At 41.0% G+C, this 102743-nt stretch overlaps 1 protein-coding gene across 3 annotated transcripts; it reads left to right on the top strand.

The window, feature by feature from the left end:
• The first annotated feature begins 2115 nt into the window (after positions 1-2115).
• On the top strand, positions 2116-75208 carry LOC147428174 (patatin-like protein 2). 3 transcript variants are annotated; one of them, XM_086497271.1, is made up of 9 exons: positions 2116-2245; positions 2706-2836; positions 55435-55616; positions 56545-56734; positions 66420-66584; positions 66673-66750; positions 73016-73237; positions 73961-74012; positions 74915-75208. In XM_086497271.1, the coding sequence occupies exons 1-9, from the start codon at positions 2212-2214 to the stop codon at positions 74932-74934; spliced, it is 1074 nt and encodes a 357-aa protein (XP_086353397.1). In that variant the 5' UTR covers positions 2116-2211; the 3' UTR covers positions 74935-75208. The 3 variants fall into 3 exon arrangements, with proteins under 3 accessions (XP_086353397.1, XP_086353395.1, XP_086353396.1); XM_086497269.1 differs by having other exon boundaries at positions 73837-74012; positions 74915-75207; XM_086497270.1 differs by lacking the exons at positions 2116-2245; positions 2706-2836 and adding an exon at positions 52886-53298 and having other exon boundaries at positions 73837-74012; positions 74915-75196.
• Positions 75209-102743: the final 27535 nt, after the last annotated feature.

Here is a 102743-nt window from a genome sequence, read left to right as displayed (position 1 = left end):
TAGTCAGATTCCATTGAGGTTATGAGGTGGATAGAGTCGTAGAATGCAGGGTCGAGATGCAACAAAACCCTTCACATTGACTTCCAAGAATTGCATGGGAAGCAAGTTTATGCACAAAAGCAAAATATCAATCTCATGACGAATGCAAACCATCAAGACGTAGTGCAACGGAAGATTGGGTCCATTGCAGTTACTTCATGATGCTCCATATACTCTAATGTAAATGATTTATAGCACCAATCTATCATAGCTTGGGAGAAATCTAAGATCTCATGCTTCATACAATATATCATTTAGATGGACCCAACTATAAACCCAGCTTCTTCTTTGAGTGAGGAAACCACACCCACCTTTACATGCTTGAGCCTATCCCCTTGAGCGTGATCCACCTTATCACCTCCATTTTTCTCAGCTCTCATTCTATACGCTATGAGATAGGGCATTGGGGCACATGCAATCTCATCGACTTTGCAATTTATACCCTCATGAACAAGTTTGTGAGTTTGAGTATCACACCCTACTTGAGTTCTCGCCATTTTATCACATTAGAGCTTATTTTTCCCACATTTTGAGCCATGGGCTATGAGGTCTCCTAGGAATGTTTCTATGACGTACCTTAAAATATCTCTTCTCATGGGTCATGTGTGCGAGAGAGAGAGAGAGAGAGAGAGAGAGAGAAGATAACATTTCCATGACCCAAGTACGGTAGATTGGTTATATTCCTATTCCCTCTTGAGTAACAGGTCTTGAGTTCATGACTCGTCATATATATCTAAGAGCTCTCTCTTTGGAAATGCTCCTATGATATTAAAGTTTCTCTTCTCATGAGTATGTGGGTGTGGGTGTGGTGGTCTTTAAGTCTACTCATAAACACTTTGAAAATGTCCATAAGTATTTACTTATAAAATTTCTCCAAGTCAAGACATGAACACCATACATGTTCTCGCTTCTTGATTCCATATCACTTCCCATTGAGTTTATAGCTGGCGTAGAGAGAGTTGTGGAGTATACGGTCTCAAGATGCTGCAAAACCCTTCACATTAGCTTATGAGAATTGCATGGAAAGGCAAAACCCTACACGCTGACATCCGAGAATTGCATGGGAAGCAAGTAAAAGGGTCCAAAAGATGCACAAAATTGAAATATTGAGTTCGAGACTGATATAAGGAATCAAGAAGTGATTTGAAAGATGGGATGCATTGCACTTTCTTCATGATGCCCAGGTACCCCAAAGAGAATGAGGTTTTTTTAACAACACATGGCTTGGAAAAAATTTGAGAACTCACGCTATATACATATATATGATATATATATGTCACCCCCAACTACAAAACTATTTTCTTCTTTGAACGAGGAAACTACACCCATCCATACATGCCCAAAAGTGTGTGTGTGTGTGTGTGTGTGTGAGAGAGAGAGAGAGAGAGAGGGGAGGGGGGGGGGGGGGGGGGGGGGAAATGGGGTAATCTCACATTTCCCTCTAGAGTAGTAGGCCTTGAGTTCAAGACTGGTTGGATAGATCTATGAGGTCTCTTGGGGGTTTTGCTATGGTGTTAAAATCTCGCTTCTCAAGTGTGTGTGTGTGTGTGTGTGTGTGTGTGTGTGTGTGTGAGTGAGAGAGAGAGAGAGAGAGAGAGAGAGAGGGGGCGGGGGGGGATGAGAAGTGGAAAATGGGATAACCTTTCTATCACCCAAGAGTACGTGGCATATTAGCTATCTCGTTTCCCGTCGAAGTAATAGGCCTTGAGTACCAAACTTGTCAGATAGATTAGGACTTCGTCAAAACTTTTGTTCTCTTCTCTCTCCCCAACAAGTCAGCCACTTCTGCAAGAGGCTAGTCTCCTCCGAGTATCGTAGGAGTGTAGTTCCAAGCTTTTAGAGAATGGCATAGCTTGTTAATATCTTCTAGGGGGACTAATCACAAGGCAATAATATGTTCTTGCGAGGGTTGCATGTATTATGCAATACGCAAAATTATGTATATGACATACGTTAGCAAGTCTCTTCGATGACCATATGATCAGTGCATAACGTTACGAAAGGGTGGCAGAAGCGTTCTTAAAACCTAAACTTGGTGGGTGAGGATTTCTTAAAAAGGGAGGAAGCGTCTATCTTCGGGGCGGAGGGCGTGGCACGAGCGTATGCGAGAGAGCCAGAGAGAGAGAGAGAGAGAGCAGACTTGCCAATGTTGCTGTGCACGCTGCTTAGGAGATGCTGCAAGCGCAGGTGTCAAGCACGGTTGCAGGTGCGCAGACCGCCGCCCCCCTCTCTCTCTCTCTCTCTGGGCTTTGCAATTGCACACACACTACATAGTGTTACGTACACACACTCTCTCTAGGAGTGCACTCGCGCGCATGCGCGCATTCATACAGAGACCTCTACGTGCACACAAACATACAGACCATCTCTCTCTCTCTCTCTCTCCCTCCAACCAATCATTACCCTAATCATGGAACATCCTTTTATCCTTATAAACAGCCATAGCAACTGCGCCATGCACCCTAAATTATTATCCGTTAATTATTCACGTGCATAATCAACCCTAATCACATTTGAACCAGCTCACACTCACTTGTTACATTTCTCTTTTTTTTTTTTTTTCAGAGGCAGTGCATATTTATAATTAGATACTTGTGTACGTGGTGCTGATTCTCTGATCCTTTTGAGAACCTCCGCTTATCCAATTTTAACATCTTTTAAATTAGGCCTAACCATGCATCCACTCAATTTTCACGGGGAAAAGGGTGGCAGAATCACCATTCTCAGCATCGACGGCGGTGGCGTGCGTGGCATCATCCCTGCTACCCAGCTTCAATGCCTGGAAAAGCAATTGCAGGTGTGGTTATTATTCGACTTCCTCTCTTTGTTTTAAGAGTAATATTGTAAATTCAATGCAAAAAATCGTTAACATCTACTTCTACTAACATAATATGGTGGAATGGGGAGCCCTTTACACGTGTCACAATCTGCGACCTTAAGGTTAAAGTCAAAACTAAAAAAATCCCTTTGCATGCAATAAAGAGGGAGAGAGGGGGAGAGAGGGAGGCCGCCAAAGGCAGCCAGCCATACTAGTAAGTACTATATTTCAAAGTATTTTTCAAAGGATTGGCTTTGCCAACTCACAAGTTTTGTGTTTAACTAGAAGTCAACCGATATTATGTGACTTGCTCCAATCCCATGGTGACAAGTGTACTGTAGCAAAGTTAAAACATTTTGTTGCAAATATATTTGATTTTGAAGAAATGAATACCTTGTAAACGCTGACTAGAACTCATATTGAACGTTCTTATTGGAGATTCCATAATATTTGAGCCTACAATAGCAAAGAGTGATGGTGTAGGGAATGGTCCATGACCATTCCCTGAAAGCCTAGGGCGACCACATGGCGACTTGCGAATGCCGGGAGCCATAGTGGGAGCACTCTTTGAAGGGAATGGTATGTGGATGAACATTCCCGGTCGTCAAATGTCTAGGGGAGAGGGGCCGCGACACAACTATGCAGACAGGCAGATCACACACGCCAAGACATTCCGTCTGTTGAACACCAATGATTGGTTGTTGAAGAATTGCATGCAAAACATATTCCAACTGCTGCTGGTGTGGCAAGCAATCAAGCAGTGGCTCGTTGCTTTCAGCATTCTATGTGTTGATGTGTTAGCACGACAGAGGATTCTCTGAGCTGATGTGTCAGCACGACAAGGCTTGCATAATGTACTAGTCTATGAACCTTCCGGGTGCTGAGTTGGCAAGCATTGGTAGGATGCAGTCCAGATTACGGCTTTTAATGTTCAGCAGATGGACGACAGTAGTTCTCCGTTCCCTAACCTTGGATCACTTTAACGAGAGGGAGGAAAGACTTGTAAGAAATCATCTATATCAAGTGTATTCAAATGATAACTAAAAAACCCGATACTTACATATTGTGAGGCAATAAAATGATTTCTTTTTCCTATTGAAGTTACTAGTACGACCGACGGTCTTCAACTGCCTCTCTTCTTCTTCTTCTTCTCTCTCTCCCTCTCTGTCTGCGTCATTGTGTGGCCGAGGGTTGCAGAGAACACTTGTCGTTTCAAGGAGTTCTTGCAATGTGTCAAGAGAGGGGGGGAGAGGGGGGATCCCTCCCCCTTTTATAATAGTATAGATAGATGATGAGTTTTTTATTTTTAAGTAAAAATCCTTTTTGTAAGAAAAACATTAACATAAACTATATTTTATGAGTTAACGTATCCCTCCTATTAAACGCACATTATACACTAATTTCTCTCAGGCGCAGTGTGATGAACATTGGAAGACCTTATTCGGAATCGAAATAAAAAAGTCTTAAGCACTATAAAGCCCATAGTATTGGCCGTCATGGTAGGGGGTCGGGAGGCAGTGCACTACAGCCGTCCATCTCCTGGGCTTTCCTCTACGGAATCCACTCTTCACGACGTCAATTGTTGGTATGATTGCACATGCCGACACATCAGCGCACAGAATCCGAGTTTCTGCCATGTATCCGATGCTTGACACGTAAGCACTGAGAATTTGCAACATGTGAGCATCGATCATAAAAGCCACCGCAGTTGTGACTGTAGTCATGCAGTGCGCTATTCATACGTCAACGTAGCTGCCATCTGCCAGTTTCGCTTAAAAGTTGTATAAGCTAATTGCCATCTGTCTCACCTCCCCCCGACACATGACCGACTACATTGTGTGCTCCCGCATGGCTCTCGGCCTCCGCTGATCGCCATGCAGCTGCCCACATTACATGTAGCAAAAGATCACTTGGGGACCTTTCCCTACCCCATAATGTGGATCTTTCTTGTTTAATAATTTTATAGTATTTCTCCTTCCAATTGACGATTTACCCCGACTGTGTATTTGGTTCTAGACTCTAGTGCTACTTTTGTCATTGGGTATTTTTTCTTATCTATTTTCTGTGAAAATATGAGCTTTTTTGCTTGAACACATTTTGTTGAAGCAGTTGTTGTTCGTAGTTTTTCTTTTTTTTTTGCACATAATAATGCTCTTGTTGTACCATAAAATTTGTGGTTTCTCATCATTCTTTTCATTCTAGTCTATCATAACATGCTACTTCAAAGGCTTTTTTAATTTGCAATACTTGAGGGTGAGATGCAAGATGGCCGGTACCTTTTTTTTTTCCATACTCACAATTGTGAGTGGAGAGAATCTATATTAACATCGCCCTCACGCACAACATGTGTCTTGAGGTGGCCACGATTCCATAAGGGGCTTGGGCACAACCACAACCAACGCCAAAACATGAGTACTGCTACGAAGAACCTCTCGAGTGATCTAAGCAGTTTAGAGCATGGTGCCACTTTTATCGTTAACTATATTAGCTCCTCTTTTATCTCCTACAACATGAATGAGCTCAGTGCTCAGACGCAAAATATCCTCAAAGTGAGCCACAACCAATTTAGCCTCAAGGACCTGAAGATTCTTAGACTTCCAGACTTGATTTAGGAACCAAACTCTGGTGATTTGGGTGCACACCAGAACGGTCTGGCTTATGTACGGATCCAAGCCACCTTAATTTTTCTGGAACTTTAAAAAAAAAAAGGTTACAAGGAAAACTTGCTACGCAAGGTTTGTACATTCAAACCAACCATCTCTTATAGAACCAACCATCTCTTCTATAAGCGCATGACTCTACAGCTGCATTGGCTCAAAATGGAGTACCTAGTTGTTGATTATCTCCATACCAATTTTCCACAAACTCTTGATGTTTTCTTCTAATCAGTCCCCAATGCTCCCTACATAATTGAAGAAAAGGGGTGATTAAAGTTGATAAGCACTTTATTGTTGGGCCTTTTTACTTAGCATGTGGTGACGTGAGCCGTGCTATGGTTATTGATGGCACATGATAATGAACCTAGTTCCAAGTGCATTTATCTCATATAATATAGCAATGCATGCATGGTGCACTGCTTAAAAAGAACCATTTTCTTTGCCATGATTTCTGAGGGAAAACTAGTCAAACAACCAAGATTTATGCCAAAATTTAGGGTATTTTCCAAGATTTACAATAAAATCCCGAATCTTTTACAGTGAAAATCAAGGTTTCATTGAATACAAGTGGGATTTCTCATTTTCAATCGGGAAATTCAAACTAGAAACTAAGATATGCGAGCACTGGTCACATGGCTTAGTTGAGATTCAATATGAAAAACTAATCCCATAATAGAGGCCATAGCAATAGTTTGCCACGAAAAAAACTTTGAATGACATAGATGCACAAACATGATAAACATGCTTGTATATTTGCATTGTCGATTATGGTTGCTATAATCATCCTATGGGCACAGACCAAGGCCACGAATGAGTCCCAATTCCTCTTGATTTATATTATCATCAAGTGGCTACAAGGGAGTTCACACCAAGGCTTGTTCGGCCTATACTCCAGACTTCCCCCCTTAGGGAAGAAAAGAAGAACATCTTTTTTAGGACTCTTTTGACTCAACTTTAACTCCAATGCCTCATGTGAGGAGAGTGAGCATACAATGGCTTAGCGGCTAAGATGACTTGAGTAGACAAAGAAAACATCCCAACATGGGCAATGCACTAGATGCTCACCTTGTATAGACATGAGCATGCATGCAATGCAATGGTAGAGACGTATCCTCCCAAAGCCATGGCGCAAGGTACGATGTTGCATCGGCTATGCATTGACCTACATTTTAGTCACCCGGTCGTGGCTCACTAAGGGTTATTGGAAATTGGATGGGGACTACTTACCATGATGGCAAGCCCCCTAATATCTAACAAACGCCCTTATGGAGTGACAGATTGGTAAAACAAATAGTGATAGTACAAAGAGTAAATTTGGAAAGAAATGCACATGATAATGTGCTAAAAGAGAGGCAAGACAAGGACAAAAAGGCACAAACCTAGGTCTCTTGTTATTAAGCGTGATGGGTTAAGGAGGCCACCTCCAACTTGGATCAATAGGAAAACCCATAGTTGCATAATTTGGGTTTATACAAAAGGCTCATGATCAGTAGACTTTTGAAAGTGTTGTCATCCTCTCCTCCAACTGTCTTCACATCAGAAATAGATTGGAGAGCCTAACATTGGCCAAAAGACAGAGTACCTATAATGTGTTGGTATACAAAAACGGATTGGTTTGCCCCACTCACCAGAATTTGGAAGAAAAATTGGTCGGAAGAGTGCTAGCAAAAGAGTGTTAGTGCCATTTGGGAAGTTAAATGGCCTAAACACATGAAAGTATTCATCTGGAAGGAGCTTTGAGGAGCCTTTCCTACTAGCATTAAAGTGTGTGCCAGAAGAATCGGCACTGACAATTGCTATGGTTACAGATCACCCTCTAAAGACCCGCTTCATCTACTCAACAAGTGTCCTACTTCACGGGGGCTGGCCGTTAAGATCTACAAATGGGTCTGGAAGACTTGGAAGATCATTTTCTTTATTGATGACCTGATCTTGGGAGGGTGTCGAATCCAAATCCACATAGTTTTGGTGTGCACCCAAAATCACTAGATTCGCTATCTAAACCAAGTCTAGAAATCTAGGAACCTTCGGGTATTTGAAGCCAAATTGGTGGTAGCTCATTTTGATGATATTGTGTATTTGAGCACTGAGCTCATCCAGGGTGTAGGAGCAAGAAGAGGGTCAAGTGACAAGAATGAAGATTGGATTCATGCATTGAGTTGTCTAGAATACTGAGGGTTGGTTTAACACCCTTGGTTTGGTAGTCTATTTGTCAGTATACAACCCTCTATTGACAACCAAACTGTATAATTAAATTGCACTACATATCATATAAGAGACATCAGAAAATACTTAAATTTGTTATTCATAGAAAATTGGATATAAATGAGAAAATAGATTGCATGGCGATGGATCTGACTACAAGAGGTTGTGTGCTCTTGTGACGCTGTTAGCGACGGAAATACACTGGGTTTTTATAACCCCCGACGTCGCTAATAGCGTCGCTACGAGAGTGTCGCTATATGCGTCGCTATATAGAGACGCTCATAGCGACGGTTATAGCGACGTTAATTACACAGAAGTCTATAGAGACGCTACAGAGCCATAAATAGCGACGGTTATAGCGACGCCCGAGAGAAATTTTTTTTGGTGACAGGGCATTGAATGCCCTGCCACCCATCAACCATATTGTACTTGATTCACTTTTTAAAAAAAGTGCAAGGGTAGATAATAGACTCAAAATAGTCACCCACAAGACGCATTGTTTGCAAAATTGACAAGCGTAAAATTGACAATTGTACACATCATAGGCAAAATGAATTGATTGGCAAATGTAATAATGACAATTGTACAACATCATAGGCATAAAGAATTGATTGGCAAAATGAACTGCGGTGACAAATGTAATAATATACATGGTTCAAAAAGACGTATAAAATCCGTCTCATGATACATAAGCTATGAGAAACCCTAAACTAATGCTATCTAGCTACGGCTAAACTGACGTCGTCTAGTCAGACGTCTCATCGCGTCCAAGCGGCGTATCTGTCGGATTCTGCAAAAAAAGACAATAAGACAGCTTTCAGTAAGTATAAACATATAACGACATTTATAAAACAATACAAAAAAAAGAAAAGAGTAAACCCTAATACTAACCATGCCGCCGCGAGAACTGAGAATGTCCATCAGGGCGTTTAAGCCCTTCCTACCTGCATACTCGTGCTCGTACGGTGTGGGATCACGTCCTGTCATCAACCACTGTCAAAATATACAAAGATTTCATTATGTTAGAATTAAAAAACTCATAAACCCGAAACTATCGAACATAAAGAGCAATGCGAAAACACTTACAAAATCGGCCTCAAATGATGCCCATCCACCGCTCCCCAAGTGGTGCGAGCTCCCTGCCTCTACTCGCGCTCTGGCTGCATCCTTTTGTTGCTTCCACTTGTCGGGATTCTCGCGCGCTGCTTTCTTCGCATTCTTCCAATCTTCTTTGGCCAGCCAATCTAGCCTGTTCCACCCATGCTTGATTGCTTTTTGCACTTCGGAACGCTTGTGTTTGCAGTATTCGCGCATTCGAATCTTCATCAGGTCTTCATTGAAGTGCTGATCCCGTGTTGGAACGGGAAACTCATCATGAAGTATGCTGATGACTCTGTCTTTTAAATCACTTGGTACTTCACTCCATTTGTTTAGTATGTAGTGTCTAAACAGTTGAGAGCAAAGACCACGCATGCGCGATATCACCTTCTTGCCGTCATCATCCATGATGATGCCGCCGCTGAAGTCGACGGAGTAAGGCAAGCCCTCTGGCCGATGATGCATGAACCGGGGTGTCCCAGCAGGGGTCTCTAGCGGCGTGTCGATGGGGGTACGGACATCAGGTGTCTCCACCGGCGTGTGGGTCCCGAAGCGAGGAGTGTCGAGTGGGGTGGCTCCTGGCGGAGTAGGTAGAGGTGTGTAGCTGCTAGGAACAGTCAGCCGTGCAAAACCTGGCGTAGATGGCGATGTTTTGGCTTGTGTGGGGGCGGGCAAAGAAGGGAAGGGTAAAGAGCCTCGTCAAACACGAGGCGGGGTGGAGGCATCGGCGGCGGAATCCCCACAACAACCGCCACCGCCACCACTAGAGCGCCGAAGTCTAGACGAGTGTGAAGATCATCTCGTCGACACCAAAGCTTCGGAGCGCGCCGAATGCTCCGAAAGAGAGGGAGATGCGGATGGAGTAGGAACGCGCGATGATGCGCCAGAGCGATGACGCTCCACGTACCACTGTCTCTGCTGCGGTGACAAAGAAGAAAGAAACTCCTCATCATCCATACCTGCATTAAACACACGAATATTTAAACTTAATACTGAATGAATAGAGTAGACAATGACGCAAAGACCATTAAATACAATGACATAATGACGCATATAAATACAATGACGCAATGAATTGAGTGATAGAAGAGGCAAGTCGAAAACTCAGACTTTTCAATCAAAAGATGTGAGCGCGAGTAGAAAATAGCGTTATACACCATGGAAGGTACTTAGAGAGCCAGAGCTTTTACAACACGGAGCAAAATTGTTCAAATACAATATTTGCGGCTTTAAGAGATCTCTCTCTCATCCTCGCATAACTCAGCATAACTTCCTATATCTATATAGAGCTCTCCGTTTAAACACATATCCTCTGTTTCATTTTGTAGATCCTCTGCATGCACCCCATATAGAGTAGTAGCATCTTGATGCTCGTCTGGCACCACCGCAGCGGCTTCTGATTGAGCATCTTCTCTGATCTCCTCCATTGATGCCGTTGTGATTGGCACATGGTAGCCTTCATACGTCCTTGCACTACGAGGGGCTACCTCTATGACGTACCACCAGTTTGATGTAGACTTTGTAAGATGAAATATTATCTGCCAGAGCCACATAACTTACATGAGAGCTTTCAAGCACATAACTTGTAAAAGGGGGATGTTAACTATTTACATACTTACTTGTTCACAATGCTCGGGTAGTACGAAAGTGTCTCTTAGGTCAGTCCATTTCTTAGTAGAATCCACCTCAAGAAAACCAGACTCTCCTCTACGCACAATAGCGTTGCGACCCTCCATGATTATCTTGAACCATTGCACGTCGAACAAGTCGACAAAAAATCCTTTGTAATCGATCCTCAAAATCTCTTGTAGCGTGCCGAAGTAAGTGAGTTCCGCCACCACAGGATCTGCATCAGAGGAACGTCATCGACTAGACTGTTCAAATTTTGCCATGATTCCACAATCTTGAGTAAAATTCTTTTTGTCGATCCGTTCCACCCTAAAATGTCGACCTTTACACCATGCTGCTGTGTATGACTTATACTACAACGAACAAAGATTATGAGTGGCCGTTCAAACGTTTAGAAATAAAGTCACTAGCTAGTCGTACATTGCAAACTTACCTTGGTCGCGCAACCCCGAGAGTACTCCCACTCTTCCTCAGTCACTTCGTCACCGCATTGTTGTGCGCTTTTCAATTGGTTGTGCAACCATCTTAAGCTCATGAATGTTGGTAGGCTCTCCAAACCCATCGGATAGTGCATCGGTGGTCGTCTTCCCCGTCTCCACTCGATTCGTGCCCTTTGTCGCTCTTGCTTTGCATCCTCATATTGTGAAATCCACTTTTGCATCACTGGATTGTGAAGCATGCAAAATCGGTTGATTTTAGCCTCTAGATCTTCCGTCATCTTCTTCTCAACACCGAGATTGCACATGACAATCCCAGATATGCGCTCATCATCTATGGTTCGTCATAGCGTGTCCCGGGCTTTATCAAATCCATCTAGCCACTCTCCAATGTACACTAGGTACTCTGATACCAACCAACCTTCTGCCATGCTACCCTCCGGACGTGCCTTTTGACGCACATATCCCTTAAGCGTTTTCATGAAACGTTCTAAGAAGAACATCCATCTGGAATGAACTGTGCCAGCTATTTCCACCTCATCAACTATGTGAACAAGAAGATGCACCTGAATGGTTAGCATGGTAGTAGGAAAATGTTTCTCAAACATGCACACAAGCTCCGCAGCATTTAGTTTGGCGAATGGTATGGAGTCTACGTTGATCTCCTTTTGTGAGATCCATTGCACCAGCTTTGCAAGTTTGTAGATTGTGTTACGGATGTCGAGAGACAAACATCCCTCAATGGCAACCAGTAAAATAAACTGTAAAGTATGTGCAGCAATGATATTAAAGTCCACATTTTATGCAATGATATAAAAGTCCACTATGAACGTACCTGACACATTTTATGCCAATCGTGTGACTTCAAACCGGTAAGCTTTCCTTCTTTAGTAAAACACGTTCGGAGGGAGTGCATTACGCCAGTGGGGGTCCGCAAAGATTGAATGGTCTCTTTTACTTTGCGTTCTTGGGCTCCTGTGAAAATCCATGGTGCTTTAGGGAGTTTTATCGATCCATCAGACGCTGTTTGCGGCCAATATTGCTCCATACGATCCACATTTCTAAGGTCAACTCTGGCTCCCAAAGTATCTTTCTTGCCGGTCAGATGGTCCCATAGTAGATTACCCACATTCTTGAATATGTGCATTGGATCGAGCAAGTGATTGATCATGAGTCGGGGCCAGTATGGTAACTCGTACCATAGAGATAGTCTCTTCATCCCTGGAGGCAATCCGTCATCGCACATCTCCTTCTGCTCTAACCATGCTTGTGCAGACATCCTTGGTGGCTCTCTTCCCAAAAAGCCGTCGCGTAACACACGATTCTCTGGAAGATACGCTTGGTGACCTTCGTAGATTTGCTTCTTCAGTGAGGGCGCCCTACGTGCATTCAGTCTAGGTCCACATGTGACACATGCTCTGTATCCGCTTGTTTGAAGCCCTGCATGTATACACATGATAATAGATCAACTATGGGAAAAAACAAGATTTACAGTGTCTGAGTGAGGAGTGTCAATAGATCACCTGAGCATTCTGTTAGCCCGGGATAGTCATGCATGGTCCACATTAGAATGCCTCTGATCAAAGCATTCCGTCGTCTTGTGTGTCGGCTCATATCCACCACCTCTATGCCAATCCACAATTGTTGTAGCTCTTCCAATAGTGGACGAAGATACACATCCATATTCTCCACTTTATATCGCCCTGGCACAATCAAGCTTAGGCATAGGTGCCCCTTCTTCATAGTCAACCATGGGGGAATGTTGTAGTTGACGATGACAACAGGCCATACACTGTAAGATGTTGATCTTTGACCAAATGGATTTACGCCATCCATAGCCAGGCCTAAGCGCAAATTTCGAGCTTCCCTGGCAAAATCCGACCATGTTTCATCTATATGTTTCCAGGATGCGCAATCTGCAGGAATTCGTAGCACACCATCCGAAGATTTATTCTCCTCATGCCATGATGCTAGGGCGGCCATGGACTTACATTCGAAGAAATGCTTGATGCGAGGAAGCAGAGGAAAATGTCGCAAAACCTTTTGTGGAATTTTTGTCCCGTGGAGATCTACTCGATATCTTTCGGAATCACATTTCGGACACTTCTCCATGTCTGTATTCCCCTCTGAAAAGAATGCAGTCATTAGGACAAGCGTGGATAGAATTGTAATCCATCCCCATGTTTCGCAAAATCTTTCTTGCTTCATCTCGGGAATCTGGCATCACATTGTCAGCTGGTAGTATGTGCTCTTTAAGCAATCTACACAACATAAAAATACGATACAGTCGTGTAAAAATCTATCAGATCATTATACATTTAGAGTTTTATTAAAGTAAACTAATTGTAATAGATCACCTGAAAAGCGCTGTGACGTTAGTGTCACTCCATCCAAACTTTGCCTGCATGTTGAGAAGAACCAGGAGTGCTTTCAATCTAGACATACGTGCTCCATTATACAATGGCGTATCGGCTTCACTTTTCATATCATCATAGATAAGCCTTTCTGAATCCATGATCGTCTCGATCATTTCATCAATCTCGGGCTCAAACATTGCCTCGTTGGGAATGTGCTCTGCATGATCATCCCCCCAGTTGTCAGAGGCTACATCTTGTGGCCTCACATATGCTGCTTGACCAAAGCGCCTGCAAACACGTCTATTGGGTTGCAAGATTGCTGCTTGTTGGCCAGCGTCAGAGTCCGACGAGTTATAATTGGCAACAACTCGATCTATAATTATAGATGGATGGAACTCGCCAAATTCGCGAACGTGCTGCAAAGAAACACGTCTTGTCCGTCGCACATCATGTTGCATTGATTACAAGGACATAAGACCCTCGTTGAGAGATAGGTGTTTCGGTTGGACGGTCCCACATCCTCGTCACGACTCATAATGAGGATAAAAATTTTATAACCTGGACAACAAATTTAATATTCTATTGGCATTCTTCGTCTTATCTCTCTCTCTCTCTCTCTCTCTCTCTCTCTCTCTCTCTCTCTCATTCCCTAGTCATGTCCAATCCTCGCACACCTCGGTCTAGAGGTGCATGGAGATCAGAACCACCGGGTTATAATCTCGTCTTTATTGGTCAATTCCTATATTTGTGGGTACAAGAAATCTACACACCCACGTCTACATGATACTGCATGTAGTGGACAAAACCCCTTTGCCTCTTCTCTAGCTGTAGCACTTCACAGCATCTTAACATCTTTTCACAGTAGATCTTTTCACTGTTCGTCTAACTCTAAACCCTAAACCGTAAGTAATTCTTGCGTGGACTCGATCTAACGTAAATAAGCGTAAATCTAAATAAACGTAAATCTAACTAAAAATAAACCTAAATCTAATTTAACGTAAGTCTACATCTAACCTAATCTTTAACGTCTTTTGGGATAGTTTCCTACGACGTTAAAACTCTCTTCTTCTTGTGTATGTGTGTGTGTGTGTGTGTGGGTAAACCTAAATAAACCTAAGTCTAATCTAATATAACATAAATATAAATCTAACGTAAATTATGTTATATTAAAAACAAAGAACTAAACTAACAGGGATTATAAGAACCTTAAAACTGATTTAACACATAATTTTTCACATAACTCGGCAAGAGTTGGCATTCTCATCACTAAAGATGTGAGAGTTAACTTCCGGCGGTGACGCTGCCTCATCTCCATCCACATCTGACGACAGCAATTGGCCCTTTGGACCGTTCTTGCTCTTGTTACTAACTTTGAAGTTGCTGTTGAATGACTAGAGGTTGTCTAGATGGTCATTGTCGGGGATGTAGTGACTCTTGCCGCCCAGAAGATCCACCTTGTTCCCTATCTTCTGAAGACATTTCACCAGTACTTTTGGATCGACGAAGCCCACCATGAGTGAAAGCAGCAATACCCTATATTCCATTGAGGGATTTCTTCACCCGCTTCATGCAGGCATCGCAGTCTATGGAGGCCTAAATCTAATCTAATATAACGTAAATCTAAATCTAGCGTAAATAAACGTAAATCTAACTAAAAATAAACCTAAATCTAATCTAATTTAACTTAAATAAACCTAAATCTAATTTAACGTAAGTCTACATCTAACCTAATCTTTAACGTCTTTTAGGATAGTTTCCTACGACGTTATAACTCTCTTCTTCTTGTGTGTGTGCGCGTGTGTGGATGTGTGTGCCAATAAAAAGAGATAAATGGTATAACCTTTCTATCACCCATGCCAAGTATGATAGATTGGTTATGTCATTTCCCTCTTGAATAATAGGTCTTGAGTTCAACTCCTCGTCGGCTAGATCTTTAGGTCTTTTAATTTTAATTAGTTTCCTACGATGTTAAATTAGTTTCTCTCTCTTTCTCTCTCAATGTGTGTGCGTTTTTTTGTTTATGCATGTTTTCTCTCTCTTTTCCTCTCTCAATGTGTGCGTTTTTTGTTTATGCATGTTCTCTCTCTCTTTTCCTCTCTCAATGTGTGCGTTTTTTGTTTATGCATGCTCTCTCTCTCTTTTCCTCTCTCAATGTGTGTGTGCATTCTTTGTTTATGTATGTGTGTGTACGTTTTTGTTTATGTTTGTACTCTCTCTCTCTCTCTCTCTCAAAAACACTATGTGTGTGTGTGTGTGTGTGTGTGTGTGTGTGTGAGAGAGAGAGAGAGAGAGAGAGAGAGAGGGAGAGAGAAAGAGGGGAAGGGAACATGAGAGTGAGGAGAGGGAAGGAGCATACCTGGCTCTCCTTCCTCTCCTCGTGTGTGTGTGTGTGTGTGTGTGTGTGTGTGTGTGGAGAAGAAAGAGAGAGAGAGAGAGAGAGAGAGAGAGAGGGAGAGCGTTACCTGCTCCTTGCTTGAGGACGCCGAAAAACTCAGATCTGAGATCTGAGTTTTTGGGCGCTCTCTGTTATTTTTTTTAGCCCAGCCGGCGTCGCTATGAGCGTCGCAAATTTACTTGTAAATTTGCGACGCTCATAGCGACGCCGGGAAAAAAAAAATTGAGCGTCGCTGTGTGAGCGTCACTAATATGAATAGCCTCTTGTAGTGTCTTCAATGGAACAAGGCTGAAGTTTGTACCTACCACCATCCAACACATGTATTAGAACACACTCTGAAATTGTAAGTGGACAGGTATAGAGCTGCCTGAGTCACTTGTGACTGCTATCAATCCCATAAAAAACCCCCTCGCACACTAAAGTGTCAGTACATTGATATTTATTCAGGATATTGTACATCTTTCTTGGCACTTTGGACCAAATATGCCTAGTCCTATACAAGGATATTTTGTATGTATTGTGACTAGTTATAAAATATGTTTGCTCTGTCTTGGTATGTTCACTACAAGAGGTTGTGTGCTCTTGTGACGCTTTAAGTGACGAAAATACACTAGGTTTTTATAACCCCCGGCGTCGGTAAGAGTGTCAATACGGGAACGTCGCTATAAGCGTCGCTAAAACAGTCTTTATAAGCGTCGCTATATAGAGATGTCTATAGCGACGCTGTAGAGCCTTATTTAGCGACATTCATAGCGACGCCCGATAGCAAAAAAATTTGGTGGCAGGGCATCACCCATCAACCATATTGAATATTTTATTAATTGATTCACCTTTGAAAAAAAGTGTAAAGGTAGATATAGACCCAAAATAGTCACCCACAAGACAATATAACGATTAACTCCATCATCCATAGTACATATTGTTTGCAAAATAAAGATACAAAACTGACAAGCATGAATTGATGAAAGTAAATCAATGATAATTGTACACATAGGCAAAATCACTTGATTGTTAAACTTTGCAATTGTAATAGTTACAAACCATTGTCATTATTTAAAAAATATACATGGTTTTCAAAAAGCCGTATAAAAGTCGTCTCATGATACATAAGCTATGACAAAAAGAAACTAATGCTATCTAGCTATGTCTAAACTGACGTCGTCTAATCAGACGTCTCATCGCGTCCAAGTGGCGTATCTGTCAGATTCTGCAAAAAAAACAATAAGACAGCTTTTTGTAAGTATAAACATATAGCGACGTTTATAAAACAATACAACAAATAGAAAAGAATAAACCCTAATACTAACCATGCCGCCGCGAGAACTCAGAATGTCCATAAGGGCGTTTAAGCCCTTCCTGCCTTCGTACTCACACTCGTACGATGTGGGATCATGTCCTGTCATCGACCACTGTCAAAACATACAAAGAATCCATTATGTTAGAGTTTAAAAACCCATAAACCCTAAACTATCAAACATGGAGAGCAATGCGAAAACACTTACAAAATCGACCTCAAATGATGCCCACCTGCCGCTCCCCAAGTGGTGCGAGCTCCTTGCCTCTACACGTGCTCTGGCTCCCCCCTCCTTTTGTTGCTTCCACTTGTCGAGATTCTCGCGCGCTCCTTTCTTCGCATTCTTCCAATCTTCTTTGGCCAGCCAATCTAGTCTGTTCCACCCATGCTTGATTGCTTTTTGCACTTCGGAACGCTTGTGCTTGCAGTATTCGCGCATTCAAACCTTCATCATGTCTTCATTGAAGCGGTAATCCCGTGTTGGAACGGAAAACTCCTCATGAAGCATGCTGATGACTCTGTCTTTTAAATCATTCGATACTTCACTTCAGGTGTTTAGTATCTAGTGTCTAAACACTTGAGATCAAAGACCGCACATGCGCGAAATCAGATTCTTGCCTTCATCATCCAAGATGATGCCGCCGCTGAAGTCGATGGAGTAAGGCAAGCCCTCTTGCCGCTGACGCGTGAACCTGGGTGTCTTGGCAGGGGTCTCTAGCGGCGTGTCGACGGGGGTACGAATGTCAGGTGTCTCCACTAGAGTCTGAGCCCTGAAGTGAGGAGTGTCCACTGGAGTAACTCCTGGAGGAGTAGCTAGTGGTGTGTAGCCGGTAGGAACGACAATCATACGTGCAAAACCTGGTGTCGATGGCGATGCCGTGGCTAGTGTCGGGACGGGCAACGAAGGGGAGGGTAAAGAGACTCGTCGAAACGAGGCAGTGTCGAAGCATCGGCGGCAGCATCCCCACAACAACCGAGACCGCCACCACTAGAGCGCCGGCTCCTAGACGAGTGTGAATATCGTCTCGTCGACACTGAAGCTTCGGAGCGCGTTGAGGACTCCGAAATAGAGGGAGATGCGGGTGGAGTAGGAACGCGCAATGGTGCGCCAGAGCAATGGCGCTCTACGTAACACTGTCTCTGCTGGAGTGACAAAGAAGAAAGAAACTCCTCATCATCCATACCTGCATTAAACACACGAACATTTAAACTTAATATTTAATGAATGGAGTAGAAACATGGACAAGTAGATAGATAGATAGAGAGAGAGAGAGAGAGAGAGAGAGAGGAGGAGGTGCTCGTCATCCCTGCTTGTGAGAACATACCTAGAGCATACGTACCTGGAGTGGACGCAAAGACCATTAAATTCAATGATGCAATGACGCATATAAATACAATGATACGTTCTTCTTCTATTCAACTTGAGTGATGGAAGAGACAAGTCGATAATTAACGCGGAATTTTCAATCGAAAGAGAGAGAGAGAGAGAGAGAGAGAGAGAGAGAGAGAGAGAGAGAGAGAGAGAGAGCACACAATCAAATCTTGCATTCAAAAAACCAGGTGGTGGAGCTGCATGTGGCCATGGATTGCCCAGGATGTGGGCGCAAAATCAAAAGAGCGTTATACAACATGGAATTTTCAATCAAAAGAGCCATAGTTTTTACAAAACGTAGCAAAATTGTTCAAATACAATATTTATGGCTTTAAGAGATCTCTCTCTCATCCTCGCATAGCTCAGCCTAACTTCCTATATCTATATAGAGCTCTTCGTTTAAACAGATATCCTTCGTTTCATTTTGTAGATCCTTTGCATGCACCCCATAGAGAGTAGCAGCTTGATGTTCATCTGGCACCACCTCAACGGCTTCTCACTGAGCATCTTCTCCGATCTCCTCCATTGATGCCGCTGTGATTGGCACATGGTAGCCTTCATACGTCCGTGCTCTACGAGGGGCTACCTCTATGGCGTACCACCAGTTTGATGTAGACTTTGTAGGATGAAATATCACCTGCCAGAGCCACATAACTTACATGAGAGCTTCCAAGCACATAAATTCTAAAATGGGATGTTAACTATTTACATACTTACTTGTTCATAATTCTCGGGTAGTACGAAAGTGTCTTTTAGGTTAGTCCATTTCTTAGTTGAATCCACCTCAAGAAAACCAGACTCTCCTCTACGCACAGTAGCGTTGCGACCCTCCATGATTATCTTGAACCATTGCAGGTCGAACAAGTCGACAAAAACTCCTCTATAATCCATCCTCTCTTGTAGCATGCCGAAGTAAGTGAGTTCCGCCACCACAAGATCTGCATAGAGGACCGTCGTCGACTAGACTATTCAAATTCTCCATCATTCCACAATCTTGAGTATAACGCTTTTTGTCGATCCGTTCCATCCTAAAATGTCGACCTTTACACCATGCTACTGTGTATGACTTATACTACAACCAACAAAGATTATAAGTGGTCGTTCAAACAATATCTAGAAAGTCACTAATCCTACATTGCAAAGTTACCTTGGTCGTGCAACCCCGAGAGTACTCCCACTCTTCCTCACTCACTTCTTCACCGCACTGTTGTGCGCTTTTCATTTGGTTGTGCAACCATCTTAAGCTCATGAATGTTGGTAGGCTCTCCAGACCCGTCGGATAGTGCATCGGTGGTCGTCTTCCCCGTCCCCACTCGATTCGTGTCCTTTGTCGCTCTTGCTTTGCATCCTCATATTGTGAAATCCACTTTTGCATCACTGGATTGTGAAGCATGCAAAATCGATTGATTTTAGCCTTTAGATCTTCCATTATCTTCTTCTCAACACCGAGATTGCACATGACAATCCCAGATATGCGCTCATCATCTATTGTTCTCCATAGCGTGTCCCGAGCTCTATCAAATCCGTCTAGCCACTCTCCAATGTACACTAGGGACTCTGATACCAACCAACCTTCTACCATGCTACCCTCCGGACATGCCTTCTGACGCACATATCCCTTGAGCGTTTTCATGAAACGTTCTAAAAAGAACATCCATCTGGAATGTACTCTGCCAGCTATTTCCACCTCATCAACTATGTGAACAAGAAGATGCACCTGAATGGTTAGCATGGTAGTAGGAAAATGTTTCTCAAACATGCACACAAGCTCCGCGGCGTTTAGTTTGGCGAATGGTATGGAGTCTACGTTGATCTCCTTTTGTGAGATCCATTGCACCAACTTCGCAAGTTTGTAGATTGTGTTACGAACGTCAAGAGACAAACATTCCTCAATGGCAACTGGTAAAATAAATTGTAAAACACGTGCAGCAATGATATTAAAGTCCACACACGAATTTGTTACACAATTCACACTATGATATATTCCACTATGAACATACCTAACACATTTTATGCCAGTCATGTGACTTCAAACCGGTAAGCTGTCCTTCTTTAGTAAAACACGTTCAGAGCGAGTGCATTACGCTAGTGGGGGTCTGCAAAGATCGAATGGTCTCTTTTACTTTGCGTTCTTGGGCTCCTGTGAAAATCCATGGTGCTTTAGGGAGTTTTATCGATCCATCGAACGCTGTTTGCGGCCAATATTGCTCCATACGATCCACATTTCTAAGGTCAACTCTGGCTCCCAAAGTATCTTTCTTGCCGGTCAGATGGTCTCATAGTAGATTACCGACATTCTTGAATATGTGCATTGGATCGATCAAGTGATTGATCATGAGTCGGGGCCAGTATGGTAACTCGTACCATAGAGATAGTCTCTTCATCCCTGGGGCAATCCGTCATCACACATCTCCTTCTGCTCGAACCATGCTTGTGCAGACATCCTCGGTGGCTCTCTTCCCAAAAATTCATCGCGTAACACATGATTCTCTGGAAGATACGCTTGATGACCTTCGTAGATTTGCTTCTTCAATGAAGACGCCCTACATGCATTCAGTTTAGGTCCACATGTGACACATGCTCGCTATCCGCCTATTTGAAGCCCTACATGTATACACATGATAATAGATCAGCTTGAGAAAAACCAAGATTTACAGTGTCTGAGTGAGGAGTGTAAATAGATCACCTGAGCATTCTGTTAGTCCAAGATAGTCATGCATGGTCCACATTAGAATGCCTCTGATCAAAGCATTCCGTCGACCTGTGTGTCAGCTCATATCCACCACTTCTATGCCAATCCACAATTGTTGTAGCTCTTCCAATAGTGGATGAATATACACATCCATATTCTTCACTTTATATCGCCCCGGCACAATCAAGCTTAGCCATATGTTTCCAGGCTGCGCAATCTGCAGGAATCCGTAGCACACCATCTGAAGATTTATTCTCCTCATGCCATGATGCTAGGGCAGCCATGGACTTACATTCGAAGAAATTCTTGATGGGAGGAAGCAGAGAAAAATGTCGCACAACCTTTTGTGGAATCTTTGTTCCGTGGAGATCTACTCGATATCTCTCGGAATCACATTTCGGACACTTCTCCATGTATGTATTCCCCTCTGAAAAGAATGCAGTCATTAGGACAAGCATGGATCAAATTGTAATCCATCCCCAAGTTTCGCAAAATCTTTTTTGCTTCCTCTCGGGAGTCTGGCATCACATTATCAGCTGGTAGTATATGCTCTTTGAGCAATCTACACAACATAAAAATACGGTACAATTGTGTAAAAATCTATCAGATCATTATACATTTAGAGTTTTATTAAAGTAAACTAATTGTAATAGATCACCTGAAAAGCGTTGTGACGCTAGTGTCACTCCATCCAAACTTTGCCTGCATGTTGAGAAGAACCAGGAGCGCTTTCAATCTAAACACATGTGCTCCATTATACAATGGCGTATCGGCTTCACTTTTCATATCATCATAGATAAGCCTTTCTGAATCCACGATCGTCTCGATCATTTCATCAATCTTGGGCTCAAACATTGCCTCGTTGGGAATGTGGTCTGCATGATCATCCCTCGAGCTGTCAGAGGCTACATCTTGTGGCCTCACATATGATGCTTGATCAAAGTGCCTAGGAACTCGTCTTTTGGGTTGCAAGATTGCTGTCTGTTGGCCACCGTCAGAGTCCGACGAGTTATAATTGGCAACAACTCGATCTATAATAGATGGATCGAACTCGCCAAATTTGCGAACGTGCTGCAAAGAAACGCGTCTTGTCCGGCCCGTCGCACAACATGCTTGCTTGATTACAAGGACATAAGATCCTCGTTGGGAGATAGGTGTTTCAGTTGGACGGCCCCACATCCTCGGCACTACTCATAATGAGGGTAAAAATCTTATAACCTGGACAACAAATTTAATCTTCTATTAGCATTCTTCGTCTTTTATCTCTCTCTCTCTCTCTCTCTCTCTCTCTCTCTCTCTCTCTCTCTCTCTCTCTCTCTCTCTCTCTCTCTCTCTCTCTCTCTCTTTGTTCACAATGTAAACTACCTCACATTCTCTAGTCATGTCCAATCCCCGCACACCTCGGTCTAGAGGTGCACGGAGATCAGAACCACCGGGTTATAATCTCGTCTTTATTGGTCAATGCCTATATTTGTGGGTACAAGAAATCTACACACCCACGTCTACATGATAGTGCATGTAGTGGACAAAACCCCTTTGCCTCTTCTCTAGTTGTAGCATTTCACAGCATCTTAACATCTTTTCACATTAGATCTTTTCACCGTCCGTCTAACTCTAATTTTTTTACTGTAATCTAGAAGTTAAACTCTAATATAAAATCTCAATCCAAAATCTTATCTTAAATCTAACCTAATTGAACATGTGGTGATTCGCTCCATTGAAGGGTAAAAGACATACCAATGGGGCTACTAGCTGTGTAGATGTGAATGGGCCTCACATATACAAATACTTCAATGCAAGAGTTTAATACTAGCTTTGATGGGACAAAATCCTCCTCGAAGCTGGTCCAGCCGCCACTCCTTGTCTTGATGCAAACTCTTACTGCGTCACTTTGCTGCCACCGCCTGTCTGGATTGGTTGTCCTCTCCTCCCTGGGGAGTGGCGGTTGGGCCAGCTTCAAGGAGGATTTTGTACCATCACCTCCGTCATGGATCGACGGGGTGGAGAGGTGAGAGTATTAAACTCTTGCATTGAAGTATTTTTATATGTGAGGCCCATTCACATCTACACAATTGTTGTATGCGGCCCATCACTTACTTCCCCTCAGGTGTCATAATGGTCTCATCGTACATATTATTGATGAGGTAGGCGTATCACTTTGGCATGTCCCTCCCGTGAACTATAGCAACCCTGTCCGATGAATGCTCACCATCTAGGCCTCTAGGTCACCCCGACGCAGTGTTCGAGTCACTCCTAAGCATCTCCAACGCAGTGAGCGAGACACCGGCCACTCTCAAACGCGTAGGTAGTATAATCCTTCGGTGTACTCAAAATGAACCTAAATCTAATCTAATCTAACTTAAATAAACCTAAATCTAATCTAACATAAATCTAAATCTAATCTTATCTTAAACGATAAAAAGAGGAAAATGGTATAACCTTTCTATCACCCAAGTGTGGTAGACTGGTTATGCCATTTCCCTCTTCAATAACAAGTAAATAACATAAATAAACCTAAATCTAATCTAATATAACGTAAATCTAAATCTAACTTAAATAAACCTAAATAAACCTAAATCTAATCAAACGTAAATCTAACCAAAAATAAACATAAATCTAATCTAATTTAACTTAAATAAACCTAAATCTAATTTAACGTAAGTCTACATCTAACCTAATCTTTAACGTCTTTTGGGATAGTTTCCTACGACGTTAAAACTCTTCTTCTTTTTTTTTTTGTCTGTGTGTGTGGGTGGGTGTGCCAATAAAAAGAGAAAAATGGTATAACCTTTCTATCACCCAAGTGTGGTAGATTGGTTATGCCATTTCCCTCTTGAATAACAGGTTTTGAGTTCAACTCCTCATCGGCTAGATCTTTAGGTCTCTTTAATTAGTTTCCTACAATGTTAAATTAAACTCTCTTCTTCTCGGGTGTGTGTGTGTGCACGCGAATAAAAAAAGGAGAAAATTGGTATAACTTTTCTATCACCAAAGTGTGATAGATTGGTTATGCCATTAATTCCCTCATGAATAACAGGTCTTGAGTTCAACTCCTATCGACTAGATCTTTAAGGTCTCTTGGGATAGTTTCCTACGATGTTAAGACTCTCTTCTTCTTCTTCTTCTTCTTCTTCTTCTTCTCTCTCTCTCTCTCTCTCTCTCTCTCTCTCTTCCTCTCTCAATGTGTGTGTGCATTCTTTGTTTATGCATCTGTGTGTGCGTTTTTGGTTTATGCATGCTCTCTCTCTCTTTTACTCTCTCAATGTGTGCGCATTCTTTGCGTATGCATGTGTGTGTGCGTTTTTTGTTTATGCTTGTGATCTCTCTCTCTCTCTCTCTCTCTCTCTCTCTCTCTCTCTCTCTCTCTCTCACTCAAAAACACAATGTGTGTGTGTGTGTGTGTGTGTGTGTGTGTGTGAGGAGAGGGAAGGAGCATATCTGGCTCTCCTTCCTCTCCTCGTGTGTGTGTGTGTGTGTGTGAGAGAGAGAGAGAGGGAGAGAGAGAAAGAAGGGAAGGGAACATGAGAGTGAGGAGAGGGAAGGAGCATATCTAGCTCTCCTTCCTCTCCTCGCGTGCGCACGTGTGTGTGTGTGTGTGTGTGTGTGTGTGTGTGTGTGTGTGTGTGTGTGTGTGTGTGTGTGTGTTTCATTTATTATAGGGCTACAATAACCACAACTGAATACTTACATATTCAATAGACTCCAGACTCCTGATTCTCACAAAAGATAATACAAACCATCCCTTGTTATTACAGACATTTTGCATTATTATAGTATACAAAATCCATCAAGCTTGGAACATCGTAAATGGGGGGATGATACAATCACCCATCTGAGCCGGATAGCAATAAACAAAGCAACAGCAAACAAGATAGACCCTTACCTGCATCCATACAAACAGAGCAACATTTCGTTAGATCTGGCTGTGTATAGACAGGTATCATCGGGTCTAGTCAGTTGTTATCCATGTCAATCTACTGAAAACTTAAATTACTGCTATACCTAATAGTGCAGACCATAAGGGTCTAAGTATATAGGCCATAGTTTTCCCCATAGGTCATGACATCCTAGGGGAGGCCAGTGAAGTGCCTAATCCAAATATTTATGAAATCTCCCCACGTCAAAGTATCATTACCAAGTCAGGTTACCTATAAACAATGCAAGCTTTCCAAACATGCATAGAGTGCAGGTGGCCAAGTGGTGGTGTTTTACAATCACCCAATTCGTGCATAACACCCAATGTTTTTACTGAGCAGTGTCTAACGAAAAGTCGAGTGTAATTTAGTGTATACGATATAGTATATAGCTTATCCTCATATTTCCCAACCATAACGACGAGTATGTAAAAAATTTGCCAGAGTTTTGTTTGAAAAACGGATTATTTTTCAAAAAAAACCAGCATCTCTCAAGGAGACCCTCAACATGAGGATTTGTAGCATAACCTTGTCTTTGAAATTAAATCAAATTCTTTTCCAAAACCTCCTCCTGAATCCCATAAATCTATTTCCAAGAAGAAGCTATCAGTGATACAGGATCTTTAGCACGAGTTGACATAGCCATAGTATGAGGGACTACACCTCTTACTACACAAAATGTTAGACCTACCTCTACAGATGCATAAGTTTTTAGTCATAGGCCAAAACTTAGTGTATACAAACAGGGGGTATACAAACCAGTGGTTCATTTACTGTGAGCTCAAAGTAGATCAATCATTGATCAGCCGAGTGGTACCTGCTGATAGTGATAAAATTAAACAACTAAATCCAGCAACAATGTTTGTGAATATTATGCAGAACGGAGAGGCCCATCCTAGGGCCATACTTTGCTGTAAATACCCGATTATGATCTTTTTTTTAAAAACCTTTATTTAGTCTAGTCTGTACACAAGTTACATATTGCAAGCCATAGATTTTTTTACAAAAAGTAGAATTCAGGCCGGATTTCCCAGCAGCAGCAGCCTTCTCAGCCAGAGTTATTCAAGACATACCATACCTTCCATCTCTCAATCCATGTTCATATGCCAGACCCCTCTTAAAACACCCATAGGGTAGGTATATTTAAACACCATTATAGTAAGCTCAGACAATGACCAGTTTATGAAACCTTAGTGTTAATTACTGATGAAGAATCACCGCCATATACAGTATCCATAATCAGCCAAACGAATTTGTGACTCATATGCAGTTAGGATGCACCTTACCAGTACCATATACGTTCCGATGATCCATGTTAAACCAACTAGTTAGTCATAATTCCCTTAGTTTGGCAATGTAACAAAACGCCCTGAAGAAGTACCGATGTCAGTATAGTCAAGCACACTCAGCCAGCAATTAATTTATTCTATGTTAACAACCTGATGTATTTCCACAGTTTAATGTAATGCTATTTTACGGATGGACATCCATCTAGATCACTCTATCTTAGTCCCAATGCTACTCTAGATTAGTCATGCCATGCAAAAGCCAGTAGTATGTACATCAGCCTGGAGTCAATAGAAAGCCCATCTTACAGGACTAAATTAAAAATTGTGTCTTTACTATATAGTCAGCGGAAGGAGCAACAATACAGCAACCCATAAGTGCCTTATATTCACAGCCATCTAACAGCTCAACTACTGGCCCGCATATACTGAGCCCTATACAAAGCTTAGCAGGGTCAACTACTAGGTGATCTTTCCTTATGACATTTTTCAAAATATTCCCAGTATTATCAGGGCTTTAAAGATGCAATAGACCAATCCCCACCTCAATCCAACCAACAGTAGACCAAGTACGGTGAACCAGAGCTGAGTAAGGTGAACCAAACACATAATCACTGTTTATACGGGCTATCAACCAATAACAGATGTAGTTCCATAATGAACTAGTTAGCAAGCCTGAGTCATAAGGGCCAGGATGTATAGTAAGTAGCCCAATGGTTATGGCTAAAAAGGAAACATGTAACTAGAGTCCCGCAGCTATTGCCGAGCCATAATCAAGAGGAGTTAAATGTACGACAACAATCATTATATTATGTTGCTTCAGAGAACAGACAAGTAATCCAAGTTTTCAAGCCACAGCCTTCAAGAAGCATGCTAGCCTGCGTAGCCTCGAGTTCATTCCCAGCAGTCGGTGTTGTCTTCTTAGGCATGATTACTAATGAAAGAATCTCTCCCTTCACCTCACTTAATCCCTCAATGCCGAAAAACAGACAGTAGCGCAAACGATCTAAGTGAGAAGCACAAAGGGGCTCTCACCTTTATACATAGCAGGACTTGTAGGAGTACTGAGAGGCATTCAAGGCGTTATTTCCCCGAGGCCTAGGCACTTCTAGCCATGTTGAGCTCCGAAACCAGCTGTACGACACAGTAAAGCCTCCTGTAGAATCCGCAGGCTCAATTAGATGGTGTGGCATAGGCAGGCACAAGTCCCCATCAAATATCTGTGGAGGCATCGCCTTGTATGGCGCAATTTCCACATGCGCAGAAATGTAGGGCTCGGTGAAGAGCAAGCCACGCTACCACTGGGTAGTCTCACAGTAAATTACCCAACAGTGAGAGCCAAGTCTTTAAAGGACTCGTCCCCCTTTTTTTTAAAACCCCTATTGGTCCATGTGCTAGGGTAGTATCATGTGTTGAAAGGTTTGACTAGGGACACTATCGGTTAAGCCCTCAGCCGCCCCGTATTTTAATCCAATACGGTCCAGCCTGCAATCAGTTGGATGTAGCTTGCAGACATTAGGTATAGTTTTTTTACGCGGTGTAGCGGGGCAAACCACATGTGTGTATGTGTATGTGTGTGTACTGTTTATGCGGTCCCATCGGGCTTAGTATAGAATTATGTAGAGCAACAAGCCACTACCTGGGTGTTTATGTGTAAGTGTGTGTGTGTGTGTATACGTGTGTGTGTGTGACTTCTGGAAATCAGACCGATTGTGAGCATGCCCAGCCATTCAAGCTAACGAGACCCATATGTGTGTGTATGGTTGATGCAGTTTCTTCTAGCATAGTATTTATGTAGTGTAAAGAGTCACCACTTGTGTGTGTGTGTGTGTGTGTGTGTGTGTGTGTGTGTGTGTGTGTGTGGTGTGTGTGTGTGCCCTCCCAATCCCAGGCACCATACTCTAAGAGGTAGCAGGCCCATAGAGTATGGGCCTACTACCTCATCATAGAGGTGAGAAAAGTTTTATTTACTTTACATCCAGGCCAATCTTTTTCTTCAATCATCCTAGACAATAAGCTCAGCAGCTCAGTTTTCTGAAAACCATTTCCTTGAAATTTTCTAAGCAATTTTGTGATTTCTTCGAAAGCTACATATGTATTAGTTGAAGAGTACATGATTAAATGCAGCATGCCAAGGGAAGACTTAATCGCAGTTTTATGTGGTCGGTTACTTTTCCTTTTCACAAACTCAGAGGGTAGGATCTCCAGCTTATCGCGCTTCCAACTGAATCTTGTTACAAAATCCCCAGAGAATGGTGAGACAAGAGTTATCCCAATATTGAGATAATTTGTACTTATTGCAAATGATTTTGAATTGATATCAATGTTATGAGCAGCAGTGGGAACCACTGAGAGTACTGAGGGATAAATGTTTTGGAAGGAGTCAATGTTGGCATGGTTATTAATACTGAAGATATCATCCATAAACCGAAAAGTATACATAAAGCTAGGTAGCATCATAGCCGTATGATGACACGCCAGTTGTTTTAATATCCAAGAGTATTCAAAGTAGCCTAAGTACAAATTACACATAACCGGTGAGCAGGAGAAACCCATAGGGATGCCAAGTACCTGTCTAAAACATGAGTTTCCAATACGTACGAAACAATTATTGAGAACCCAGATAATATGTTGAAATAGCTTATATCGATCAAAATGAAGTGGCGTTTTAAGCACAGAAGTCTTTACCCATTTCGGTTTCTTTACAAGGGAAATCATATGGTATCCTTGCTTATTTTTGGAGTTGAAGGTCAGCTCAATTATCTTTTCAAGAGTGTTAATTAGGCCAAAGTCTCCTGATAAAGGTATATTCTCATAACATTGAGAAATGTCAGCTGTAAAGATGCTATATATCTTATCTGGTATATTTAATAATACATCTGCAACATTTTTTATAATCCAGAACGGGCAGATGTCAAGGCCAAAGAAGTTCTTGCATAGTGTCTTCTTTCTTTCACAAACTGCTTCAAATTCGAGTAAAGTAAGATTAAGGCATACTGTAATTTTCTGTGTGATATCGATATATATACATTTGGATGCATCTGAGATCCATCGAAACTTATGCTTCTGGCTCTTATATGTAGGAAATAAAATAGGTAGTTTCCTGCAAGTGTTACCATATCCTAATGCTTGTAGTTCAATTAGGATATTATTTGTAAGCACAAAAGGAGTATGGTTAGATGAGTAAAATTCATTTCCACTAAGTCGTTCTTTGGCTGCATCCCAAGCAAGTTTTTTGCACATGATACTAGCATTGTTTGCAGCTTTGTCTAAGCCGACAATAAACCACTTGCTGGCCACTTCTTGACAATTGATCGCAAGAGCAGGTGTTAACCAACTAGTGTCATTGCTAAGCCATTTTATGGGAAGAGAACTAATTTTCTTTAGAAAATTGAGTTTGACATATTGAGCTAAGTCATGTAGGACGTCTGACTCCAGTTGGAGTGTTGTAGTAAGATCTGCCAGGCAGTTTAATAATGCGGTCATAGCCAAGTGTGGGTTAAGAGGTTCACAAGGTATATGATTAAGACCTTTAGCCAACAGGCTTCTGATACTTGGATTGCTAATAAAGTTAAGGTCCATAGTACAAACATGGGCCCCAAACTTTTCAAATTCTTTTACGTAATCAGGGAAGTTAGAGCAATGACATACAAGAACTTATTCCTCAGCTAGAAAATCAGTTTTATAAAACAGTTTTTGTATTGGTTCACAATATTTCCATCCAATCAGAACATTATCAAGCTTGCTGTTATCACCAAAATAGTCAAAAAATGCATCTAAGAAGATACTTCTAAGTGTGAAAAAGTCAAAAAGTTTGTTAATATAAAGGCAGTGCACAAAACTGAGATTCACATTCTCCGTAGCCTTCGCAAGACATCTTCTTCCAGAGATAGTCCAGCCAACCTGCACAACCATATTACATATCAAGGAGATGTCACACCGGTAAGCTTCTGCCTCTTCCTCTAGTAAAGCTTCTAGCTCTTCCCCTATTAACAGAGTTAGAGGAAGAACTAGGGGTTAGAAAAGACGAAAAGGCATTGTTAGGGGAGGTTAAGGCAATAGGTCGTTTTAATGAGGGGGTGGAATCCTCTTCAATACAAGGTGTAAGTATTCCAATAATGTTCTTAACTCCTTTGAAGTTACCGTAAGTAGTTAAGAATGTTCCCGGGACATCCTCCTTGAGCTCCTTCAAGATATCCAACATCATATCTCTAAAATGTAAAAAAGCTATATGCGCTAATACCAGGGCCTTAGCTTGACCTCCCAGCCAAGAACAGAATAGGGTGAGGAGAAACTCTGTAGGTTTGTCTGGAAATAAGAGTTCCAAATGGTTCAAGGTGTACCAAACAGCATGGTCGAATCAGATGATGCTTGATTCACAAGCGGCTTTGTTGTCAAGAAATTTACAAGCACATTTGAGGTACGGCCTGTAAATATTCCAAATGGACTCTGTGTAGTAGTCTGGGTTACTTTTGGAGAAGATCATCATTCCTTTAGTTCTAGCGTAAATCCCAACATTGGACCCACATTTGGCCGAATCAAGGAAGTTCATGTTGAATGGTGCCTTGATAAGATCTCCCTTATCCAAAAACTGAACACCCTTAAGAACTTGCAGTCTGCATTCTTCCATGGTTGCTGCAGGGAGGTTAGCTAAAAAGACCCAAGTTTCTAATTTAATAGGGGCAATGAAAGATTTATTAGACAGAGCCCATAGTTGATGATCGATGCTTAGAGATTCAACTTCAATCTGTTTATAAGGCAGAAAGGGGAAGACCTTTGATACTTTAGGCACCATTTCCAGGAGGGTGGCCTCTCTAAGTGTACACAAATTATTTTGGAACTCCTTTACTGCTTCGAGAGCTGCTTGGTCCCGACAGAAAAGCCCACCATTTTGCACCATTGGTGTGGCAGGAGTAGAGACAAACACCGGGTTAAGACCACATAGTTTTTTCAGAAAATTAGACATTTCAGCACCGCTGGAGGCTAAATCCAAATTCTGACCTTTAATTAGAACTGGAGATTGCAAGGCCAAATCAGCCAGCATCTTCCGTCCTTCAGTGACATTCTTATCCAATGTAGTGAGGATTTTGACCGAGTCATTAAAAGATAAGAGGTGAAGCAAAGAAGACTCCTCCTCTGCGGAGGATTCCAAAATAAGGCCAGAAGCTTCGGGATCATTTATACATCTCAACACTAGGTTGGTAACCTAACAGGACATAAAAGTGTCCTTTCAGGGTTTTGAAAAAAACCTCCAAAACCATAGTAGATCCACTCATTTTGTAAAATCCTTTCATGAGGTTATAGTTCAAGGCCTACTACACATGGAAAAAATAAGAAACTTGTAAAATTTCTCATCTTTTGGTCACACCAAGCCTCCAAAGTTGATGGACTAGTACATTTTCATCAAAACAGTTATTTCTTACGTTTTCTTGCATAAAAATAAGATTAGGGATTTTTGTAGGACTTGAGATAAATTCCCTAGTTAACTCCAAGGGGTTGGTGATTAGAACATATGATTGCTTCTCACTCACTATTTTTTTTTTTTCCAAAATAAATAGGTACAAAAAAGTTGAATTTTTACCATTCTGCAGTCCTATCATCAAAGTTTCTATAGCCACTCTCAATACAAATAATATATGCATGTTTTCTTAGTTCCCTATTGTCCTTTAGGTTCATAATGAACCATGGAGCATGTCAAAAGAATAATACATCTCTTACCAAGGGGAATCTTGGGGACAAAGATGAAGTACTAAATACAACAAACATGAAAAAACTGGGTTCAACATTATGAGTTGTAGAATCCCATAGAAACTATTCAATATCTAGCCAAATTTGATCCTTATGACTAGATATGGTTACTACGTACAAAATGCATGTAGTTGTCACAAGAAACTAACAATATTGAAAAAGCTATACTTGATATACTAGAATGTTTCGTTTTCTTCTATAATTGAAAAAATCAACCATCATTGTCTACTATGCAAAATAGGGTATTAGGTGCCCCAAAACTCAAGGAATATTAGCTTTATGTTACAATATGTGGCATACAAAATCAAAACTGCATTTGGATATCATGAAAGCCACCAAAAAAATCATAGAAGAGCCAAAAATGGCTAAAAAACAGGATTTGAGAATTTTTGTAATTTGGTCATAACTTACAACTTTAACATTTATTTCTCCCTAGAAGCATCAGGACATGTCGAGGACTACTAAAGATAGTTCTCTAGCATTATAGACCTCACAAACATGAATTCTAGAGTGGTAAAGTTGCAAAAAGTTGAAAAAAGCCAAAAACAGGACCCGTTTTTTCACACAGTTTAGGTTGTGAAATGTTGTGCAAGGACAAGGTTAAAGATGGAATTGATATTCCAAAAAAATGTCGAGTTTTTTTCAGCTCATGAGACAACTTTCTAGACAGATAGCACCTCAAAATCCATTTTGAAACTCTTGACATAATTCAAGGAAAATGGTCACTTAATAGGACATAAAAGTGTCCCAGGACGTAAAAGTGTCCCATTACCAACCTAGTGTTAAGACCAGACAGCTGGCCATAGAGATATGTTCCATAGGTATATCCATCCCTTGCGCCAGAGTCAAAGTCTGTTCAAGTACAACCAAACATTAGTTCTTATTTGTGGGGAGCTTGTTTTTAGCAAACCATGGTAAATACAGTCTAGTTCTAAAAATATGGTAGGGATATGTGTGGTCAAGTCATTGGGCAACATATATCTTTACAAATATGATGGCCGTCACAGACCGGTCAGCAATTGCCCACATACGAGAGGTTAGTCTGTATTGCTTTTCATGAGAAAAGTAAGTGAATTGAAGCATGACAAGATGGGTGTGGATAAAAAAGTCATTGGTAGTTCCTCCTTCTTAACTACCGGTCATCCCGTAGAGGATATCACGACCAGGAGGAGGAACCCCACCCTAGGCTAGTACAACACCACCTAACACCTACCAACCTTTTCAGGGTTTACAGTAGTGGGTGTTAACTAGTTTTTTGGCTTAGTGTTCCCAGGAGTCAGAGCCCTGACTATCGCAAAACTTGCAATAATCGTGTGCATAAAAGTGTGTGTGTTTCATTTATTCTAGGGCTACAATAACCACAACTGAATACTTACATATTCAATAGACTCCAGACTCCTGATTCTCACAAAAGATAATACAAAACATCCCTTGTTATTATAGACATTTTGCATTATTACAGTATACAAAATCCATCAAGCTTGGAACATCGTAAATGGGGGGATGATACAATCACCCATCTGAGCTGGATAGCAATAAACAAAGCAACAGCAAACAAGATAGACCGTTACCTGCATCCATACAAACAGAGCAACATTTCGTTAGATCTGGCTGCGTATAGACAGGTATCATCCGGTCTAGTCAATTGTTATCCATGTCAATCTACTGAAAACTTAAATTACTTCTACACCTAATAGTGCAGACCATAAGGGTCTAAGTATATAGGCCATAGTTTTCCCCATAGGTCATGACATCCTAGGGGAGGCCAGTGAAGTGCCTAATCCAAATATTTATGAAATCTCCCCACGTCAAAGTATCATTACCAAGTTAGGTTACCTAAAAACAATGCAATCTTTCCAAACATGCATAGAGTGCAGGTGGCCAAGTGGTGGTGTTTTACAATCACCCAATTCGTGCATAACACCCAATGTTTTTCCTGAGCTGTGTCTAAGGAAAAGTCGAGTGTAATTTAGTGTATACAATATAGTATATAGCTTATCCTCATATTTCCCAACCATAACGACGAGTATGTAAAAAATTTGCCAGAGTTTTGTTTGAAAAACGGATTATTTTTCAAAAAAAACCAGCATCTCTCAAGGAGACCCTCAACATGAGGATTTGTAGCATAACCTTGTCTTTGAAATTAAATCAAATTCTTTTCCAAATCATCCTCCTGAATCCCATAAATCTATTTCCAAGAAGAAGCTATCAGTGATACAGGATCTTTAGCACGAGTTGACATAGCCATAATATGAGGGACTACACCTCTTACTACACAAAATAGTAGACCTACCTCTACAGATGCATAAGTTTTTAGTCATAGGCCAAAACTTAGTGTATACAAACAGGGGGTATACAAACCAGTGGTTCATTTACTGTGAGCTCAAAGTAGATCAATCATTGATCAGCCAAGTGGTACCTGCTGATAGTGATAAAATTAAACAACTAAATCCAGCAACAATGTTTGTGAATATTATGCAGAACGGAGAGGCCCATCCTAGGGCCATACTTTGCTGTAAATACCCGATTATGATCTTTTTTTTAAAAACCTTTATTTAGTCTAGTCTGTACACAAGTTACATATTGCAAGCCATAGATTTTTTTACAAAAAGTAGAATTCAGGTCGGATTTCCCAGCAGCAGCAGCCTTCTCAGCCAGAGTTATTCAAGACATACCATACCTTCCATCTCTCAATCCATGTTCATATGCCAGACCCCTCTTAAAACACCCATAGGGTAGGTATATTTAAACACCATTATAGTAAGCTCAGACAATGACCAGTTTATGAAACCTTATTGTTAATTACTGATGAAGAATCACCGCCATATACAGTATCCATAATCAGCCAAACGAATTTGTGTCTCATATGCAGTTAGGATGCACCTTACCAGTACCATATACGTTCCGATGATCCATGTTAAACCAACTAGTTAGTCATAATTCCCTTAGTTTGGCAATGTAACAAAACGCCCTGAAGAAGTACCAATGTCAGTATAGTCAAGCACACTCAGCCAGCAATTAATTTATTCTATGTTAACAACCTGATGTATTTCCACAGTTTAATGTAATGCTATTTTACGGATGGACATCCATCTAGATCACTCTATCTTAGTCCCAATGCTACTCTAGATTAGTCATGCCATGCAAAAGCCAGTAGTATGTACATCAGCCTGGACTCAATAGAAAGCCCATCTTACAGGACTAAATTAAAAATTGTGTCTTTACTATATAGTCAGCGGAAGGAGCAACAATACAGCAACCCATAAGTGCCTTATATTCACAGCCATCTAACAGCTCAACTACTGGCCCGCATATACTGAGCCCTATACAAAGCTTAGCAGGGTCAACTACTAGGTGATCTTTCCTTATGACATTTTTCAAAATATTCCCAGTATTATCAGGGCTTTAAAGATGCAATAGACCAATCCCCACCTCAATCCAACCAACGGTAGACCAAGTACGGTGAACCAGAGCTGAGTAAGGTGAACCAAACACATAATCACTGTTTATACGGGCTATCAACCAATAACAGATGTAGTTCCATAATGAACTAGTTAGCAAGCCTGAGTCATAAGGGCCAGGATGTATAGTAAGTAGCCCAATGGTTATGGCTAAAAAGGAAACATGTAACTAGAGTCCCGCAGCTATTGCCGAGCCATAATCAAGAGGAGTTAAATGTACGACAACAATCATTATATTATGTTGCTTCAGAGAACAGACAAGTAATCCAAGTTTTCAAGCCACAGCCTTCAAGAAGCATGCTAGCCTGCGTAGCCTCGAGTTCATTCCCAGCAGTCGGTGTTGTCTTCTTAGGCATGATTACTAATGAAAGAATCTCTCCCTTCACCTCACTTAATCCCTCAATGCCGAAAAACAGACAGTAGCGCAAACGATCTAAGTGAGAAGCACAAAGGGGCTCTCACCTTTATACATAGCAGGACTTGTAGGAGTACTGAGAGGCATTCAAGGCGTTATTTCCCCGAGGCCTGGGCACGTCTAGCCATGTTGAGCACCAAAACCAACTGTACGACACAGTAAAGCCTCTTGTAGAATCCGCAGGCTCAATTAGATGGTGTGGCATAGGCAGGCACAAGTCCCCATCAAATATCCGTGGAGGCATCGCCTTGTATGGCGCAATTTCCACATGCGCAGAAATGTAGGGCTCGGTGAAGAGCAAGCCACGCTACCACTGGGTAGTCTCACAGTAAATTACCCAACAGTGAGAGCCAAGTCTTTAAAGGACTCGTCCCCCTTTTTTTTAAAACCCCTATTGGTCCATGTGCCTCATGTGTTGAAAGGTTCGACTAGGGACACTATCGGTTAAGCCCTCAGCCGCTCCATATTTTAATCCAATAAGGTCCAGCCTACAATCAGTTGGATGTAGCTTGCAGACATTAGGTATAGTTTTTTTACGCGGTGTAGCGAGCAAACCACATGTGTGTATGTGTATGTGTGTGTACTGTTTATGCGGTCCCATCGGGCTTAGTATAGAATTATGTAGAGCAACAAGCCACTACCTGTGTGTGTATGTGTGAGTGTGTGTGTGTATACGTGTGTGTGTGTGTGTGTGTGTGTGACTTCTGGAAATCAGACCGATTGTGAGCATGCCCAGCCATTCAGGCTAACGAGACCCATATGTGTGTGTATGGTTGATGCAGTTTCTTCTAGCATAGTATTTATGTAGTGTAAAGAGTCACCACTTGTGTGTGTGTGTGTGTGTGTGTGTGTGTGTGTGTGTGGAGAAGAAAGAGAGAGAGAGGGAGAGTGTGTGTTACCTTGCTTGCTTGAGCGCGCACTAAAAACTCAGATCTCAGACCGAGATCTGAGATATGAGTTTTCGGACGCTCTCAGTTATTTTTTTTAGCCCTAACGGCGTCGCTACAGGCGTCGCTAAGTTACTTGTAATTTAGCGGCGACGCCGTGGTATTTCACATTTGAGCATCGCACTACGAGCGTCGCTACTATTAAGTACCTCTTGTAGTGGTTCTAATGCCATTTTCTTATTGATAGCTGCTATCTTGGTTAGGTATATGCAGGCATGCATTATACTTGCGCATTTGTAAGTGATATCCCTGGTTCTAGCTTTATCTTGAAACACACAGCTATTCATGAGATATTGGCGACAATTGGAAGGTGTTAATTTAAGGTAGTATTTAGACAGACAGTTTAAGAAATAAGCAGATGGTTTATGCATGCTCTCTCTCTCTCTTTTCCTCTCTCAATGTGTGTGTGTATTCTTTGTGTATACATGTGTGTGTGCGTTTTTTGTTTATGCTTGTGATCTCTCTCTCTCTCTCTCTCTCTCTCTCTCTCTCTCTCTCTCTCTCTCTCTCTCTCTCTCTCTCTCTCTCTCAAAAACACAATGTGTGTGTGTGTGTATGTGTGTGTGTGTGTGTGAGAGAGAGAGAGAGAGAGGGAGAGAGAAAGAGGGGAAGGGAACATGAGAGTGAGGAGAGGGAAGGAGCATATCTGGCTCTCCTTCCTCTCCTCGTGTGTGTGTGTGTGTGTGTGTGTGTGTGTGTGTGTGTGTAGAAGAAAGAGAGAGAGAGGGAGAGTGCGTGTCACCTTGCTTGCTTGAGCGCGCACCGAAAACTCAGATCTCAAACTCTCCTTGAGAGAGAGGGAAGGGAACATGAGAGTGAGGGAGGGAAGGAGCATATCTGGCTCTCCTTCCTCTCTCGTGTGTGTGTGTGTGTGTGTGTGTGTGTGTGTGTGTGTGTGTGTGTGGTGAGAAGAGTGAGGAGTGAGTGTGTGTGAGGCGCATAATCAGCTCTCCTTCTCTCTCCGTGTGTGTGTGTGTGTGTGTGTGTGTGTGTGTGTGTGTGTGTGTGTGTGTGTGTGTGTGTGTGTGTGTGTGCTGAGAGAAGAAAGAGAGAGAGAGAGTGCGTGTCACCTTGCTGTGCTTAAAAAACTCATCTCAATGTCCTTCTCCTTGTGTGTGTGTGTGTGTGTGTTGTGTGTGTGTGTGTGTGTGTGTGTGTGTGTGTGTGTGTGTGTGTTGTGTGTGTGTGTGTGTGTGTGTGTGTGTGGAGAAGAAAGAGAAGAGAGTTTTTGCGTTGTTCCCTTGGTTGCTTGACTCATGCCACCTGTAGAACTCATCTCAGACGATCCTAAATATCGATCTTAGACGCTCTCGTGTTTATTTTTTTTAGCCTTAACGGCGTCGCTACAGGCGTCGTTATACACGTCGCTATGAACGTCGCTAAGTTACTTGTAATTTAGCGACGCCCATAGCGGCGACGCCGTGGTTTTTCTCATTTGAGCGTCGCATTGCGAGCGTCGCTACTATTAAGTACCTCTTGTAGTGGTTCTAATGCCATTTTCTTATTGATAGCTGTTATCTTGGTTAGGTATATGCAGACATGCATTCTACTTGCGCATTTGTAAGTGATATCCCTGGTTCTAGCTTTATCTTGAAACACACAGCTATTCATGAGATATTGGCGACAATTGAAAGGTGTTAATTTAAGGTAGTATTTAGACAAACAATTCAAGAAATAAGCAAATCCAAAGTTCTTGCTAGCAGCCAGGGTCTTGACATATTCTGTGATCTTTCTATTCTCATGTAGACATCCCGTAGTTTATGTGTAACTTCTTTTCTACAAAGAAGGTAAAATCAGCCATCTAAGTGTATATGAAGCTAATGTCCTCCGAGTAAGGAGGTTCCTTATCTACAATTAATGAAGCTAGCTTACAAATTACTAAAGCATTTTGTTTTGACAAAAAGCTAGAAACTTCAATCTTAGAAGCGAGCAACCATTATTATCCATTACCAAAAAAATATGTTTACAAACAACACCAACTATTGATCTAGATTTTTTTAAAAAAAGTTTCCACCATCTTATTGGTTTTGTATTAAAAAAAGTCACAAAAGGTTCAGTAGGTTTATTTTTACGAGGTTGGCATCAAGCCGATTCTATATCCATGTATTTGAACTAGCTGAAAGACAAGAAACTAGAAGAACCATTTTTCATGTTTCCTAAATAATCAAACATAAACCAAAACCCAACTATTGAATGAGGTTCTAAAGAGAATTCTTTTTAAAATTATAGCTCATTTGTTTCATTGACACAATAACAAAAAAAATACCAGTAACAATATATTTATGAGGTCGACATCATGTAGTCATGCTACACCGTATCGAAGTCAGAATCTAGCTAGTAGTTCATACAACCAACATAATGTTCATGCATACGCATACACATACTGTTGCCCAAAAGAGAGCCCCAAAAAAAAAACTAGCCGCTAATTGTGACACTACAAGAGGTTGTGTGCTCTTATGACGCTTGTAACGACGGAAATACATTGGGTTTTTATAACCCCCGGTGTTGCTAAGAGCGTCGCTAACAACGTCGATACAGGAACGTCGCTATGAGCGTCGCTATAACAATCGCTATATGCGTCGCTATATAGCGACGTTTATAGCAACGCTACAGAGCCTTATATAGCGACGCCCGAGAGGAAAAAAATTTGGTGACAGGGCATTCAACCATATTGAATGTTTCATTAATTGATTCACCTTTGAAAAAAAGTGCAAAGGTAGATATAGACCCAAAATAGTCACCCACAAGACAATACAACCATTAACTCCATCATCCATAGTACGTATTGTTTGCAAAATAAAGATACAAAATTGACAAGCGTGAATTGATGAAAGTAAATCAATGACAATTGTACACATCATAGGCAAAATCACTTGATTGTTAAACTTTGCAAATGTAATAGTTACAACACCATTGTTATTATTGACAAAATATACATGGTTCTCAAAAAGACGTATAAAAGTCATCTCATGATACATAAGCTATGACAAAAAGAAACTAACACTATGTAGCTACGGTTAGATTGGCGTCGTCTAATCAAACGTCTCATCGTGTCTAAGCAGCGTATCTGTCGGATTCTGCAAAAAAAAACAATAAGATAGTCTTTTGTAAGTATAAACATATAGCGACGTTTATAAAACAATACAACAAATAGAAAAGAGTAAACCCTAATACTAACCATGCCGTCGCGAGAACTCAGAATGTCCATCAGGGCGTTTAAGCCCTTCCTACCTATGTACTCCCGCTCGTACAGTGTGGGATCACGTCCTGTCATCATCGACCACCGTCAAAACATACAAAGAATCCATTATGTTAGAATTTAAAAACCCATAAACCCTAAACTATCAAACATAAAGAGCAATGGGAAAACACTTACAAAATCGGCGCCAAATGATGCCCACCCGCCGCTCCCCAAGTGGTGCGAGCTCCCTGTCTCTACTCGTGCTCTGGCTGCCTCCTTTTGTTGCTTCCACTTGTCGGGATTCTCGCGCGCCCCTTTCTTCCATTCTTCTAATCTTCTTTGGCCAGCCAATCTAGTCTGTTCCACCCATGCTTGATTGCTTTTTGCACTTCGGAACGCTTGTGCTTGCAGTATTCGCGCATTCGAACCTTCATCGCGTCTTCATTGAAGCGTTGATCCCGTGCTGGAACGGAAAACTCGTCATGAAGCATGCTGATGACTCTGTCTTTTAAACCATTCGGTACTTTACTCCAGGTGTTTAGTATGTAGTGTCTAAACACCTGAGAGCAAAGATCGCGCATGCGCGAAATCACCTTCTTGCCTTCATCATCCAAGATGATGCCGCCGCTGAAGTCGATGGAGTAAGACAAGCCCTCTCGCCGCTGACGTGTAAACCTGGGTGTCCTGGTAGGGGCCAATAGCGACGTGTCGACGGGGGTACAGACGTCAGGTGTCTCCACTGGAGTCTGAGCCCTGAAGCAAGGAGTGTCCATTGGAGTGACTCGTGGAGGAGTAGCTAGTGGTGTGTAGCCGCTAGGAACGGTAGTCATCGACGCAAAACCTGGTGTCGATGGCGATGCCATGGCTGGTGTCGGGGCGGACAAAGAAGGGGAGGGTAAAGAGCCTCTTCGAACACGAGGCGGTGTCGAAGCATCGGCGGCGGCATCCCCACAACAACCGCCACCGCCACCACTAGAGCGCCGGTGCCTACACAAGTGTGAAGATCGTCTCGTCGACACCGAAGCTTCGGAGCGCGCTGAATGCTCCGAAACAGAGGGAGATGCGGATGGAGTAGGAACGCGTGATGGTGCGCCAGAGCGATCACGCTCCACGTACCACTGTCTCTGCTGGGGTGACAAAGAAGAAAGAAACTTCTCATCATCCATACCTGCATTAAACACACGAACATTTAAACTTAATATTGAATGAATGGAGTAGAAAACATGGACAAGTAGATAGATAGATAGATAGAGAGAGAGAGAGAGAGAGAGAGAGGAGGAGGAGGAGGGATTCATGTGTAGAGAATAAGGGTGAATTTGTGAAAGCATTGCGCTCCGGGTGCGATGGAGACTGAAGCTGCAATCGCGAAGGAAGTCCGTATCTGCTCATAGATGTTGCTTGCCCCACCACTAAATCTAGTTGATCGGGTGAAGGAGACGCTAAGAAGCAGTAGCAGTGCTTCTTAGCGTCTCTTTCACCACTAAATCTAGTTGATTGGGTGAAAGAGACGCTAAGTAAGCAGTAGTAGTACTTCTTAGCGTCTCTTTCACCCGATCAATTAGATCTAGCGGTGAGACGAGCTGCATCTATGAGCAGAGACAGATCACTCCCTTCGCGATTGCATCTTCAATCTCCATCGCACCCAGAGCGCCGTGCTCGTCGTCCCTACTTGTGAGAACATACCTAGAGCATACGTACCTGGAGTGGACGCAAAGACCATTAAATACAATGACGCAATGACGCATATAAATAGAAATGGACAAAAAGCCACATGAATACAATATATATTATAAAACGGAGCAAAATTGTTCAAAACGGAGAATCGTACAAGAATCCCAACTATCTTTTTCTTTTTTGACGTAGAACTTGAAGTTGCTTGTAGCTTTGGAATGTTCAAAGGCTACCAGCAAAAACAAAACACGTTCTTCCTCTATTCAACTTGAGTGATGGAAGAAGCAAGTCGATAACTCAAAATTTTCAATCAAAAGAGAGAGAGAGAGAGAGAGAGAGAGAGAGAGAGAGAGCACACACAATCAAATCTTGCAGTCGAAAAACCAGGTGGTGGAGCTGCATGTGGCCATGGATTGCCCAAGATGTGAGCGCAAAATCAAAAGAGCGTTATACAACATGGAAGGTACTTAGAGAGCCAGAGTTTTTACAAAACAGAGCAAAATTGTTCAAATACAATATTTATGGCTTTAACAGATCTCTCTCTCATCCTAACATAGCTCAACAAAACTTCCTATATTTATATAGAGCTCTCCGTTTAAACAAATGTCCTCCGTTTCATTTTGTAGATACTCTGCATGCACCCCATAGAGAGTAGCAGCTTGACGTTCGTCTGGCACCACCTCAACGGCTTCTAACTGAGCGTCTTCTCCAGTCTCCTCCATTGATGCCACTATGATTGGCACATGGTAGCCTTCTTACGTCTGTGCACTACGAGGGGCTACCTCTATGACGTACCACCAGTTTGATGTAGACTTTGTAGGATGAAATTTCACCTACCAGAGCCACATAACTTACCTGAGAGCTTCCAAGCACAAAAATTTTAAAATAGAATGTTAACTATTTACATACTTACTTGTTCACAATGCTCGGGTAGTACGAAAGTGTCTCTTAGGTCAGTCCATTTCTTAGTTGAATCCACCTCAAGAAAACCAGACTCTCCTCTACACACAGTAGCGTTGCGACCCTCCATGATTATCTTGAACCATTGCACGTCGAACAAGTCGATAAAAAATCCTCTATAATCAATCTCAAAATCTCTTGTAGCGTGCCGAAGTAAGTGAGTTCCGCCACCACAGGATCTGCATCAGAGGACCGTCGTCGACTAGACTGTTCAAATTTTGCCATGATTCCATAATCTTGAGTAAAACGCTTTTTGTCGATCCGTTCCACCCTAAAATGTCGACCTTTACACCATGCTGCCGTTTATGACTTATACTACAACGAACAAAGATTATGAGTGGTCGTTCAAACATCTAGAAAGTCACTAATCCTACATTGCAAAGTTACCTTGGTCGTGCAACCCCGAGAGTACTCCCACTCTTCCTCACTCACTTCTTCACCGCACTGTTGTGCGCTTTTCATTTGGTTGTGCAACCATCTTAAGCTCATGAATGTTGGTAGGCTCTCCAGACCCGTCGGATAGTGCATCGGTGGTCGTCTTCCCCGTCCCCACTCGATTCGTGTCCTTTGTCGCTCGTGCTTTGCATCCTCATATTGTGAAATCCACTTTTGCATCACTGGATTGTGAAGCATGCAAAATCGATTGATTTTAGCCTCTAGATCTTTCGTCATCTTCTTCTCAATATCGAGATTGCACATGACAATCCCAGATATGCGCTCATCATCTATGGTTCGCCATAGCGTGTCCCGGGCTTTATCAAATCCGTCTAGCCACTCTCTAATGTACACTAGGGACTCTGATACCAGCCAACCTTCTGCCATGCTACCCTCCGGACATGCCTTCTGACGCACATATCCCTTGAGCGTTTTCATGAAACGTTCTAAAAAGAACATCCATCTGGAATGTACTGTGCCAGCTATTTCCACCTCATCAACTATGTGAACAAGAAGATGCACCTGAGTGGTTAGCATGGTAGTAGGAAAATGTTTCCCCAACATGCACACAACCTCCGCAGCGTTTAGTTTGGCGAATGGTATGGAGTCTATGTTGATCTCCTTTTGTGAGATCCAGTGCACCAACTTCGCAAGTTTGTAGATTGTGGTACGAACGTCAAGAGACAAACATCCCTCAATGGTAACCGGTAAAATAAACTACAAAACACGTGAAGCAATGATATTAAAGTCCACACACGAATTTGTCACACAATTTCAATATGATATATTCCACTATGAACATACCTGATACATTTTATGCCAATCCTGTGACTTCAAACCGGTAAGCTTTCCTTCTTTAGTAAAACACGTTCAGAGCGAGTGCATTACGCTAGTGGGGGTCCACAAAGATCGAATGGTCTCTTTTACTTTGCGTTCTTGGGCTCCTGTGAAAATCCATGGTGCTTTAGGGAGTTTTATCGATCCATCGGACGCTGTTTGCGGCCAATATTGCTCCGTACGATCCACATTTATAAGGTCAACCCTGGCTCCCAAAGTATCTTTCTTGCCGGTCAGATCATGGTCCCATAGTAGATTACCCACATTCTTGAATATGTGCATTGGATCGAGAAAGTGATTGATCATGAGTCGGGGCCAGTATGGTAACTCGTACCATAGAGATAGTTTCTTCATCCCTGGGGGCAATCCGTCATCACACATCTCCTTCTGCTCTAACCATGCTTGTGCAGACATCCTCAGTGTCTCTCTTTCCAACAAGCCGTCGCGTAACACATGATTCTCTGGAAGATACGCTTGATGACCTTCGTAGATTTGATTCTTCAATGAGGACGCCCTACGTGCATTTAGTCTAGGTCCACATGTGGCACATGCTCTGTATCCGCTTGTTTGAAGCCCTGCATGTATACACATGATACTAGATCAGCTTGAGAAAAACCAAGATTTACAGTGTCTAAGTGAGGAGTGTAAATCACCTAAGCATTCTGTAAGTCCGGGATAGTCATGCACGGTCCACATTAGAATGCCTCTAATCAAAGCATTTCGTCGACCTATGTGTCGGCTCATATCCACCACTTCTATGCCAATCCGCAATTTTTGTAGCTCTTCCAATAGTGAACGAAGATACAAATCCATATTCTTCACTTTATATCGCCCCGGCACAATCAAGCTTAGCCATAGGTGCCCCTTCTTCGTAGTCAACCACGGGGGAATGTTGTAGTTGGCGATGACAACGGGTCATACACTGTAAGATGTTGATCTTTGACCAAATGGATTTACGCCATCCATAGCCAGGCCTAAGCGCAAATTTCGAGCTTCCTTGGCAAAATCCGACCATGTTCCATCTATATGTTTCCAGGCTACGCAATCTGCAGAAATTCTCCTCATGCCATGATGCTAGGGCGGCCATGGACTTACATTTGAAGAAATGCTTGATGCGAGGAAGCAGAGGAAAATGTCGCAAAACCTATTGTGTAATTTTTGTTCCGTGAAGATCTACTCGATAAAGTTGGAATCACATTTCGGACACTTCTCCATGTCTATGTATTCCCCTCTGAAAAGAATGCAGTCATTAGGACAACCGTGGATCGAATTGTAATCCATCCCTAAGTTTCGCAAAATCTTTCTTGCTTCCTCTCGGGAATCTGGCATCACATTATCAGCTGGTAGTATGTGCTCTTTGAAACAATCTACACAACATAAAAATACGGTACAATTGTGTAAAAATCTATCAGATCATTATACATTTAGAGTATTATTAAAGTAAACTAATTGTAATAGATCACCTGAAGCGCGCTGTGACGCTAGTGTCACTCCATCCAAACTTTGCCTGCATGTTGAGAAGAACTAGGAGCACTTTCAATCTAGACACACGTGCTCCATTATACAATGGCGTATCGGCTTCACTTTTCATATCATCATAGATAAGCCTTTCTGAATCCATGATCATCTCGATCATTTCATCAATCTCTGGCTCAAACATTGCCTCGTTGGGAATGTGGTCTGCATGATCATCCCCCGAGCTGTCAGAGGCTACATCTTGTGGCCTCACATATGCTGCTTGACCAAAGCGCCTGCGAATACGTCTATTGGGTTGCAAGATTGCTGTCTGTTGGCCAGCGTCAGAGTCCGATGAGTTATAATTGGCAACAACTCGATCTATAATAGATGGATCGAACTCGCCAAATTCGCGAACGTGCTGCAAAGAAATGCATCTTGTCCGTCGCACAACATGCTTGCGTTGATTACAAGGACATAAGATCCTCGTTGAGAGATAGGTGTTTCGGTTGGACGGCCCCACATCCTCGGCACTACTCATAATGAGGGTAAAAATCTTATAACAGACAACAAATTTAATCTTCTATTGTCATTCTTTGTCTTTTATCTCTCTCTCTCTCTCTCTCTCTCTCTCTCTCTCTCTCTCTCTCTCTGTTCACACTGTAAACTACCTCACATTCTCTAGTCATGTCCAATCCCCGCACACCTCGGTCTAGAGGTGCACGGAGATCAGAACCACCGGGTTATAATCTCGTCTTTATTGGTCAATGCCTATATTTGTGGGTACAAGAAATCTACACACCCACGTCTACATGATAGTGCATGTAGTGGACAAAACCCCTTTGCCTCTTCTCTAGCTGTAGCATTTCACAGCATCTTGACATCTTTTCACAGTAAATCTTTTCACCGTTCGTCTAACTCTAATTTTTTTACCGTTATCTCGAAGGTAGACTCTTTTATAAAAACTCAATCCAAAATCTAATCTTAAATCTAACCTAATTGAACATTGAAGGGTAAAAGACATACCGATGGGGCTACTAGCTGTGTAGATGTGAATGGGCCTCACATATACAAATACTTCAATGCAAGAGTTTAATACTCTCACCTCTCCACCCCGTCGATCCATGACCCAGGTGATGGGACAAAATCCTCCTCGAAGCTGGCCCAGCCGCCACTCCCCAGGTGATGGGATAATCCTGTCTTGATGCAAACTCTTACTGTGTCACTTTGATGCCACCACCTGTCTGGATTGGTCGTCTCATCCGACATACAATTGATGAGGTAGGCGTATCACTTTGACATGTCCCTCTCGTGAACTATATCAACCCTGTCTGATGAATACTCGTCATTCAGGCCTCTAGATGATCCCAACGCAGTGTTCGGGTCACTCCTCAGCATCTCCAACGCAGTGACTGGGACACCACTCTCAAACGTGTAGGCAGTATAATCCTTCGGTGTACTCAAAATAACCCTAAATCTAATCTAATATAGCCTAAATAAACCTAAATCTAATCTAACGTAAATCTAAATCTAACCTTATCTTAAACGATAAAAAGAGAAAAATGGTATGACGTTTCTATCACCCAAGTGTGGTAGATTGATTATGCTATTTCCCTCTTCAATAACATGTAAATAACGTAAATAAACTTAAAGCTAATCTAATATAACGTAAATCTAAATCTAAATCTAACGTAAATAAACCTAAATCTAATCTAATATAATGTAAATCTAAATCTAAAGTAAATAAACCTAAATCTAATCAAACGTAAATCTAACTAAAAATAAACCTAAATCTAATTTAATTTAACTTAAATAAACCTAAATCTAATCTAACGTAAGTTTACATCTAACTTAATCTTTAACGTCTTTTGGGATAGTTTCCTACGACGTTAAAACTCTCTTCTTCTCGTGTGTGTGTGTGGGTGTGTGGGTGTGCCAATAAAAAGAGAAAAATGGTATAACCTTTCTATCACCCAAGTGTGGTAGATTGGTTATGCCATTTCCCTCTTGAATAACAGGTCTTAAGTTTAACTCCTCGTCGGCTAGATCTTTAAGGTCTCTTGAATTAGTTTCCTACGACGTTAAATTAAACTCTCTTCTTTTCGGGTGTGTGTGTGTGGGTGTGTGTGCACGCCAATAAAAGGAAAAAAATGGTATAACTTTTCTATCACCCAAGTGTGATAGATTGGTTATGCCATTTCCCTCATGAATAACAGGTCTTGAGTTCAACTCCTCGTCGACTAGATCTTTAAGGTCTCTTGGGATAGTTTCCTATGACGTTAAGACTCTCTTCTTCTTCTTGGGATAGTTTCCTATGACGTTAAGACTCTCTTCTTCTTCTTCTTCTTCTTCTTCTTCTTCTCTCTCTCTCTCTCTCTCTCTCTCTCTCTCTCTCTCTCTCTCTAAGGTCAATATCAACCATATTGTATAATGACGTATTCAAGCTAAGGATCACTAAGCATATCTTAACAAGGTCAATATCAACCATATTGTATAACGACGTATTCAAGCTAGCTTAAAGGTTAGAAACTCCAATATAAAAAACCATTTTCTATGTTCCTAAACATAAACGAGAACCAGGTTGTTGAATTAGATGCAAGAGTTATACTATCCATTTAAATGGGATACTATTGCTAACACAAGTGTGATGCTCGGCCAACATAGGGATATTGCAAGCAACCTACTCATGAAATGTTTTATTATTTACTACCAAGTAACCAGTACGTACTTCTAGAATACCTCATGGTAAAATCTGTAGAAACTTTAACATCATTTTGTTTGTTTAAGCCCAAAAACAACATAACCAAATCCACCAGATGTGCACCCAATGCTTTCCAAGCATTTTATTGATAAGTTTTTAAAGAAAACAATACTCAAAACCAATTCTCGTACTCTGTAGCAAAGTATGCCTTCAGAGGGTGAATACACATATCAATTACTCACCTGATTCAGTTGCAATCATGGCTAACCATTCCAAAAACAATAATATCTGTATGTATTAATGAAAACATTCCAAATATCTCAATCGACATTGCTGCCTATTTGATTGGCCGAAGCACTAGCCATTGAGTTCGAAGTGTATTGAAAAGGGTCCGAATCACAGGTGTACAAGAATTCCAACCATCGTTTCGAGAATAGCTAAAGCATGTGGATAGTGTCGTTGTTGATCCTCAAGCTAGGTGTCGGTTCAGACTTTGTGTGTGGGAGACAATGTGTGTGTGTGTGTGTGTGTGATATATATATATATATATATATATATATATATATATATATATATATATATATATATATATATATATATATATATATATATTACAGGTTAAGAGTAGCAACCAATACTTGATGTGTGAGTAATAGTGGATGTTGTGTGTGCGCTATCAATAGAATAGATAGGAAGTGTGTTGCGGTGAAACAACCAAATCTTGCCACAGGAGGTGCACCATAGTTGTAGAGGCAAGTATGGGTGTGCACGCTTGTTCTGGAGTATGTTAATAACAAGCATATCAACATTGTATATATAGTTGATTCCAGCATGAGCCTTATACAGTGCATTAAGTGGGGAGCATATGGTTCATAGTCACTATTTTTTACAGCAATGAACGAGTGATTTCCTTTTTTAGATAAAGAGGCCCAGGGTTTCATGAAGCTTGTCTGTGTGAACCTCCATAGTCTAAAAGCTACGTCCAAATGGTATGGTTTACCAACACCATTAACAATGGTAAACTGAAATGCATTAAAATTCATTACTCTTATTGGAGTGAGGGGCTCCTTCCCTTGACACTCTAAAGAGAAATATATAGGTTCGATTCCTAAATAGGGTAAAGAAAATTAGATAGGTTTGAAGGTGACATAAAAAGGCAATGAATGAGTCTGTAGTATTAAAAGCTTCCATAAAGCCATTATTGCCCTGAGTATCCTGCCCAAGGACCTAAGGCAGTTGTTCCATCATACATTGCCTAGAGAATTGATATTGTTGGTGGACAAGGTGCTCCCAGAAGAAATCTTTTTTTGCATCACAAAACATGTTAGTTAATCTTGGAAGAACCATAAGACTCTATGTGTTAGAGTGTGGGTCATTGGTACGTCTATCTGCTGGCAAGAAACATGTGATGATGATGCAATTCCTCATGTAACAATTCAGGATTGACTAATGTCAAATGTGTGTGTGTGTGGGTGTGTATGTGTGTGCACATACACATACATACACACATGCAATATGCATCTGCAAACATTTACATATATGTATTCAATATGCATGTGTGTATAGGTGTATCTATACATATGTATATATCTATATGTACACAATTTTTCCATTTTAAGAGACGCATATCTCTGCTAGATAGAGGGATCAACAAATTTATCTACAATAGTTGAAGAATTTTGGCAACGACCTCATAACACATTGGCTTAATTTTTAGGACCATTTATAATGTGTTATGTGGTTATATGGAAAAAAGCTAGATGATTCCAATGTACACCCCTAGGACTAGCCACTATCTTATTGGCTATACAACTATCAGAGTTTTGGTCCCTTAACCAGAGTCTTGCTTGATTTGACCACCTAGGATAATGCCACTTTACTGGGAGGCACACCTTATAGATTATATTACTTGATTGAATTGGATTAAGTTCAAACCTGGGTGTCTAGCCAACGTCCATTTCTTGGTTATTTGTTATCTTTTCCATAACGCTCTTTTAAGGCCAAAGGTCTCTCATAAGAAGTCACTAAATTGCATAATGGGTACATATTGGGTCTAATTGAGCTTCTATTAATTAATTAGCGTGCAAGATTTCGGACGAATCTTCAAAATCTAAAAGCAAAAGGACTTGCGCCTGCATTCACACACCGCACGAAGCCTTCTGCAGCTCCGTGAGATGAGGTCTCCATTTTCCTGCACCAGTTCTATCCTTAGTTTCCTGCTCGCTTCGCCACCAACGCAGGGTGCCTTTCCCTGGACCCATGCACCATTGCAGGTCTGTGTCGTTGCAACCTCAGCTCGCCACCCTCCTTAGGCCAGACGTACGCCCGCTGAGGTCGCCACCCTGCTCAAACCCGGAGGACTCTGATCATCGTCCATCGCATCACGCAGTAGAGCACACAGTAAAGCATTGGGTCAAAAGACTGCATGCTCTTACATCATGCGCTCTGCATACCTCCGTGGCCAACGTTTCAAACTAGCAAAGTGAAAATGCGAAAGAGGCCATAGACACACACTCCTGCCATGCCCTACATCTCTGCACGTGCTCCAACTCAACTTTGTCTTCTGTCCGCTCTACCACCTGTAGTCGTGAGCGAAGCCAACTCCTCCAGTCCTCGTCAACCACAAAAAATCGCCTCTCTCCACACGTCATCTCTCTCTCTCTCTCTCTCTCTCTCTCTCTCTCTCTCTCTCTCTCTCTCTCTCTCTCTCTCTCTCTCTCTCTCTCTCGTGCCCTCCTCACTGTCTTTTTCCTCTAAGCCATGCCAGTATCTCCAGAGATTCCTATCAAAACAAATGGAAAAAAGATTAGGGCCAGTATCGGATACTACAGTATCTTGGGTCTATTTTGAGTTTATTAATTAATTCATCCCCAAGATTCCATCTTATTAACTTTAGGAAAGCTAAACTCTGTCGCTTTGTGTCTGTTTCTGCGCTCACACTTGCGCGTTGCTTCTGATCTCCAATTGCCTCGACTTTGTGCCTCCTAGCAGACCCCTCCAAGCTCTTTGCATTGAAGAGAGAAGCACCCCTTCTGATCTCTGCATGCCCCCCCCTCCCCTCCCCCTCCCCCTCCCCGCCCCCGAGCACGCCCCAAGGCGATGCCTCCCTCATCGCATGCACACACGAAGCAGCAAGACATACAGAGAACTGCCCCATTACGTGTATGCAAAATCCCTGGATGGGTTTGCAGCATGAAGCTTGTAGCTCTGAGCTGCCGCTTTGCGCACGTGCAACACATTCGGCAAGGTCTCCATGCACCATCTCTTCCCCGCCTCGCCTCCCCAATCTTGTATGTGTTCAACTCACAGAGGGACAAAGAGAAAAAGAATGTGCAAGCAGTTCGCAAGTCAACACCCAATACAAAAAAATACGTCCTCCATGCGTCCAGGCTACCCGCATATGCTTAGTTGAGACACACACACACACCCATTGCCACCTCTTTCTTAGTGTTCATCACTGGCTTCCCCTTCGCTCCCCCGTCACTGAGAGCTTCTCTGTCTGTGCTTTGCGACACCCACGTTCCCTCTAGAGACCAAAAATAAATAAATCTTCTGCTCATGTTGGCCCGCCACGTGCCCCCGTCTTTCCTTTTCCCCGTCATTCAAGGAAGGATCTTTCTTGATTCCTTTTTAAAAAAATGGAAAAAACGTTTGAGCGACCCCAAACACAAAATTGGCTGGACCTACCTGAAGTCACTGAATTGAATGGCTGCTTAACACAAGGTAATTTGTAGTGAATGGCGTTTCTTGTCAATCAACTCTTAACCTTACTCCTTGGAGCCTATTAATCCTCCTTGCTATGTTAGCCTTTGGTTGTACTATTTTCTTCACCTTGGATAAAGTGCCCTTGGCACCTAGAAAAAAATGATTCTCCATATCGTTCATGAGGGCGAGCCTCAGCACCAAGTAACACCTATGCGAAGTAATGAGATCGACGATCGGGATTGAGGGCGCGATCTCGAGGCACACTAAACTTGACCAGTGCGAAAAACAAAGCATGCCGTTGAAAAAACGGGGGGCGTTAAATTTGGTCAGCGCGAAAAATGAGGCAATGGTCAGCGCGAAAAATGAGGCACATCGGTGCGATTTGAACCCGTGACCTCGGGGGTCCGCATTTAGGGTCAAACAGGCTAACCACCTCACCTACGCGTTCATTGTGTATCTCAAACCGTTTTGACGTCGTAATATTGTGAGTTCGAGGTGCATTGGCCACGTTGTCCAAGTTTAGCGCCTGTCCACGTTTAATTTTTGAGCTGTTCAGGTTTAGTGCGTGTCTAGGTTTAGTTTTTGAGCAGACGCTAGGTTACGATCTTTTCAATCTTCGTGCGTGAACTTTCGCGTCGTCGATCCCATTACTTGGCCCCGCATTAAATATAGGTGTTACTTAGTCCTGAGGCGCTCGGGGTGGGCCTGCGGCAAGGCGTTTGACAGGAGTCAATCATTGGTTGGGCGCGCCTCCACACTATCTCGCACGGGCGGCTTCAAATGGGATCGACGGTTGAGGTGATTCGGACCGCTAGATGCACATTTGTAAATTCGAGACATTTGGTAAATTCGAGGAGAAAAGTAAATTCGGGTAGGCTTGTAAATTCGGGACGGTCCGCACCCATATTTTGAACCCGTGACCTTTCCACTACGAGCCATGAGCACTAACCACTACGCCCGCATGCGTTCGTTGAAATATAAGTGATTTGAGTATGTCATATTGTAAATGTGGGCCGAGTAGTAAATTCGGGGCAAATTTGTATATTCGAGCAGACTAGTAAATTCAAAAAAAGTGTCGAATCTGACGATCCACAATTGGCGTGCCTCGCGTTTTCCTCCTTCACCATTGATCCCATTTGACCATGCCCGTGTGATATAGTGATGAGGTTGAGCGCGGATGCGGTGTTCTCCGGGGATGAGGGACTGGGCTCCTCGTTCTTTGCGTCCCTCCCTTTGCCCGGCCCTTATTTTTGATGATTGGTAGAGGCAGCGCTTCCCACCTCCTCCATGGAGGACAAAGGGTTGCCAGCTTGAGATGCTCCTTCCCTTGTGGACGTCCGGTTGGGTGGCAGTTAGCAGTTCGTCCTGTGTGGCAGCGAGGGTGGATTCGCAAGGTGTTTGGCTGGTGGTGACTAGTCTTCCGGTGCTGTCGACTTTGATGTGGAGCACCATCGAGCTCACGTCTGGCTGCCACGATGTGATGCAGGTTCATTTCTTCTGGTTTGATGTATAGATTGTTGTGGGCAGGTAGGCCTTGGGCACCGTGGATGGCAGTGGTGGCAGGGCCGGCTATGGCGGTGGCAACCAAGGTCAGCTCTGGTTATTTATGTTCGGCATTATGATTTTTACTTGTGAATGTTATGCTATGTATTCCAGGTTTGAGGGCTCCCTGTAAAAGCCCTCAGGATGGTGGTCTATGTCTTCTTGTGAGTGGCTCCCTTCGCCTAAGTATGTTATATGCCAAAGTGGGTGTCTTACATATCTGGTGGTTGTCCTCCATGGCTCGATTTGAGCATGGAGTTGGTAGTAGTTTTTTGGGCTGAATTTATATAGTCACACACCCGTTTGGGTGTGTTTTGAAAAAAAAAAATCCCTTGGCACCTAGGGGCCACTTGCTCTCGGGTGAGGAACAACTATGCTTTGTTGTTGGTAGTGAGGCAGCTTCAGGGCTTTGAATGAAGCTCTTCTCAAGGGCGGCTACCATGGCATGGGGAGTAGGCAATGCATTCACATTTCGAGGCTACAGTGGCCATGGTTAGGCCCTCCTTGCCATTGCATCTAAGGTAGGGCATGCTAAACAAGGAAGAAGGGCTTCAAGGGTGTCGGCTCTCATAGTGGTGGATGGGGTGCTGCATTTGTTGGTGGTTGGTCAACCTTGCAAGTGGGGAACAGTATGTTGTTTGGCTGGCGGATGTGTTCCTCTGTGGATTATCTTTTGGAAGATCACGGCCTTGTTTATGCTTCATGGCTTCGATGGGATGTGAAGGCTTTCCTATGTTGTATTATGTTTGCAAGATTCATTTGCATTATTCCTCCTGGGATACTTCTTTGACTTGGGTAGGTTCATTGGTTGTTTTTTGAGCATTTTCTTTGGTGTTCCATAGTCCTATTGTTTGCCAGTTTGGTGGTTAGCTCGTGTGGTGTGGTAGCCCATCCAACCTGGTGGCAACCCTGATCAGTCTCTTTGTCTTTTCCTCAAATGGGTAGCTCCCAGCTCAGCCTCTACACGTGTGTCCGTGTGGCTCCCTTGTCAGCTAGTTGAGACCTTGCGATTGGGTGGCTCCTAGATCAGCCAGTGTTTATGGTCGTGATTCTATTGTTGGGTGCCTCCAGTCTCAGCTAGCTTCTTATGTACTAAGGGTGCCTTGGCTCGATCTGAGTAGGGTCTGATGTGATTCTTTTTGTTATTATTCTGATATATAACTCACTATAGTAAGTATTGCAAAAAAAAAAAAGCCCTTGCATGAAGGGCATCACTATGAATCACATATAAAATGGAAATAAAAATAACTCCTATAGCTATACCTTATAGCCTCTTGTACCAAGTGATTTATAAATGTTCATAAGGTGTTGCCCTACACTATAAACCATGGAAGGTCTTGTCTCTATTCTATCTAATGCACCTTGGAGGTCCTTGCCATGTGGCATAAGGAGAGGGATGGAAGGGGGGAGTGGAGACCAAGGCAAAGAAAGAAAGAGAGGGAAGCTAGTGTATGGAGTTTGGAGTAAGAAAATGGGCCCTCTCTCTCTCTCTCTCTCTCTCTCTCTCTCTCTCTCTCTCTCATAACAAGTCTTGAGTTCAACTCTCCTCGCCGGATAGATCTTTAAGGTCTCTTGGGATAGTTTCCTACGACGTTAAAATACTCTTCTTCTTCTTCTTCTTCTTCTCTCCCCCCCCCCCCCCCCCCCCCAACAACAAGGGGAGCTCCTTCCCTCCCCCATCCATAGGATGGGCCACACACTTGTAAAGCTAAAAGAGTGTGTGTGTGTGTGTGTGTGTGTGTGTGAGAGAGAGAGAGAGAGAGAGAGAGAGAGAGAGAGAGAGAGAGAGATAGTTCTCTATCCTTACAAATGCAATATGTTTACAGTGTTTGTGAAGTGTATAATGATTTGCACAGTTTTATTTCCTAGTTCAAGGTCACTGATAAACCTTGAATTCATGTTCTAGAGGACCCTATATTTGCATTGTGTCATAAGCCCTTACCTTGGTTACCTATATAAGACGCACGCATAACCTCATGTTTACAATTTTTGCCTTCAATAAAAGCTCATTATTTTCTTTTCTTTGCAAAACTTGTTTTTACATTGGGAAATGGGTAAATTGTCCATGTTTATGAATAATATTATAATTATGTAATTTAGTACATGTCTACACAATATATACACACACACACACACACAAAAAGCGTTTCTACTAAACTTTTTTGCGGGTGTCCTCCTCATAGGAATTGGATGGTATGGATGCAAGGATTGCTGATTATTTTGATGTCATTGCTGGAACAAGCACGGGGGGTTTGATAGCCACTTTGCTTACAACACCCAATGGAGAAGGTCGACCTCGTTTTGATACTGAAGAGATCATCAGTTTATATATGAGCCTTTCAAAGGAAGTGTTTCCTCCAAAGAAGTAAGACATGGTGTCTAGTCTCTTTATACTTTACTTCCCACTTGACATCTTTGTCTCTATATGTGTGTTTCCTATGGCTCATTATCCATTGTATATGATTGATTGCATGCTTTTAGACATGCTTTACAATGCATGAGATGTTAGATGTAAGTGCTTTGTTACTAAAAAAAAAGGTGCTACTTAGTTCTAATTAGCTAAAAATTGGCTCAATTATCGGACAGAAACATAGGTTGTAGCATGTGTTAAAGCAAAAACAAACTAGATTATGGCATGTTATATTGAGATGGATAAGGAAAAAACTAGGGTCTCTTCCTTATGAGTTGTACATCCCCTTTTTGGGAATGTTGTTGCCTCAAGGCACATGTAGTGCTTGAGGTTCATTGTACATGCTTTACTTTACATGTAGTGCTTGAGGTTCATTGTACATGCTTTACTTTACTGAGTCAATATAACATTTCCACTCACAATTGTGGGTATGGCAAAACAAAAAGATGTAGTCTTTCACTTTAGAATATATTGTGTTTAAGATTAGTCACATCACATTTAAGTATAATATTAAATTAGGTGTGTACGTTGGGTTTTTTTCCAAACTCACAATAGTGACTGCATGTAAATATTACAAAACCAAAAAAAAAGACATTGAAAGCCACGCTCCTACCGAGCCAAGGCATCATCCAGCAGCCAAGCATACATAAATTGATATATCGGTTGATTAAGGTGTACATTTTTGTTAAGAATATCCATAGACATGGCAAAAATATCCATAGTCTTGTAATTTTTTGATATAACATCACCCACTTTTGAGAGTTCTGCAAAAATAAAAAATAAAAAAGAATATCCATAGACATGATAAACTTTAGAGCAAAATATTGTATGTTCAAGCCCTAGATAACTATTATATATTGATTCTCTTTCCCAACGCATGCAGGGCTGGTTTTTTTAGTTCAGCTAAGCAACTAATGACTATGCTCCATGGTCCAAAATACTCTGCAAAAGGTCTTGAATCTCTACTTTTAGAGACTCTTAAAGACGTGAAGCTCTCTAACACAACCACAGAACTACTAATTCCAACTTTTGATATCAACCTAATGCAACCAATCTTCTTCTCAACATCTGAGGTATGAATGCACCTTTCCAAAGCCTTTTTGCTATCTATGGACATATCATACTACTAGCATACTACACGATACATTTGTACGTGTGTGTGCATGTGCACGCACACACCCACACACAAGCAAGAGCATGCTTTTTTTTTTTTTAAGTGCTCAGTTGAGCTTGAATTGCATAAAAACCAGAAAGTTACAAAGAGCCCTGGCATATCCTTTGCACACTGGTAAGCAAGAGCATGCGTTTGTGATGGCCCAGTATTAGACGTAGTATAATTGTTCTCCTCAAGAAAATACAAATAAGATAAAGCTATTGATTACCCAATAGGTCTTGTTTCTCTCCTCGGTGGGTGGCTCCCTAAGCCGGGTTAGGGTGGCTCCCTTGTCAGCCATTCGGGTCTTTAGGTTGGGTGGCTCGGTGTGTGACCAGGGTCAGACTTGGATTTTTCTAATACATTATCACTCACTATTATGAGTTTCTTTTTCTTTTTTAAAGGATAAGGCTATTAATTACAACTAAAATCACGAGGCATGCCTTTTTATTTCCAAATTGTTGTGATATAGGGAAACTGAAAGTAGAGGCTTGAAAAGATCTTCCTTCAAAAGGATTCGGAACTATTTCCTTGTCTGAAGAAGATAATTTTGATCCCTCAGGATGGACTCCTGGTGAGGGTGTTAACACTACGTTGGTAATGGGACACTTTTATGTCCTGTTAAGTGACCATTTTCCTTGAATTATGTCAAGAGTTTCAAAATGGATTTTGAGGTGCTATCTGTCTAGAAAGTTGTCTCATGAGCTGAAAAAAACTCAACATTTTTTTGGAATATCAATTCCATTTTTAACCTTGTCCTTGCACAACATTTCACAACCTAAACTGTGTGAAAAAACGGGTCTTGTTTTTGGCTTTTTTCAACTTTTTGCAGCTATACCACTCTAGAATTCATGTTTGTGAGGTCTATAATGCTAGAGAACTATCTTTAGTAGTCCTCAACATGGCCTGATGCTTCTAGGGAGAAATAAATGTTAAAGTTGTAAGTTATGACCAAATTACAAAAATTGTCAAATCTTGTTTTTTAGCCAATTTTAGCTCTTCTATGATTTTTTTGGTGGCTTTCATGATATCCAAATGCAGTTTTGATTTTCTATGTCGCATATTGTAACATAAAGCTAATATTCATTGAGTTTTGGGGCACCTAATACCCTATTTTGCATAGTAGACAACGATGGTTGATTTTTTCAATTATAGAAGAAAACAAAACATTCTAGTATATCAAGTATAGCTTTTTCAATATTGTTAGTTTCTTGTGACAACTACATGCATTTTGTAGGTAGTAACCACATCTAGTCATAAGGATCAAATTTGGCTAGATATTGAATAGTTTCTATGGGATTTTACAACTCATAATGTTGAACCCAGTTTTTTTATGTTTGCTGTATTTAGTACTTCATCTTTGTCCCCAAGATTCCCCTGGGTAAGAGATGTATTATTCTTTTGACATGCTCCATGGCTCCTTATGAACCTAAAGGACAATATGGAACTAAGAAAACATGCATATATTATTTGTATTGAGCGTGGCTATAGACACTTTGATGATAGGTTTGCAGAATGGTAAAAATTCAACTTTTTTGTACCTATTCTTTTGGCAAAACAAGAAATAGTGAGTGAGAAGCAATCATATGTTCTGATCACCAACCCATTGAAGTTAACTAGGGAATTTATCTCAAGTCCTACAAAAATCCCTAATCTTATTTTTATGCAACAAAATGTAAGAAATGACTGTTTTGATGAAAATGTACTGGTCCATCAACTTTGGAGGCTTGGTGTGACCAAAAGATGAGAAATTTTACAAGTTTCTTATTTTTTCCATGTGTGGTAGGCCTTGAACTATAACCTCATGAAAGGATTTTACAAAATGAGTGGATCTACTATGGTTTTGGAGGTTTTTTTCAAAACCCTGAAATGACACTTTTATGTCCTGTTAGGTTACCAACCTAGTGTTAAGAGAGGTAACATCTTTCGACGCTCAGAGGTTCTCCTTGGGGAAGGTATTACACACAACACATTATATGATTGAGTTCAAGATAAAATTAAGAAGAAAATGAAGCGTTGGGAGTTCATCATGACTCCTTTCCACTACAGAGCATCGATAATTAATACCTTCTTCATTCCGTATAGAACCTTTACGCCACCATTCTTGCAATTATCCCAAAAAAAAATGAAACTTATTTTTGAAGCCAATAACGGAATTTTTGTGGAGAAATAAACTGATTGTAGGCAGACTGTGGCAGTGGGAAAAATGGGAGGCTATTGCTAAACCAAAAGCTCTAGGTGGACTGAGTATCCTTGACCCTATCACCCATGATATGGCTTTATGTGCATTTTTCTGCACCCTTGTCAATTCTGAAGAGAGTTGAGTATGTATGGCAAGGGAAATGGTAATGGAAGCCCGCATGAGTTCTAAAGGTGCATCATGGTCCAATCTCCTTGCAGTGTAACGTCTCAATTAGGGGGTTTTACTGGGAAATTTATTGAAAAGTATTGTAAAGCCTCTAATGTGCTCATGTGGAAGGAAGAGACCAGGTACTAGAAGGATCCAGCTAGACACTCGTCTCCTTGGAGCCCTTTTGTGAAAGACTTGTGCCTTAATAACCATTGGATTGAAATAGCTGGAGCAATCTTAAATAATAAGGGATATGTCACCTTAGATTATTTTTGGGACTATCAAAAATGGAATTGGCATTCCTTGGAGCATGTTGAGCTATGCAATAATCTCTCATTCCAAGGAGATCCTCATCTGATAACTACTTGCAAAAATCTCACACCTAACCCTTCCTCCCTGCTCCACACCACTAGGTTGGAACGCTTGGAAGTGGCCTGGAGAAAGACTATTTTGCTCGCCCAGAACTAAATTGATCTATGGAAAGCTTTTCTCTTTAGAGGCTTGGATCAAACACCTCAATAAGATCTGGTCTAAAAAGTGGGATGCAAACAAATGGTCTCAAGTAGTTGGAAACATATGGAAAGCCAAATGCGAAGAAAGAGACAAAGTCTTCCTTTGGAAGGTTCTTTTTTTATTCGTGCCAACCGGAGATAAGGCAAAAGCAAGAGGGCTAGCCAAAGGTGCTTGTGTTAGATGCAAGCACCAGTATGAAATTTTCACGCACCTGCTCTGGGGATGTCCCGAAATTAAAAACTTCACAGGCACTGTCTGCAATGGGTGTACACACATCTGGAAACTACCTTCTTGAGATGCGACCTTGTTATGGGTTCTAGACACATTAACAATGGGGATCTATTGATTGACATATGCATAATAATAAGAGCTACAACATTGAGGGCAATATGGAAATCCAAAAATGCGTTACTTTTTCAAAACAAGTGTGAGCCTCTTAACACAAAATTATGTTTTAGAGTCATGCTAGTGGAATCTCCTCTATAGAAGGAATACAAATTGCAAGCTTAACAAGTAAGAGAAGTTGTGGAGGTGCATCCCTTGCGATGTATTTTTTATGGAGTTCCCTGTGCAAAGGATATGTCGGGGTTGTTTGTAACTTTTTGTGATTAATGCAATTCAAGCTCGACTGAGCACTTTAAAACCAAAAAAAAAAAAGAATTTGAAACTACAAATCTAAAGGTAAACTTATAGACCCAAACTAAAGAGCTTAGGTATATAGATTAGGATCTTCAAGGAGCAAGTCTTATCACAAAACGCTTGTTATCTTAAAAAAAGATCCCAAAAAATCCTTTTTTTTTTAGTAGAACGCACTTTTCTATGTGTGGTGATACAGTGGGCACCCGTGAATGCTACCAAGGTCGCTTGGCCGCACTCGAACCCATGATCTAAGTCAAAAAGGACAAGTACTCAACCAATGAAGCTAGGAAAAAAAGTTCCTTTTAATCCTCTGTCACTTCAAGTGCCGTGAGAGACCGTATACACGGTTCAACGCTACACAGTCCCAAAAGTACGAGAACTACTTAGGTAGTTACATTTTGATAACTGGAGGATTCCATACCCAAGAGGGCTTTGATTGCTTCACTCCAATCTTCATAGTTCTTATGTTATTTTGATAGAGATTATTGCTTCCTTGCTTTTCTGAATAATCTCTCCGAAGTTGGTCGTCAAATTGTCTTTTTTAAACATACACTTTCTCCTAGCCTTCCAAGCTTGTCTAAAGTAGCAGAAGCTCATTCGGAGGAAATTGATAAATTCGAGGCTAATGATGTGAAAATTGAAAATTCCAAGGCTAATGATGTAAATAAAGCAATCCGTTGGAAAAAGGAAAAACTCAAACTACTGGAATCAAGCAATCCTTGTTTTCATGACCTCAACTAGGTAAAAGTGAGTAAGGAATCTTGTGAAGTGGTTCACCTCTATTGTGCGGTCCTTTATGGCTAGGCCCGAGCTTGAGGATATTTTGTACATTTCTTTATGGAGAATTCTATTCACATTGTGGTAGGGCAAAAAAAAAAAAAACAATTCGTTAGTTAGTTGTGAATATTAGCTCTCCCCCCTCCTCCAGGATCGACACTAAAGGGCACGGGGTATTAAATGTGGGAGCAGTGGGATCAACAATGAGCAATTGCATAGACAAATCTCGAGGACATTGGAGGGCTCAAAAAATTTGGCGATCGAGGCCGCTTGCGATTTTTAAACACGGGTTGGCACCGTGCAAGGCTTGTGGCCTATCCAACCCTCCCGTGCACATATAGTGTCCAGGTGGGAAACAAATGCATGATAAGTAAACTTGGACAGGGGCAAAAGTAAACTAGGACAAAAAAAGATAAACTCGGATATGCCGGGTAAAATCGGACAGCCGAGCCAACCTCGCATCCCACGCACCTTGTTCCCCATCGTAGACGCCATCATGGGGCCTTCATTAAAGACCTTGTTCCCTTTAGTCCTGAGGCCCTCCTCCTACTAGTTAAATAAAAAAGGCCTTCCACCCCCTCATCCTTGGCCCGTTCTGTTTGACAATGCAGCCTACATCGAGAGGTTAAGATAAAGAAGAAAAGGGTTCTGCCCTACCCTACTTTGAAGTTTGCATGCGCAAAAGAGAAGGCTGCTCTTTATGCAGATTTCCTGGAAATTGGAACGCGAGATCATCGCAGTAAAGCTACCCTTGATTGAGAGAGAGAGAGAGAGAGAGAGAGAGAGAGAGAGAGAGAGAGAGAGAGAGAGAGAGAGGACGCACGTGGGCCGACAGAAATCCACACACACACGATACTCCCTATCGCGTTGAAGGGGGAGTGGCAGGGACGAAAGAGAGAGAAAGTCTCTCCTGGTCTTTTTCGAATTTAAAAATTAACAAGAAACGTGATTGAAGAGGAAGCAAAAAGAAGGAGAGGCATGTGTAAACACGGTACACTCACTACCTCCTCGCTCTACTCTCCTTATCCTTCATTAACTAAGGTTGGGTTCATACGAGCCTGGAGGAAGAAAAGTTTGATTTGAGCCTACCTTCATCTCATCTGAACAGCATTGCAGGTGGAAGAGCAATAAAGGAGAGCATTTTAGAGAGGCAGCAGCTCTTCCGAGGGGAGTCAAAACAAATTTGGTGCGCTTGGAGGAAGAGCTCCTCACTTTGCAGCCAACCAACTCCTCTCACGCAGAACTAATTCCAGTGTGGGAGAGTTTTCCACTGAACCCAGCCTAAGAAAATACCCTTATAACCTTAGTTTTTGCATCCATCATTTCTCCTTCCATGCCTACATTATCTCTATAGAACTATTTTCGTCCACTGTAGATTTTGATTATGCAAAATCTTTAGAAGATTCCACCTGCCTTTTACCTTGTTTGTAAGACTTTTTAAAAGTCATCAGATCAATCCAAGATTCGAACTCACAACACCAAGAAAAATCAAGGGAAAATTACCAAGATACCCCTCCAATTTGTGGAAATTCCCAAAATACCCCTCAAATTTCAAAATTCTCAAAATACCCTTCTATCTATTTTAGTTGGATTGTTCACGATTTCCTAATCTTTATTCTTTTTTGACAATGGAGATCTGTTTTTTAGTGCTTAGCATGTAATTTGTCACAAATTACCTCCAAAAAAGGACAATTATGTCTAAAAATAATGAAGCAATTCATCTTCAAAGCCTACATAACTAGCTCAAATTAGACAATCGGTCTTCTTATGAAAAGCTACAATTTTTTTTATCTTTGAATAAATTTACTCTGACAACCAGGGGTATTTTGAGAATTTTGGAAAATTTGAAGGGCATTTTGGGAATTTATGACAAAATATGAGGAGTATATTGGGAATTTTTAAAATTTGAACGGTATTTTGAGAATTTCCACAAATTAGGGAGATATTTTGGTAATTTTCCCAAAAATCAATCAACTCTCCATTTATGGCATATGTGCCTCCCATGCAACACTCCCAACTTAACACAGTTTGGTAACCTAATAGGACACAAAAATGTCCTTTCAAGGTTTTGAGAAAAAATCAATTACTCCTATTTTATCTATCTGGTTATAGAAGTCTTTACTTCACCTCAAAGCTAGCACCACACTTTATGTGGAAAAAAAAACTCTTTTTTTCCTTTTTAGAGTAGATGTATTGTATTCTCCATAAAGGAATGTACAAAGTAACCTCAAGCTTGTGTGGAGCCTTGAGGGGTCGTTCGATACATCCAAAAGCTATAAAGTGCCAAATAGGGGCGAGCCATTACCCATGATCTTTGCTCAATGTTAGCGGCCATGATGGTGAGAATTGCCGTTAGCGTCCATGACGATGAGAATTGCATGATTCCACTCATCCGAGTTCTTCTTCTTACCAATGGCAATAATAACTTCCCTACTTTTGTGGTAGAACTCCGTGAAGCTACTAGCTATTGAGAGGTCATTCTTGAATACTCTATGGTTCTCTCGTCTTTCAAATGTGATGAAGATAGCATAATCTAACAATTTGAAATCTAATTAAGAGCGCTTGGCTTTTCATGACCTTCCTTTCTAAGAACATATAGTTCTTGAAAACCCCTATCTTCCAAGTCCTTTGAACCCATTTGCATATCTTGTCTAGTAGGTCTTTAATCATCAAGCACCCCTTGAATAAGTGAGAGAGGTCCTCACTTGACATTTTGAACCCGAGCACTTACATGAGCCAATACCTCTGACAAGGACCTTGACGCCTATCATCGAAGCCCCCAAAGCACCAACGTTTATGACAATAAAAACCTATCTTTTAGCATCTTAGACAAAATTATTTACCATTGAGCTCATTAGGTCTCCTCAATCTCAAAAGAATAAAAATTCTTTCAAAACATATTAAGTGCATTAGTGAAGAGTGAGTTTAGGAAATGAAAAGACAGATGAAGATGAAGATGAAGATGAAGGTGAAGGTGAAAAGTCAATAGACAAATGAAGAAGGAAAGTCAAAAGACCCTTTGTGTCTTTATAAATAGGTGTTCTTTGCTCTTTCATTTTTCCTTTAGCATTTTCTTCTAAATTCTCTTTAACGTTTTCCTCTCTCTCTCTCTCTATGTTGTATATGTCCTTCCCAGTTGGTACTCTTGCAAATATGTGTGCATGCCTTATCATTGCCCGTTGCTATGTACTATAGACTAGCACATCCTTTTTAATGTTGTTGAGGAAAATGGTGAACGATTTCATCTTAAGAGGCCTCAATATCATTTAAAGTCTTTGTTCTATCATCTTCTATCGAGAAGAACTAATCTTCCTATGAAGAGTTGCGAAAAAAAAATTGTTTTTAGAGATGTTTGCAAAGTTAATAAGGGCAAAATTGAACGGCGTTTTGGGGATTTTTGGCCAAATTTGAGGGGTACAATGGGAATATTTCAAATTTGAGGGGTAATTTGGAAATTTCCACAAATTACAAGAATATATGGTAATTTTTTTAAATATAAAATATAATAAATTAAAGCCCTATATAAATAGGATCATTTCACTTTCAAAATGTGAAACTTTTCTCCTATTGAACACACATATTCTCTTGGTGAGAATTCTCCCTTGGAGCTTTTAGCCAAATAGGAGAGTTCATTTATTCGTGTATAACTCGATGCTTTGATGCCATTTTTATTGAGAGATAAAGATGCAAACTCTAAATTTGCTATGAAATTCAAATTTTTGAAGGTATTTTTCACATCATGATTTGTAGAATCATAGGTTTCCTTATGCACATATTCTTTCTTTATTATATATGCATGTTTTGAAGGGGGGAGAGAGAGAGAGAGAGAGAGAATTAGAATTTTAACGTCATAGGAAACTATCCCAAGAGATCTTAAAGCTCTATCCGACGAGGAGGGTTGAACTCAAGACCTGTTATATGAGATAGATAGATAGTTCTATTATCGTCTTCGGAGGTCAAATATGACCTATGGGACCAGATGAACATGTCACGTGGTGTGAGTGGAGGTCATAAGTGACTCTCGATGCTCAAAAATGGCTTAAATGAGCGTTGCATTAGAGAGTCCACATCGTGGTTGGGAGAGGAAGGTATGTAGGGAGAGCTCATGGCTGAATATATGGGGAAAACAGGACCTAATATGGTCAAAAGCTGAGCACTCAAGTAGTGTGTGGTACTCACTCTCTCGCACTTGACGAGGGCATAAGGTGCAAAGTCAATGAGACTCCTTGCCAGTGCCCCAACGTCCTGTCTCGCAGCGTAGAGAATGGGAGCTAAGACAAATGGAGGCAATGGTGCGGATCGCACTCAATGGGATGGGCTCAAGGATGTAGGGATGGGTTCGGTTACCTCGTTCGAAAAAGAAGAAAGATTTGTAGTTTGGGGCAACATGTGTGGTGTAATGGCTGAAGTGAGAACCTCCGGATTTCTCCCAAGCCGTGATACATTCGCGTTGTAAGAAGGCCTCATTAACTTGGGAGTCGATCGACGTATCCTTGACCAAGTGACATGCATCCCATCTTCCAAACCATTTCTTGATGTCATGTATCCACCCCGAACTTAGTATTTTGCTCTTGCATGTCTTTTGGACCTTTTGACTTGCTTCATATCCGATTCTAGGAAGTCGATGCAAAGGGCTACGTTGTGACTTAAGCATGTACTCCACAACCCTTTGCATGCCCAAGACCTCAATGGGAAGCGATCCGGACTCAAGAAGTAATAGCATGTAGGGTGTTTGTGTCTTGACTTGGAGAAAGTTGGTGAGAAAACGCTTTTGAACATTCTCAAACTGTTTCCAAGTAGACTTCTCGATGCTTCCACCCCACACCTCCACTCCATAAAGAAGCATCGGTGTCACCAATGTGTCAAAGAGGTACTTTTTGAGAGCCCAACACTTGATCTCTCCAGCATTGCATATGTTGTCAAATGCATAATAAGCCCTCTTTCCGGCTTCCAAGCGACGCATTGCACAATCCTTCCATTTATGATTGGATGGAACCTCAAAGCCAAGGTACTTGAAGTGATCTACCACTTCAAGTTGCTCATTGTTGTATACAATGCATGGATTTTCGTCATTGAGGGTATTTACAAGCATAACCTTGGTTTTGGATCCATTCACGATGTGTGTGTGTGTGTGTGTGAGAGAGAGAGAGAGAGAGAGAGAGAGAGAGAGAATTAGAATTTTAATGTCATAGGAAACTATCCCAAGAGATCTTAAAGATCTATCCCGACGAGGAGGCTGAACTCAAGACTTGTTATGAGAGAGAGAGAGAGAGAGAGAGAGAGAGAGAATTTTTCCAACATAGACTAAATTACATTTGCACTGCAGGCTAAGCAAGACAAATTGAAAAATCCCTTCCTTAGAGATGTATGCAGGGGAACTTCTGCTGCTCCCACATTTCTTCCGCCTTACTTTTTCCAAACACATGATCAAGAATGTCAAAACTTTAGAGACTACAATCTTGTGGATGGAGCACTTGCTGAAAATAATCCTGTAAGATGGAGGACTATCTAATAATAATTTGTTTCTCTAAAGCATAGAAAATAATGGTGTCTTATTGCAATTCTTTGTTTTGGTGTAGGCATTTCTATCCATCATTCACATTTTGAAGGAGAACTTTAAAGGGAATCAGAAATTTTGTAAACGAATAAAAGATAAGGTAACTCCCCAAACACACATTTTTCTTGATTTTCAATATTATCTCTTCCGTACTTTTAGTTGTGTCAAAAAAAAACAAGATGAGTAATTTACTTTAATTAGAATTGGTGAAGCTATAGATTTTATAATCCTTTTCAAGTCATTTTGCTTGTTGTTGAAAATATTTTTTCTTACAGTTGTTACCCATCATAAGATATCACTCCAGAACTGCACTTTGCCATTTTACTGTTGTTGGCAAAGATTTTGATGTGGCAGAGTGTTTATCCAAACATACAGTATAGGATTTGGTAATCAGAGGCAAGATCTAGGGACGCTTCTTTTTTTGCTTACGTTATGCCATGGATGCCAAAGTTCTGTCCTAATGAAGAGTTTATGAACTTCTACCCATTGTGGGTCACTCTCAAAAGCCTTCCTCTTTGGCTCCGGGGACATCTAGATGCTATTGCTAACTTGATGGGCCATGTACTTTTTATCCCGAAGATGCAGCGTGTTAGCTCGGGCTTGGATGTAAAGATGTGCAGTCCGTGGGATATGAGCAAGCGTTGATCGACATATTGGAGATTTAGGTGCTTTTCAACAAGAGTTGGCATTTGCTTCCTTTCCCAACGCCTGTTATAAATGTCGAAGAATTGGGTATTACGCTAGGAACTACTCAAAGGCAGGATCTGTCTGCGGCCCGCTGGTTCGGACTACCTAGAGGTGGGTTTATAGGGATACCGAGCCAAATACAATTTTCGACAAGCCAACAGAAGCTATTGGGGACAAAGAGATGTATCAAGGTGACAAGAAATTAGAGACACTAGAGTCTAGGTGTACATTTGATGAGATGCAAGAGAAACCAGAGTCTCCATGTCCAACGAATGAGATACAAGAGAAACCAGAACAGTCTGCCAGTCCCGATGAGGGGGCTCAAATGACAAATGAATCCATCGAAGCCAACTACAGTACAAGTGGAATTTAGAACCAGAAGTTAGACCTTGTTAGCCATTTAGTAAGAATCTTGGTGCTCAAACCCAAACAATCATTCTGTTTTATAGAAAGATGAAAAACAAGTGATTCTCGTTGCTTCTGTCTTCAGCGTTATGTTCCATTGGGCAAGCTTGGCAATCAAGGGGTGTATTGTGGTAGAGCTATCTCCTTGGTGGCAACCCCAAGCTCCCTTAAGTTTCCTATTGGTTGTGGACGTTCAATGGTAGGCACCCTTTATCAATCGACGTATCTGATTTGGTGTTACATAAGTATAGATGATGCCATGGCTCGAGGGAGGAATCCCAAAATCCAAGCAAACCTAACCAAGCGAACCATAAACCGAGCAAAACCCATGAGATTTTGACACACTTTGCAACATAGTCATAATACGTTCATAGGATTTTTTTTAAAAAATGGCAACACATCCACTAAGCTTGAATGTTTTCTCACATGACAACATGGAAGAGTAGAGCTTCTTTGCATAAATAGTTTACCTATGCTAATAGCACAAGATACTCCACCCACCTTGGATCCTACAACAAAACACTTCTATCTTTTGTTCCCACGTGTGCTTGCAGTCTTGGTCCTCGCGCGTAGCTGTTCCTTGCCATCCATGCCTTCTAGCTGCTCATATTGCCCCGGTTGTCTTGCTTTGCATTCACAGCCCACCCCGTCTCAACCCCTTCTCGTGTCTAGCCTCAACCTCAAGAGAACTGTCTCACTACGTTCACCAAGCTCGGGCGTAGACGGAGTGCCTACATCCAGCTACAAGACAAGGGTTGCAACCCTCTGCAATGGGCTGCAACCGCCCCTCCCGCTTCTCTCTCACCAACTGAGTTGCCTCGTATCGCTCCCCCAAAATCCCCCTCTCACTAGCGACTCAACATCGGCTCTTCGCCATCTGCGATGTAGTTAGACAAAGCAAAATAAATTTCTCCTCCCTTTACGCCCACCTGTACATACCCTTCCCCCCCCCCCAACCCAAACCTTCTTCTTTTTCTTACTAATTTGCAACAAAGTATCTTCTTTGATTCGCGTTAATTTAAACGTTGGCACCACCTATTTAGTAACAATGGAGAAACACCAAATAATGAGCAATTTCTTCTAGTGAAAAGCAACAAACAAACTTATTTTTGGGGATGCCAACCACAAAATATTCTCCGCCCAATTACATGGAGCAAGACCTACCGGTCACCCAACCATGCCATGACCCTTCTAACACAAGACGTTTTGGAAAAATTCTCACAATAATTCCCACATTGTGACTTACCTCAACATCATGAGCTTCTATGAGGGAGACACCACATACCTAGCTAGGTATGCAGTGCCTCTGGAGCATATGCTCATGATGTTATGCATTGTATGGAAAACACTGAAAAAGACTTTGTTTTCCTACATGAGAAATTTTCTAAATCTTCTTGGGTATAAGCAGGCATGTTATTTGAGTTGCACATTCATATGAACCCTTCCACAAAGCTTTGATACTATCTTCATGGTAGCTTTTCAAAGTCTTGGCGTGCATGCATTTATGCTCTACAAAAGAGACTCATCAATGATCTCTAACACTTGCCTCTAGTCATACAAGATCTCTTACGGGGTTGCCTGCCTCTAGAACCTCTAGACTCATTCTTGCCATTGCTTTTTGTCGTTCCCTTATACCAACGCTTTTGCCTGGCCTTCAATTGTTGCACAATTGCCACTGGGTCCAAACCCTCGCCGTGAGTGTCCAACCCCCACTACTAATGCACATTTGCCAAGTCTTCCATTGGTTGATCTCTACCGATGGATCTAGTCGCAAGTGCGTTTCATTCTCGGGCCGTTATTAAAAAAAACAAACTTATAAATTCTTTTAGCAAACAAAATCTTTGATTCAAATAATGATTTTATTTTCAGAAGATGTAGGTATTTTATTTCAAGTACTTAAACCATTAAATCATCAGTCAAAGACTTGCTTTGGTCATCAACGCCGGCGCAAATGTCTAGAGAAGGTGCTTTCAAATACTTGCCTCGAGCCACCTGTGCCAACATGGATAGCTAGCCGTAAATTTTTTTCAGTTGTTTGAGGTTTGCCTACTCCCATCATCAAGCATTGAGAGAGGCTGCAATTAGCTGCATATATAGCTGTCGTTCAGAGACGTTGCATCAGCTTCAAGTCAGTGTGCACCTAGAGCCTATCCGAGCTAGAACACAATGGGGAGATTTTGGCTCGTCCTAGATATTGAACTCTCTGTCCACGTGGCAGGGAGTCCCATCCACCAACAATCAAGTACTTTTAAAAAGCCTTAAACAGCCCCCCCATTTTAAACATGATAGCCGTTTGAACACGGGTTGGGGAATGAACAACCCTCTTATGCTAGTGGTTGAGCATTGGTCTTCCCTCGCGGCAGCATGTGTTCAACGTGTGAATGAACTAAAGTGTTTAATTAGCTTTTTTGATTGAGCATTTCGCCCTTTATGAAAACTAAGGGGCTTGCAAAAAAACCAAGGACCAAAACGTGACCTGCTGCACCGGTCCAACGGGTCAACAAGATCGCCACTTGGACAACTCTCAAGGGTGACACATCCTTGAGAGTCCAATATTTAGAGAGAGCCAAAAATGGGCTACTGCAAATACTTGAGATGCATAGAACATTGTGAACATTGAGGGTCAGCAGTTGGATGTTAAGGGTGAGAAGCTAGGTAAGGCGTCAAAGGTGATTCAACATAGGGAATCTATCCATTGATATGGGGGTGCCAAGGCATGGATTGAGAAGCTATGGGAGCATTGAGCAATAGCAAGCAAAGTGTCACAGTCATCCAAGTTTATGGTTTATGGGTTAGGGTTTAAGGTTTATGGTTGAGGGTTTAGGGTATAGGATAGCCATACAACCCATTTAGCGCATAGTATGGATGGGGACCGCCCAAACCATATTAGATGGTTTTGAAGCACCATTCCCCCATCCGTCCAAAGTTTCACAACCATCCAAGTTTGGGATTTATGGGTTAGGGTTTAGGATTAGGATTTTGGGTATAGGGTACAGGGTTTAGGATTTAGGATTTATGGTTCAAGGTTGAAGGTTTCAGGTTTAAGATTTAAGGTTTAAGGTTTAGGGATTTCGATTTATGGGTTCGTGTTTAGGATTTGTGGTTCAAGGTCTATGGTTTATGGTTTCGGCTTTAGTGTTTAGGGTATATAGTTAGAGTTTAGGGATAAGGATTTAGGTTCAGAGTTCAAGGTTTAAGGTATTCGGTTTATGGTTTAAGGATTACAATTCCCGGTTCAGGTTTTAGGGTTTACAACGCATACTATGTATTCAGACCGCTCAAACCATATTGGATGGCGACGAGACTTTTCACCGGTGGGGGTGAGCACCATTTTCCCACTCGTACATGCATAGTCATTTAATATGGTTTGGGTGATCAAGGTCCATACTATGCGCTAACATGGACCATATGGCTCATACAGCCTATTTTAGCATATAGTATGGATCTTGATCACCAAACTATATTGGATGGTCACCAGAGTTTGCATGGGTGGGGGTAAGCACCATTATATACCACCCCTGCAAATTTTCATAACCATCCAAATTGGTAGGAGCACTCAAGGCCCATACTATGTGCTAAAACGGATCGAATATAGTATGGATCTTGATCACCAAACTATATTGGATGGTCACCAGAGTTTGCATGGGTGGGGGTAAGCACCATTATATACCACCCCTGCAAATTTTCACAACCATCCAAATTGGTAGGAGCACTCAAGGCCCATACTATGTGCTAAAATGGGTCGTATAAGCTATACGATCCGTTTTAGCGCATAGTATGGTTCGAGACCACCCAAACCATATTGGATGTCCACAAGAATTTTCACGTGTGGAGGTGAGCACCATTCTCCAACCCCTACAAGGTTTCACAGCCATTCAATATGGTATGAGTGGTCAAGGATCATATTATGTGCTAAAATGGACTGTATGAGCCATATGGCCCATTTTAGCATATAGTATGGTTCGGGACCGCACAAACTATATCAAATAAATAGAAGACTTTGTACGGGTGGAAATGAGCGCCATTACTCTACCCATGCATTTTCACAACCATTTGATATGGTATAGGCGGTTAAGGCCCTTACTATGCGCTAAAATGGGTCATATGAGACATAGAGCCCATTTTAGTGCATAGTATGTCCAAACCATATTGGATAGCTCTCAAATTTTTCATGGGTGGGATTGAGCCCAAATTACCCACGTGTGAAAATTTGCACATCCATCTAGTATGGTATGGGCAATTGAGACCCAAATATTTGTTGAAATGGGTTGTATGGCTCGTACGACTTATTTTAGGACATAGTATGAGTCAAGCCCATTCAAACCATATAGAATGGCCGTGAGACTTTGCACGTGTGGGGGTGACAACCATTTTCCCATCCTTGCAAAGTTTCACAAGGATCAAATATGGTTTGAGCGATCAAAACCCATACTATGTGCTAAAATGGTTTGGATGGCTCATATAGCCAATTTTAACGTATATTATGTATCAAGACCTTCCAAACGATATCGGATAGCCACAAAAATTTTCCCGGATAGAGGTGAGCGCTATTTCCCAATCCGTGCAAAGTTGCATAGCCATCCAAACTACTATGGATGGTGAAGGCCCATACTATGCGGTAAAATAGATCGTATGACTTATACGATCCATTTTAACGTATAGTATGGTTTGGAACCACCCAAACCATATCAGATTATATCAAAAAACAACTTTAATAACCTCCCATACTCATGTTTTGATTAGAAAATTATCACTTAATCACGAGATTGAGTAGTATTGCTCCATGTCATACATAGTTAAGTTATGATTGTAACACAATGTAAATTGCATGTTAAGAGGGAAATTTTAACAAAGCTAAACACATATTTATAGAAAAATTATAATGGATTCATTTAAATAATGAATATGAAGAATGAATTCTCAAAGAAAGAAACTTTTTTTCCTTTCTCTTCTCCACTCACCATTGTGAGTTAAAAAAGGGGGGAGGGGGGTTCATTTCACAAGGCCACATACATTTAGTAAAGATTATTTTTTGCATGCTTTTGAGAATGTAATTGATAAAAAGCTAAACATGGGTTGGAATCTTTTGACTAAAAACTACCAATCATACATGCTTCTGCTTGGTTTAAACTTTGGTCCATTTTGTTGAAATTTTAGGTTTTATATTTTTCATGTATATGTTTCCATGCTTTCTAAACCTCATCTTTACAAATATTAGTGTGCTCCCTATAGCATGGCTTGATGTTCATGGTTCCCTTGGTTTCCCTATGAAGGATTACAAAAGCTTGCTTGTGCTCTCATTGGGGACGGGGAGTGTCAGTAAATCCTATTCGGCAACTGATGCATCTCATTGGGGAGTTTTGAAATGGGTTTACAAGGAAGGACAAGTACCAATTGTGGATATGTGTTTTGATGGTAGTGCCGATATGGTTGACTTCAATCTTCATGTTTTATTCCAAACACTCGAATGTGGAGACAATTACCTTCGTATTCAGGTATCAAAAAATCTTGTGTTTTTCTTGTTAGGTAGACATTTAAGTTTGCAATAAAATTTAGGAGTAGGATCACTACCCAATTTTATTCACTCCATCGAGTTGGAAACCCTTTGGTTATTATCTTTTGGATTTGTTTTATGTTATCGTAATAGAGATGGTTAACACATGGAATTTTTCTCATGGTGGATGTTTTTCCTGATAATGGGTACTGTGTTTGATGCATATAATTAATGGAATTCATATACCAGAATAGAAAAGTGCTTTCTTTAGTTTTCTAGGCAAAGGCTTGAAAACATGCTTAGTTGTTTCTATTTTATTTCATTTATTTTCCATTCTCACATTATGTGAAAGGTTATATTATATTATAGAAAAATTACTACAACAGTGCCCTCCTCAACTGCTAAATTTATTTTCTTTATATGCCCTCTATTTTAGTATTGTAGCTTGTATAGGAAAGGTAGAAAAGTAAGAATAAAATTCTATGGTAAGAATTCATCGTGGTGTGTTCATGTGTTAATTTTTGTCCTAGAATTGTCTATTTTTTGGTTCCAAAAGGAATCGGGAGGTCATAAGTCGTTTGTTGCTCTTTGTTTTCATAGGCTCCAAACCTTTCATCGAAGAACTCAGCTGTTGATGATGCTAGAGATGAGAATCTTGAGAATTTACTTCAAATAGGCAATACTTTATTGGATGAACAAGTCACAACTGTTGATGTTGCTACAGGAAAATACATTCCTCAACTTAACAAAGGATCAAACCGAGATGCACTTGCTAGGTGAGGATGCTCATTGCTACTCATTTGTATATTACAAGGAAATGGTTGAAAATCCTGAGCATTGGCCCTTTTATACTTGAACATAACATCTAATGTCCCTACAGTACCAATAATTATGTTGGCCACTACATTGAAATTATTTTCTATTCTTAATTTATCTCCAATACATTATTAAAGTGATTTTACACAATTTACAAGATTACTATTCAAACCTAGATCATTAGATCCAAACAAATTGGATTAAACAAGGTCTGCTCAATTTTTTAGACTAGCTTAATTGATGGGAATCTGAGGAGATGCTCGTGGGAACTTTGGGTTTTGCACTTTAGGGTCTGAGAATTAGCTTGTGCTTCTTTGGTTGTAGCTCACACCATATTTTAGACTAGGTTGTGTGTCTTGCAGCACCTCTAATTATGCCAAAGGGGTAAGCCAAAAAAATCATATCACATTATATTTCTAAACACACACACTAAATCATCACCAGAGTTCTTATAAAGGAAGGGATTTATGAATTAGGACAAAAACTTAGCCTCATTCTTAATTGACGCTATTGACTCACATGATCCTTCTCCTCAGTGACCAACCTTAAAAAGACAAAGGTTGCTTGTAGTTCAGGATAAACATTCCTAGGAGTAGCTTAAAGGTGATATATATATATTTTTTAAAGATATTCGCGCTTAAAGTTGAATTCAGAAATTAAAACACAAAATTTGTTAGACTCAAGAACACTCATTATATGTATCATACCCTACATAATGGTTTTCTTGAGTTTTATGTTTTTTTCATCTTCATAGTTTTTGCTTTTTCATCTCCACAAAATATGATATGACTTGAAACTTTATACATTTTTTTAATGCATAAACCTTATCTGTGCTTTATTGACCTGAACCTTCGGTTTGTAGATTTGCTAGGGAGTTGGTGATGGAGAGTCGTGCAAGGAAAGAAATAAGAGAGAATGAAGGTGAGATGCACAACTAGTCTACATTGAGCATTGTCTTCAAAGCTCTCAGGAAACCTTAGTGATTTTGAGGTGATTCTATTTATACAGAACAACTTCCCCAATTGTAAGTATACAATTGAAACCTTAGTGATTTTGAGGTGATAATGTTTATACAGAACAACTTCCCCAATTGTAAGTATACAATTGAACTACAAGCTCAGTTTCAATGTTACCTCCCATATTAGTTTTCTATAGTATTGTTTCATTATTATGGCTTCAAAAAAATTAAAAGGTATTCCTAATTCAAAGATTCCCTCAATAAAAACAAAAATGATGCGATAGTCAATAGCACATAGCAACGGACAATGACGAAGCACGTAGATTCACAAGAGTATTATTTGGGAAGGACGGATACAACATTGATTGACAGAGAGAGAGAGAGAGAGAGAGCAAGGAAGGACACTTTAAAGAAATAAAAAACGTTTTTAAAAAAAAAGAGAAACACATATTTATAAAAACACAAAAGGTCTTTTGACTTTCCACCTTCATGTGTCTTTTCCTAAACTCACTCTTCACTTGTGCACTTAATATGTTTCAAAAGAATTTTTATTTTTTTGAGATGGGGAGACCTAATGGAAAACCTTGGTTTTTTTTTTAAGAAGCTTTTATGCTTTACCTTATCTATCCTTATTGCTAGCTAGCTTTCAGCAACAACTGAAGGTTTCTCAAAGTAATACATAGTTGGGACTTCAGGAAACAAGATCTTAATTCTTTTAGGAAGTTTTTATGTTGTTGTTCTTGTTGGAAATTTGGAAGAAAGTCGACTCTAGTTATTTATCTCTAAATGTCTCTTCAAAGGATGAAATAACAAGGTGAGGAGTTACGATGGTTGTTGAAGGTAAGAGGGGACAGGGAAGATTTATCAAAAGTAGGTCTTAATTAGTTGTATTGTTTAAATATAAGATTGTATTGTCCATATACATACATAATTACAAATTAGCGGTTCCAAACCGATGAAATGTCATTTTAAGAGCTCTTTGATAAAAAGATTCTTTTATAAATCAAAATACTACAATTTATCACATCATGAGATCAAAATTCTATGAATGTACTTCTAATGCTTTGTTCTAAGCTTTCTTACATTTGTACACCTTATCCTCTTGTCCTTTCTTAACAAAACCGTGAGGCTACGTTACATAAACTTCCTCAAATATGTCACCATTCAAGAAAGCAGTAATAATGTATGATTGATGTACATCCCAACCAAAATGAGTTGCCAATGCACATAGAAAACGCACAGTAGTCATACGACAAGTGGGAGCAAAAGTATCTTTATAATCTATGCCTTTTTGCTGTGCATAACCCTTTGCAAAAAGTCGAGCCTTATAGCGACCAATCTCACCATCCGGCTTGCATTTCAACTTGTAAACCCACTTCATACCAATGGCCTTTTTGCCATGAGGAAAATCACATAAAGTCCATGTGTCATTTTTATAAGTGCATCATATTTTGATTGCATGACAACCATCCAATTTTTTAAATTATGTGCTTCATCAAAAGACAGAGGTTCCTCAACATCATGTAAGCTAGACACAGCCAAAGCATAACAATAAGATGCATGGCAAGAGCCTAAAGGAGCGCAACTAGACAAAGGTGCACAATTTACTATCACACAATGTATGTACCATCCATTTTGGCATGCCTCTATCCTGCTCATTTTCAACCATTTCCTCATCAAGTACATCATGTACATCTGCATCAGTAATAGGCTGATCTGTAACATTTTCAAAAACCCCCATAGGCTATACATTTGCCTCATTGGAACTTACATTTGAACTTCCACCATTGAAAAGAGGCAACAAAGTGTCATAACTGTCCTGTGATCTTACATTACTATCTCTAGTACAATTTAGCAAGGGCTGAACAGAATCTTCCACAACCACAACATCCTGTGAAACCAGAATATGTTTTGTTTGTGGATGATACAACCTAAAGACTTTGCTTTCAGCACTATAACCAACAAAAATACATTTGATAGCCTTATCATCCAATTTTCTACTCTATGTTTGTGGCACCAAAGCATATGCCAAACAAGCAAAAACACACATGTGCTCAATAGAAGGCTTTCTATCATGCCATGCTTCATATGGAGTAGTAGACTGCAAAGCTTTCGTAGGACACTTGTTTAGTACATAAGTGGCACACATGATGGCCTCAAGCCAAAACGAATACGGCAAAGCTTGACTTTTGACCATACATCGTGCCATTTACCTGTTTTTCCTCTCAACAACACCATTTTGTTGAGGTGTATAAGGCACTATACATTGGTGTTTTATCCCATGACTAGCCAGATATGCATTAAATTCATGAGACATATACTCCCCCCCGATCAGAACGGAGGGTGCCCATAGTACATTTCGAGACATTTTCAGTCATAGCCAGAAATTTTTTGAAGCACAGAAAAACTTCGGACTTCGCTTTAAGCGGATATACCCATGCATGCCTGGAGGAATCATCTACGAAAGTTACAAAGTAAAGATAAGTGCCCAAGGACGGAGTTCGCATGCGCCCACAAACATCACAATGCACAAGCTGCAACCTGCATGTGGCCCTAACTAAACCATCCTTTGGAAACTTTGAACACTACATCTTACCCAAAATACAGCCTTCACAAACATATTTGACAGGTGCTTTAAGAGGCGGCAAAGAAGCAACCATATCATATTTCTGCAAACGCACAAACTAGCAAAATTCAGATGACCAAAACGTGCATGCCAAAGTTTTGGATCTGAAATGGCCTTTGAATCCACAAGTGCATTTGCAAAATTTTTCCACACTTGTCATACAAAGTGAGCTTATACAGCCCACGGCATAAAATGCCAGATGCAACAATTTCACATCGAAACTGAGATAATGTATAGTACACTTGTCATCCACAAATTTGACTACAAGACCAAGTCTAGCAAGTGCAGATACAGAAAAAAGATTCTTCTTGATCCCAGGTACATAAAGTGTATCAACAAGTGTGAAAAAACTGCCATTTGTAGCAGTAAGCACAATCTTTCCAACTCCCTAAACCGGATAATAGGCATTGGTGACACAAGTAACTAAATTCCCATGAGGGAAAGACTCAAGAGAGGTAAACAAATCACAATGTGAGGTAATGTGCTTTGTAGCACCACTGTCAAAACACCACAATCTACAGCAATTGACATGCATGCATCATGGACAGCAGGATCATAGGTACACTCTGCACTAAAGGCTTATTCTGCATCAACATCAAGATCACAGTCTCCTTTCACAAAAGACTCAACAATAGGTGCATTTGTAGTGGAACCAGCATTTGCAATGGAACCACCCTCTTTCTTCTTAGCCTCTTTGGCCTTCAACTTAGGACACTGCTTGATCAAGTGGTCATTAGATTTACAATAATGGCAACGCATCTTCTTTTTGCCCTTATCACCAAAATTTCCAGACAAATTGTTGCCAACAGATGTATTAGGAACAGGTGATTTACCACTCATAGAAGAACCATGAGAAGTGGTTGCATTATTGTTACCACCTTTTCTTTGAGCAGCAATAAAAGCGTGTTCAACTGCATGATGTCTTGTCCTTTTTTTTTTTTGGAAAGTGACTCTTGCAACAACAGTAATATGCATAATGCATCAAATTTGACAACTTCAGGATTTCCTTGGATCATAAGTCTCCAAGTACTAGCAAAAGCCTGGTAAGATCTGGCAAGGCATTAAGAACATTCTGCACAAGGGAAATGTCTGAAATAACTACACCTGTGGAAATAAGTTGCTCATTGATATCCTTGACACCAGCAAGGAAAGTGTCCATGTCATCTTCCTCATGCATAATCTTTGATTTCAGCTCTTTACGCAGCAATGCAATTTTAGCCTCATTGCCACTTTCATAAAGACCAACCAGAATATCCCAAGCCTGTTTTGCTGAACGAATGTGAGGAGTAATAGCGTGGTTCACAGAAAACGCAATCAATGCATGAGCCTGCACATCGTTTACATCCCAACAAGCTTGTTCTACTGTAGGCAAAATAACTCTAACAGCAACAAGACCTGCAACATCCTCAACATCGCCTACATCCTCAGAACCAGGACATACATCAATGCCTTGCACAATATTCCATACACCCTTTGACACAAGAACATGTTGCATCATGTAAGCCCATATAGGGTAATTGTCACCATCCAATCTTTCCTCAATAGCAAAACATATGTGTTGTTGTCGGCCATGACGAATGCATGCACCTGATGTGAAAGCTGCTCGAAAAGAGGAGAAACAAAGCGGGAACAACATGTGCTATATAGCACAAACCCTAGAAGACTATAAGAGACCTATTTTGTAGAAAATGGCACTGACAAAAATTCTGCAAAAATTCTGCACAAAATGACGAAATAGCTTGTGCAGTACTGCTTGCAGTGGAAACGGAGGCCAAAGTGAGCCCGAATCAAAAATCTGAGTAGACTAAGCTCTTCGAGGCCTCCCAAAAGTTTATCGACCTACGAACGCTCACCAAAGCTCATAGAAGTCGGAGAAAGTGAGCAGGCATGTGCTGGAGCTGCTGGCAACTAAGCCCGAGAGGATGCAACCTGCTCTGATACCAATTGTTGAATTTAGGGTTGTAGGAAAACACACACATACAGTGGGGGTGCAATTATGAGACTGGAGCGGAAAGCGTGTTTTGGCCAGGTTTTGACCGAAATGCCAAATTTCTGGTAAACAAAGCAAATAGAGTCCAAATCAAGAAATTCTTGAGCCTAAACTGCATCTCGCAAGAGGATAGGAGCACATGTCAAATTATATGAAAAGTGGTTTGGGGACCTCCATTATAAGAAATTTTCACCTCATTTTTAGCTCATTCTCACTATTGACTTTGTGGAGAGAGCTTCTGCCACCTAGAGCGGACCGACCTTCCAGCAGCTTCTACGATGCGCACCACTACCCGACGAGCTCCATACATGAGAGGTAGGCTCACCACCGTGAGCTTTTCGCGCATGTTTGTCATTATGTCGCGAAAACTAGCGTAGGGGTCACACACAAAGCGGGTGGTAGAGACCTACAAGTAGAGACGGCGGCCTAACGGCTAACCCAAAAGCAACAAAGATGGGGGAATCTATAATACAAATGTCTATTGGAGGGAGGGACCGGATCCACATAAATCCGATCCTCAATTATTATCAGGTTCTCTAACCTCTCTCTCTTGCAAAAGTATTGTTCATGCTAAGTTAATTAAGTACTATGATTATGTTGCTACCGTCAATTAAGTTCACCCTCTATAGTGGTGTTCTCAAAGATGCGGCAATTCCTTGCCTTCCAAACATGTTTGAAATAGAAAAATCTCACTACTTGTATTAGCTACAAGAGATGCTAAAATCTATGGTCAAATTATGTTTTGATTGACACCTATAAAACACATGTACAACACACTATCCTACCGGGTGTAAATGCATATGATTCATTTTGCACCCATAGGAGAAATTATAAAGAAGAACTTTATGAAACTCACTTAAGTGCACTCCAATCTCCACTTGAGCCTAAATTTGTAGGGTGAGTGCACCTTTCAGAGGGTTACTGCACCGTTTAGGGGGGTGAGACAAAAATATAGGCTGTGTGAGGTGCATTTGAATCATGTAATAATGTTATCAAAGAGAAATTTAGTTGTTGTCCTTGCATCAGCCTTGCATGTAGCACTAGCTTCATTCCACTTTGTCACATAATAAATGGCAATGATGATATACTGGGATTGAGTGTTACGGGCTATAGGACTAATGGGACATATTACAAAGTCAAAGCCCCACTTTTTAAACGGTTGGGTGACCTTAATACGATATAAGGGAATTTTATCTTTTTGTTGTGTTGTTTTTAATGTTGGCATTCACCACATCGTTTTGAAAAAAGTGATACATCCTTAAACAAGGTGGGCTACCAATAGCCTGATTGTAATACCTTCCTAGCAGTCAAATCTCCTGAAATGTGACCTCCATCTATTTCCATATGTGCTTCTTGCAAAATGTACAAATAATCATCCTCATCAATGCCTAAGAATGTCATCTTTTCCTTCTTTGATGGAGAGATCGAACAATCCAGCAATAAGGTTCACATTTCTTGATTAACTTTCGAGCTAAATCCTTTTTAAGCTCTTTGGGTGGAAAACCGTTAACTAAAAGTTAACAATCTTCTCTATCCATTCATGCATGGTCTCAACCATACAGAGGGAAGTATCATGCAAATCATCATCGACTCCTATGGGGGCTTCTCCATTGCGTATGCGAGACAAATGATCAACCATGCCAAGTTTTTTTATGGGCTTCACAACCATCATAAAATGAAATTCAAGGAGAATGTGTAACCATCTTGTAATTCTTCCTATGTAGCATGGTTTATTTACTAGATATAGTAATGCTTGATGATCAACATAAAACACAAACTTGGTGGCAAGAAGATAATATCAAAATTTCTTTACTACATAAATCATAGCTAAACCTTTTTGATATGTAGAGGTGTAGTTCAACATGGCCCATGAATCTCTAAACCCCCTTATAGTTTGTAGGTGGTGGAAATTCTAAAATGGTTGTAATTTTTCCCTCATCTGTATAAATCCCATTCTAGGATACTATATGCTTAAAATGACTCCATGTTTAATCCAAAATTGACATTTGAAACAATGCAATGAGATGTGATATAATATGTACCTCTCAAACACCTTTTGTAAACATGACAAATGCTCTTTCCATGAGGAATAAACACAAAGGTCATCTAAGAAAGCTTCACAAAAATTGCCTTAAATACTCTTGAAAGTAGTGTTTATTAATCTCTAGAATGTAGCAGGGGAATTCGTTAAGCCAAAGACCATAACACAAAATGTGAACACTCCAAATTCTATTATAAAAGCAGTTTTAGCTTGGTCCTCTAATGCAATTGTGATTTGATTGTAATCAGAGTACCCATCTAAAAATCTTAAGGTCTCCTTGCCTGCAACTCTCTCAAACACATGTTCAGAATATGGCAAGGGATAATGATCTCTCCTAATGGCTGCATTAACCTTGTTGAGATCCATGCACACTTTGAGTTTCTCATTCTTCTTTGGCATAATTATTATCGCAGAAACTGATTCTGTGTCCTTAATAGAGTATACGAATCCACATTTGATAAGCTTTTCAAGTTCTTCTTGAACAATCTTTGCATACTTAGGATTCATTGGGAATCAATGAAAGTGTATGCTGCACTACAAAAGGTGGAACGCCCTTCATATCATGATATGTCCAAGCAAATATGTGTGAATTCTTTAAGGAGCTTCTTAAGTACAAGCCAGGTTTATACCTCAATATACATGCTATATTTACACTATGGACATATTTTAAATACCACACCCCCCTCTAATGTATACATAAAAGTATACATTTTGAATAATGAATAATCCTCTCCGGTTAACTCACATGATATGATATGCATTTGAAAAGTGACCACCCCAAGAAGTACAACCTCTTTATCTCAATAAGGTATTGGGCGATAAAAATTGGGTCTACAATTCTGTCTCCTTAACTACTACTCTCCTACTACTAAACCGTCGTAGACTCCACTAGTTCCATCGGTAGGCATTCATTGGGCCTTGGTGTACACAACTTTTTGCTCTCCTATGGTATAAGCTTTGAAATGTTTAGGTGCATGATGTAAGTCCACGGGCTCTTGTTGTGCAAGGTCTTTGCTTTGATTTCCACTTCCTATTGTTGTTGATCTACACTTGGTTTTGACGTCTCCTAGTAGTACGACTCAGTTTTGGCTTCTCTATAATCTCTAGTTGTGCAATGTCAAGGGGTCGCAGACTGCACCACATGACACTTTGAAGGTATCCACCCCAATTTTCTACCAACTTTTGATGAGCATAACACACCTCCACATACTTGAGCCATTCTACGGTGCATCTCTTTTCTTTCATCCTAGCACGTTCATTTGCTCGATATTGTTGCCTTTTTTATCTCTTACTTCTCTTGTTCAGTTTTTGGTTTTGGGTTGACTTTGATGCATACTCACTAGATTCTTCCTCATCCCTATCCTCTTCACTCCAGATTATCATAAGATGTTTTACCAAGCCCCAAAAATTTTGTTTCCAACCTTGAGCTATTATGTATCTGATTCCCTATCAAGCTGATAGTAGTCAATTTTTGTTGGTGATTCAATCTATGAGTCACATTGGTCACAATTTTTTGAGGCACTACCAGCTTGGATGTCATTCAGGTCTTCATATTTTATGTCATCGAAGAGTATATGCATTGCACTTAGCATGCTTACTAGTGAAAATTTTGGCACTTCGTCCCCTCATGTGTTACCCAAGTTGTTCCTCTATTTCCCCAAGTGTCTAAGGTTGTCACTAGCTGTACCCAGTCAAGGTTGTCCGACTTGGCCATTCCACGCAAGACATCCATATAAGGTGAGTACTTCCCAATGTTTATCTCCTTCTTACAATTATAATTGTATTGTGGTGGGGCTGAGTAAATAGTGGTGTCAGATTGATTGTCAATTATAAATGTGTTTCCTAAAGGATATGCTCGATTGTTCAAGATCAACTTGAATGACAATGTCTTAGAGCTATAAGTAGACATTGTTTTTAGACATGTCATGCACCATTCTTGATTCCCTCATGATAAGACATCCTAAGATCATCTCATATGACATAGGATGCTTGAAGAAATCCATAGCGATAAAGGTATGCCTTACCTTGTGTCCAAGGACTTGATCTTGAGATCTTTCATCATTCCAATACGTTTCACAATAGTTCCATTTGACCATTTTTACCACTATGTTTGTGACTTCAAGGTGAGGTCTTTCCATAGATTCTCAACAGTTTTTAGTTACAATGCTAACCCCAACACCACCATGAACAATTCCTTTCAAAGTTAATTTTTTAGTAGTGATTGATAGGGTTGCATTAGATTCACCACCTTCCTTCAAAGTATTGCCCCAACTTGTTAACATGTATTTCAACAACAGAGCTTTCATCTAGTTTGGTTGTGGATCCAAGTGTTCCTCCTCAGGTGGAATTTCATTAGACCTATCCATTTGTGTAAATTGTGGTAGCCTGGCTTTTAGTTCTCCATTGAGAAATTCTTGAAGAGTGAGAAATAGCTCAAGATCTTTGTACAATTTAGACATGATAGTGGTACTTAACTTCAAAATCCATGAAATCCATTAATTTGGCAATATTCAGTGGCACTTTTTGAGGTTCTATTTTTTGACCTAGTTTGGTGAAGATGGGATCTCCACTTCTTCAATGGGGTTAGGTATTCCCTCACTAAATCTTCTCAAATAGATAATGTGTATGCGTAGCTTGCGATGTCTTACACCCCCACTTTCTTCTTAGATGATATTAGGTATGGCTAATAATTCATGGTCTTTGTGAGGTTGAGATTGTGTGGAAAACATTGCGTCCGTAATCTTGATCTGCCTAGGTTTTGACTCCAATTCGCTTTGGATCTCCTCTACTAGGTTTCTTAAGTGCTTGACTCACTCAATCTCATATATAGGGTTTGGGTAGGTCCCAATCTTCTTCGTGGTGTCCTTTGGATTGGTCCTTGCGGCTCCTCTTTGAGGTTCTCGTCCCTTTTTATTATCCTTGAAGACACACATTGAATCATTGGTGGTATGGGAGCAAAGCAATCTCCTTATGTCCTCCCCTATTGGTGTCGTTGCTTGAATTCCTCCAGGGTGATCCCCATTGGATTTTCCTTATCTACAGGGTTTGGGTAGGTCCCAATCTTCTTTGTGGTGTCCTTGGGTATTGGACCTTGCGGCTCCTCTTTGAGGTTCTCATCCCTTTTTATTATCCTTGAAGACACACATTGAATCACTGGTGGTATGGGAGTGGATTCCTTATGTCCTCCCCTATTTGTGTCCTTGCTACTTGACTTCCTCTCAACGTGATCCCCATTGGATTTTCCCCTCATGATGGTCGTCTTAGTTTCCATGTTCTTGATTGAATCTGAATTGTCTTTAGGATCATTCATATACACATGGTCATCAGTTCCTATCTTAATCTTTGAACTAGGGTTTGAATTGGTAGCCTCTAGTGATTGCTTCCTTCACGTTTTCTTCTTACTTACTTGGGCGATTGATGTAGCATCTCTCCTTGATATTAAAATTTTGATTTTGGAGCATCAATCATGTGGGTACATTTACGGGTACCACAGGTTTGGTTGGGTGACTCATTGGTAGCCTCAATTAAGTTCAAGGGTGTAATCTTTGGTGTGTTTGGATTATTGGGACATTGGGCAATCAAATGATCTAAGACACAACGATTACACACATAAGTATTGGCATTGTATATGTGCTCCCTTGGCTTGCTTGCACTGGTGTGGCATTCCTTTGTATTCTAATAGGACATTTAGCTATACAATGTGGTCCACTACATCTGTAGCATTGAAGAGGCAGTCTCCTTGTAGTGAAGCTGATGTTTTAGCCTCTTGTTGCAAAGGCAGTTGCTTGATACATAGGCTTGACTTGTCCACAAGGGTTCTCCAAGTAGCAATGGGGACATTCCTCAAGCGTATCAACTCCATAGGTAACACGAGAGTCTATGTCATCCTCACAGTCCAAATAAGCACTAGATGGCTCACAACCTACTTGGTTCATAGGAGTAACTCTCAGATGTGGAGGTTGCCGTCCTAGCACTAGAGGTGGTAATGGTGTGTTATGGACAACATTTTGGATTCTAGGGACTATATGTTGCGATGGTTGCTCTACAAGTGGGGAGGCATTAACACATGAACTTGAAGTAAGTCTATCCAGGTCAAAGGTGGTGTTTTTTCCATTATGTTTTTAAGCAATAATTAATCCTTATCTTGATGGACATACCTACCACATGCATTGCAATTCCCATTAAACTTTGCTTTGAAGGTAGGGCATTCAGTGGTGTTATGTGGACCCAAATAAAATGAGCACCATTGTTGCTCCCTCCTCAGATACATATGATTTTTTTGTGGGGTACAATTATCTTTGAGGATTTCTTGAATAGACTTGGTGAGATCTACCAAAGTCATTGTCGCAGATATCTTTTTCTCTTTAACAATAGGCTTTATTGTCATCGACTCATGCTCAAATGCTCTTGAGCTAGCACACTTTGGTTTTGAAGGCACCCTTTCTTCTGCAATTATTAAAGTGTCTTCTAATTGGATTGCATTGGTAGTGACTGCTTCCCAAGTATTGATACCTTTAATGACTAGGCCATTGTAGATATCCTCATGTTGCAATCTTGTAATCAGTCTATCGAGTAGTTGGTTATTGTTGAAATGCTCATTTGGCATACAACGGGAATTCATATGCTTCAAAGAACTAATAAAATCTTTCATTGACTCCCCTTCCTTCCGTTTGGCTTTTTGGAGTTGAGAAGCTACTCCCCGAAGCACACCCTCTTGTATGTACTCTTATAAGAACAATCTATTAAGAGTAGGGTAATGCGTACGCTCTCCAACACTTATGGTCCTATACCAATCTCTAGCCTTTCCACTTAGGGTCAATCTGAAGGACTTACAATTATGTAGCTCATAGTGCTCTTTCATGAAGTCACATACATGTTTGAATACCTGAATATGCTTTCTAACGTCTCCGGCACCATTGAATTTCTAGGTGAGCTTGGCCACTTGTACCACCTTACTTTTAAGCTCTCTCCCAAGTATGCCATCCAAATTCTCTGCAATAGATCGATCGATAGTTTGAGCAAATGCAAGCAAAACACTTAAATGAGCAGTCGGTGCTCTTAGAGCCACATGTGGAATGGGGGTTGGCATTGGAATTGGCATACACGTGGTCCTTGGGTCCCATGTTTGGTATGGTGTCATGCCAAGCAGTGGCCCAAAGTTCACAGGTGTGGCCCTAGACATAGCAGATGCAGGATATGGCATGTTACTCTTAACTGGCATGATTCCACTTGAATACGATCTTGGATAATGTTGTCATGGAGCATACTCCATTGGAATAATTGGGGGTGTAGAATCCACATGAGTATGAGTGGCAATGGGTACATATGATTGATGCACACTTATAAGTCTTGTTATAGGCCCTACACTACTAGGTAGCGATGCAATACTAATGATCGACGTCAAGGGTGTACCTTCCATCATGCTCATCACTAGAGTAGGCTGATCTCTAAGAGAATGTTGAGCTAGGTCTAGGAAACTAAGGGTACTACTTGTGGGCTCAAATTGCATTGAGATTCTAGGGGAAACAACATATGATGGATCCATGGGACTCACCGAAGGAGTCTCCATTTGTGATAGGGTCGGTTGTTTGGCCTTAGTCATATCCAAGAATCTCATAAGGCCTATCAAAGGTCAATTAATTCCATTGTTCTGCCAACTCTCCCACTAAAAAATACTATGGATGATGTCACAAACCATCCGTTGTTGCTCCTCTAAAATGGTGGCACTAGACGTGGATTGTACAACATCTAACCAATCCACATGGTATGTATAGCTTGTGAATAGGTCGCTCAGAGTTTCAGTTCATCCTAGAGGTTTCCCTTGAGGTGGATGCATTGTGGCTCCCTAAGGTTTGACTCTTACATGCACGCCATAGTTTTGCATTTGAAATAGCTTTGTAAACTACAAGTGAATTTGCATTTTTTTTCACACACTTGTCATAAGAATTGAACTTGTACAACCCACAAGACAAGGTAGGATATGCCACAATAATATCACATTGATGCAAGGTCATGAACAATGCATCCATCATCCACAAAATTTACAACAAGACCAAGTCTTGCTAATGCAAAACATTCTTCTTGATTCTAGAGAAAAAAAAAGTACATCAAAAAGCATGAAGGAGCAGCCGTTAAGTGTAGTGAGTACAATCTTGTTGACACTTTGAACATGCCTTGTTGGCACAAGTGAAAGTATTACCATTGGGTACATTATCAACAGAAGTGAACACGTCACGATGAGATGTAATGTACTTTGTAGCACCGCTATCAAAATACCATATGTGTGAATCTGTAGTCTCAATCATGCATACATCATGGAAATAAGTTTCATATTGGCACTACATACTAAAAGTCCGTTCTACATCAACAACAAAATTTGCAGATTCTGCAATGGCTACATTTGAAGAAGACTCACTTTATTTCTTACGTGCATTATGAGCCTTTCAGCTTAGGAGGTTTCTTTATCAGATGTCAACAACTCTGCAATAGATACAATGTAACTTTTTCTTTCCTTTCTTAATAGATTTACCACATGCATTGCTATTATGGGAGGCATTTGTCATGGATGGTTTGCTACCTAAACAGTAACATTGGAAGTAGTAGCGTTGTTATCGCTACCTCTTGTCTGTGCAATAGTAAAAGGATGATCAATTACAACACATTGCTTAGCCTTGTTTTTCCTTGAAATAGCCTCTTGTAACATCCAATTGACCAACCCATCAAACTTCACAACATTATCATTTCCCTATGCAACAAGCCTCAAAGTTGAAGCAAAAGTCTTTAGTAATGTACAAGTGAATAGGCGAGAATGACTTCACCTGCAACAATAACATGGGGGAAATTTTTAGACGAGCAATTTCTAGCAAGTGCTTTTTGGAATCGAAAAAATATTCCTCCCTCTGTCTCTCTCAATGCTCACTCACCCTTATGGAGACTTCTTCTAATGATCTCTTATGGAGCCTACTATCTTTCCCATATGGAAGCTCTCTCTCTCTCTCTCTCTCTCTCTCTCTCTCTCTCTCTCTCTCTCTCTCTCTCTCTCTCTCTCTCTCTCTCTCTCGTTCAATGCTAAGTCTCTTCTTTTCGTATACCAACGCATATAGATCACGAGAATGCACATAGAGAGTTCGTTCAATGCTAAGTCTCTTCTTTTTGTATACCAATGCACATAGACCGCAAGAATGCACACACACACACACACACACACAGAGTCATGGACAATGATATGCCAACTTTCAAAATGTTTCAAAGACAATGAAAATTAGGCTATTAAAAGATGAACATTCATTAATAATAGAAAAAATTACATTCCATATTTCTTGCAGTACATTTTACCCGCACTTTATATGGTGCACCACTACATTTCATTCCATATTACTTGCAGTATATAAGACAACACTTTATATGGTGCAACCGCAACATTACATAGGCTACTACTTGCAGTACATAAGGCAACAGTTTATATGATGCAACCGCATTCACCTTCTAGAAGGTCCAGTAGTTGTAGTAGTGTTGCCCTCTATTGGCAAGAGAGAGTTCACCACGCACCCTAGCTGCTCCTTGAGTCTCCCCTCATCTTCTTCTGTGATAATTCCAACTTTCTTCCAACAGCTAATAGCAAACTGCCCCCTCTCGTTCAAGTTTAGCAACGAGCGCATGTTGATTTTGTTGTGGCATCGATAAAGGCGATATTATAGATCTGTTGTTGCCTGAAGAGCCTTTGAAAATAATTATTTTCCATGTGTGGCCCCTCCATTGGAAATAGCCTCCATTGTATCCCAAGCTGTCTTGATGTTGTTCTCAAGATCGTCAAGACATTGTGCGAGTAGTAGACATAAAATTTCCTTGATAGCTCTCAGGAGATTGCACAAAAAAATTGAATCGAATACCAAATTTATATCATTTGGCAGACCATTAATCTAATATTCAATATTAAATATTATTGATGTGACACCTCAACATCAAGTTACTCTTTGACACAATCAACAGAACGATTGCAAAATTGTACAACATAATGTGTTAATTGAATGGGCATACCCAAAAATGGTAGCAGGGTCGTCTTTCTAACATTGCTTGCCAGAAATTAGAAGTGGAAAATGCTATGAATCAATGGCTCGATAGATCCTGTCTTGGCTTAGGGTGTTGAATATATCAACATCAAATAGAATAGGTTGATGAATAAACATGTTCTCATTTTGGCTAAGCCCTAGTACCAAAAAAAAATAAAATGTGTTTGCATGCAAGATATGGTTTGTGCTTTGTCACTCGATCCATGAAGTCTGGGCATGTGCATGATGGCTCCTTGCAAATACCAACATTGTACAAACCAACATGACCATCTTCACCATGGAACTCTACTTTGAAGACCTCATGAAAACCATCTACCCCACATATCTCCTCTACCACCTTTGCCTTCATCGCTAGCGCACGGTTGATCTTGCAAGCAGCATCTCCAGAAATGGCTGACCGATATCGTACGTGCACACCATCCTACATTGTGGCATGTGAACTACCTTGAGGAGTGGCTGTATCATCTGACTTGATAGGCGTGTTCCTCTGGTTTTGAGCAGCAATAATTGTTGTATGAGGATGGTCTCCTTCATTACTAAACTCCACTTGATACCCCCTTCAAACAATAGTTGCACCTCATCACTGGTTAGATTGGTGCCAACATGCACGAGCCAAATGTGTGGTTGCCGTTGAGGCTGTGGCTCTATGTTTTGATCCACTATGTATCAATGTAACACATGATTTGGACGAAACCAAAACCACTAGCGCAACACATCTTGGGATGCTTTCGGCATCCCTCAAAGGATGGGGCCTGTACACCAAGGATTAAACTTGCAATATTCTACCCACACCTCCGTCCTCCTATTGGTGTGCCATTGTACGTGACTGCTACATTGCAGCATTCGGTGTATAGTTCATATTGCCTCATTTACCTTGCATTTCATTACAGACTTTCGTCCATAATCTATCCTTCGTTCCAGGGTTTTTGATGTGCTTTCCTGTGCAAAGCCAATCTTGTGGGGCCTTCCACACTTCTTACAATCTTTGTTGATGGAGTTGTACTCTGACCTGTGTGATGCATCATCCTCCACATTAATAACTTCACTAGGTCTTCACTTCTGCCGTGGCGTCTCCTTATCCCCTGTCAGTGAAGTGCTTGTTTTGTACATTGGAGTACCCAAAGTAGCTTCATTCACCATCCTTATTACTTGACTAGGACGACTTCCATGGCATTTGACAAGCTTTTGTATTGATGGACCCTTCCCAATGTGTTTTCCACGGCTACACAAAATGGCCTTGGTGCTCTGTAAAATATAATTTGCTAGGTCGGTTGTACATGCCGATTCGTACAAGGAGATGCGTCTACAAAAACCCTCCCCTGCCAGCCAGCTACCATGCTTGTTCTCTTGAGGTTTGTGCGTGGAGTGTTTGGTCCATCGGAGCTTCTCTCTACAGTTTTCATGATGCCACCCAAATGCACAATATGAATTTTCGACCAGCTAAGCCATGAATCCATGTATGGAATGTTGCAATCTATGCAGTGATCACTGATCCACCATTGGCGTATGAGGCGAGCCTCTGCTGAAGCAACCTCCTTTGTTGGTGCATGTCTCCACTTTTCACACGTTTTGTTGTGTATGTGTTGAGAGGCTTGCACCACATACTTTGTTGTATGTTGATTCAAGCTTTGCTTCTAATGGAAAAGGCAAGAACGCTCTCTTCCGGTCATCACATTATTCTTGTCACCATCATTGAAGAAAATTTGGATTGCATTTCAATTTGCTTGAGCTTTGTCTGCCATGAATCCAAAGAAGTTAGCTCTTTCACACCTATGTGATACCATTACCTCATTGAGGCAAACAAACATTGAGACTCCATATCTTCCTCCTTCATTTCACAAGTTGCAATAGTGAGAAGGTCCTGCACGTTGTAAACAAAATGTTATAGGATGTGTCATGTGTGACCTACATTGCTACCAAGGCTGCCCACATACCTTGGATCATATACATGACAAGCCATGGTGACCCAATTGTTGACGCGTCTAGTGTGATCAAATTGAATCCACGCACATCAAAGATCGTCGTCCATATCTTGTCTCATTCAATTAACAAGGTCCACACCGGCGGATGTTGGACCTACTGTGGAAATTTTGAAGACAAAACATTTCTCTCCTTCCTTTCCCTGACCAAGAAACCTACTGTCGTGCAAAATCATACGTGCAGTCTCGCTTTAGTTTGAGGAGTGCACCATTACCAAAAGAACCTTTGCCAATGCCCCCCCCCCCCCTAGGCAGCAAACTCTGACGATCGAAACCTGCCAAAGTGTTGGGACTAAATATACACAATACTTTAATTTTGCATTGAAACAAGATATTGACAAATACACATACAATTATCTTGCACCAAGGGTCCCAACTTTTTTGTGATTGCAAATAGTTGCAGCTCACCTAAACTTTCATCCTTACTATTGCTACAAAGAAGTGTGTGCTAATAATTTCCTTTGATAAGCACATTTGAACCTTCTTGGCTCCTGCATGTGGTTCAATGGTCAAAATCCTTTGTACCATCATTTTGGTGCTATCCATCAGTGTCTTGGATGCATCGCTGCGCACATCACATCATGTATATGATTTCCACGATGAATCATGAGTCGCGTTTTTGTCTTGTCCGATGGCATGACATAGTACACTACACATAGAAATGATACAATACAAAAAGCAATTGCCTTACAAAAATGGCATGTAAGGCTCTTATCTGCTATCTCACAATATTGCCCAGATGTAGGAGCCTTTTGTACGTGTCCATTGAAATGGCTCGTATTGGCAATATGATAAACCAAGCAGGTGCATTGTTCTTTCATGCACTTCAAAGAGCCTAGACAATGACTGAGACGGACCACTCCAGGCAAAACTATGTTGGATGTTTAAGGCTTTGATCACAAATGAGGATCATACTTGTGCTCCATTGCATCCATATGGTGCACCTTCCCCATCCTAGGAGGGAATTCTAAAACAAGGTCTCCATTGTATTCTCTTGGAATCTTTGAGACCTGCTCCACTGCTTGTATTTGCATTAGAAGCTTTGTTAATGTTCTAGTCTTTTCGGCTTGGATAAGTTTTTTCCAAGTACTCCTTTTGAAGATATTAGAAAGAAAAACTTGGGCAGGAGTCAAGACTGATCCGATCCACGATCTCTTTTGGTCCGCTTGCTTGCTCAGAGGACTATCTATTATCGCAATGGGAGTCATTGTGAGTGATCGTGCAGGGTGCTTTCCATAGCTTGCATTAACTTTGTATTTGAATGAGAGTTGTTCATCTAACACATAGGTCCCTTCTCCCAAGTGATTTAATGTCCTTTCAAGAGGCACGGACATTTCTATATCTCCTACTTCTATCACAACATCTATTGATGTAAATTGCAAAGGATAAATCTTCTCCATTAAGAAAGATTGGGGTATTCTCCATTATAAAAAGGATAGTTTAGCTCTCCATTAAGAAACACTAAAGAACAAGCCATAGGAGGAACTTAAATAAAAAGATCAAAAGAGATTTAGTTTAATTAAAGAAGACAATGAATTATCATTACTTTAAACTTGTTTATATACTCACGGATAATAAACTAGCCGTTACAAATTTAATATTATTATTTCAAAAATATTAATTAAATAATTTTAATACAAAAATCAATTTACACAAAACATTTTAAAATTTATCGCATGTTTGTGCGTATGCTCACGTCCTAACTTGTGAATAGACATGTCAACGCGTGCGTGTGCTCACTCCCTTCCTTATGCCACATGGCAGTTCTTGTGGTCACCATCCTTTATGGCACCCATCCCCACGCTTAAGTGTGGTCCGTGGCCAAAGTCCACGTGGCAATGTTGTGTGTACTGTCGACCATCGACGGTACACGTGGCTGCTAACATGGACAATTGATGCCACATCATCAGCCACATGTACTGTCGATGGTCTACGGTACACATGGACTTTGACCACGACTGCGGGGGGATCGTGGGCAACAGGGGAGTGTACCCTAGTGCTACGGGGGGGAAAATGGCCCCTAGTGACCACTTCAATGTATATTGGCGCCCTATGTGGCCACGTAGGCCTCCTAGTGGGAGCACATGCCTACTTGGCGAGCCTACATGGCCACGTAGGCCTCCTAGTGGAAGTACATGCCTACCTGGCAAGCCTACGTGGCCACGCATGCCCACCTGGTGGGTGGCCAAGCCTGCCACCTTTATGGGGTGGCGTGTAGCAGGCCACGCATCGCCTGGCCTGCCATACACCACCCTGCAAAGGTGGTAGGCCTTTATGGGGTGGTGTGTGGCCACATGCCACCACATAAAGGTGGTGTGGGTCACTTGCCACCACCATGACCAGGCATGTACCACGCGCATACACACACACACTCGCATACACACACATGTCTCTACCACACACGTACACACACATAAGCGTACACACACACTACTCACTCTCACACACACACACATACGTATACACACACACATGAAATTACTAAATTAATAAATTTTATAAAATTAATTTTTAAAATAAAATATTATTGAAAGCAAATAGGGGGCACATAGTTCATTTCTTCTTCATCTATTTCTCTCTTTCTTAAGTTACAAGTTTCTCTCTGTCTCTTAGCATCTCCATTTTCTTTCAAGTTCTAACTCTCCTTCTATCTCTCGATTTACTGTCAACTTTAAACTAACTCTCTAACTCTCTCTCTCTCTCTCTCTCTCTCTCTCTCTCTCTCTCTCTCTCTCAATATATTTAGTTCACACAAGCTCTCTACTTTCTCTCTTTCTCTAAAGCTTTCACTATGAGGACTCAAAATTAATCCAAAAGTGGTGTTGCAAATGAGATTCCTATTAGTGGCACGCAAGAATTGCCTACACAGACCACCCCAGAAAGCGGTCAATCTCAAGCGAGTACTCTTGACTATGTCATCTTTGTTGTGACAGGTGGAGTTGGAATTGAACGATCAATTGAAGGGGCGGATAGTCGAGGGGAAGTTGCATCCAAAGTAGATGACACCGACAATGAGTACTTTGGAAATGTGGTTGACAAGCACATTTGTTTGGGCTAGATAGATGCTCATAGAGCTTCTTACCATGCCAAATTGCCACTCCTACCTCTTTGTCACCTTCTTTTAAACCCTGCCATTTGTACACTTGATAATCAGGTAATGGATTTGCAACACTCCATTGCGGATAAAGGTTACCAACCAACCATGGCAAGGTTCATTGTTAGTGAGCGGATTCTAAGCACAGATTACAACCAATTTGTTCATCACGGCCATTTTGCAAGAGATCTTGCCATGTCATATGATTTAGATGAGGAGCTTTATCTTATCCCCAAACTTGATCATATGGCCGAGATATATTTTGTGGTTTGGTACGGGAATCATAGGTTGGAAGCATGGATGCGTTGGATGAACAGAAACAATATCCTTGTGGAAGAGGACCCTCGTGTGGAGTGTGTGCTTGTCGAATCGAAATAGGAGGAGAAAGCGGAATTCCTACTTGTTTTAGCCATGATAAATAGGTATAATTGAGTGGAGTTTATGAATTTGTTTGCAACTGAATCCATCATGCATCTTGTTTTACTTTTGAGCGTTTTCTAGGGCTACGAGGATATTAATCCCTCATACTACAACGCATGATATTTCTATAATACAAAAGTTAGGGAACAGATCCAACGTCACTCCTTGGAAAATTTTCCAAAAGGGCGAGATTGGCGACAGAAAGGGATTTGCACTTTTGGGGGGCAAATAAATCAAAATGGCTCAAGTTGCCCATGGCTCTCCTTGCTCAACTTATTTGGAAGGTATGTCTTGAAAGAAATGCGAAATGAAACTATGTGGTTCTTGCACCTGTTTTGAGTGCGTGTTTTTCAATCGACAGGAAGAGTTTGATGCTTTCTACAATAACAAGATAGAAGGTCTGCCACAAAAAGGGAGCTTTGATTACAATTTGGCACCGGAAGCGTATGAGCAGAGTATTGCTTTATTGCTTTTTCAAACAGAGCAACATTTCAGTCGCAAAGGCCTTTAAATAGCGACAATTGCAAATAGGAGAATGACAAAGATTTTTCTCAGAAGTGCATTTCATATTCAAACTAGGGTGATAAGAGCACAAAATGACACCTTCTAGAGTGACCAAAGTAGCATGCACACGAATAATCACATAAGAGTAAGTTAAGCAATCTTCGTTGTTCGTTTGTGGTGTGACAAAGATTATGATCTCATAAGCTTTGTTTGCTTATTCATTTTGCCAAAAAGTGTCGTTTAGTTGACATGCTTCAAGGTGGTGATTTGACCTTAAGGAGAATGGGATAGTGTCGATGGAGAAGGGTTGTATTCAATGGCTTCGGTACCATGTGTACTGGTGGCAACTAGAGAGGTGGGAGATGTTTGTTATGTTTTGGTTGTTAGCGTTTTGGAAGTCTTATACATACATTGATATTTTGTGCAAACTAGTGCTTGAGATGGTGGAGAAAACGGAGGGAGAAAACCGACATGTTGCCGACTTGCACTTGAAAGCTGAATAGACGGATGGTTGCACAATTGAGCATGCATTGAAGGTTTACCGTAGAAAGCACTTTCACAAATATTGCAAAAATGGAATGCACGGATCAAGTCCAAACACGAACCTGAGGAGAAACCCCACTTCGCTTGCATGGAACGAGGCTTGTTTTATAGGTGTGACTTAAGTGCTCACCTCTTGTTGCATGTTTTTTAAATTGGTTTTTTGTGCCACACGAGATTTTTATAATATGGTTTTCAGATGGTGGAGAGATGCTCTAGTCTTCCCCATTTCCGAGCACCCGAGTGATGCATGGTGTAGGTTCGAAAGAGAGGAGACGGGCTTATAACTAGATGCATGGATAGATGACCTACGAACAATGGCGGCGTGGGCAAAGTGACCTTGGTGGTTGGATTATCCCAACAAGGAATACCTGCCCGAAGAAGACGAGCTTTATGTAGGTATAACACAATATTCTTTTTTGGGCTTCATCATGCCATGGTTGATTGGTTTGCTAAATTGGTTCCTATTTCAATAGTGAAGCATAGAGGTTCACGAAGAAGGCCGTTGAGCCAAAGGATGCGCTCTCTCCCAATGCAACCAAACGACCCCCTACAAAGAAAGACACAAAGAAACACTGGAGTGGATACGGTCCCACCCACACACACCATGAGGATCCCCCCATTTGGTTTGTATCCTCACCCATATAGGGCACTTCCTCCTCCATTTGGAGCACCTCTTGTTGCTTTCGGTGCAACCCCTGTCCCATTTGTTGGACCTCCCATAGTCGTGGATGCCGCTTCTGGATGGCCACCGTTGGCACGACCCTTGTTTCCAACAGGAGCATTTCTAGCTCCGCCCTCTTTGTATCGCCCCTCTCACCTATGGTGTATTCATTGACTCACATGTACTTATTTTGAGGCCTTTAAATATCAGTTTACATGAGTTGCCCTAGAATTTTTTCCAATGTTATTCATTAATTGATTTAAAAGGTCCAAGCTCAGTTGTATTATTTGTAATTAATGTTCACTTGGTTTTTACTCGGTTTCTAAACTTTGGTAGTTGCATACGAGTGTGCATGTGTGTGAGTTGAGGTTAGTGAAATGAAAATTTGACACAAACACAAAGAGAGAGAGAGAGAGAGAGACTCCATCAGGAATCCTTTTGGAATTTGCTCGCCCGATTACAAGAAGCGCTCGCCAAGAAGTGTTCTCCCAAAAATTACACCCAATAACTTGCTCATTGATATCTTTGATTTTAGCAAGAAAATTTTCCATTTCATCTTCCTCATGCATGATCTTTGACTCTAGCTATTTGGGTAGATATGCTATTTTTGCCTCATTGCGACTTGCATACATTCCAGCTAGAATGCCCCAAGCCTTTTTTCTTTTTTTTTTGGCCGAACTAATGTGAGGAGTAATGGTGCACTTGATAGACAACACAATCAACACATGCGCCTATACATCTTTACTATCCAAAACAAGCCTATTCGGCAGTAGGTAAAATAACAGAAGAAGTAAGAGTGTAAGTGCTAGAGCCTCCACAAAACTTGGGCGTACATGAAACCTTTATCATTGTTCCATACACACTTGGAAACAAGTACATGTTGCATCACAATTGTCTCCATCCGGTTTGTCAACATCAAGTAAATCTTGAGAATGTCATTGCTCTCAATCATAGTGAAAGATTGGGCCTAATGTATAAAGTGAGTAGAAACTAAAGGGAAACTATTCATGCTATATAGCACAAACCACAATAGGCTATCAAAGACCTATTATGTAGAAATATAGTTGAAAATGCCTGTGCAATACTTGTAGTAGTGGAAACGGAGCCAAAATGAGCCCGAATCGAAATTTCAAGCACAATTAGGCCAAAGTATTTATTGACCTATTGATGCTCACCCCAATCGGAGAAAGTGAGCGGGGGGGAGAGGGTGTTGGTGACACTGCCCGTAAAGAGGCATGTGCTTTGATACCAATTGTCGGAGTTATGGTTATAGGAATGCCCACACAACTTCGAGATAGAGAAGAAGCTCAAGGCACACGAAATGAGAGTGTGTTACTAAGTATGCAAATACAAAATAAGATAGCCCTAGAGTGATGGACATATATATAAAGATTGGGGAAAAAAAGCTCCTAGTGAGGGAAAAAAGTGCCCTGATGGTTCTAAGCGTATTCACACACATCACTATCGGGCCCATTTTGGACCCGCTTGGAGCCAAAAATAAATTGGCTCAATTCTAGGATCAAATACCATCTATTTTACAATGTTTCCTACATAAAATTCTTTTGACCCATCATTTGTAATTGCTTCTGGCTCACACATCAAGCCCCAAACCGTATCAACTCCACAAACCTGCACAAGTGCTATCTGATTTCCAATTTTCTCACCGTGCCCACAAAACAACACGACAATATGCATGTCAATATGTTGGGAAATATGATAGGGCTTTTAAATGCATCTACTGCAACAACACAAAATGTTTGAGGTCTTGCTCTTATTTCTACATCTCAGACAAGGAGCTCATAACTAATGAAAATGGAGGAGCAAAAGATTGCATTAGGGACAAGAATCACATTAATAAATTTTTGGAATCAGTGAGGATGCAATCAAAGCATTGCTAAGCAACACATGCTTTCCATTAGCCCTTGACGAGAAATGATGTCATTGTATCGTTGAAATAGCCCAAAACAACGTGTTGTAACAGACCATATTCGATCCATGAAGCTCATAAAATTTTATGCTTTGTGATGACACCACACTTGGTATACATGAATATCGATGGGAGTGTCAAACTACGTAAAAAAATCTTAAAGATCAATCGCGAGCCAAAAAAATTGACTACTAATGGGAATACTCTTTTTTTAACACGCCAAAAATTAGGTGGCTTCAACCCCTAAAAAACGAACCATGTCTTAGCATGTTTTCTAGAGTAGGATGTGAGCGGGCCTTGACCTTTCCATCCCCACAACACACATGCGCATGCTCTAACCATGTTGGTGCACCCAGTTCATTACTTACAATTTTTGAGACCATACTCGATCCATGAAGCTCATAAAATTTTATGCTTTGTGATGACACCACACTTAGTATACATGAATGTCGACGGGAATGTCAAACTACATTAAAAATGCTTAAAGATAGGGCCGCAATCCATCGTGAGCCAAAAAATTGACTAATAATGGGAATATCTTTTTTTAACCCACCAAAAATTAGGTGGCCTCAACCCCTAAAAAACGAACCATGTCTTAGCATGTTTTCTAGAGTAGGATGTGACCTTTCCATCCCCACAACTCACATGCGCATGCTCTAACCATGTTGGTGCACCCGATTCATTGCTTACAATTTTTCAGACTATTATATTATATTTTTTTGAAGTCAATGTGAACAACAATGAAGTAAGTGGGGGTGTAGCCTCCACGTAGTATGAACCATACCTTGATCACCTCTAGGTGCCCCCCCCCCCCTCCCCAATGACTAATTGTGTAATGGAAATGGCCTATGAACTTTGAAAATAGCTGAATTAGGAAATTAGGTGAAGCACTTTTGAGAGATTACTTTGTGAGCATAGTGGGTGAACTTAATTGATGGTAGCAACATAAACAAGGTACTTAGTTAACTTGGCATGAACAATACTTTTGCAAGAGAGAGAGTTTAGAGAACATGACAATAGTTGAGGACCAGATTCATATGGAGCCGGTCCCCCCTCCAATAGGCATTTGTTTTATAGTTTCTCCCATCAAGAGAGACTTGGTACAATACAATCTTTGTGTTCCTTGTGACCTACGTGATGCAATGAAGATGGAAAGCTTCATGCATCACAAGCATAACATAAACTTGTAGAAAGCATTAGCTATCCCAAGGCCTCAAACACCTTCGAAGGTGGAGAGAGCTAGCGGGGAACGAGGATAGGGAAGAGTAAGAAGAAACATTTTATAGGAGAAAGAAATAGTTCCTGACTTATCATTACTCTTCTTGCTAGCATACATAATAGCATAGTAATGAAGATGGAGAAGATGTCAAGCTTAAGCATTGAAGCGTGACTCTTGGTTGGATTTGCATTCCATAGCCAAGAGTGTTGGTGTAGGCTTTCACTCTCACAAGCTTGGAGAAGGAGGTGGTGTTCCTCAACTTTCACCAAGTGAGAATGGCCTTGCAAATGAGTGTGTGTGTGTGGAGTATATGCCCCTAGCACTCCCCTTCCTTGCTTTGGGCCAAATTTCTACACGCTGCAAGCTCATTGGACCCCTCTCCCCTTAGCCAATCACATGCAGCACGCAGTCAAGCACATGGGTAGTCTTTTGACAAGTGTCCTCCTTACCCCTTAGAGAGAGAGAGCTTGAAAATATCTAGATATTTGTTAGATGGAAGTAGAAGCTCATTGGACCCCTCTTTAGCGCAACCAATAGCATTCAAACACACCATGTGGTTAAGCTTAGTGAGATTCTGACATGTGTCCCATGTGCTCTTTTACAATTCCCCTAACTTTGAGATTTTTATGCATAGGAAGTTTCTCAAGCAACTTCCTCATTAAGTGTGCAGGTTCTCTCGTTGACTCAAGCATCTTACCTCCCATGCATAGGAAGCTTCTCAAGCAACTTCCTCATTAAATGTGACAAGTACCTCAAGTACCTTAGTCATTAAGCATGACAAGCACTTAGGTGAAGTTCCCACCTCAAGAGCGGTCGGGTTCCCACCTCAAGCACAGACCTAGCTTGCTTAAGTTTAGGTCGGGTTCCCACCTCAAGAACAATCCTAGCTTGCTTAAGGTTCCCACCTCAAGCATAGCCCTAGCTTGCTTAAGTTTAGGTCGGGTTCCCACCTCAAGCTCAGCCCTAGCTTGCTTAAGGTCAAAGGACTTTTAACACTAACCATTGGAGGTCTTTAATGAAGCTAACCCTAAGGTATTTTAAGCTTCATTAGTTAACCTTGCTCTTTGACAGACCATCTCTCATTTGGGTCCCTTTACCATTGGCCCCGTGTTGAGATAGATTCGTAAGCACATGTCTGTATTCTAACCCTTGTTCCCGTCTATTATCCCATATTAAATGATCAGTTTAATATGAGAAAATCATTTGGGTTGGTTAGATATTAGATATTTAATGACATTACCTCTCTCTTAAAATCATAGTCGTCCTTGACTATGAGGTAAAAGAGATAAAGTCATAGTCATTAGTCAATTTGTCTTAGCGGGTAGATGATCCCTTTTTACCCTACGACATAATTCCAAGATGGATGACTAATCCATTTGGTGCTCAGGAGACATAGCTACCGCAAGCATGTCTGCTGTTTAGTCCATTTCATTCTCCCAAGTAGAGTAACAAATTCTACATGGTGTTTGAGAGACGTCGTCATCCCAAACATGATTTTAAGCATGCATACTTCTTAAATTTGTGCACAATAAAAAGAGAACTAGTCTTATAAGACAAAAACATTTTTTATTTAAAATGCATTTTCATATGCTTACTCTAGTGCAGCATTGTAAGCATTCACAAGGTTCATATTATCCTTAAGCTAGGTTCCTTGCATCCATTTAGCATCTTAAAAAGGATAATTCTTTAACTTAATAAGATATCGTCAGATAATCTTACCGTTTCTTAATACCTTGTCTTCATGTCATAGGACGGACTTAGATTGAAGTACTTCTTATTGATCTTCGATCTTTGGAGGGTCTGCAACTATTGCTTCTTTTGATGGAGCTCCTTTGTAACACTTATGTAGGTTCTCATGGAAAACATTGTGCATGAGTCAATGGTTGGGCAACGTCAATTGATAAGCCATCTCATTGACTGGCTTAAGAATTTTAAGGACCATAGTATCTTTTTGCTAGTTTAGCATCATACTCTTGGTGGTCCGTAGGACTCTTGCCCGTAGTATGCCTCAGATGAGCCTTGAGGAACTTTAGCAAGACCCAATCATTTTCCTTAAAGGCTAAGACTCTTTTGTGCTTATTAGCAACAACCCTTTTTGCCTTTCCTGTGAGATGGATATAGCCCCTTTAATCTTTGGAAAAAGATTCTTGTAGGTCTCGGCTATATTCATCAACAGCGAAGATCTTCCCATGTACTTTAAGTGGTAAGGGACTTTTGGATCTTCCTTCTTTAACCTCAAAAGATACTTTCCCCATAGAAGTATGTACATTATCATTGTACGCATACTCTATAAGAGGTAGGTACTTCTATCATTGAGAACATTGATCTACTTCCATGACATAGGCTTTTAGTATATCAAGAATCGTTAGATTAGTTATTTCGCTTTGGTCATCCGTTTGTGGATGATAGGCCGAAAGAGAAATTTAATCTACTTCCTAGATTCTCAAAGAGACCCTTCTAGTACTTACTGGTCATTCTAGGATCTTTGTCCGACACTATGGATGTTGGAAATCCATGATGCTTGAAAATTTGAGATTTGAAGAGGGTTGCCACTTGATGTGTCTTAATAGTCTTTTTGGCAAGTATAGAGTGTGTTTTCTTGTTAAGCATGTCGACTGAAACAATCCAAGTTGCTTCCCTCGATCAATTTTCAACCTTTG

This window comes from Adiantum capillus-veneris, chromosome 23 (genome assembly GCF_014529385.1).
Source record: "Adiantum capillus-veneris isolate H3 chromosome 23, ASM1452938v2, whole genome shotgun sequence".
Classification (NCBI taxonomy): Eukaryota; Viridiplantae; Streptophyta; class Polypodiopsida; order Polypodiales; family Pteridaceae; genus Adiantum; species Adiantum capillus-veneris.
The sequence above is the reverse complement of the archived record's forward strand: the minus strand, read 5'-3'. Positions and strand labels throughout refer to the sequence as shown.

Bases quoted from the DNA above. Each gene is read 5' to 3' on its own strand.
- LOC147428174 (XM_086497269.1), top strand. From the start codon at position 2,212: ATGCTGCAAGCGCAGGTGTCAAGCACGGTTGCAG. The intron at 55,617-56,544 runs GTAAGACATGGT...CAACGCATGCAG, and splicing joins GAAGTGTTTCCTCCAAAGAA to GGCTGGTTTTTTTAGTTCAG. The intron at 56,735-66,419 runs GTATGAATGCAC...TTTGCACTGCAG, and splicing joins TCTTCTTCTCAACATCTGAG to GCTAAGCAAGACAAATTGAA.